The sequence below is a fragment of the Ceratotherium simum genome, chromosome 23 (genome assembly GCF_057802395.1).
Source record: "Ceratotherium simum simum isolate JZ-2026a chromosome 23, ASM5780239v1, whole genome shotgun sequence".
NCBI lineage: Eukaryota > Metazoa > Chordata > Mammalia > Perissodactyla > Rhinocerotidae > Ceratotherium > Ceratotherium simum.
In genome coordinates this window covers 9,802,848-9,927,800 of record NC_141922.1, presented here as the reverse complement: position 1 = coordinate 9,927,800, position 124,953 = coordinate 9,802,848, and the positions used below count along the sequence as shown (strand labels likewise).

Genomic DNA, 124,953 nt, shown 5'->3' with positions numbered 1-124,953 from the left:
CTTTCATTAAAAAACCATCTCCCCCCAAATATCGAATAAATATTCTCCCTTACCCCCATGCCCCTCCAGCTGCAGCCCTTTCCCTCCCCTCCGGGCACAGGACTGGAGTTCCCTCCGTCTTTACCTTCTCCTCTCCAGCTCCCAAGCTCTTCCTGCCTGGTTTCCACTCTCAGCCTCCCTCCGCGGCCACCAGTGATTCTCCACCTTTCGAGGACAGGACGAGTGGCACCACGAGGCCTCATTTCTCCCTGAAGTCATCTTGCCCAGGGCCTTGGGGACACCCCACAGCCCCGGGGACCCGTGGCCTCTGCCTGGTCCTTCTCGCCTCCTTGCCTGGTTCCTCCTCCTGGGGCTGTTCACTCACCCCCCCGCACATTCCCATCCAGACCCATGGCCACAACGGTCTATAGCCTGACAAGGCTCAGGGCTCTGTCTCCAAGAGGCTGGGGTCTCAGGGCCTCAATCCCCCTTCCCAATATGGGCTCTGAGCTATGGGGGAGATTGATTCAGGAGCCAGTGGAAGTCAAATGCTAATTAACTCTGGGTCAGCTGAATTGGAGACTGCTGCTTAGAATTGCAGCAAAATATCCAATTCCCTGTTGTTTATTTCATCCAACCGAGCTGACTTTTCTGTCCCCGAATGTGGCCCCCTGCCTGCAGCAGCCAGGCCCGCCTGAGAGTGAGCCCTATGGAGGCCCGGAGATGGAGAGAGATGGGGGCGTGCTGTGCTTCCTGGAGCTGAGCTGGGATGTGGCGTCACATGGAAGGAGGAGAGAGAGCTCTCTGGTGTCTCTTCCTATAAGGATGCTAATGCCATCATGCAGGCCCCACCCTCATGACCTCACTAAACCTAATCACCTCCAGAAGGCCTCATGTCTACCTACCATCGCATTGGGGATTAGAGCCTCAATATGTGACCCTGGGGGACACAATTCAGTCTATGGCAAGGGGACTGGTGTTGAGTGCAGCCAGTCTCTGAAGCGTTTCATGTGCTCACAAAATGTCAGGTGTGGTGAGGTGCCCAGCATCTCTGAGAAGCAGGTGACCTGGAATTGCCAATTTGACGAGGACCCAATGTTTCAGCTGAAGATGACCAGGAGGGCCGTGACTCTGACACGTGGACGGAGCTTCCTCTTCTTCTCCAGGCTCCAGGCCTTGGTCAGGCCCAGGGGTGGGCTTGGAGGGAGGGAGAGTGACGGGGGCAAAAAATACATCACCGTCATCACCATCCCACAGATGGTGCTTGTTGAGGGCGGGCTGCCCGGACCTGAGCCCTGGAGGCGCCTGTGCTGGGTAGGTGCTGAGTCTGTGAACGGCGCAGAAGCAGAGGCAGAGGCCAGCCCTCCTCCAGCGGAAGCAGAGGGACCCACCAATCAGTTGGGGGCACTTCCCCTGCAGGCCCCAGAGCACCGGGGCCTGGACCTCACATGGCCTCTCACCCAGGGAGGGACGGACCTCTGAATATACATGTAACATTGCCTTTCGTGACACGACCTTTAATGAGTCCTGGTGTAAATAAACTCACCACCAAAGGCATTCAGAGGCCCCGGGGACGGCTCCGCCTTGCTGGTGACACTGTAGTGGGACAAGACAGGCACACTCCTGAGGTGCCCACTCAGGCTCACGGGGACAAAGTGACGTCTGAGGGAGATCCCTAAACACGGCAGAAATTAACAATGATGAAAAAGAAAGAAAGAAAAATAAGGGGCATCTGTGGAAACATTAACAACCATTGAATCTAGGGAACGGACAATCGGGGCTCAGACACGCTCCTGTCAGTCCTGTGTGTCTAAGAATCCTCATGTTATAAAGCAAAAAGAAGTTAGAACCCCTGTCTCGGGAACTTCTTTTTGATTCCATAGCTCTCTGTTGAGCAATCAAGCATGTCTGGAGCAGCCTGAGGGGTGTTCCCAGGACTTTCCCAGGGTCCCACCACCAAATCCTGCAGGACCTGCGTTTGTGGGGTGTGAGGGTGCTGCAGAGACGGGGCTTTGGCTCTTGTCCCCTGTATGGGGCAGGCGCCTGGAGGGTCCTGAGGAAATGCCTGTAGATCCTCAGGGCTCTCTGCAGATGGCCCTCGCTAATCCCTTTCCCTACCGGGGGCTCCGCCTGGGAGAAATGTGTGATGTGCAGGGAGAGGCTGGCCCCACCTGGGAGCCCCGCCCACTGAGCTCTCCCAGTGGGGCCTTGCCCCCTTGTGGCCGTCTGTCCACATTGCAGCCGTAATGTGATGTCAACCAGGAGCCAATTGGGGGAAGCTGGGTCTCTGATGGAAAGGAGGCGGGTGGGGAGTGTGTTAACAATTGATGAGAGCAGGGCCCTGGCATGATATAATTCATTTAAACCTCAACGCGTGTTTATATGGTAGGTACTCCATCACCCTAACTCCATCCATGAGATCAGGCACAGAGAGGTTAAGCAACTTGCTCACACGCACACAGCTAATAGTAGGAACCCAGGCAGCCTGGCTCCAGGGCACCTGTGCTCATCTCTGCACAGTCCTGTCCCTGCGGGCTGCCTTCACGAGGTCACCACAGACAAACTTCTCAAATGAACTCGGGAGGCATCCTCTTGGCTGAGCACAGAGTAACCGGGAGGCAGCAGAGAGACAGGAGGCCCCGGATAAGAACGCCACCTCTGCCCTCCCCTGACTTCAACTCTCTGCACCTGTTTCCTCATGTGGAACCCTGGTGAGCATCCATGGGCCCTGCAGGCCATTGTGAAAATTCAAGATCATACCGAGGGAAGGGTTGTGCAAACTGTGAAGTACCACACAAACTGGGAGGTGTTATCATTTACACCAAATTTACATTACTGAGTCCCAGTACTGGATTTCTGGATCTATTAAAACAAACAAATGGGAGATTTGTGCCAGCTTCGAGCCAGACTTGCATCCATCCATGGATGTGACCATCTACTGGGAAAGGATGGACGCTAACTGGGCCCACATTAGGCCCTGGCCGAGGCGATTTCATTCTGCACATGCTCAGGGCAGCTGCCTTGGATCCCCTCAGGAGATGCTTTTATTCTTAATCTCACACCCCCTCTGATGGCCGGTATTGTGGCACCCATTTGGCAGATAAGGCAGCTGAGGTTGAGAAAGGTTAGGTGACTTGCCGCCGTCACACAGCAGGGTTTGAGCAGAGGTTGACTCCCCGTCTCCTGAGCCTCTGGCCACTTGTTTGGGGCGGACACTAACCCAGGAGGCCCTCAGGAGGTGAGACATTGTGCCTTTTTAGGACTGAAAAGATCTCCTGAGTGGAAACAAGGGGCAGCACCAACGTAGGGCCCTCAGAGGAAAACAACAAACACACCCAAACAATAAAATAGCTCTTTTTTTAATTCACTTTGATTCGGATCATTGGAAATGTTCAACAATAAATAAAACAGAGCAGAGGCCGAGGAAGGCAGACTCTTGCTAACTTCATTCAAAACGCATCCAGCTTAACGCTCCGCTGCAAGCCACGGAGCGAGGCTGGGGGAAAAGAAAGCAGATTTTAAAACACCAACAACCAACCGAACAAGATTCCAAAGAAGAGAAAGTGCTCAGGAAGCTTTGGCTTTGCCATGAATTCAGTGACATGCTAACGTGATTGTGCCCCCACGGGGATCCTACGGGGCGGGGTCCTGACACTGCGGGGAAGCTGGCGTCTGGCTCTGGGCCACGGCAGGTGGGCAACAAGTGGCAGTTCTGAACTATGACAGAAGCTAAGCAATGGGGTCAGGTCAAAGGTGTGTGGACCTCTGAGGGGCTGGGAGGGAACACAGGAGGCTGGGGGCGGGCTGTCTGTCTGTAGGACACATGGTGTTCTCTGGCGCTTTTGGTACGAAAAACGTTCCTAACGCCCTGATGCTGACAAACTGAGATGCGCTTGGCCTGTCTCTGCTGTTCCTCCTGTCTCTCTTCCTTTCTTTGCACAGAGGTGTCATGTAGCGCCCCGGGGGCAGGAGAGCTGATGTGTTTTTTTGCTGAAGAAGACCTTCCTCCAGGGGAAGACTGGGCTAACATCCATGCCCATCTTCCTTCACGTTATATGGGACGCCGCCATAGCATGGCTTGACGAGCAGTGCCTCGGTGCGCGCCCGGGATCAGAACCTGTGAACCCCGGGCCGCCAGCAGCGGAGCCCACGCACTTAACCGCTGCACCACCGGGCCAGCCCCGAGCTGATGTTTTCATGACCAACAAGAGGAGGAAAGAGGATTCCATCTGGAAACCTGTTAGTCCCGACCACAGGGGAGGATGGCTAGTGGGGGCCACGTGTTGGCTGCAAACCCGATGTCTCCCGTGACACAATGAGAGCCCCGAGCCCTTTGGAGGGGCGAGGACAGTTGCTGGTTCCTGGTGGCACGTGGCCAGCGTCCAGCCATCTCCAGCTGGACAGCGGCCACTCAGGGCTGGCCTGCCCTGGAGGAAGCATTTCCATCACACCCACGTGAGGAACAGTGAGCTCTTTTCAGTTTTCTATTTTTCTGTGTGTTCAGGCTGCCTTGAAGAGGACAGTTAAAGCAAACCTGACGGTTCTAAATGTTCTCCGTGATTCAATTCCACTGGCACCAGAGGCCCAGGTCACCCAGAGGTGGGACTAGCCTTTCGCAGCCCCTCCTGGCCACAGCAGAGACTGGGGCGCCATCAAGCCTCTGGCTACAAGAGCTGCCCTCCCCACCTTCTCGTCCGGCTCCTCTATTTCATGTCCTATTCTCTTGTATCAGCTTTCCCTCTAAGCACAGCCTGTGTGGTTTGCTAGACAATAGCTGATGAAGCCAGAGTTCCAAAAGGCATCAATTTAAGAACTTTCTTCTCTGCCCCTGATCGATCCAGGAGTCAGAGGCTACACACCCGCCCCCCTTTCTCCCCTAACAGGTGGGTGAGGGCAGGGGCTCCCGGGGGGAGGTGGGTGCAGATGTCACCTCTGCTGGAGGTGCCTCCAGCTCGAGAGAATCAGCCTCCTGGCTCCCTGGGGGGGAGACAGAGGCTGGGATGCTGCTGAGACATCTTGTTGCTGAGACTGCAGGTGGGGACCCACTGTTCCCTGCCCGGGGCCACACGGAGTCCAGCTGTGTGTAGTGGACACACGAGAGCCTCCCCGCGTGGGTGCTTCTCGTTCTCCTGCTGATCGTGGGCCGTGTGGAAGACACTCTTGTCCGATTCCCAGCCACCCTCACCCAGGTATGGCCCCCACTGGCTTAACCCAATGGATGCACTTAATCCCAGCCACAAAGGCTGGCCTTTATACGGGTAAGTGCCCATTGCTAAGCGAGTGCGACATAAGGAGACGTCTGCTGGCGCTCAGGGAAAGAGCAGTGCTGTCTCCTCCACTGGAGGGACGCTGTGAGGAGGCAGGGACTACGGCTTGCTGGGGGAGCAGAGGGGCAGCCTAGGGAGGAAGCTCGGCAGCGAGAGGCAGAGCAGGGTCAGACACCTGCACCCGGTTACAGGTCTTTGAGATGCTAGTGGAGCCCGGCTAAGGAAGCCCGCCTCTGGATGTTTTCAACATGGAGCCAATAACGTCCTATTTTTGCTCAAAATCTGTTTGACTTGTGCTATCTGCCACAATTGGTTCACTTCTGCAAGTCACTTCCCTTCTCTGGGCCTTGTTTTTCTCATCTGTAAAACGGGAGATCTGGACTCTGCAGTCTGGAAAACATCTCACAGCTTGAAAAGCCTAGAGGGAGGGAGGGAGAGACGGGACCGGGACCAGACAGCAGGCCGGGCTGTGTGAGCTCAGCCGTGGACACGTCCCCCCTTTGGGGACCTGCTCTGACACAGCAAAGCCCAGAAGCAGGTTGCTCTCTCTGACCCTGACACCCCTCAACAGACTCAGCTCACAGGAGAAGGGAAAGTGCCTGAGACTCCACACGGCTCCCTGTCTTGGCATCCATTTTTCTCAAGATACGTCCTTAGGATTAACCAGCGAGCCTGCAGATGCTTGCTGAGTCCCTCACATCAAGGACTGCCATGACCTCCAGCCCTCGAGGATTTGTGATGACCTGATAGCGACTTACGAGCCTTTATCAGTCAAGAGAGGCTTAAGTGTTGAAGGATTTTAAAGCTGGAACAGTTTTTTAAAAAAAAAAAACTTCGGGATTCTAAATCTTCGAGATCTAATAAAAGCTTTGGAACCTGTCCCCAGGAAAATGCTCATATGCACAGACTCGGGGAAATAAACAAACTTCGTGCGCAACTTCTGGGCACTCTTGTGATTCACATGATGCCATGTGGCCCCTAGGCTCCCATAATTCCTCCCTCCCCATTTGCAGAGGGAGAAACAGAGGCCGGGGAGAGCAGGACTTGATGGAGCACTGCAGGGAAGGGAGGAGGCAGGCCCCTTGGCTTCCATCCAAGACTGGCATCCTTCACACTCCGCCAGGAGACTGTCACACCTCCCCAAAGCAGCAGTGGCCTTTTAGGAAATGCTGTCAACAGGAAAAGTGGCTTTTCTGATTACATGTCAGTATTGGAGCCAACAATCACTATCGTTACGCCTGTGACTCTACTCCCCACCTGGCCCCAAGCAGGTTCCACTGAGGTTTGGAGATTCCTAACCTGAGACTTTATCCAAGTCCACAATGAGAAAGAAGGAAGTGGGGCTGGAAGGGAAGGAGATTCAGAGCATTCCCCAAACCTACCAACCTGACACCCCAGGATTTGCCCCCAGTGAGCCCCCAGGCCCCAAGTCCAAGGATTCCCGCAAACCTCGCTTTAAGCACCCCATTCCCCAGCTGCTGGATGAGGCAAGAGTGAGCTTAATCAAAACACCAGGTCCAGCAACAGAGCCACAAAGTGCACACAATGTCGGCTGAATTAAAAAAAAAATCAATAAATAATCAGGAAGGCTGACGAGGAAGAAAGAGCAGCCGGGGAGTGAGAGGATGAGGTATGACATAGCCCGCCCTGACGGTCACGCTCCTAGGATGGCCCCCCGGCCCCCAGGACACCACACAGGCGGCCAGCAGGGCCAGAGCTCGGGCCCTTGGGGGGAAACGCTGGCTGGCAGAGGCTCTCCGTGTGGCCTTGGAAGGTTATGGGCACCAACGCCAACGGTCTGTGAAAATGAGTGACCGTCCACGGCTGAGGCGCCTCTGGATGCATCGAGTGTCATCCGAGCTTTGTTCCAACTCAGGCTCTGGCTCAGGAAACTAGGAAAGATGTCCCCAGCTACAGAGCCACAGGGGGCCGTTACCAGGGGTCCCCTTTCCTGAGTCGGGGCTTTCGCCTCCTTTCAGCCAACGCATGCATTTCTCCCCGAAATACAAAGGCACGTGGAAATAGTCAGATCTGCTTTCAGCCATGTTATAACCAGAAAGATCCATTACTCAAGGGAACGTCAGCTTGGGAAGAAGATAACTCCTGGAGTCGGAGACACCTTGCCAAGTGTCGGTGAAGACCTTCGGGGTGGGGAGCCTCTTCTGGCCACCATAAATGAGCTTTGGGAAGAAAGGGGAGATGGGGTTGTCACGCCAAGTGAGACACAGGCCAGGCATCGGGCAAAGAAAGGTGTCACCTTGCCCCCAGTGCCTACGTGGCCCGACGTGGCTCTGTCCTGGAGGTCATCCTCACTCACAAACAGCCCAGGGAGAATCAGTGTGAGTGTCAGCCCTGGACCATCTTCCCTGGGAAGCCATCCTTTCCTTTAGAATATGAGCGTCCTCTGTATCTGCTCCCCCTGATTCCCAGAAGCCAAAATGACCTCAGCGTTTGGAGACTGGACCTCTCCCTCGTCTGTCTCCCCACCTTCCCCGGCCCCGGGACAGCAGCAAGGAGCTTCTCCCCACCAGAGACCAGTTCTGAGATTGCTCTGCAGCCCTGGCAGGGCTCGGCGACCTTGCTGAGTAGATGCTGCCAAAAGTTGGGGTGCAAGAGGCTGCAAGAGGCACCTGGGCGCACCCTCAAGGCTGGCCCTCGGAGCTCCATAGACGGAATGGCTCCGGCGAGACGCTGGGGCTGGACCTCGAGAGGCGCGCTCTGGTGCATCAGCCCTTAACCCTTCGCAGTGTCATCTTCCCTTGAATATCCGGATCTTGTCGATGGACGCCAAGGTGGCCGTCACGTTGGACTCGAAGTCCCCATCGTGCACCCCGGTCTTGCGAAAAGCCCCCGCCGACGGGTTGTTCTCCCAGTAATGGTGCCAGTTCCCTCTGCTGTCTGCCCCGAAGCCGTACAAGTCCACCTGCAGGGCAGAGCAACGGTGAGACCCAGACAGCGGGGCCGCAGGCAGAACCTCTAAGAAGGGAGCAGGCAGGCACCCCCGGAATCTGTAAACACCACTCCCAGGGATTCACAGAGGCCCCTCTCTAGGTTCCTGGGACTCCCAGGGGCTTGGGGAAGCCAAAGCGAGTTAAATAAAAGTCCAGTGCCCGAAGGCACGGTGGGAGGCTATGCCTGTGGGTGGCCGTGAGGGTGCTGGGTCTCACCTCTGGGGCAGGTACAACCTCCTCTCCAAGGCTTGAGGAGCTAGGACGGAGGGAGTGGAGTAGAGAGGAGAGCAGGGCTGTGAAGCCCAGCAGGCTGCCCCAATCCCAGCCCTGCGAGTGCCAAAGCGCTTCTCTGAGCCTCGGTTTCCTCGTCTGGAAAATGGGGCTGAGATTAACGATCACAGTGAGGCAGCTGGTGGGTGCTGATCCTTTTCTTCCCTTAGGCTAACGTCCACCTGGGCGGGGGGCCTTTCACACACGTGACAAGCATTTACTGAGCACTTATTCTGTGCCAAGCTCTGGGCTGAACACATCAGAGAGCTGGCCGGCCACAGGTGGATGCTGGGAAATTAGGGACTCGGGAGTCAGGTCTCAGCCCTTGGCACTTATAACTTATGACAAGCATCATGAGTGGCAAATGACAGACAGGAGCTAATGTCAGGGCTCCCACAGCACAGAGGAAGGAGGGGCTGATGACCGGAGAGGTCAGAGAGCTCATCCGGGCAGGAGACATTTGAACTGGGTCTTGGAAAATGAGCAGAAAATGACCAGGAAGAGACATGGGGAGGGGCTTCCAGGGAGAGGAAATGCTACCTGGGCTGCTGTGTGGAGGACAGATCTGAGCGCGGGGGGCCCACCAGGGGCAGGAGATGTCTCTGTGGCCAGCGTAGCCTTTTTGGTAAATGCCGGCATGGACACGGGCCTGCCCCAGAGCAGGGGAGAAGAGATGGGGCAGAACCCCATGGGTCTGTGACCAGCAGGCTGGGGATTGGGGGTGCAGATGAGAGGGAGATAGGGTTCTGGGAGGGACACCCAGGTTTCTGGCTGAAGAGACGGGGGGATGGTGACAGAACAACCGAGGCAGAGGTGGTGGATGTGCCTTGCCACCCTCTGCACCTCTCCCTAGGATTTCCAACCGTGAGCCAGGTGGGGGAGGGAGGAGCCATATGTGACAAGAAGGGACATAGGAGTGCCCTGCCTGAACCTAGTGGGGGGTGGGCGCTGTGACCCCCGTCCTGCTCCTCTGCCCAGGGTAGCAGCGAGCACCCCAGATCATCAATGGAAACCCAGGCACAGCCTGGCGGATGGTGAGGCCAGTGCATCATGGGAAGCAAATGCTTCGCAAGATCACAGGTTCTCAATCTCACGGAATAGCGGACTCCCTGGGTGCCTGGTTCCCACTCTCAGAAATTCTGATGACAGTGGGCTGGGGTGTGGCCTGGGTGTTGGGGTTTCCCTCCACAGATGATTCTAATGAGCAGCCGAGACTAAACCCACAGCCTCGGATAACTCTCGCTGAGACAATCTGCTCCTTTTTTTTGCCTCCAAATCTGAGCTTCCGCCCATTGGTCCAGCTCTGCCTTGCGACCTCACACAGAATGACCCAGAACTCTTGCTCCTGAGAACGTACTCACAGAACACTGCTGCTCCTTAAAACACCCTATGAGAGAGGCTTTGCACGCCCCACTGTAGAGAAAGGAATCTGAGCTCCCAGAAGAGACGGGCTGTGCTGGGGCCTGGAGGGAGGATGGGGTCAGCCTGGCCGCCGACACCCTCGGCCCTCTCTTGGGAACAGGGAATGAGGAGCCCTGGCCCCCCGGCGGGCGCAGGGGAGAGGGGGCGTACCTCATCACAGATGTGCAGGGAGAAGATGACTGAGAGGATGCCGGTGGACGGGTACCGCCCGTGGCCCTGCAGCCAGGTGTCGAAGACGTACTTGATGAAGGCCGGGTGGTAGATCAGGATCTGCGGGAGGGGAGAGGCGGTTGGCACAGGACACCCAGCACCTGTTAGGTGCCACCCACTGCTGTGGGCATGGGGGACCCACAGCGAGCAGAACTCGTGGGGCTGATGTTCTCGGGGGAAAAGATGGGCAGTAACCTCAATCATGAAGACAGAGGATGCTGGAAAAGCACCTCGGAGAGAAATACAGCAGAGAAAGGCAATAAAGCACGGGGTGAGAAGGTGACATCTGAATAACCATCTAATGAGGCCAGGGAGCCAGATGCGAGGCTGCGGGAGGAGGTTCCAGGGAACAGCATGAGGTGGGGACAAGGACCCTCCTGTACACTGCAGGAACACACAGGCACTGAGCCACCCATCTTGCCTGATGTGGGCCTGAATGATCTCCAGTCCTGAAAATGACCCCGTGTACTAGCTTTCCCTCTCCTCTTGTTACAGGTGAGGAAACAGGCTCAGAGAGGCTGAGTGACATGCTCAGTGTCACACAGCCAGCGGGGGCTGAGCTGGGAATATCCTGGTGTCCAGTCTGGCCCTGGTTCCACGGTCCACAGCTGCCTTGAGGACAGCGGAGGGGACTTCTCAGACAGCAGAGGGTGTGCACGGCCAGGGAGCCTAGCAGTGGACTGCAGTGGAGACTGACGCAGGTCTCTCTGCTGAGCTGTTGTCTCTCAGCCTGGCCTCAGGCTACTGCCATCACTGGGAGGCTCTCCCTTCCACCGACTCTGCCCTCGAGATTCGCATGTGGCTTCTTCCCTGCTGCAGCACAGACCCCTGCAAAAGGCAGGTGCTGGGGCACGGGGAGAACTTCAGTTCCACCCGTATCGAGAACTAGCTGTGTTTCCCTGGGCAACTGACCTGACCTCTCTGACCTGATCTCCCCATCTAAACATGACAGCGTGTGCAAGGGACCAGTGCGGTGGACCCTTCCCTTCCTTCACCCTTCTGCCCTTTGCTCATGTCTTGGCCAACCCCATAGCAGGGCCCACTGGGGAAGATGGAGATATGGAGACAGGAGGCGAGGTCTGGCTTTGAGAAGCTCACATTGTAGAGCAGAGGTTCTCAAACTGCATCTGGCATCCCAGAAGGGCTCGTAAAAACCCAGCGTTTCTGATTCAGTAGATCTGGGGTGGGCCTGAGGATCTGGTCCGGGGTCCCCACTTGGGGAACCTTTCCCAGGGTTTGATTCTCTCCAGCAGGGAAGCTGAGTGCGGGCTACCTTCCACCACCGGGGGGCTCAGGGGCTCCCCGCAGTGGATGCTGGCGGAGAGGGGAGAGAGGGCGCTCTCCATCATGGCACAGAGCCTTAAAAGTGAGCCCGAGCCCAGAGGACAAGGGGCCTGAGCCCCGACTCACCTTATCCTTTTTCACTTGGATCTTTGCGGGCACAGGAACGTAGGTGCTGCAGCGGGAGAAAGAGCAGGTGGGTAAGTGGGGAGCGGGCTGGCTGCCTGCCTGCAGCTCTGGAGTGATGCTGGAGCGGGGGGCAGGGCAGGAGGGGGAGGCACAGGCATTGTCTCCAGGACACCACTTCCCGGCCACAGCGAGTCCCCGCCTGCAGCAGCAGCCCACTACAGACACCAGAGGGCGAGCTTGGCTAATTCCAGGACCTGCTGCTGCTTCCTGCACCTTCTCCCAGAGGGTTAAGAAGGGACACTTGCCCTAGGCCCTCCACACAGCCTGAGGGGGCACAGCAGAAGCCCGAGCCCGACCCCCTACTGCTGGGGTGCCGGCTGGTGAGGTCCACAGGGCCCCCTTTTCATCTGCAAGGTTATACGCACCCCAAGGTGAAGGTGTAAATGCCCGGCCACCTGGCCTTATGTTAGGTCCAATTGGTGCAATTCACACACCCGAGCCTGTGGGACGGGGCAGAAGGAGAGGGCAGCCAAGCCCAGGCCAGGCCCGGCTCCCCCTCTGCCCGAGCCCGCTCCCCTCACTGCCTTCTCCTGAGAGCTCAGCCCCCCGGTTTCCTGTGCACCAATCCCTCAAGGCTTCCCACAAGGAGGCTTTTGGCCATCTGGACGTTGAAGCCGCTTCTCTCCAGGAAGAGAAGGGACTCAGGAATCGGGCCCACGTGCGAGCCTGGCTCTGTGCAGAGTTCATCTTGGGTAGGACAAGCTTGTGTCTCCCTGGGAAATGGGGGCACTAATAACCATCATGAGAATCAGTGAGACAGCACGTGCCGAATGCCGAGGGCAGAGCCCGGAACAAAGCAGACGCTCAGAAGATGTGAGCAGCTCCTCCCCCACCCCCCACTCTGCAGGCAGCGCAGGGAGACTCGGAGCTGACGGGCTCGACGCTGGTCTCCCTGCCCACCTAGGGCCACTGTTACAGTTTGAAGGCAGGGGGCTGTCATCATCGAGGAGCATGGCAGAGATAAGGAAGGGGTCAGAACTGGCACGTGCTGAGTCCTTCCCAGGGGGGTGCTCCCTCCCGGGAGCTTCCAGAGTTTGGGGAAGCAAGTCTTGGAGGTCTATTCGGGAGTCATCAGGGGGAGGGAGGCGGAAGATCTAGGTGTGTTAAGCGTGATGGGAGGAGAGGGACCAGGGAGAACTGGAGGGTCGGGGGGCGCCTGTGGGCTGAGGGGCTCGTCATTCCAGGAGGAACCTTGGGGAGGGGAGGCATTCCCGCAGAGGAGCACCATGAGCAAGGCTGCAGTGGGGGAAACGGAACGGCATGCTGGGGGCCGGGAGGTGCCCACACAGCGAGGAGGAGCAGAGGGGCGGGCCAGTGCACCGTCCATCCAGACGCCCGAGGGGACTTACTGGGAGATGGTGCCTGTGGTGGTGGCGCTGACCACCCACTCCAGGTACTTACTGGGAGATGGTGCCCGTGGTGGTGGCGCTGACCACCCACTCCAGGTCGGTGGTCTTGAAGGGGACAAGGACCATGCTGACGTTCTCCGCCAGCTCCCGGAAGCTCTCGGGGTACACCAGATGGTGGGTGGTCTTACTCCCCACGTCGGCCTCAAACCCCGCTGTGGGGGCCTTGTTCATCCTGGGAGGAGAAGGAGAGAAGGACGCGCATCGCATCACACGGGCACTGATTCTGAGGGTCAGCTTTAGCCCCACAAGCCCGCGGGGCGACCTTGGGCACAGCACCCTCCTTCCCCGGGCCCTAATCCTCATCTGTCAAATGGAGACAATCCGACACAGCTCAAAGGTTCTCATGATATTTTTCTAGTTTACCATCTCGAGTGAGCCTAACCATCGCCACCACTGAGACCTACTGCGCACCAGGCACTGCCGTGGCCAGGTGACACATCTCATTCACCTTAATGATAACCGTGTTCAGTAGGTATTTCACGGTCAAAGGAATCCGAGGCAGCCTTGAACTCAGGTCTGTCTGACTCTGACCCTGCCTCTTTCCCCCCACCACGGACATTCCCACTGGGCGCCAGGCACACTGAGGCTCCGAGAGGCCAGGTGAGTGGTCTGAGGACAAAATCAGAGATCACAGAAACAGGAGACCATTCTAGAAGGTGCCTGGGGGTTGCCAGGCTCACCGCTGCTTGTGCTTCTCGTGCTGGGGCACTTGGGCCACTGGGTCGATTGAATGGTGGGGGGGAGATGACAAGAAACTCCAGAGAGATGTGGGGCATCTTCCTGGAATATCTATTTCACTGAGTGACAGGGAAATATGTTTTACACTAAAAGCATATGGTTATATTATGGCCTAGATTGCAACATGGGGATGAATTTTAAAGATTAAACAAGTCTTCGAATTAATCTTGCCCTCTCACCAGCCCTCTCGATGCCAAGCTCCTGGCCCACTGGCTACCTCCCGTGCTTGGTTTCCTCTCTGCTAGTCCATCTCCAGCCTGCAATGCACAGATGGGGAAACTGAGGCACGGAGGGTGCAGTGAGAGGCCTGGGGTCCCCGGGTAAGTGTGGGCTCACCAGGACTGGGAACTTGACCTCCTGACCCTGAGCCAAGATGCCTCCTGCAGCTCCAAGGGGCCCCCGGGTGCGGCGAGGTGGGCTGGGGTGAGGGTCCGGGCACTCACCTCAGCACGAAGTCGTGACTGTCTATCTGTGGCCCGTACCAGGACTCCTTCAGGTTGCCCGAGTTGCCTACAACGGCACAGCGCCGGCAGCCCACCGACCTCTTCTCCAGCAGGGGGTCCACGTTTCCGGGCACCACTCGGAACAGCTCCTTGATGGTGTCGTTCAAGTTGTTGGGCTGCTTCTCCCGCTGGAGCCTCTGGGGACAGAGGACAGAAGGACACAGGTCAGCCTGGCTGTGCTGCCTCTGGCCAGGGGGCTCAGCCGCCCTGCTGCTGGGCCCCGAGCTCCCCACTTTTGCTGACTGGGCCCTGCCCAGTACCCTTCTCTCTGATGGGCACCTGGAGACTGAAGAGGCTCAGACAGCCACTTCCCCTTCCAGCCACTTCGTTCTGCAAATGTTCACTGAGCACCTACTATGTGCTAGGTACTGCTCTGGCCACTTGAGGCAACAAGACTGGCTGATATGAGTAAGGCACGTGAGAGCAGAGTCGGATGACACTCCGTGCCCACTTCCCCTGCCTCTGCCCCCCTCACTCTCCCGCCCCAGGATAATTGGGCTCTGGCCCAAAAATCAGCCCTTTGCTGGATGCATCAAGTCCTCCAATATCTGCTAGCAAACTGTTTCCAGCCTCGTAGACCTAGCTCAAGGGACAGCTGCCCCAGGGCCTCCCTGACCCCCAGGCGAACACTGACTTTATCCCGAGGGTGACCAGCCATTCTGGTTGGCCCAGGACTGAGGGTTTCCCCGGAGGCAGGACTTCCAGAACTAAAAGTAGGATGAATTAGTCACCCAGTGATGCCCTCCCTGCACTCCCACGTCCTCCCTCGCCCTCAGGTGGAGCTCGGCCGCACTGCGTAGTGACAACTGTTGATGCAGCTTACTTCCTTATTCATAGTGAAACCTGGAGACATTTCCTAAGAGGTACTCCCTCTGACTCTGTCACTTCAACTGTGGATGAAGGATGCTCTGGGGCCCAGACTGGTGGAGCCCAGTGTCCCAAATCCAAACCAGGATTTGAACCCAGGCTTTTAGAAACCTGCCTTAAAGTTTCTCCCACGATATCACTCCTGCCTCAGACCCCTGGAACCTTGACCTTTGGAAAGCCAACTCCCTGGGGTTGGGGGGCGGGAGGTGGCTGTGGGGTGAGTCCCATCAGTCACTCCCAGCTCCAGGGACATGGGAGTGGCTGGAGAGAAAGGAGAGGCTAGCATTTGCTTTGGTCATTGTCTAGGAAATAGACATTGTCTAGGAATAGTGACCGGGTTGTGTGTAGGGAGATCCAAGGGCATCCGGTCCCCACCTGGGATGGAATGGACCAGGGTCCCCAAAGGAGAGGCACACCAGGAGACCCGGATGGCTCCTCTGGTTAAAATCGTCTAGCACCTCCTCTAGCATAAGACACTGCACCAGCCGCAGGCAACAGGAACAGGACCCAGACCACACTTCACACCAGGATGGGTATAATAAAAAAGAGGGAAAATAACAAGTGTTGGTGTGGACGTGAAGAATCTAGAACCTTCGTGCATTGCTGGTGGGAATGTAAAATGGTGCAGCCATGGTGGAAAACAGGTCGGTGGTTTCTCAAAAGGTTAAACATAGAACTACCATATGACCCAGGATTTCCACTCCTAAGTATTGACAAAGGATTGAAAGCAGGGGCACAAACAGTTATTTATGCACCCATGTTCACAGCAGCATTATTCACAACAGCCAAAAGGTCAAAGCAACCCAAGTGCTCACTGATGGATGAATGGATAAACAAAATGTGGAATATACATACAATGGGATATTACTCAGTCATGAAAAAGGGTGTTTGGATTCATGCTACAAATGGATGAACCTTATGCTCAGTGAAATAAGCCAGACACAGAAGGATAAATATTGTACGATTCCACTTACATGACGTACCTAGAGTAGTCAAATTCATGGAGACAGAAGGTAGAATGGAGGTTGCCAGGGGCTGGGAGGAGTGCTGAGGGGGAGTTAGTGTTTACTGGGTATGGAGTTTTTGCTGGGGTTGATGGAAAAGCCCCGAGTACAGATAGAGGTGATGGTTAAACAACATGGTGAATGTATTGAATGCCACTGAACTGTACGCTTATAAAGAGTTAAGATGACAAATATTATGTTACATATATTTTACCACAATAAAATAAACCAACATCCAGATTAAGCACCTGCTTTTGATAGGATCTCCTGAATGTGTGATCATCCAGGATCTCACTAAGGTGCAGATCTGACTCTAAGGGCTGGGCTGGGCCCAAGATTCTGCATCTCTAACAGCCTCCCAGGAGATGTCGCTGCTGGGGGTTCAGCGACCCCACTCTGAGAACCCCTGGGGCAAACTCCCCTGCAGGAAACTCCTGGAGAGCCCCACCCAGGAAAGGCCCCTGTGCACCCCAACATTGTGAAGATGAACTCAGGACCAGAGAGCATCCTCCATCTGTGTCACTGTCTCTGGGGAGCGTGACATTGCATGGTGGATTAAGAAGTGACGTGGCATTCTTTTTTTTCGGTGAGGAAGACTGGCCCTGAGCTAACATCTGTTGCCAATCTTCCTCTTTTTGCTTGAGGAAGATTGTTGCTGAGCCAACATCTGTGTGCCCGTCTTCCTCTACTTTGTATGTGGGATGCCACCACAGCATGGCTTGATGAGCAGTGTGTAGGTCCGTGCCTGGGATCCGAACCCACAAACCCCGGGCTGCCGAAGCGGAACGTGTGAACTTAACCACTATGCCACAGGGCTGGCCCCAATGTGGCATTCTTTAATCCAGTGCCCAACAATATTTACTGTGCACCTACTATGTGACACGTGTGCGTGCTTTGCCTCGGAGGCCTGGGGGTTTGAAGACTCAAGGCTGGCAGGGGAGCGCCAGCACGGCATCGTCTCTCCCGGCAATTACTGACCTTCTCTTCTTTAATGACTCACTTTAGAAAAAAAGTAAGTTTATCTTAAAAGGAAACTCACATCTCTACCACTAGTGGAAAACATTACTTTGCAGAAATGAAAAAGTAATTGTATAATACAATGAAAACAAAACATTATTTGGTCCTAGCTCCATCCTGTTGCTTGCCCAGGCAAGCTGCCCTGTCTTCGTCAGAAGGAAGATTGACAGGTGTTAGAGAGGTACATAATGAAACATCGGGCCAATTTAAAATCCTTGTGCTGCAAAGACGGAAAGAGAATTAAAGCCTGAATTACTTCCTCGCTCCGCTCCGTGAGGCAATGTTCTGGAACGCCCTGCCCTTGTATCACCTAGAATCACGCTGCGGGCCGCATGCTTCAGAATCTCGGATCTGTTCCAGCCCGTCATTGGCAGAAGGGGAGCCTGAGGCCCAGAGAGGGACGGGTCTGGGCCCCAGGGTGAGCACGTCAACACATCAACCACCGGCAGAGCCTGGTGGAACTCGGGTGGGAAAACCGAGTTGTGTGTCTGCGGGTCAGGATCCTAAAGCATCCATTTACTGGCTGGGTACGTGAGGCGGGTCAATGCTGCGTCCCTGTCCCCCTTGGAAGGAATATTCTGATTTCTCTGCCTTTTGTAAATGACAGTGAAAGCACTGCATGGCTGCCGACAGGCCCACAGGGGAGAATGGTGAGAAGTTCTAGGACGCCCTCTCCCTGCTCGCTTTTCCTGACTCGTTTCCAAGTGTGTTTCTCTGTCCACAGTCCGTGCTCAATGAGTGCCTGTTGCCTGGTGGTCCAGGCTCCTCGAGGAAGCAGTGTCTTAGGGCAGAGCCTGGAAGCAGAGGCCGAGACAGGGATGCGGGCACACAGGGCGGGCACAGTCTGCAGGCAGGGATGAGGGGAGACGGATGTGGACTCCATCGGAGGAGTCCAGTCCAGCAGGCTGGGACCAGGGGGAGGCCAGCGGTGTCCGGGGCACCCAGTTTAAGGAGGACTCTTGTGCTCAGAGCACGGCCAGGAGTGGGCACCTCCCTTGTGCACCTGCACTTCTGCCAGATCCCATGGGAGCCCTGAAGACTGTCCCGCCTTGAGGCACGATGGCCGGCCTTCTGTACCCCGTGTTCCACCCTGAGAGTGCTGGAACGAGGTACCCTCCCTTTCCCACCCTCCCTTCCTTCTCTGCCCGGTGAACCCTGCTCCTCCCTCCAGGTCCAGCTCACGATGCAACACCTTCTGGGAGGCCTCCACGGGCCCCTGAAATATTGGTCCCTGGCCTTACACACGTGGTTAGCACCTCTGGGCCCTCAGCACGGGCCTTCCTGGGACCCAGCCGCAGTTGGCTTGTGTGTCCGGCCCCCTCGACATGGGATCAGCAAGCACAGGCATGACACACAGTTATGTGTGTCATATGTTTGACATATGTTCGCTAAGTGAATGACCTCTGCCAGGTTGATACACATTCATTCATTCATTCCACCCCTCACCACTGAGCCGCCATCACGCGCCAGGCACTGTGTGGGGCGGGAGGTAAGAGCTGGGCAGGAGGAGCTTAGAAAGCATCGTGCTGGGCTCTGAGACTCATCGTAGGCGGAAGCCTGCCTTCTGTGGTCCTTACATGCCAGGCCCTGTGCGAAGAGCTTTACAGGCATTTCCTCATTTATTTCCCATAACTGTCCTATGAGAAAGGTGGTGTTAGGTACCCATCTTACAGATGAGAAAACTGAGGCTTGGAGAGGTGAAGCGGATTGCCCAGGACCTCCAGACAGTTTGCATACCACGGCCTTACTTCAGAGTGTGTCCTTTAACTAGAATGTGACCCGACTGGGCCCCTCCCCAGCCCGGTGACCCCAGGAAGTGCAAACGAGAGGTAACAAAATATTTACAAGCCCTCAGGATTCTGGGGAAGGGGAGGGGCAGTGCGTGGAAAGCTTGGCCCAGGGCATGGCCAGAGGTGGTGCTTGGCACAGGATGGGAGGCCTTATTGTGCACTTGTGCGCTGAGTGTGGATGTTGGCCGGGGAAGATGCCCCAGTGGGGAGAGGACAGAGACCAAGGGCAGGTGGCCGCAGGCTCCCTCTCCCTTCAGAATGCTCCCTGGGCACCATCCACTTGTGTCCTGAGTTTGCGGTAAACGGGGAGGAGGATTTGACATGCTACACATCTTGTCTCAGAACTGGGGAAGAAGGGACCCTCGTCCTGGCATCTGGGATGAGAAGGCTGGCAGGCTGATGGAGGGCAGTGTGTCCATCCCGGGACGGGCCCTTCCCCGGAGGCCACACTGTGTGATGCCGTCAGCCTCCTGGCTTGCAAGGCGTGTGGGTAATTTATAAATTGACCCGAGAGTGATTGCTCCTGTCTTCCTATTCCTGCTAGAACTTTCATCTGCTCTGTCTCCTTCGCTAACTGGAATTCTGATGCCCATTGACTGCTGGGGAATATGAAGCTCAGAGGCAGGATGGGAGCTGGGGACCTCACAGTTGTCAACTAAGTCTCCTTTCAGCCCGCCTGGTGGGCCCTGGGCCCTGACATCGCCTCCCTTCCCGTTTCCCCAAGCCCTGGGCAGGGAGGGATGAAGGTTCCCACTGGCCTAGCTAGCCAGACACAGACAGAGAGAGACAGAGGGCCACGTGAAGATGGAGGCAGAATTGGAGGGACGTGTCTACAAGCCAAGGAATTCAAAGGATTGCCACAACCCTCAGGAGCTAGGAGAGGCACAGGATGGACTCTCCCTCAGAGCCTCCAGGAGGAACCAACCTGGCCGACACCTTGATTTCAGACTTCTGCCCCTAGAACTGTGAGAGAGTACATTTCTGTTGTTATAAGCCACCAAGTTTGCAGTAATCTGTTACAGCAGACACAGGAAACTAAAACAGGTCCCCCTGCTCTGACATATATAGTAGATGCTCAGTAAAGAGTTGTTGAATGAATGAAAGACCAGGATTCTGAATCCTGCTCAGTGCCTGGCAGGGCCAGAGTGTTTGGCAGCCGGGAGCCCCCCCCGCACCGCCCCCAGCCCCACACTCAGCCCCAGCTCTCACCAGCCACCAGTTATAGGTGTCTTCCTCCAGGAGTGCGTTCTGTGCTGTCAGCAGCGGCTGCATGGACCGGTTGAACCTCTCGTCGAACCAGGACGAGACCTCCCGCTGTCCGATGCAGCGAGCGCAGGTGCAGGGCCTGTGGGGATACCGCATCAGCCTCTTGACGTTCTCAGAGAGCTCGAGGACCATCTGCTTGGGGAACCAGGGGGTGGCCACCATGGTATTGGAGTAGTTCAGCAAGAAGGAGGTGAGGAAGATGAAGAGGATGAGGAGGGTGAGCAGTTTGAGAATCCTTTTCCTCGTGGTCGCCATTTCTGCTTTCCTGATGGGGCCTCCCAGTGATGGGCTGGAGGAAATCACGAAGAACTGGGGAGGAACTTTGAAGAAAAATCCCAGAGACGGAGGCTTGATCACAAGGCAACGGGGGAGGCCTGGGGGCCTCAAGGCCTGCTACGGCCAACTTCACTTCCACTGGGCGATGGCCACCCGGGCGTGCCTGACATCACCCCGAGATAGTCACAGGCCACGTGGACCACTCGTGGTGGGTTGGTTTTTCTTGCATATAATTTCTCTTTTCAGGAAATAAAGTAGCCTGCTTCGTTAGCAATCTTTAAACTGCTGATAACATCTCTTGATGAAGCTTTATCAAACTTAACAGCGATTTCCTTTCCCATCCAAAGGGGTTGTGGGGTAATTAAACTTCGTGACACTCCAGGGTCCCTCGTGGGGGAGGGTCTCAAAGGAAGGGTCGCAATGCAGGACAGAGGGAAGCTGTCTTTGCCACTGTCCTCCGGAAAGGATGGTGTGTGATGCTCCTTAATTAGAACTGAGTCTCTCCCAGGCTGTCACCAGAGATGTGCCTGTGAAGCAGCCGGCTTGATGAAGGCACTGAGAGTTGTTTGTCACCTGCACAGAAGAAGAGGAAGAAAACAGGATTAAATTCTATTACCTTGTTATAAAAAAATATTTCTGTCTCCCCACCTCCTCCGAGATGAACGCCATGACCTTCCACTCTGTTGTCAAGCAGACTTGGTGGGCAATCTATTTATCCTCTTGAGCCTCAGTGTGTGCTCGTGTGCAATGGGGTGTTAACGCCTATTCTGCAAGGTTGCTAAGGCACACGGACGGTGTCCCACCCATTTCTCCTGCAACCAGAACCTAGTACATTTAAGCATTCAATCAACATTTGTGAGATGAGTCAGTGACGCATATACAGAGCAATGCACACAGAGATTGCTAAGTACGGGCTACTTTCCCCCTCCTTCACTCTCTTATGGGTTCTGAATTTCAGCAAAAAAATGGTGTGCTTAGCACACGGCCCAGGCTTCCACTTACCCTGGAATTCAGGCTCTGCCAATTAGCCTCAGTCCCGTACACTGGGCTTTAGATGGCCCGGGTTCAAGTTCTGGTTTACCAGCTGTGTGGCCTTGGGAAAGTTACTCAACTTTCCTTTCCTATGAACTGAGATAACAATACCCCACTGACAGAATGGCATTGAAGATAAGATAAAATGACATATGCTGAGCTTCTGGTATCTATTTGGCAATTGCTAAACTTTAATTTTCCTCTTTCAGTGTGTGAATGAATGAATGTTCTTGGATGATCCACTTAGAGCCGGACACAACCACACATTCACAAGTATTTCCTCAGATAATCCTCAAAGTACATCACCAGCTAAACAGGCGTTCTCCATCTTGTCCTTGGAAGACGCTGAGATTCAAAGAGATTAAATGACTTGCCCACGGTCATGGGGAAAGGAGGAAGCAGGATCTGGATCCACATCCACGACCCTCTGATTCTGTGCACCTGGAGAGGCTGGGCCACCAGGAATGGGGGTGCGGGGCTCTGCTCTGGAAGTGACACCCCATCTGTGAACTGGTCTTCAGATGACCACAGTTGAGGGATATAGAGAAAGAGATATATTTAATCAAACAGGGTAAATGGGGGCTCCTCAGATGCCCATAACACAAGACCCCAGACGTGCCTGACTTCTGGAGGCTCCCGTGCAATTGTGGTCGCCCCTCTGCAGCCTGGTGACTCTGGACTCTGCATGGAATGTGCCCCCATCTCTATCTGTCTGACCAATTCCTCTCCATCCTCAATGTGCAGATCGTCAACAAGCAGGATTCAGCTTTTCCAGGAAAGTGACAGCTGGAGGGAGATTGATTACCTTTTGGTAGAAAGAGGGGCAGCTGGAAAATCAGATTAAATCCACAGAGCCTTCTGGGAGACCTCTGGGGTTCAAGATGTGCTTGGCGCAACCCCTTACAGCTTCCTCAGCTCCCCAGCTCAGTGGGCAAGGTCATTTTGATTTGCCCACTGCTCCTTTTTTCATTTTTCACAACAACCCGGCTTGTATTTAATACCTAGTGGTGTCCACAGCTGTCCCTTCCAGCCGGCCCCTGCGCCACCATCAGAAGCAGCTCTGTCATTTGAGTTAGATTAACTTGCCTATCTTCAAGGGCAGGCTCTGATTTAACTTGGCCTGCACAGGCTTCCCGCCCCTCTTACCACAGTAATTGGTCCAGGGATGGGTATGTGTCCTAATTCATCAAATCAGAGTGAACCCCCTGGCTTTGGTAGGGAGGGAAGAGATTTTCTTTTGCTGTGGCTGGTTTGATGTTTGCATGTGGAAGTCAGGGTTGTGCTGGCCATTTTGCTAGCTCATGTGGAAGAGGCGAGAGGTGAACAGGGCCCGGGCAAATGGTGCTAACTCCCTGATCTAGCCGTACCTGTAGCCCACCCTACACCCTGACTTTTTAGTGACATGGGAGAATAAATCTCCTTTATTATGTAAACACAGCAGATTACTTGTAACTTGAAGCAACATGACTGATCCAGAGGTCACAGTTGCTCCTGCCTCTGGCCTTCTGCCCAGGCTGTCCCCACTGTCTGGAAAATCCATCCCATTCTGCTTCGTTCTTACTCATTCTTCAGAGCGTAGCTAGCGCTGACTCCTGGAGGAAGGCCTGCCCACTCCTCGCGTGAGTAGGGGCCTCTCCTGACTCCCGCAGTGCCCTGGCTCCACTCTGCCTGCACTGTTTACTTCTCTGTCTCCTCCCTGGGCTGGGAGCTTCATGAGGTTAGAGACTCAGTCTCCTTCTTTGCTGTGACCCTGTCACCTGGCACACGCATGGCATGAAGAAATGCAGAAGTGAATGTAGGGAAAGGCAAGAGCCAACAATTCAGAGGCGAGATCTCAGCAAGAAAGCACAGACTAAGGGTTGGAAGATTCTGACTCTCACTGGGCTGTGTCACCCATTGGCTGTGTGGCTGTGAACAAGTTACCTACCCTCTCTGAACCATTCCTTCAACTGGAAAATGGAGCTGATAACACCTATTCTGCTCACTTCTTGGGGCTGTCAACCAAGCAAGGTCTGTCCATTCATTTGATATTACTCACTGCATATTTGCTGGGGCCTACGCCGCGCCAGGTCCTGGGCTGTGTGGCTAGGATACATCATGAAAGATTCTACAGTGGGAGCTTTCCAGGCATCCGCAAGGCCCCCGTGCCTTTGGGAGAAAGGATGCTGGTCTGCCTGGATCAGTGTGGAAGAGAGGAGCAGGGGATGGGATCAGAGAGGAGAAGGCCTGTATGTGGGTGGGGTAGAGAGCGTGCGGGGCTGTGGAAGCCATTATCAAGATTAGGTCTTCTCTGAGTACATGAGACCTGCTGGAGGGTCTGAGCAGAAGAGTGACACAGTCTCACTACAGTTGTCTTTGCAATGAGCAGGGATCATGATGTTCTTACTGACTCTGTAACCTGATGCCAAGGGCAGAAACAAGCTCACTTACACAGATGGCTGTTGAACTGCATTGATCGAATAGGGTTCTGAATGAGAGGTCAGGCTCCCAGCGAAGTCCTGGCTCCCTGAGAGAGACAGGAATGTTCTAAGCTGATGCTGGGGGTGGGGTGAGAGTTGGGACAGAGGGCAAGGCTGAGATGCAGGAGCGAGGGGACGGCAACACACTCCTCCTGTCCATCTGGCATGTCCTGGGAGACACATCTGGGGCCAGGGTGCTCATTTGAACCCCACCTCCCAGCCCCGGCTTCTGGGCTGGAATTAATTAGCACTTTCAAAAGCTCAGGAAAAACCTGCAGTGGAAAAGCAAGAACCGGCCTCCACCCCTTCCCCGGCCCCAGGGAAGAAGCGAGGGATGCGTGACTTCCCTGTACTTGTTAGTGAGGCAGCCGGCAACACATGGGGACGCCAGCCCTGGCTCCTCGAAATGGAACCCAGGCCAAGACGCCACAGGCCAAAGAGCTTTGCGCGCCAATGTGTGCGGTGAGGGAGGCCGGCACCACTCCCCAAAACAAAGAAAAGGGGAGAGGGAGGGGCGAGGACACGGCTCCCTGTCCCGTCTGCAGAGCGGCAGTCACCTCACGGCCACGCGCTGGAATATTGGAGGAGGCACGGAGACCATGTGTGTGACAGCCTAGTGGGGTCACCAGCACAATGTTGACACATGTCAGCGCCCTTTCAAGGACTCAGAAAGCAAGGATTTCCCTAAGGAGGGTCCCTAATGAAGACGAACTCCCTTGGCAATAGGGAGATGGCGGCAATTACCAGCCACTGAGCGAGGAATTGTTTCAGATGCTTGGAAAACCAAGTGAATGAACAGGATGGGTGTCTGAATGTTCCATTTTCGCCTGCTGAACCACACAGTAGCCATGCCAAGGCTGGGACGCCCTCCTAGCTCTTTGCGGAGCCTCCTGCATTATGGTTGTCGGTGAAATGACTGAGCACGGCAGGTTGGTGGCAATATCAGCACTTCTGATAAAGAGCTGCCACACTGTCCTCTGTGTGACCCTAACATCAACTGGGCCAAATGGGTAACCATGCTTGTTTCCCTGAAATGGGAAACTGAGGTTCAGAGAAGGCAAATGGCTTGTCCAAGGTCACACAGCAAGATGGTGGCAAAGCCAGCACTCTGACCCACACTTCCGCCTCCTGCTCCTTCTACGTAGACACGGCTAAGCCTTCCATTTCATCAGTTCCTGCTCTCACCTTCCTTATTTCCTTTCTTCTCATCTTTCCAACTTCTTGAGATGGATACCACCTTGTCCCTCCTCTCTTCTGCTGTGTCTAGTCTGTTTGAATCATATATTAGGTTCTTCATTTCAGTTAGTGTATTTTTCAGTTCTAGAATTTCTGAGTCCTTTTTTTAGAAGTTCTAGTTTGCAGGTGAAATTCTCCATCTTGTCATCTCTCTTCCTGCAATTATTCATCACAGTTATTTTAAAGACTATGTCTACGCCTAGTGACATTAGGACAACATGTGGGCCTATTTCTACTGTCTGTTTCCTCTCTTATTCTCTCTTGGGTCATTTGGTCCTGTCTCCTGGCATGCCTGGTAACTGTGGACACTGTGGATGCCAAAGGTGCAGAGGCTCCAGGTGAGGCTGTCCTTACACAGAGAGGCATCTGTCCTCTCCTGGGAGGTGGGTAGAGCAGGGCACACACCTTGTTCCAAATGGTGATGGGGATGCTTGGGGCTGCACTTCAGTCTTCATGACAACTGGCTAGCTCTTGTTGGCCCTTAGTTACAGGGCATAGCCCTTCTCACAGGATAGCTGGGCGCCAACTGAGGCTCCTCTTCCTTGCAGGCTCTCATCTCCGATTTCTGTCTTCCCTGCCTGGTGAGATTGCCAGAAGCTCGGTCCAGCCTTTCACCCTCTCACCCTCTGTTTTCAGCTTGGTTTCTCAGGCTCCGGTCCCACACAACTTCACTACTGGCAACGCCTCGAGGGGAGAAAGAGGCACAGAACGACTCTATTCCCTGTGGTTCCCTTTGCTCTAGGTTCTTGGTCCTTTAGGTTTTGGCTGACTTGGTAGTCCTGAAATCTATTTTTTATTATTTTATTTCTTTTACTCCCCAGCCTTGTGAGACTGAGCTGCTGCTCACAGCCTGTCCTCTGAACCGTTCTATGAGTCGGCACGTCCCTCTGGCAGGAGGGCGGCAGGGAATGTGGGGCTCAGCCCACTCGTTTCTCTTCTCTCAGGGGTCTCCACCCCTCAAGTCCTGGCTGCCTTGGTTGTTCTCGAACGCCTTCAAAGAGCTGGAGTTCTATCTTATCCAGCTCTTCTAGTCTTCGGTGGGAGAAAGGGCCTGGCACAAGCTTCTGCCACAGCCAGCAGCAGAGGTCACGGTGTCTTTCCTCTGCCTCGTGGTGCGCCTGGTGCCTGGCGTGGCGTCCTGCACAGGTTAAGGGCTTCGCCTTTCTGGAGAAGAGAGTGGGGCCCAGAGAGGCCCCCGAGGCCCCACAGCAAATGTCCTCACAGCAGCCGAGCAGACGGTGGAGGGAAGGGAACAAATCGACAGGCCAGAGGGTCGCAGCTGCCGCCTCTGTCTGCCACCACCTCCCACCCCCGAGGAGGCCCAGCTCCTCCTGCCGCCACTGCCTCCTCCCACACCAGCTGCGGGACGCACAGCGAGGATGGCTCCCCGGCTCAACCCGTCCTGCGCACATGACGAGTCCTCGTGGGGATTTAGCATCCGTGAACCTTCTGAGTTGGAAATCGGACCCTGCCATGTCCCAGCCTTGGGGTCCTGGCTGGCGTCACGTGGTGGCCCAGGGTGGCATGGAACAAGAATCGACTGGCGAAGGGCCCCAAACCTTCCATCAAGGGAGAGAGACTCTTTCCTGAACTGCTCTCCAGCCCTGGCATGGTCCCCGGACACTAGGAGTCCATCTATTCTGGTTCCGTGAGGAACCTGCTAGTGGATCACCACTAACAGTTGTGGGAATAAAAAATGGCACAGACAGACCTGGGTTCAAATCCCGACCCCTCCCATTTCTCATTGTGTGCTCATGAAAAAGGCACTGCATCGCTCTGACACTCGGTTTCTGAATCCAAACAGCGGGACTAATAGTGCCCACATGGCGGGTTGCTATAGGGTCAGATGCTTGCACAGACACAGAGTAAATGCACCATACATGTCCATTCTCTTCCCTCCCTACATATCGGGCTCCTCTTTGTAAAAAGCCTGACAGAACCCCTGGCTTGCCCAATGGGGACAGTTTTTTAAAAGACCACATGAAACCAGGCATGAAAGAACCCACCAGGGTATTATGAAAATGATGATTCCCCTTTGCTGCAGTAGTTGTTTCCATTCCTCGAGGGACTGGACGGCCAACCCTGCACTGCGTTCTGCTCTACTGGCCATGACCTCTGAGAGCCTGCAGGGAAGGGGTCCGCAAACAGCAGAGCGGTAGAGGCTAGCGGAGTGTCTGCAGTTCACACGCCCAAATTCTCTGAGCATTAACGCTGTCGGCGTGTGAGGGCTTTCGGGGCATCTTGTGTCTTGCTGCTCGTAAGACCCCAATGCTAGTTGCAGCCTATTCACGAGAGGGTTCTTTCCTCCGTCCTCTGTGCCCTCTCCCCTCTACTCAGGGGCTGCAGGTCTGGAAACTACATTTCCCAGCTTCCCCTGCCCGTACGGCTCTGGATGCAGTTGAGATTCGGCCAATAGGGGTTGGATAGGCAGAAGGGAGGCAGGGGCTGTCCTCCCTCCCGCAGTGGTGGACTGTGCTGTCTCCCTGGCTCCCCCACCTCCAGGCTGCAGGGCAGCCGTGGATTCTGCCCTGGCTTCCTGTAGCTTCCTGGCCTCTGGGGCTCAGCCTGGAGTAGCAGGACCAAAATAGGGGAGGCCTCTCTCCTGTCACCTTTCCAACAACTTCGCAAGCACCAGATCCCGTGAATCAAATCCTTCTGCCTGAAGCTTTGGTCTCGGTTTCTTCATCCGTGACGTGCAGATAAGAATAGTACCTGCCGCAAAGGGTGGTGTCGAGAAACACATGAGTCGATGCAGGTAAAGCGTTGAGCGTGGTGCCTGGCACGTGTCGAGTGCTCCCGAATGTTGGGTTTTGTTACTGAAATCCCCCCAGTGGTTTGTTTTCCTGCACGGAGCACCAGTAACCCCCCTACCCCATCATCCCGGCCCCACTTCATCTGACAGACATGCAGGCTGAGCTCAGCAACGGGAAGTTGCTCGTCCAACGACACACAGGGAAATGGTGCCAGAGCCCAGAGGAGAGCCAGGCCCTGAACTCCAAGACACATCCGCCTCCTTAGACGGAACCCACTCTGTTCCCGCAGCTGCCCTGCGTGGCTGTTTCACAGCTCCCGGGGGAAGGAGCTTGAAGGCGTCATGGCTGAGACGGAACGGAGAAAGAGCCCACTGAGGCCTGACGTGGAGAGATCCAGGAGCTGGTCCGGCTGCTGCGGCCAGGGGCAGGGCCCTGCAGGGAGAGTCCGAAAGGCACCGGGCCCTTTGCAGTGTGACCCAGGGATGCTACAGGGGCTGCCTGCACTTTAAGGCCACCGTCCGTGAAATAGAGGTTAAAAAGCGTCCCTGCCTGAGCTGGCCGCATGGAGTAATAATTAATCTATTGACAGTAAGGATACCCACATTTATGGAGGGCTTTCTCTCTGCCGGACCCTGTTCTAAGCATGATCGTGGATCAAACTGCCTGAGCCCACACCAGTCGAGGCGTTGGCACTGGGTACCATCTCCATCTTTGAGAGGCGGGAACAGAGGCCCACAGTTGTCGAGACCGGCCCCAGACCCTCCCCCGGAAGGTGGTGAGGCGGGATTCCAGGCGAGGCAGGGCCCAGCGGGCGCTGTCGGGTCAGGGTTGGGGTCTGCCCTGCGCCCGGCGTCTGAACTGCAGGAGAGGGACAGTGAGGATGCCCACTCAGCGACGGCAGTGTGAGCACTGACTGGGTTTGCGTGCGGCCCAGTGCGGGGCCTGGCGGGGACGAGCATGAGCCCTTCTTTTCTGTTCTGTTTTCTCCCTGGTCCGTGGCTCCAGCTCAGCTCCACCCGCTGGGTCACCATGAAGTTGGCACCCTGTTCCCTCGGCCCAGCCGGGACCTGGACCCGCTCGATGCCTCTGTCCTCCCAGATCAGGAAGGACCAGCCCCGGCTGCAGCCGGACCCAGTTCCTTGTGCAAAATCTCACCCGAGAGGACCCTGGCCACGGCAAGGTGAGGCCTGAGAGGTGGCCCCGCCACAGAGAGGTAAACAGGGGTGACAGGAGTGTGGGGGTGGCCGCTTCTCCCCTCCACAGAGTAACAACCAGGTCTCTAATTAACCCAGCCAACAACTGTGCTGACCCACAGGCCTCTCTCCTCCCTGTGCCTCCCAGGGGACTAAGTAAACAGCCCCTGCCCTGGGCAGCGGCCTGCAGTCCAGCCCTGACACGGAGCCACCTCGGGACTCAGTCCACGTCTCTGGGCCTCAGTTCCTCATCTGCAAAATGGGACAATGATGGCAGCCCCTGCCCATCCCAGACTCAGTTGAGCTAAAACATTAATGCATACTTAGTTAGCCCTGACAGTCACATTCCCTGGGGACTATAACAGAGAGCCCCCACATTATAAAATTCTTATTTAGAGTAGTGAATATTTAGTATGCATCAGAAGCAATGCTAAGGGTTTATGGATACAGAAAGTGTCTAGATTAATTCCTGGGCCTCAGTAAATGGTCGTTAGTATGAACACTAGGAAAATTGCGCCTTGTCCTGGTATCATCATAATTTGAGGAACTGAAGGTACATGTGTGTGGCGTGGGGATGGGGGTGGGGTTTAGATGAAGGAGGACACGCATGGAGCTGAACACTGACTACGTGCCAGTAACTCTGCACCGGACGCCTCGCCTCGTCTGGGCAGCACCCTCTGATCTGCACACGGGCACCCCCTTTGCAGTCTCTCTGTTGCTACTTTTCTTTCACGCAATAATTTATGGGGGCCTGCTATGTAGCAGCCGCTCTGTTAAGTGCTGGACAAAACAACGCTCAGACAAAGTAAATGACCTTCGTCTTTGCCCTCCTGAAACTTAATGTTATGGAGTCGGGCCGACGCTGAGATTATTAAGAAATTACACAAAAATTTTACAATAGCCATGATGGTTAAATTTTGTGTGTCAACTTGGCTAAGCCATGGTGCCCAGTAGTTTGGTCAAACACTAGTCCAGGTGTTGCTGTGAAGGTATTTTATAGATGTGGTTAACATCTATAACCAGTCAACTTTACGTAAAGGTGATTATCCTCAATAATGTGAGTGGGCCTTGTCTAATCAGTTGAAAGCTTTAAGTGCAAAAACTGAGGTTTCCCGGAGAAGGAATTCTGCCTCAAGACTATAACAGACAAATCAAGTCTTGCCTGAGTTTCCAGCCTGTTGGCCTGCCCGACAGATTTTATCCTTAAGGCCATAACATCAGCTCTTGCCTGAGTCTCCTGCCTGCTGGCCTGCCATACAGATTTTGAACTTGCCAGCTCCACAATCGCATGAGCCAATTGCTGAAAATAAATCTCTTAATATACATGTGCATATATTCTACTGGTTGTATTTCTCTGGAGAACCCTGCCTGATACAGCCACCTTCAGTGCTACGGAGGAGAGGGCACAGGATGGAGCTGGTGGATGTCCCGAGGAGGTGGTAATGGCCTGAGGCCTGTGGGATGGACACGTAACTAGGCAGAGGACAAGAGCCTCCAGGCAGGGGAAGCTGCAGGTGCAAAGGCCTGTCGGGGAGGGCAGGCAAGTCCAAAGGAACTGAAAAAGAGAAGGTCGAGTGGAGCAGAAACCCAGAGACAAAGACGGGGGGGCGGGAGGGCGGGGCTGGGCCAGGCAGGGTCTGGTGCCACATAAGGGCTGGGGCCCCGTCCTGGGAGCCTGGGAAGCCCCTGCAGGGTGTGAAGCAGTGGCGTCTCCTGATCAGGCCCCAGGGGGGTCATGGCTTGCCTACATCATGCTGGTAGGAGGCAAAGCCAGGGCCGACAGAAAGGCACCTCCCACGTCCTGGTCCTGCCTGCCAGGGCGGGCTGAAGGAGTGCACCCAAACCTTCGGGGGGCTCAGGCAGGGAGCTGGGCACGGGGGGTTTCCCTCCAGACGTTCCCTCCACCTTTCCCATGATGTTCTGTGCTCAGGGGCTGGCCCTGGGGCCTGCATCTATGGGCTCCCCCGCTGGCTGGTTTATGGGGGTTTGGCCCATGGGAACGCAGGCAGGAGGTTGTAGGGAGAAACCAGACCGAGGTCGGGGGGCCCTGGCCCCCTCCCTGTGGGGCAGCCATGGGCTGGCCTCTTGCTCCTGTCATTGGCTCTGTCTTGGAGTCCAGGTCTATCTCCGTCCTCAGCCTGGGGCTGGGGAAACACCCCACTGTTTCCATCCCCAGGAACCACACTGTCCTTGTGGGTTCCCTACCCCAGACCACGCCCTTGTGAATAACCCTCCACTAACCACCCTCAGTGGCCCACTGTGAGGGCACCATTTGCATCCTGCCAGGATGCTGAAGGGGGCCTCACCGTCCTGCCAGTTTCATAACTCCAAAGTCTATGCAAGCGGCAGCCCCTGGAGGCGTGCCCTGCAGGCAACCCTGCCTCCCACCCCAGGGAACCAAGCTGCTCCAGGAACAGCTCTGAGTGCTGCAGAGGATTGGCACGAAGAGCTGGCTAGAGCCAGCTGGATCCCCCGAGCCCCAGCTCCCCTCCCGCCTCCAGTAGCTGCTCTTTCTGGAATGCTCCCAACCCTGCTCCCACTGCTGCCCTGAACTCACCCATCAGGAGGTCTTCTTGTCCAGGCTCAGGCCACTGAGATGGCCCATGGCAGGGACAGAACCTGGGCTCCCCCTGGGCACCACAGGTTCCAGGCTCACCAAATTCCAGGTCCCACTAGGGGGCGCTCTAACAAGCCCGAGCCCCAGCCTCCCAGGTGCCAACCACCAGCCACCTCCCCAGCACTGCCTCCTACAGGATCATAGCAGACGCAGCGGGGAGCCACAGGGCAAGCCCCCTTTAGCCCATGGCTGCTACAGGTGGGGAATGTGGTTTGACCCCCACCCACTCCTGGGCCCCTCTCTGCCACCGATTCGCCTCACTCATCGGCTCTCTGACTCCCGCTAGACTTAAATATCGAGCTATCAGAGAATGCTCATTATTTTTCCTGTGGACAAAGGCCCACAGAACATCTCTAAGCAGATCTGGTGGCCACTAGTAGTCTCTTCTCTGTCTCTCTCTGGATTGGTTGGCAGCCCCAGCCGCCTCCTCATCCTGTCCGTGCAGTCTGCCCATCCTGCAGGGTCAATATCTAACACATTTTTGGGCCGGGCCCCTGGCAAGGCGCCCAGTGGATCTCTGGGGTGGGTACCCTTAGCTCTGCTCTGCAGGAGAGGAGGAAGCTGGGCTCTGAGAGGCTGAGCTATCCCCAGGCTACGCAGCTTCTCAGGGACTCCCCAGGGTCCAATGGGGGAGGTAGTACTATCAACCCCATTTTACAGATGGGAAAGCTGAGGCCCTTGGACTTAGGTAGCTTTCTCAAGGTCACACATCTAGGAAGGGCTGGGGCTGATCCCCGAGCCTGCTCTTCGATGCTACACTGCCCGGCCTCTCACCTGGGCCTGTGAGGACACCTATAATATTTCACTGAACACACCAGGTGGTGGGTCTCTCTCCACCACTAGGTAGTGAAGCCCGGCTGGCCCAGCTCCAGGATCTAGCACATGGCAGTTCATACATACAATTCTGCCCGTGAGGGACCAACACCTCTAAGGAGGAACGCCAAGGGCCCCAGTGATTTGGAAGTGGTAGGTTGGTAACAACTGAAGGACAGGGAAGGCTCTGTGGAGGAGGTGGCCATGGAGATGGGCTTTGAAGACAGGGGAGCTTTGGCACTCACAGGGGAGAGTGGAAGGGTGGCGTAAGCCAGGCAGCTTCCAGCGATGGAGATGGAGGACTTGATAGAGTCATGGAAAACAGGGAGCCCTTCAGAGTGGCCACGATGGGCGGGGGCCAGGTCGTGGAAGTCTGTAGGAACATGGACTTTGGGATGAAGGCAATGGGGAGCCATTGATGGTTGGTGAGCAGCAGATGGTAGTGACACAACTGGCGTATAGAGGTTGGACTGGAGGGGGGTGCACACGAAGCCCCCTGGAGCCTGGAGAGCAGTCCGGTCTCCATCTTGGTGCCTTGGGAAGCCTGTCTCCACTGGGGCCTCAGTTTCCCCACTCCTTCCTGCACTGACTTGACCCTTTGCCCATGTCCCCACACCCAAGAAGTGCTGGCAGGTTGGGAGGACCCTTTCTCGTGCTTGCTAATCTTCCTCTTCTCTCTTCTCACCCCACTACCGCTGGCTTGCTCCTGTGCTGGGGAGCTGGAGGAGGAGATGCAGATTCCCTGAGGCACAGACCGCGGTTCAGAAGGGGCGGGCTGGAGAAGCGCCCCAAGAAACACGATTAACTCGGATTAGGGTCATATGAGAAGGTGCTGGATGTGTTTTCATATTTTGAGCTGCACAAAAGGAATTTAAATCCACAAAGCTTCTTATGTGTGTAGATTGAGGGTGCTAAATTCAGAGTCCAGAGACATCCATACAACCTTTGAAGCCTGTAACGTGGTCAGGCGTTTAGGGGGTCGCACAGCATGCCCTTCCAGGCTGACACCTGTCCCAGTAACAAAAGGGATTGCCTCGATTGTGACAAAGGAAAGACTATGCAGAACTGTGAAAGCCCCACCCCACCCCCGCCTCAGGGATCTGTCGCTGGTTCTAAAGAGCTTATGCCCAGAAGGAGGCTGGAGTCCCGGCTGGTCTGGGGCCGAGGTTTAGACATTGACATGTGGCTTAAAGAGATAACTTTCCTTTCAGGTCCCTTGACATCCATGGGGAGATTTTAACTCTAATGATTCACAGGGGCACCCACAGGCTCCTGACAGGGTTAGAGGAACAACCTCTGGTGACATCCGGCAGGGGTGTTCAGATTGCAGGATCAACCTGGCCGCTAACATGGAGCCCAGCACCCACCTGTGTTCTGAGATGGGCGAGAGCCCCAGACGACGAGCAGCGTCTGGAATGAACCATCCCCAGAAAGCATCCCCCTCCTACAAGAGCTGCTCCTTGCCTACTCTCTGGCCCCACTCTCTATGCCTTTTCTGTGCTCACCCTGCTTGAGCCACACTGGCCCCTGTGCTCTCCCATGAGCATGCCAAGCACAGGGCCTTTGCACAGGCTATCTGCCCTGCCCAGAATGCTCTTCCCACAGATGTTAAGATCCCCTCTACTTAACTTGGGGTGCTGGGTCAATCTCAGCCCCTTGGAGAGACTGCCTCTGAACCTTCTGTATCCCTGAATCATGGTATGTATCACCCTCTGCATTTTCCCCTGCCTCTGTTTTCCGACATTATATCCTTGTGTGTAGCTGACAAGATTCTCCATGAAACTAGGTTCCTTGAGCTCAGAGACTGTGTTTTGTTTCCTACCATGCTCCTAGAAGAGTACTCTTCCACAATCTTTAACAATCCCCTGAAGGTGGGTATCATCCCCATTTTACAGAAAAGAAAACTGAGGTTAAAAGAAGCCCAGCGATTGCAATTCGCCTAATCTCACAGTTAGCAGGTGTTGGATCAGGGATTCAAATCCAGACTTTCAATGCCGACTTACTGTTAGGAGACACTCCTCCACGGGTCCCACATTCATACGTGATTTCTGAGCAGGCTAAGAATAAAAGGCCTTGACCGCTCTTTATCTGGGTCAGTTTTCAGGGTTGTGTTTGCCGTAAACAATCATGAAACATGAGGGAAAGTCTCCCTCTGGGGCAAAAAAAGTGGCTTGCTTCATGTTGGATACACAACGGTGGATTCTCCAAGCTCGGGGTTCCTGTTCTGTACTGCAGCCCAGCACACGTGCAGGTGTCTGCCTGGGCCATCTGCCTGGCCCCCGTGGCCTCAGGGGCGAAGGGAGCCAACACAGACCTGACGGTAATGCTGCTGGCTGCGCCGTGAGTAATAACGGCCCTTGTCTCTGACCCGGGAGTCTCCTGTCTTCCGCCAGCGTCCATGAAACACTAACAGGCTAACTTATTAGCTCATAAGTAGAATAAAGTCAAATTCCAGACCTTACACCTGTGCTGTTCCACTTTCCACATATTAAAGTACGTTATTATCAATAAAACGCCCTTGTTGATGGAGCGCCTTTCTGTCTCCTGCTTCCTCCTGGCCAGTGAACTTCACGTTTCAAGTACCACCTTCCCACGAACACTTCCCTGAAGCCCTCTCCTCCCCTTTCCCCCAGAATTCTGGTGAGGCTCGGACGTAATGGATGGAACTGAACAGAAGAAAATCTGATTTCACTGAAGAGAGAGACGTTAGTTTTAGCTAGTAAACACAGAACGTGTAAAGCCTATGAATTTGGGGCAGACATCGGGCAAAACAGACAATGTAGAGAGGTGAAAGTTTCTGAATGTTTGCGTTTTTGTGACCTTGCGCATGAGCTCAGCCATGCACTCTCTGGAATTCGACCAAAAGGAGAAAGTGGGCGGGTTGAGCCTGAACTGCCACTGAGGGCACAGACAGTGTCTTATTTAGTTCTGTGTCCTGGTATGGTGCCCTTGGCCCCGGCCCCTCATGGGGACTGTCTAATGGGTAGATGGACAGATGGATAAGGCAATGATGCTGATTGACAATGGGCTTGCTGGTCGACCAGCAGGCTGCCTGCTCCTTGGGGAGGAAGCAGGCAGGGCTGGCTCTGAGTCTCACGGGACAGAAGCTTCTTGAGCATTCCTTATGGGACACTTTCAAGGAGCCCACAGACTGGTAACCAGGCAAAACTGCTTTCTGATTATTATTTTTCCAGCTGAATGAGATTCAGTTAATGGAGGACTTAATAAGTCCTTCAGGGACCTGAGGAAAGAGAGACATTCCTAAGCTCACAGAAATGAGCTTCCGGCTCTGGAGCCACAGGTCCCAGATCAGGGAGAGGTGAGGACCGCTCTAAGCTCTTATCTGAATGCCTGAGGCAGGACCACCAATGTTGTGCCCCTTTCATTGGGCGTCTCTCTGCTAAGGGCCATAAGTCTACAGAATCAAAGGAGAGCTGCCGGAAGGCTCCCTCCCCGTGCCTGGCTGCTGCCTGCCTTGGAGGCAAAGGCTTGTGGCACTTCAGGACTGCAGAGGAAGGCAGGGAGGCCCATACCTTTCTGCTTCCTTTTCCAGGTAAAGACATTGAGGCTCAGGGAAGGGACCTGACTTGCCCAAGCTACAGGAGTCTGGTGGCACCAAGATAGAACCTGGGGCCCTAACTTCCAATGCATGTCCCTTCTAGCACGCCCGACCCATGAGCTGTCCAGCAGGAGCCAGTCCGGCATCAATACCACCATCAGATGGCAGGGTGAACTGAGCCCCCAGACGGGACAGGCCTGCCTAAGGTCCCAGCCTGCTAATGGCCATGCCCCACCCCACCCCCAGCTCTGATGCTACAGCTCCCCCTCCTGAGGTCAACTCGAGTCAGTGGTGCAGCCCTAACACGACTTCTTGCTCTATTTCTGTGGTTTTGGAATCCAGGTTCCTGCCTTGTTTGCGAAGATAGGCCTGAAATAGTGGATTACAGTGCGCTAAAAACTCATAGAACTGGTTTGAACATGCGTTTCGAGAATAAATGCAAAGCAAGAATATAAACCTATTTTAAATGTCACCCGAGAGTGAACTGTACAAAGAGGATTAAGAAATGAGACAAGTAATTTCCTGTTAGAGATACACCTTCCTTCTGCCTCATTTAATTCTGTTTGATTTTTCTTGCTACACAACCACTACCGTCTGCCACACCCCTAGATATTTGGAGGTGACAGATGGAGGGAATATTCGAGATGAGTAGTAGCCGTGTTGCTGGGAGAGTGGGGGAGAATCAGAATCAAACAGTGTGATGGTACAACAAGCAAATTCCCTGCCCCGGGGCCTCTGTACATGTTGTTCCCTTCACCTAGAATGTTCTTACCCTAGAAGCCACATGGCTTGCTCCCTCGCTGCATTCAGGGTTCTGTCCAAATGCCCTCCTTGGAGGGGCCTTCCCGGATCAGCCTAAAACAGCATCACTGTCATTAGCCCCTTGCTCCACTGCATTTTCCTTCACAGACAACCACAAAATGACACTCCATTGTATACTGAATTCCTTCTTTGTCTGTCTGGCTCCCTCCTACCAGGAGAACAGGGACTTCATCTGGGTCCCTTGCTGCTGTGTCCCCCTGCTGAGAACAGTGGTAGCCCCTCAAATACTTGTGGACTGAAGGCAGAGGGAAAAGTGCTCCAGCTCAGGGAGCAGAGGTTCATTCTGGTTTGTGCGTAGTGAAAGTTGGGGGGTCTTGGTCATTTCTGGACCTTGCATCCTCCTATGGAAAATGAGATGATTACGACGACAACCTCAGACCAGCCCTGCCCATGAATGGCCTGGGACAGGGTGCAGCTCAGAGCAGGTGCCTTCTGACCTCTGGACCTTGTGTCTGGAGGTTTCCTCTCCTAGCTGAGCTCTGCTTGTCCCCAACCAAGCCGATCAGCCGTCCTCGGGGAGGGTGAGGCACAGCTCGGCCTACAGACTTCCTTTGGCTTTTGCGAAAACAACAAAGCCAAAAATACTGCAAAACCACAGAGTATCTGTACAGCCGCCCAGAGCGGTGCAAGCAAGTGTGAGTCCTGCCTGCGGGGCTCCTCTGTGGCTGGGGCAGGATGTGTGGTGCACAGCACATGGCGAGGCACCTGGCGCTTCTGTGGGGTCCCCGGGTCTGTTTCCCGGAGAGCCTGGAGCCTCAGAGTCTGACTTCCCTGGAATGGTGGAATGGTCTCTGTCAGCCACGGGGCACTCATTCCTGAACCCAGGGGTGTGCGTGGCTTGGGTCTGTCCTGACCGGGGAACCCACAGAGGATGGAGTTGTTTTTATCAAACAACACCCCTTCTCAGTTCTCTGCCCCAACAGCTCTTTCCTGTCAACCCAGGAATCTGCATGAGCATCATCAAAGGGTCCCTGCTGCCCCAGCCAGGAAACCACAGCCTAGGGTCTAGCTTAGCTGTATTTGGTCCATATCCCACTGTACAGGTGGAGAAACCAAGGCTCAGTGAAGGGAAGGGACTTGGCAAACACCACACAGTGTGATGTGGCAGAGCCAGAGCCAGAAACAGCTTTCCAGATTTCTGGACATGAGCATTTGCTGTTAGATAGTGGTTTTCACATTTTCTTTAAACTGGATCTTACCCAAGCAGAAACGAGCTACTGAAACCGAGCTTTTCCGGTTGACACGGGGTGGGGACCACTAGCCCAGCTGCTGGGCCGCCTCAGCACCCCTAAAGTGGTCTGAAAACCGAAGCCCTTAGCAGACCACACCCACTGTCCGTGCTGGTGGCCCCAGAATGTACACCCACCTCCACCCCCACTCTGGGGTTTCTCTGGAGACTTCGGAACTCAAATCAGGCATTTAATTTGCGGTCATGTTACTAAGTCAGGCTTGTTCATTCTCAAAGATTTTTCAGAAACAGGTTCTAGGAAATCTTCCGCAATGAAGAGAGTGGGTGTCAAGGATGAGGAAGAGGAGACAACGGGCGTTGCTGGTGACGGGAGAGGGGGACAGGAGAAGCAGCAGGACCAGGAGAAAATGGATGTAGTCAGAGCCACGGCGAGGATGCAGAAGAGAGGCTGGGGGAGAGAGCAGCATCTGGTGGTGCCTACCTGGATGTGGGGTGGGGTGCGGGGGCCCATGCTGGACCTCACCTCCACCGCCTGCCCTGCCCTCCTTCCCACCACGAAGACAAGGTCCTACTTTCTGAATCACAAAGAAGGACACATCCATCTTCGAAATAGTCTATAGACACAGTCTGCGCAGGGAGCATCTCATCTTTAGAACAGGGGCAGAATGCATTTCTCATTTGTACGTGTTGGTCGACCCATTCGTGCATTTCAAGGTGGCAAAAAGGGGAAATACTCGGCTGACCAGAACTTTCCAACAATTTGACCAGCATCCCATTTCCTGAACACTGCTCGACCACATGGGCTCAGAAAGGGCTGCCTTCTAAACATCGTGTATATACGGAGAGCCTACCGTGTCCTGGGAGCTAATGGGAGACATACGATAAGCAAGTCCGGTCTCCCACACTTGAGGGGAAGGGGGCAATCATCTCAACACTGTTGAAGGCAGAGAAAGCAGCGCCAGTAAGAGCACAGGTTCTGAAGTCAAAGAGAGCTGGGTTCAAATCCCAGCTCGGCCACTTACCAGCTGTGCGACCTCGGGGGCATTCCTGAACCTCTCTGAGCCTCAGTTTCTTCATCTGAAAAATAGAAAAAAATACTCAGACTTACCACAGCGAGCAGGCGTGAAGACTGAACCAGAGAGCACCTGTAATGTGCTAAGCCCAGACTCAGGAGTGAATACTAAGTGCTAACGTGAAGCCACCGAGTCCTGGACCACGCCCCGGTGGGGGGGGGCAGTCAGTTACAGAGCGCTGGGCGGGCGTCAGGGGACCCGAGCCTCGGGACTCGTGTGCCAGCTGTAAATGAAAGCTCCTCCCGCATGACCTCCACACCACTTCCTGCTCCAGACAGCGGGCCAGAGCAGGCGAGCTCCAATTCTGAGACGGCGGGTACCCTGCACTGGTTAAGGCGCTTCACACACACGGTGTGACCGCACGCTCCAGCCTCCTGTCATCGGACAGAAGGAACCGAGGCTCAGATGGGCTCAGGAGCTGGGCGGGTCATGGTGGGGTGAGCAGCAGAGAAGGGCTGGAAGCCCTTCTCCCCCCCACGACGGAGGACAGAGTCCCATGCAGGTGGTACCTGCATCTGGGCTGGTGGTAAGTCCCAGATCACATGTTGCGGTGGAGGGAGTCTGACTCCGGAATATTCTAATTGTCAGGAAACAGACTGCTGGGCATTTTGTGAAGGGAGAGAGTACTTAAATCTGAGAATGAGGGAGATGTTATTGTTGTCTCTGATTTCTTCCTAAATGCTGAGTGGGGGGAGGGCCCTCCCTAAACAACAACAACAACAGCAACAAATGATAATAATAATATTCCGCCTGGGGTATTAATAATAACTCCTGGGCTTGCAGCAGCTGTAGCCATGTGCTGTATTACTTCTTGTCACCTGTGAGGTGTGTAAAATGCTTTCCCTCTGGGAGTGGGCATGAAAAGAACTTTCTGTATGGTTCCAATTTTAGTATATGTGCTGAGGAAGCAAGCATGAAAAGAACTTTCTGAATGATGGGGACGGCCTGGGTTTCTTTCTCTCCCTCTCTTCTGAGCATACCCACACCCGTGCACTGAGCTCGCTGACCTCTGCACGTCAATGATGGAAGACGTGGAGGCCCACGGACATTAGCATTGCATAGCGGCCGCCCCAGCCAGCAGGATGGAGTTGGTGCCCAGGATGGGCCTGGCCTGCTTCTGACTCTCCTTGGAAATAACACGAAAGGAGGAATTTTTGAAAATCACGAAAGAGTTTAATTAAAAGTAATTACTTTCCAGTGGAGGAAGATGGGCATGGATGTTAGCCCAGGGCCAGTCTTCCTCAGCAAAAAGAGGAGGATTGGCAGGGGATGTTAGCTCAGGGCTAACCTTCCTCTCACACACACACACACACACACACACACACACACACACACACAAAAGTAATTCCTTTCCAGAAGAAGCAACATGTGTTGCTTATGCCCTTTCCCCCACCACATGCAGGCAAGCTTTGAGGAGGACGCAGTCCTGCATAACTAACATCAGGTGAGCCTCAAGGCTGTACCTGCAGTGGCTAGGGGACTGTCACTCTGGCTGTGCATCCTTCAGTGAGTCACTTACCCACTGTGCCTCAATTTCCTCATCTGTAAAGTAGGGATATTGATAGTGCCTACCTCCTAGGTTTGCTGAGAAGATTAAGAAGGTCAACATACATGAAGTGCTTAAAGCATGACTGGCATGTAGCTAACTGCTCTCTAAGGTCTGAGCTACCACCATCATATCATTATATCACCATTTCTTCATCATCATCACCATCACCATCACCATCATCTCATCACCATCATCATCATCTCATCACCATCGTCATCATCATCATCACCATTAGCACCATCATTACCATCATCACCACCATCCTCATCATCATCATCGTCATCACCATCACAATCATCATCATCTCTTCATCATCATCTACTCTGGGCCAGACATTGCATATCTCATGGCAAGTGTCATCGCTCCCATTTCTCAGATGAGGAAATGAAGCCTGAGAGAGTCAATACATACTGAATTATTCATCATGCCAACAATAAATTAGTGGTGAACTGGGAGGAGGCCCAGAACATTCACACGGTGCTTTCCTCTCCCATACTGCTGAGCTGAGCCACCTCAGGCAGAGGACTTGGAAAGTCCAGCTGTCCCCACGTCCTTTGATCTTTTCATCCCTGGCTAATGGAGCCCTCTGCTAAACAAATGACCTCAGACACAGCCATTCCTAAACAAGGCCGGACGTGGGAAAGGTAACACGAATTAGGAAAGAGAGACAGACACACAAGGTATTTGAGAGCTGCCATGTGATCCCAAGAGGTCGCCCCGAGCCTGGTGGTTCTGTGCCTGTCAGCAAGATCAAAACATGCCCAGACTCCTAAGCCAGACGCAGAAACCTCCCCAGACACAAAGCAGCGAGAAGAAGGTCTTCCAATGCCCAGCCATGCCCAGCCCTGTCACACAGGGTCATTGCAGTGCTTTGCTGGTGGGGGACAGTACCCAGGGGAGGTTGGAGAATTACGGCCACTTTGAAGTTTATAATAAACTCTTCGTAAAAAAGGACCTCTCTGAGTTGACTTTGGCTCTGAACATTGCCCAAATGTTGGCATAAAAGGCCAAGGGAAAACGAAATCTGCTGAGATTTTGCTCGCAAAACCACCTCTGTCTTCATGTGATGGATCCTCCTGGTTGACAAAAGACAGTGCCTCGCTCAAGGTCACACGCTGGTTAGTAACACAGTTGGGAGCACAGCCCGGGGCCCTCGAACCCTGGTTGGCTCCCATCAACTGTTGGACTATGTAGGAGTCCAAAAACATATTTTCTGAGCACCTAGTTTGTGCCAGAAATTGAGATAGATGCCGAGGATATAAAGATAAATGGAACAAGGAATCATCATCGCAGGGAGATGTCCAATCAGGACAACGTGGGACAAACTACAACCAAATACAGATAGCAACCTAGCATCTCTTCGGTGCTCCCTGTGAGCCAGACACTGTCCTAAGTGCCTGACCCGCTAAATCATCCCACAGCCCTACAGATTAGGGGCTTGTGATGGACTGAACTGCATCCCCCCAAAGTCATATGTTGAAGCCTAACCCCCAATGTGACTGTATCGGGAGATAGGGCCTTTAGGGAGGTAATTAAGGTCAAATGAGGTGATAAGGGTGGGGCCCTAACCCCATAGGACTGGTGTCCTTATAGGAAGAGGGAGACCAGGCAGAAGAAAGGCCGTGTGAGGAGACAGCGAGAAGGTGGCTGTCTACATACCAGGAAGAGAGGCCTCCCCGGAAACAACCCTAACAGCACCTAGATCTTGGACTCCCAGCCTCTAGAACTGTGAGAAAATGCATTCCTGTTGTTTAAGCCACCCAGTTTGCGGCACTTTGTCACGGCAGCCCTCGCAGCCTGATACGGGGCTATAATTGCCATCCCCGTTACAGATGAGGCAGCTGAGGCACACGGAGGGCCACACAACTCTGAAGAGGCAGAGCCAGGAGTCAGTCCCACGCATCCGGCTGCAGAGCCCAGTGGCTTGTGGCCAACTGTATTATGCAAACATTTATTACCCGCCCCTTGCCCCCACCCCTCACTGTGGGAGGACTACAGCTCCCTGCTCCGCTGGTGCTGGGCCTGGCCATCTCCCTTGCCTTGGCCAACGGAGTGTGAGCAGATATGGCGTGCACCATCTCTAAGCCGAAGGTTTAAATTTGATTGCCTGGCTCTTTCAGTTCTGACGTGGGCATGGCATGTCCTAAGTAGTGACTACCTTCAGCCTGGACATTCGACCAAGAAAACTCAAGGAATATCACCGAGCCAGTCGACCACCTGTGGTTGACCCACAGTCTACTCGCAATGTGAGTAAGAAATAGCATTTGTTGTAAGTCACTGAGATTTGCGGACTGTTTGCTATGCAGCAAAGCTGACAAATGCAGGGTTCCCTTCGCAATTATTCTATCTCCTACCAACAACAATGCAATTTATAAGAACTGAGTAGGCGGTCAGGAGATCTGACTTCCAGCCCAGGCTCTGCCATTCACCAGCTCTGTGGCTCTGGATAAGCCATTTGCTTCTCCAAGCCTCAGTTTCCTCATCTGCAGAATAGAGATAAAAGCACCCACATTCTGAGGTTGTTGCAAGGAGTCAGTGAGAGAGGATAGAAAGTTCTCAGCACAAGGCCTGACACAGTAAGTATGCGGTATGGTTGGCAGGTAGGATGATGGTGCGATGAGTTAAGGCTGAAGGGTGGGGCTGGATTCAAATCAAGAGCTCCTCTTCCAACACATCCTTAAAGCAAGTGCTACATTTTACAGGGCGGGGGCTGGGCCCACTCAGGGGGGCAGCAGGAAGCAGGCTGTGGGGGCAGCAGGGAGGCACTCGGTTCTTATGAAGGCAAAGCTGGGCTCTCCCAGGCCCAGAGGCAAGGAAGCAGGGACTAGAAGGAAGGGCGGAAGGCTCCTTGAGGATCTGGCTGCTCTTTTCCCCCCAGTCACACTTCATAAGTGAGAAACTGAGGTCTGGAAAAGGTGAGTGTCTTCCCCAAGGTCACACGGCCAGGTAGCGCTGGACCTTGAAATAGACCCCTGGTCCCCTGCGTCCAGCTCAGGCGTCATGGCACCGCATGCCGCTCCTCTGGAGGGAATGAGACTCATTCCTGACACTGGCTGGGAAGCAAACGTCCAGCCTCTCGACCTCGTGGGTGGATTTACCAAAACTCGGTGCTATTCAACAAGCTCTTCCCCGAGTCACTTCAAAACCTCCCCTTCTCTTTCTGGGAGAGTCAAGCCCACTCACACACTCCCTGGATCCTGGAACGGGAGGCGGGTGGTCAATTGAAATTTGGAATCAATTCAGGGCATAAACCAGCAGTTGCTGGGCTTTGGATTGTTTCTGGGGGTCCCTGTTTGTCGGTCTGCTTTCCCTGAAGCTTTGCGCGAGGCCCTGTGTGGGGAGAGCGGGTGTGGGAAGGCACGGGCGTGGTCTCCAGAGCTGCCGGTCCAGAGTATGAGACAGGATGCTCTGTGTTAGAGAAGAGACAGGAGAGATCAGCACAAGCTGTGCTGGACAAGGAAGGCTTGATGGAGGAGGTGAGCCTGGCACTGCTTCTGGAAAGATAAGAAGAATATGACAAGGTAGAAGAGAAAAAGAACTCCAGAGTCTTGTAGGGTAAAGTTTTGAAAGGGAGCAAGGAGGACAAACGTCCCAAGTTTCTGTTTTTTTTTCCCTCAGGGTGGGGGGCAGAGTTAGTAATGGGTAATCGGTAGGAGCCACAATTTGAACATTCAGGGAATGTAATTGGAGTGAGCCTCAGTTTATTCATCTGCAAAATGGGGAAACTGAGGCCAGCTCCATAGGCTCCCAGAGGGTGGCGAATGAGGAAACACACGTGGAACATCCCAGAGTAGGCACTGCAGACAGTCTAGGGCTGTTCTGCCCAATGCTGTCGAGAGACAATTCTTCATGGGTCTCTTGCATTTCTGTGTCTCAGGAGCAGAAGCACCGACAGCTCCTCTCCTGGACCATCTTTTCAAGGATGTATAGAGAATGGAAGATAGAGGCAGTGTGTCCCTCCAGAGCACAGCTCTGGGCAGGTTTGCTTGCAGCCCATTATAAAAGATCACGGTTCCCGGTCTATGGAGGAAAGCCACGGGAACTCGAGCAGCAAGTAGCAATAAGGCCCCCACAAAGTTCAGGCTGCCTGTCTGCTGTGAGTGGTAGCGTCCTCTGTCTCTGATCCAGGAAGCTCACGTCTTCTGCCAGCAGACTAATTTCTCAGCTTGTAAGTAGGGTAACATCTCAAGATTTTCACAGTTCCTCACAGCCATGGGCCACAGGTGGCTATTTTTAATTAAAATTAAATAAAATATAAGACGTAGTTCCTCAGTTACACAAGCCAAATTTCAAGCACTTCAGAGCCTCATGTGGTTAGTGGTTACTGGACTGGACAGTGCACATATAGACCACTGCCATGACTGGGAAAGTTCTGTTGGAGAACATGGGTCTAGTAGAAAAGAGCAGAAGGTATGGGGCCAGGCCAACCTGGGTTCAATCCTCGCTTCTACTGCTCACTGGCTACGAGACTTGGGGCAAGCTCCTTCACCTCTCCGAGTTCCTTTTCCTCATCTCTAAGGCAAGAAAAACAGGGCTGACCCCATGGGTTCTTGTGAGGATTCCACAAGATAACCATATGAAGTGCACAGCCCAGCCTGGGCACATGGTGAGGGCTCCCCAAACAGGGGTGAGTATTTCAGGTATTGGGCAAATCCAGTTCCCCTTCACACTACAGCAGGAGGTGGTGGCGGGCTACCCTGAGGGATGGGATTGGATAGGAAGGAAGGTGGCAAAACACAGAGGGGCTCAGGAAGCCAGGCCCAAAGGTTTGGCCTTACCCCAAGGGCAAGTGGGAGGCTCAGAAGATTGTAGACGGAGGGGTGCCTCTTCTCTCCCCACCTAAGCTCATGGAGGCAGTGTGGAGAGTGGGAGGATCACAGGCTTTGGCCCAGAGGACCTGGGTGGGGTTCTGACGCTGCCACTCTCTAGCTGTGAGGCCTCAGGCAAGCTAATTTACCTTGAGGGCCGTGGCTTCCATCTTGCAGACACCGGGATTATAAGACCCACCTCGAGGGGTTGTTGGGAGAGTTAAATAAGATAATATGTGCAAAGCTCGCAGACGAGTTCCTGCACACAGTAGGTACACTAAGAAAACAAAGTCCGTTATGTCTTTTCTCTGGGCTGGAGGAGAAGCAGGAAACCTGAGTGGCACGGAGGGACGGCGTGGTAACCAAGAGCCTCGGACGTTCCTTAGGTTACTTCCAGTGACCCTGGGAGTCACTTCACCTGGAAAGGCAGGTTTCAGGTTTTCGTTTCCTCCGCGGGGCTCAGGCTGCCTGGAAGGCGCCAGGGCCCTGTGGGGTGGACGCTGTTGGTGCCCAGCTCTACGGCCCTTTCTGGGCCAAGCCACCACTCCTCGGCCGCTGTGGGTGTTGGCTGCGAGCAGCTCACAGTGCCCTTGCTCCAGAGGACTGCTCCAGCCAGAGAGGAGCTGCCTCGTCTGGGAGGTGACCACTCCCTGGCCCCCCCACCCTGGCAGCCCCCAGGCAATGATTGGGGGACCCAGGGCTATATGACCCAGGGCTCCCTTTGCCTCCATGTGGGACCAACCCCGTGGTGGGTGCACTTTGCACACCAGGGCTCCCATGGGGTCAGGCTGAAGGTCGACTCCAGCTGGAGGCACATGGTTGCTCAGCCTCTGTCCCTCACCCACCCTCTCCTGCTTCCCTCACCCCTTCTCCGGGAGCACCTCTAGTAATCCACGCGCACCCAATCCCTGCCTCAGGCTCTGCTGGGAGGGAACTGGGACCCCGCATGAGGCTGGTCTAAGTAGTGACTGTCAGGAAGAGAAAGCCCTGGAAGTGCAGTGCTCTCAAGTTCAGAGAGCTTTTCCAAGAGCAGGGAGGCTCCTGAGCAACTGCCTAGTCCTAACTCGTGGCTTTATAACGAGCAACCAGAAGCCATCGGTCATCGAGCGAAGACTCACTGGGGCCCCGGATGTGCCCTGTTTTGGAGGCTGGTGACACAACAGTGAACAAGGCAAATCCCTCTCCTCTGGAAGCTCACGCATCAAATCAGGCAGAGCACGGGAAACACTTCTGCAGAAATGAAAGGGGTGGCGTGCCAGTGGATGTCAGGGAAGGCGGCACCGGGGAGAGCTGGCGGCTGAGCTCCTAAATGAGCCAGCCACGCAGAGACGGGGCGAGGAGAGAGGAGCTCAGGCAGAGGGCGAGTCAGTGAGATCACAAGGCAGAAACGAGCTGGTCGTCTTCAGCCCGAAGGCCAGTGTGGTGCCAGCGTGCTGAGCAGAGGGATAATCTTACAGGACGGGGTCAGAGAGGGAAGCAGGGCCCCATCATGTCACCCCGGGAGGGCAGTGACATGTCATCCAACAAATTAGCAAAGGGAGAGGCTGCTCACAATTTCCCTATGAGTCCCTTCCTCTGGGTCAGCTCTGTCCTGGGGAAACCCGGCCACACCCCTGTTCCCACCGGAGCTCCCAGGCCAGGACCATCTTTCACGGGGGATGTTGCAACATCAGAGACGAAGCCTTGTGAACAAACCAATTAGTGGCCTTCTGAACACCAGCTCCACTTTCCAAAGTGTTTCTCTGGGCTTTCCTGTGACGGCGCCGATCAGACACGAGGCCAATAAATATTTCATCGCCTCTCATTTCGTCTCACATCAAATGAAACCCGGGCTGCAGGAGGCGAGGGGAATACCTGCGGATGCAGTTAGAGATGAGCCGAGGCAGAGGGTGGGCCTTTGGAGGGGCTCGCTGCCCTCTGAAGGCAGCTGCAGGTTCTGCCGCGTGCTTGCGGTCCTACTGGAAACCAGTGCCGAAAGCGTTTGGAGCCTCAGTCTCCGCCTCCGAAGAATGGGAACAGGAGTAACCGTGAGAGAGCGGATGGAAGGCGGCTCGCAACCTCGGCACACCGAGCACAGGCGTCTGATCTTCTCATCGTCACCGACAGAGTCACATGCCCGGGCTCCGTGGTCCTCCTCTGCCCAGGGGCGGCCACCACAGCCGGGAGCAGCAGGGACGCAGGGCACCACGTCATCGGGCCGGACAGGGATGGAGTAGGAACCTGAGGAGGCCAGTCCCCAGGTCTTCCTTCCTAAGTCCTCCCCCAGGGTGATTCACACAAATACACGGCGACCTTTTCCAATGAGATTTTAAGTGATAAACAGAAGTGCTCGTGGCCACAGCAGATAGAGGGCAGAGAAAGGAAAACCTCATCATTTTCCCTCTTTAAATCTCCAGCGTTATTATCCAGCGCCTGAATTAAATCTTTTTGAAATACTTGCACATTTTGGCAATAAATACTCACCTCAGGGGTTTTAAAAGATCGACAAACACATTTTGAAAATTCTCATCAAGCCAAAGCTTGCTAAGGACGGAAAAGCAAGGTTCTCTGGGCTCGGGCTTTCGTTAACGGTGCATGGCGAGGTGCTTGTGCATGGAATCTGCAGTCCCGGTGAAAGTGGCAAAGATTAGGACAATAGGATCTTTCTGGCACATCTAATAACACAGAAGGGCGACTGTCTTTACTGAACACCCACTATGCACCAGTACTTTACATATAATAGCTACCGTTTACTAACTACTTACATGTGCCTTGTTTCAAACACCAAACAACCTAGTATTGGGTGCCTTATCATCAAACTCTATTTAGGCAAGCACAGAGAGGTGAAGTCACTTGTCCAAGGTCACACAGCGAGTAGACGGCAGAGTCAGTACCTGACTCAGAGACATTGCCAGCCTCTGGAGCTAACAGCAACTGTGACACACTATCCTAAGTGACCTCCCCTCACGTTTGCTGCAGACCTGGAGAGTCACACATCATCGCTTCCATTCTTAAGGAGAGTCCACCAAGATGCAGAAAGGTGAGGAGCCTTTCCCAGGTCACGTGGCCAGCTGTGTATCTACTCAGGGACTGCCCAGCCCTCAGTCCTGGGTTCTGCAGTGTGTCCTCAGGCTGACCAAGCCGAGGGCGGGGGATGTAGGCCCGGCAGAAAGGAGGAGAAAGCAGCCTCTTCAAATCCAGAAAACCAACACATCTCCCCATCGGCCCTTTGTAAAACCAGTGTGGGTTTTTCAGTTTATAATTACCATTTTGACTGGAAAGTCGTATCTTACACACAGCACTGGGTATAAGGACACCTTTGCAATGGGGTCAGAAGAAAAGGGTAGAGGAATCTCCTTTTGCTTAGTGTAAAACTTACATGTGATTCTTTAGGATCAGACTGACAACTCAGTCCATGGAAGGGTCCAGATTTCGGGGGAGAGGGGCAGGGGAGGGGACTGGTGGCTTCTGTGGAAGGTGGGGTCCTCACTTGGGGTCCCACTGGGGCAGCCAAGGACCAGCTGGCTGACTGGACAGGTCTCTCAAGACATGATGGGCCCAGTGACCCCTGAAACACGCTTTTCAAGGTCAGTGCGGAGGGCAAAGGTCAGAGGAGAGGCACAGGGATAGAAGAAACCCCTCTGGGTGCCAGCCCCCCTCCGGTCCACCCCTGCATGGGGGGGGCACCAGGCCCCATGCCTCTGGCCTCACTCAAGCCATTGCCTCTGTCTGCAGCAGTGCCCCCTCATGTCTCCTCCTGAGGACTCACCACCCACCAAGACGCTGTCAGCAGGTCCAGAACCACCCACTCCTACCACTTTTAAGTACTTTTCTCCTTGTTCTGTTTTGCTTTTTTCCCCTTTAATCTTGGAGTGGGCAAGTTCCCTGCTTAGTGTAAAATTCCATATTTAGGGGCCGGCCCCGTGGCACAGCGGTTAAGTGCGCGCACTCCGCTGCGGTGGCCAGTGGTCGGCAGGTTCTGATCCCGGGCGCGCACCGTCGCACCGCTTCTCCGGACATGCTGTGGCGGCGTCCCCTATAAAGTGGAGGAAGATGGGCACGGATGTTAGCCCAGAGCCAGTCTTCCTCAGCAAAAAAGGGGAGGATTGGCATGGATGTTAGCTCAGGGCTGATCTTCCTCACAAAAAAAACAATTCCATATTTACATAAAGAAAAAGACAGAACACGTAAGACATGCTAGCTTCCCTAAGGCCGGGGTTGGTAAACCACAGCCCGCAGGCTGGCTGCCTGTTTTTGTGAATAAAGTTTTATTGAAACACAGTCGTGCACATTCATTTCCGTATTGCCTGTGGCGGCTTTTGTGCTGAAACGGCAGAGCTGAGCAGTTGTGATGGAGACTGTGCGGTTCTAGAAGCCTAAAATATTTACTCTCGGGCCCTTCACAGAACACACTTGCTGACCCTGCTCTATGGGATGGAACTCCCGGAACAACAGTGAAAAAGAAAGTTGAATGAGGAAGCACATTTGTAGCACATCGGGCACCTGGCCAATAGTCATGACATGCAAGGATGAGTGTGTGTGTGTCTTTACAAGATGAGAAGGACACACACACACACACACACACACACACACACACGCACAGAAGGAACGCAAGGGACCAACGAGCTATGACGAGTGGCTCTACCGCACAGTAACTGCAGTGACACCAACAACAGAGATGTCATTTCTTACATAGCGGAATCTCCAAGGTGACACCACCGACCAACCTCTGGCTCACTCTCCGTGTGACCCTGTCCCGCCTGACAGCATGCTCCCTGGCAATGGGATGGGTGCTCTTCATCGTGGTTTTGGGGTCACAGGTGAGCTCAGAGTGGACGGGAGCCACATGCTCTTGCTCACCGCCGTATGGGAGCATGGAGCGAAGCGCGGGCGCGCCTCCTGCTCCGGGACAGAAGCGGATGGCAGCGATCAGGAAAGTAAGGGCCGCCTCTGGCCGCCTTCCTTCCTTCTAACGCTGCCCGGTCTCCTGCTGGTGAGCCCTGTCCTCCACTGCGCGCCCTCTCTGTGCGATGGTCACACACAGGCTGCCTTCCCACAACAGGAGCACAGGGGTCCCTGGGGGCTCCTCAGACGTCTGCATTCTCAGAAAGCGAGATTCTCTCCTGGGCCTTGGACCTCTGCGCAAATGAGTGAGGCTGGAAAGAATGGGGGACGGCGGGGTCCTGCATTCCTGGGGCGCCAGGTGGAGAGGTGGGGTCCACACATTACATGGGTCTGCCTGTAAAGACCCTTGAGGTCTGTCCCTGCCCTTCCTAGTCCAGGGCCTCAGGCCTTCTCTTCAGGCCTGTGGCTCGCACACAGCTTCCATACGGAGAGAGAAGCAACACCGCTCGTTTCCATACTGGCCTCTCTGCTGATCCCGAGCCCTATCGGGAATATTCATCTCCCTCCCACTGTCCAGCCAAACCCTACTCACATGCCACAGCCCAGATGGCCTACCCCTCCCCTCCTTGATGTCTTTCGGGTAATCAGTCCTCGCCCTCCGCATTATCTTCTCCATTTTCTGGAACTCTCTGTGCTCCCACCCCACAGTCCTGGCCTTGGTAGAAGGGCCTGCCTCAGAGAGCAGCTCCTTGCCACCACCTCAGGGGAGAGGATCTTCCCGTAAGATACCAGGCAGCTCGTCCGTGCTCCAGAGACTGCACCCTGCTCCTGGCAGTCCCGGGCCACCTCTCTCTGCTTTGGCCTCACACGTTCTCCCTTGCTCTCTGTGTTCCAGTCCTGCTAACTCCATCCATATCCGTTCTTGAACTCTCCAAGCCCCTTCCTGCCTCAGGGCCTTTGCACTTGCTGAATTCTCTGACTCCTTCCTATCATTCCTGTCCCAGCTCAAATGTCACCCTTCAGGGAGGAGGAATATAAGACTGAAAATAGTTCATATTTCTCTAGCCTTTGCCTTGGCAGTTTAGATCTGTCTTCTTAACTACACTCTCACAATAGTTCTTTGTGGCTGGCAGGGCCACAATGATTGAAAAAGCCAGCCCGGTGTTACAGCCAGGACATGGTGAACTGGAACTGCTCACAACTCCAAGCCCAGGTTCATTTCCCCAAGCCTGTGGCTGACCACAAAGGAGAATAAACATCCCCCACTGAGCCTGGGCCTTTCCAGGCAGACTCTTGAAGAATGCAGTTCAGGGTTAGAACACGTCCTTCGATCAGACTGCGGGCATCAGTTGGAGGACCCTCCACAAAGAGGCCAGAGTAGCTCTCTGCACCTTCGGGACTGAAAGCCTTAGTTTAGCAAATGCACACACAGCTCTCCCCGGGCAGCCGTAGTGCCTGGCGGCTTCCTGCTCACTGGTGCGCGAGCCATTTCCTGCTGATTGGCGGTGAGTCAGAATCTGCCCCGTGCCAAGCTCCCAGTCAGGCTTTCACTGAAACCGTCCCAGGGTTGTTTGTGGCAGCACAGTGGCTGGACAGTCCCAAAGCTCCAGCCCTCCTCCAGACCTGCCATCACAAGCTGCGTGGCTCAGAGCGAGTCCCTTCCTTCTCTGGGTTTCAGTTCCTGCCTCGGAAAGAGGCGGTGGTGAGATCCCATCAGGGTGGTAGGCAACACGCCCGGACTCAGCCACAAAGGATCGTGCTTTACGTCCACCAGGGTCACTACCTCCCCAGGGACGTTTGGTGAGTCCCTCGCTTTCCCCAAGATTGTGCTAAATCAGAAGATACAGAAGCTGTTGTCTCATGAGTGTGCTTTGTCCGCACTGCACAGCAATTGACAAAAATTTGAACTAGCTGCAACTTGTAAAAATCAGAAAGCTTCACATAAAAATCTGGACCTCTGCCTTCCTTGGATAAAGGAGGGGAATATTCAGGAACCCTGGGCTCACCTTCCCCACAGCGACAATCCCTTGGAGCGGAGCAGCAGCCATCTCCTTGGGTCAGACCCTGGTCAGTTTTCCAGTTTGCCGTAGGCCCCACCACTCTCTACTGCCTTACCCAGGCCTTTTTCCATTCTTATTGCCCACAGGGCCCCTGTGGACATATGAGGCTGTGACCCCTGGGCTGGATGTTCTAAAGGTCTCCTCTGCTTCTGTTGTCCGTGACATCCCTGATATTATTCACATGAGAAGCTGACCTGCCACCCCCTGGGGTAGAGAGTGGAGGGCCGCCAGCTTGAAGCTGAGTCCTCCAGGGCTGGCTCCCACCACCCTGCCTCTGCCAGGATTCCGATACCCTGGTCAGCGGAAAGATGATAGCCTCCAAAATGCACCAACCAGCCATCAGGCCATGACGAGCTCCCTGCCACTGCAGCAGCCTCATATAATTACCTGCAGTGAGTAATAAAGCCCCATTTAGAAATCTTAGACAGGACCCTGCGAGGAGAACGTTTTCCTGGGTAATTTCCTGATTAGAGAATTTCAGGGTTGGTGGGGACTTTAAAAAGGCATCTAGACCAACCCATCATTTGATGCTGAACTCTCCTCCAGCAAGGCTGACACGGTTCCTTCAAGGTCTGACTGTCTGCCCAGCACTGCCGGGAGCTGGAAATAGAACGCAGCACTGAAGGCAGCCCCACCCTGGAGTCCTCCCAGGCTGCAGGGGCCAGTCAGTAAGCAGTTGATGACAAGGCAGGACGGCAAGGGCTCTGCCACCCAAAAGCTACCGTTACTCAGCTACACTAGGGACCAAACTCTTTGCATAAATAATCTCACCTAATTCTCAAGAAAACTCTCCCAGGAGGTGCCAGTTTTAATCCCTGGTTTGCAGGTGAGGACACTGAGGATCTGAGAGGTTAAGGCCCTTGGTCTAGGTTGCACAGCTTATAGGTGCTGGAGCAGACTTTGATCAGTCTGCTGATGCGAGGCTCCAGAGCTGGGTCTGTAAACACTATCTTAGCCTGCTATTCTAGAAGGAGCAGAGAGGAGAGGCCCGGGACCAGAGCCTGATGAAGGGGCGAATGTCTACGCTGAATCCTGAAGAACAAGCAGAAGAGAGGGCGAGCCCGGGGTGGGTGAGGGTCCGGGCTGAGGGCAGGGTGGGCACAGAGGTCTGAGGTCTCATTAGCAATCAGAGAAAGCAAATGAAAACAGGATGAGACCTCACTTGACACCTATTAGCCTGGCAAATATTGGAAGGCACTGTGATGCCAAGTGCTGGCGGGTGTGTGCAGACAGGGAAGCTCACGCCCCGTCAACGGGAAGGTGGACACATTAGTCATTCTGGGGAACCAGCTGGCAGTACTGGGGCACGTTACATAGAGGCATACTCCAGGTCCCAGCAGTTCCACTCCAAGGTAAACACCAGAGCTATCCAAAGTGTCAGGGAGAGTAGCAAGCACATTCCGGAACGTTCTTATATATGTTAAAAGAAGAAAAATTCCAGTTCATAAAGAATTTTTAAAAACGTGGGGAAATGCTTCTGTTATAATGTCAAAGTGGCGGGAGTGAGGAAACACATCGGACAATAACAGAGCCACCTCGTCAGGTGACATGGGAGGCATCTGGGGACACATGCCAGGCACACATCGAGAACTCACTCAATGAACATGGTCAAGTATTGGTACTTATAACAACCCCCTGGGGCGACCTGTGAGGGGGTCTTTACATTTTCCCCCATTCACCATTCATTCCATTCTTATTTACTGAACACCTGCCACCGCCAGGTGATGTTCCAGGAGGCAGGGCTACAGCAGGGAGCAAAACAGTGAAGGCAGCTTCAATTCTAGGCGCAGGAGAGAATCAGCAAAGAAGTAAAATGCGTAATAGGTCCAATATCCAGAGGCCAGTGAGGAAGGATGAGGAGCAGCGGATGGACGGAGAATGTGGCGAGTGTGTGCGCACACACGTGCGCTGTTTTGTCTGTATTCCACGTGAACCCCGTCCAGCATCGCAAAAGCTCCCGTGTCCTGACGCTCTGCCTTCCCAGCACTGCTAGTTGTCCCAGCGCCAAGTGAAACTTAATTTAGGTCATCGGGACTCCTAGAGCAGCTTCAAAGTAACGGAGAAAAGACGTGGGGTCTGGCCCATCTGGTATCTTCCCTCTGAGTCGGAGCACGTGGGTTCCGATCCCCTCTCAGCAGAAACAGAGGCCCCTGCAGCGGAGACATTGTTCCCGCCAGCTCTGGTCCGCCAGAGCCTTCATCTAGAACAGAAGGACATTCACGCGGGGCATCAGAAGCCTCCACAAGCGCTCGGGTTCCACCCCGAAATTCCCTGCCAGGAATCTAGTCTAGGAAATGGCCCAACGTGCAGACAGAGTTTTGTGCCCAAAGAGGTTTATCATCGTGTTAATTTTTAATAGCAAAATGCCAGAGACCTCCAACACGCTCCACCCTCAGCAAATTATCAAGTACATCATGTTAACGTTCAAGTATCTGTCATATGACGGAAAAGTCTGCAGCATTAATAATGCTCACGAAGATTTTCAAATAACATAGGAAACATCTTCTGAAACATATACCCTTAAATTGGAAAAAACAAAGGACGATATCGGAATCAGAATTACAGTTTTAACAATACAGGAACCAGAAATACAGTGAGAGGAAATATTCTAAAATGCTAAGATAGGTACTCTCCAAGATGGGCAGATCTGCAGGATTTTTCTTCCCCTGGGCCTTTACACTTTTCTCTCTTTTCAGGATTTTCTTCAGTGGACATGGTTACTTTTATGATCCGAAAATAATACTATCAAAAAAAGAAAAAAAACAAAACCAACCAAACCAACCCCAGGAAACAGTGGTACCTAGACCTCCAGAGCCCAACGGAGAGCAGGAGCCTCCAGGACTCTGACCTGGCCATCCCTCAAGGGATGACTTACACAGACAGCCTCCCAGGACATGGGGTTTCCTGTGCAGAGGCTCAGACCCAGAGCAGAGAGGGAGAAATCGGAGGCAATCTAGGACACCAGCAAGGAAGAGGAGGTAGGAGACATGTGCAAATGCAGATCCAGGAAATTTTTTTTAAATTCAAAAAGAAACCCAAATGGATCCCAGGAAGGAGGGCTTGGGAACACCATCCCTAGGGGCTCCCTCGGGCCCGACCCCACCTTCATCTCTCCAACCCCTAACTAAAAAGCCAAGGGGACGGTGACACATTCACCCAGAAGCACAGACAGGTCCTTTCTGACTTTCGAAGCACATCACAGGCTCGCTGTGGCTGGATCGCCTCGCACTGCCCTTGTGGGAAGGTACTACAATGTCATATGTACTATATGTCTTAGCCGAAGGCCTGAGGCTCAGAGAGGTCAACCGACTTGCCTGAGGCCACACAGCTGGTAAGAGACAGAGCAAGAAATGGGACTCAGGCCTTTTGACTGGATCCTGGAGTTCTTTACGCCACACCACAGCTGGCCACATCACATGAGCCGGGCACTGGCATCCGAAAGCCTGGGTTCAAATCCCGGCACAGTCATTCAGTGGCTGTGGGGTCTTGCTAGTTAACCCCTAGGAGCCTAGGCTTCATCCATCAACTGGAGACAAAACTAATACTGACCTAATGGGTAAAATGTTAAGCCCTTGGCCCCCCCGTAAGCACATAATAGAGACTATTATTATTGTTGTTGTTTGTCACCCTTGTCCTCCCTGGAGTAAAGTCCTTCTCTGGTCTCGAGGTGTGCCCCCAGCACACTGTCCCCCTCCTAACACCCTCACAAGGCAAGGAAAGGTGTCCTCATGTCTGTCCCCCAGCCCAGCACAGAGAGGGTGCTCGAAAACGAGCCTTGGAGCAAAGAGAGCCGGATGGAACCTCAAGAGGAGAGTGGGCTCTGCTCAGACACTTGGCAGAGTGTTTCCAAACTCGGCTTTCTGGCTTAATGGAGCCGGTTTCTGGCCAACTGTGCTCAATTTGTGTCTAATTCCAAACAGATGGGTCCGGGCCCCGCCCCCACCCTGCTCGGCAGCTCCCTGCCTGCTCCAGGGGCTCCAGAAAGCCGATGGGGGCCTCTTGCCTTCTGAGCAGACCAGAGGGGAGCTGCGTGGCCTCCTGGGGGAGGTGGGTCACAGCCCTCCATGGAGGGGTGCTCCGTCCTCCAAACACCATAGAGACAGAGACTGGGAGGCGCAGGCCCACATTAGCCAGACAGACCCCGCCCCATCCCCGTGCACGCCTTGGTCACAGCACACATCACATCGTGAGAACCACACAAGCGCACAGCTGTTCCTCCCTCCCTTCCGAGAAGCAGGAAAGCCTAGTGGTTAAGCACATGGACTACGGGGCCAAGTTGCCTGAGTCTGAATCCAGGTCTGCCAAATCTTGGCTGGGCATGCTTGGGCAAGTCTCTTAACCTCTCTGTGCCTTTTTTTCCTCCTCTGTGTAGCGAGGCTGGTGATGCTAAAACTGGCACCTACCTCAAAGGGGCATTGCCAGGATGGATCAGGAGTTGATGTGCAGCCCTCAGAAGAGTCCCACCGTAGATGGAAGGAGCTGATGGAGACCAGGACGGCACGGCCAGCCACCTCTCCTGCTCTGTGTCAAACGCACAGTCAATGCTTATGGGATTCCCAGGACCTCCCCAGGGCCTGCAGTGGGGTCCTCACTCTGCTAAGGTAACAGATTTATGACTGCTCAAAAAATATCTGATTTTAATGAGGGTTGACTGAACTATTATCATCCTAATTTTTCAGATGAAAATCTGAAACACAGGTTGAGAACTTGTCCAAGGTCACCCAGCCTGTGAGCGGTACAGCCAGGACACAAACCAAGGCCAGAGCTCTTAGCCCCCAGGTGACATTACTACCTCCAGGTGACATAACTGGTCTGCAGGTGAGTGGGCCCCGCCATTTCTTTCAGGCCTCGCAGAGGCAGCCTCGCGTTGGACGGCTGGCCTGGGCTCCACGTGGCCTGCATTCCGGCAGCTCCTGAGCCGAGGATCCCCCCGTCGCCTGCAAATATGACAACTCTCCCCAGCCGAGAGTCTCCTGGACACCAGAGGCCCTCACCCTCTGCTGTTCCCTCCCCCATCACTCATTCCCCAGCCAGCACCCACGTTCCAGGCTCCTGCAGATTGTTCTAGATCAGGAGGAGGGAAGATAGAAAGTGTTGATGAAGACTTGAAGGCTCCCCAACCACCCAGAGCCAAAGCCCTGTGAGGGCCTCATTAAAGAGTTTGTCTAATCATAGTTTGCTTCCCCAGCTAAAGTCTTCCTTTTCACGCAGACATCTGTCTCCATAGAAAAAGGCATCCACTCAGGGGCCAGGGGCCTAATTGCTGCGGCTTCCTGAGATACAATTATATGTCAGAGAGAAACGGAGAGAACACCAGGACTTTCAGGCAACAGAGAAACCACTGCAAAATCCTGCAATTACAGGGCGGGAACCGAAGGGAGCTGCCACGGCCCCCGAGGTGGAAATAGCCCAGCGTGGTCTCCTGGACTTGGAACACCGCACAGGATGGGGTCAGGGCGACCACGCACAGAGGAATCCCTGGAGGAAGGCGACAGCTCAGTGCAGGGGCGGGGTGCGCGGTTGGTCCCCGGGACACAGTGCACGAAGGAGCTAACGAGGCAGCGGAGACGAGAGGCCGCATCTGCTGAGGGCCAAGGGACCGGGATACTGGACACTCAGATACATCACTGCACTTCATTGTCAGAAAGACCCAGCCAAGGGAGCCCTGCAGCCCCAGCTGCCGGATGAGAAACCAGAGGGTCAGAGTGGTGAGGTCTGCCCAAGCCCACCTGAGAACTGATTCTTGAACCCACATCTGGATGATCCCAGGCCCAGGGCGCCCAACCATGCTAACTAAGGTGCACGTTCATATTGTCACCCACCTGGAAAAAGGGCTACATTTTAACAAAGGACACGGTGAGAGGTTGTTTTATTCTGGGTTGGGGAGAACCTTGCTTTTGTTTTTCTACAGGTCCCAAGAAAAGAGGGGTTTGGGCCCGTGGATAAAGCATTGGATTGGGACTCGAATCACCCAGGTTCAAATCCTGCCTCTACTACCAATGCTGTGTGAGCTTGGGCAAATTGCTTCAGTTCTCTGTGCAAAGTTGTCCTACAGGGGGTTGGGGTGGTGGGTGAGTTTGATGCACTCTGGTTCCCTCCAGCTCTGAATCCTTTCTACTGCACGTCAGCCTGGCATCGGGGTTACGAGCAAAGGCCCTGGTGTCAGATTGCTGGATTCAAATCCTGAGTCTGCCCACGCGTTGTGTAGCCTCCGGTAAGAACCATTCCTGTGACTCAGTTTGCCCTGTGTAAAAGGAGGATCATAATATCCACGGCACAGGTTGTGATAATGAAATCATGGGTGTGGATCTTGGAGCACACGAGGCGCTGCCCATGTGTATGCCAGGACTCAAGGCAGGGCCATGCAGAGATCCTGGCGCAGGGGGGCGACAGCTGGTCTCCAGGCGGGTCTCACGCCTCAGTGCCTCCTTTTCAGGGACTAACGGCAAACAGGAAGCTCCAGCTGCCCTGGACCCATCGTAGCTCCATGGAGAGGTCAATTCATGTGGGTCATGGTCAAGGCTGGGCGCTTAGAAATCTGTGAGCTGTCGCCAGGAGGGAGGCCTTCCCTGGGTGTCAGAGTCTGGAGGGCTGAGCTGAATGCTCCCAGGGCCACCACGAGGGGATGGCGCCCATCCCCACCCAGAGCTCATTCAAGTCATTTGGTTTAATGCCCAGGGGCCCCAGACAGCACAGCCCGCTGCTCCCCAGCATTCGGTGTTGGGAGGGAAGGGGCTGGGTCCAGTCCAGGTGGCCAGGCTCAGCTCCTGCAGAGGGTCACTCACTCACTCACTGACTCATTCAGTCTCCTGGCTGCCTGCCCTGTCAGGCACTGGGCTGGACACTGAGGGTGATGCTGAGGGCACCACAATCTGTGCCCTGGAAGAGTCCCTGTCCAGTGCGGACGGGGGGTTGGGGGGGCATTGGGATTAGCAAATAGTGAAACACATTGGGCTGGTCAGACTGTTTCCCTCCATCGCCCAGACTGAGTCAAGACCAGGGGTCAGCAAACCACAGCCCACGGGCCAAGTCTGGCCAGCCGACTATTTTGTAAATGAACCTTTACTGGAACACAACTAGTTTGTCTGTGTATTGCCTGTGGCTGCTTTTGCCCCACAATGGCAGAACTGAACAGTCACACCAGAGACAATCTGGCCTGCAAAACCGAAAATATTTACTCTCTGGCCCTTTACAGATCAACTTCACTGCCCCTGCTCCAGACGGTCAGGGCTCAGAGGGCAGGGCCACGTGAATCCTTCTGGCACATCAGACCCTCACAGAACATCGGGGTGAGATGAGAACACGCCACCAAGAGAGGGGCAGGGGCTGGCGCAAAAGGAGATGGGACATGAGGACAATTCGCCAAGGGGGTGCCCCTGCGTTGAGTGAGTAAGGACCAGCAGACGATGTGCTGGGTGAAGAGATAGGACAGGGGTGCTCCTGCAGAGGAACAGCCCGTGCAGGGACCATGGAGGCTGCAAGCTCTGAGCCGGTGGTGCGGTGCAGCTAGAGGGGTGCACGCAGCGGCTCGGGAGCACAGGAGCATGGCACAGGCCAGGCATCAGAGGCCTCTGGGGCAAATCTTCTAGTCGCTGCTCCTTACCCTGATGGAACAGAGCAGCCGGTGCACAACATCCTAGATCTCTCTGGCCACGATGCAGAAGGCGACACACACAGAGTTCAGACTGCTGTTTGCACAGCAGCCCCAGCCCTTGCCCTGTGGAATTAGCATCCAGCGGGGGAATCAGACAGGCAAATGCCAGGCAGAATGGCTGCGTGCCTTGGGAGGGGCACAGAGAGAATGGGGGGTTCTGATGGAGGAGAGATTGGGGGACAGGATGAAAAGGGCCCTAGAGAAGAGCCCGCATTTGAGAAGGGCCCTAGGGGCTTAGAGATCAGGGGCAGTGCTCCTGGACAAGGGCAGGAGCTCCTGAAACCCAGGACCAGCCAGATCTCCTGCTTACAGAGAGAAAACTGCAAGACCCTCTAATGGGTCTTAGTCTGGCAGGTGGACTCACTTCCACATGTAGTAGAGATCAAGACGGGATGTCACAGGTACCCAGAGGAGGGGCTCCAAGCTCAGCGATGGGGCTGGGTGGTTTCCCAGGGGAGGTGAGGGTGCATATTTGAGGAACTGAGGAATTAGTCACAAGAAGTCACTGAAATCCATCGAGAGGCACAGTGTCACACCCTTGGAGCCACGTGTCACCCAAACGCCAAGGAGGCCTCCCTCTTCCTCCCTGACCATCTAGCGGCCCCTCACTCACTCTGCAGGGGCTCCCCCAGCTCTCTGTGGCTTAGATTCGCCAGGCACACTCCTCCCACCTTAGGGCTTGGCAATGGCTGTCCCCTCCAGGTCCCCTCACGGATAACGCCCTCACTTCCTCCAAGTCTGCTCACCTGTCTCTTCTCAGTGTGCCCAGCCCTGGTCACCCTCCACCAGCAACACCCCCAGGTCCTCTGTCCTCTCTCTCTCTCATAGCTCTTCTCACCTTCCTACAAATCCTGGTTCTATTGGTTACCTTTGTAGTTTATCAGAAGTCGCCCCCACCAGAATGTACCTTTCACAAGGGATTGTTGTTTGTTAGTTTCTGAAGCTCCCCAGCTCTGGACCCTGCCTGGCACCAGGAGGCATTCCATTGATATCTGTGAATCAAATTAATGAATAAGCCAGAGTGGGGAGGGCCGCCGTGAACGCAGGCCTATTCAGAATGTCTTCCAGGCGAGCGTGGCGTTGAGGACCTGGTGGCACAGGAAGCAGGGGCGAGAGGACCCAGCGCTTTAGTAAGAGACCCCCGAGCCCTTCACATGCTCTGACGCTGTGGGGAGATAATCTAAGCCAAGCTTTTATCTTTTCTTTTTTGTTTTTTGAACCTATGTGTACTTTCAAAGGCTAAGGACATGCATACGACTTTGTAAAGCTCTGAGAGCATCCAGACAGAACACATCCCAGGAAAACGCTTCCCTGTGAGACACGCCCCTGACAGAGCACCAGGCAGCCCTTCGGGAGAGTCTGGGGTTCGAGGGATCCCCGGGGCCAGGTCCGTGGGTTCCTTCTTTGATTTCGGCACGGCAGGTGGCCAGACGTTCTCGATCAGGTGGCTAAAGGAAGACAGTGGCTTCACCCGCAAATGGAGAAAGGGAAAATGAGGAGCACAGTCCCGAGTTGTCACCTTGCCCTTGACCTGGGTTCTGGGGAAGCAGAGAGGTGGAGCAGAGGTCTGCGGGGTCTCTTAGTCATGATGCAAAATGGTGACCTTTGCTGTAGTAACTTATAAAAGATTTTTAATTGGCTTTAGAATAGCATAGTAAATGTAACCTATATAGTGTGTATATATACACAAATATATGTATATATTGTATGTACTGTATGTACATACACATATAGCATGTATGTGCATATGTGTGTACACATATGTAACTTACATAGTTCTGTGTAATTTAATATGTACCTGGCACTGTTCTAAGAGCCTCATACATATTAACTCATTTAATTCCCACAATAATCCTGTGAAGTAGGTATGATTCCCCCATCTTATAGAGGATGCAGGTGAGGCACGGGAAAGTTAAATATCTTGCTAAGGTCACTCACTTGGTTGCAGGTGGGCCTGGGCTGTGAGCCCCGCCCCCACGGGCACCTGCTTGAGAAGCCACGTTCTTAACCACTGCACCTGAGCTTCTTACGTTTCGTTCCAGGGGCTCCTGAGGGTCACCGAGGCCTTCTGGGGGGCCCATGATGCCAAAACCATTTTCATAATATTCCTAAGGCATCATTTGCTTTCTCACTCTCAGAAACGTACGGTGGGGTTTCCCAGGGGGAAGTGACGGGGGGATTTTGTCCCAGATGGAATGTAGCAGCAGACACAGAACCCAGATGTTCTCCTCTAAGCCACACACTGAAGAGATCTGTAAAGCGATACCACCCTCCTCACTAATTTTCTTTTTCGTTTTGGAAAGTTGCTTTTCTGATATATTTATGTTACTATGGGATGGACTTATTACTATTATTTTTAAACGAAGCAATAAATATGTAAAAGAATTTCTCCATTTAAATAACTAATATGATACATAATAACAGATATAAGCCACACAAACAAAAGACATTTGGGACCATCAGGAATGTTTAAGGGTGAAAAGGGATCCTGAAAACAAGAAGTTTGACAGCTCCTGCATGATACCACGCCAGGCTGCTTGACACCAGAGGCCCCCCAGGGTTTTCGAAGAGGGATCTTGGCAATTTAGACTAGACTGTTCTTCCTGCCCAGTGCAGGACTGTCCATGCTGTAGGGTGTATAGCAACCCTGGCCCTACCTACAAACTCCCAGGAGGCTCCCCAGGTGTGTGTGTGCACGCATGTGTGTGTGTGTGTGGGTGTGGTGTGGTGGGGTAGTGTTCCATTCATGGCTGAGAGACACGGCTTTGAAAGGACATCTTCTGCCTCACGCCTCCTTCACTGGCTCGCTCCCTCACTCATTCCCATATTCATTCATTCAAACCACTAAGGAACTAATTCAGTGCCAGGCCAGAGCTGAAGGAGTAAATTAATTTGTCTTTCTCGAGTACTTTTTCTTCAGTGGCATTACTCAGGGGCCACCGCTCTCTGGATTTCCACTGGATGCTGGAATTCGGGGAGACCCTGGGTTTCCACGCAGTGTGGGCATTCTGTTTCCCTCCCAGTTCGGTGGCCCTCTGAGTTCCATGGAGACCTGTGGCGCCTTCAAACCCTGGAGTCCTGTAAAATTCCCGAAATCTGGGGCACCCTGGGAACCAGGGCAAACGACCTACAGACGTTGCAGACAACCGGAATTTCAGGATCCTTGTCTGTGCTGAAGGCATAGGTTTTTCCCCTGTGAATTACTAATGTCCCATTTTATGAATGGACTTGGGGTGAGCCTGAGGCTCCAGCCCACCCTACACACAGCTGCTAGAGCTCCTTTCCTAACACTTCCTGGAACACTACTCCAAAGACAGGAAGGGCACGAGAACGGCTCGCTCTCCTTCAGGAGCAGGGTCCTCTGTCCCAGCTTCCTGGCCCCTCCTTCATGTCTCCATCCCTCCCCAACTCCTCACCATCACTCGTCAGCCCTCCCTGACCTGCATGCTGGACCCAGCTGAAAGCAGATCCACTTGCTGTTACAAGATCCACTGCTGCTGCCTCCGGGCCTTTGCACTGGTCCCTCTCCCTGTCCCCGCAGGGATCATCTTCCAGCTCTTGTCCTCCAGTCTGCCTTCCTCTCTTCGTTCCGCGACAAAGTCACAATTGCTAAGAGGTGGCAAGAACCCTAAAAACATTTTCAGGATCTCCCTTGTAATGTATCCCCAGGATATAGTTCAAATGAAGGAAAATGCTAGAAGCATAAAGATGTTCAACACAGTGCTGTTTAGAAAAATGCTGATGATAATGATATATGTTGATATATATTATACATAAGTATGCAGTAACAGAGGTGGTTAAGGAATATGGTACTGCCATTTGATGGAACCCTACACAGTCACAGTATGACAGTTGTTCAGGGCAACTCAAGAAACGCTCCACGAGTGACCCCCCTCTAACCCAGGTACTGGGGATTCAGCGGGAAGGAGACGGCCCCTGCCCTTCTCCTTCCAGTCAAGTGAATGTCCATCTGCTGTGGTTTCAAAGTGCAGGGAGCCCATCCCATTCTACCCAACCAGCAGAATGAGCGAATTTATCTCCCCTGCCCCCAAGGCCTTCCCTTCCTTCTCTTTTTCTGATGCCAATCCCCAGGCACAGAGGATATTTTTGGTGCCTGTGAGCAAGTGTTTACATGAAGACCATTGAGCAACTTGGTCTCTTCCCCGTGTGGCCCTGGGACACAGCACACAGGACATGATTGCCAGATGGATTTCAGACAGGCTGGCTTTGGCTTCCTCCCATGACCTTCTTCCTCCTCCTCACGATCCAGATCAGAAAGGTGGTGAACTACTTTGGCAGGGCGTGCTCAAATTATCCCGAAGCACACAGATCTATAAACAGCAGGTGCTCTGGCAAGCGTGCAGGCCAAGCTGGGAGCAGCAGAGAAATTAAAAGTTAAAGGACCATGAGCCCCCAACACGGGATCCCCCCATTTTCAGTTCTCCAAAAGCTGGAGACAGAGGTCAGAGGAGGTGGGCAAGGCTGATGGAAGCCTAAGGGGGCTGAAGAAGAGAGAAAGAATCCCCAAGGAGGCCCAGGCCTATGTCTGGCCCAGCAGAGTGGTCAGCGAGCTGTATGTCCTGTTCATCAAACCAGCAGCTGACTCTGGCTCCGTGTGGCTGAGACAAGTGGACAGACTGTGCGTGCCTTCACACATCCGTTCTTGGCCCTGGATATGCAAAGATGCACCTGGCACAGGTGGGGTTCTCAATAAGTCCCCACGAAGAATGAATCACACACTCTCGTTCCCCAAGGAGCTCCCAGTCTCAGTGGGAAAACAGATGTGCAGGCAGGCCACACACGACAAGCACTGTGTTGAGCGGGGTGCAGAGGGAGGATGGGGTGCGAGGCGGACGGATTCTCAGGAGAGGCGATGCTTGAGTTGAGTGTTGAAGGAGGGATGGTATAACCAGGAAGGCGGGAAGAGAAGGGCGCTCTAGGTGGAGGGCCGAGCATATGCAAGTTATATAGTCCAAGTCCTGGGACATGAAAGTTACTTCATGTAGCGTGACTGTTATTGAAGGTGATGAGAACAGAGGTTATCTCTATCCACATCTGTATCTGTATCTGTGTCCATGTTGTTATCTATAGCCATAGCCACATCTATATCAGCGCAAATGCCTGAAAATTAGCTTTTTTGATCACAATGTAGGTAACTGACATTCAGCTTTTGATTAAGTCATCTATTTCAAAGACACCCATCTCTAATAAACACACTGCTAGCTGCACAGCTAGATAGAGAGCCAGGCGGCCCCACCCATGCTGTTGCCCTTTAGAAAGCCCTGGGCGGCCTAGATAACTGACTACTTGAGTGGCCCTGTCTTCTGAAACTTCCTGTGCCCTAATTCCCATTATGTTTGAAATTCATCAATAAAGAGTGAACCAGTAAAACTCTAGACACCCCAATAAAGGCAGATCCCCAGGTCCGCACTCTCTCTACCTGTGACCTCGATGTGTGGCCCTGGTGTGCCATGTGCCCCCCAGGACCTGTGAGTAATAAACCTTGTTTTTTCAAAGTTTCGTGATGCCTGTTGCTGAGCGCGTCTTACAATCATAACAAGAACCGCAAGGGCCGGACTAACCACAATGTTGATGAGGAAACAGATTAAGAGCGGTTACGTGAGGGCCGGCCCTGTGGCTTAGCGGTTAAGTGCGTGCGCTCCGCTGCCGGCGGCCCGGGTTCGGATCCCGGGTGCGCACCGAGGCACCACTCCTCCAGCCATGCTGAGGCCGCGTCCCACATACAGCAACTAGAAGGATGTGCAGCTATGACAGACAACTATGTACTGGGGCTTCGGGGGAAAAATAAATTAAAAAAAAAAATCTAAAAAAAAAAAAAAGAGCGGTTACGTGGCCTGCCCAACGGGGCACAGTATGGAGCAGAGGCATGATTTGAACTCAGGCCATCTGTCATCAGAGTCCACATTTAATATTACTCTTAAAATGATGCTGTGATCAGCAGAAGGTGGAGCGGGGCTGGGAGAGCAGAGATAAGGCCGAGGATCTTGGGGGGCCCAGGTCACGGTGAGCTTTGTCCGTCCTGCTGCAGAATTTGAACTCTGTCCCAGGGCCATAAGGGACATGGGCACTGAAAGGAGGAAGGACACGACTGGATGCCCTTTAGGAGCAAAGGTTATTGGTAATGCCCAAATGCTTATCAGATGGGCATGACTACAATAAAAACTAGTCTTTAGAGGATGACTCAGTCTGTAGGTTGGGCTTCTAAAAGTTCATAGGAAATTTCCATACCTCTGGTAGTGTCAAGCTAGAGGGAGGCAGAAAGAGGTGCCCGCCAGACTCTGGGCCTGGCCGCAGCAGTTATCCCTGGAATGTCCATCTGTTCATGGAAGAAATGTCTTTGCTGTAGCCAGACATCCTCCTGGAGCTGCAGGGAGGGAAGCCCTGCTCCCGTCCTCACCCGTGTCACACCACAGGGTGGCCCAGCCACCAATAATAACAATGATAGCATGTCTGTAACTGGTGCAGCATCTACTGTGGGCCAGGCCCGAGGCCCAGCTTTTTGAGCCATCATCTCGTTTAATCCTCACAATCCCTTGCAGGAGGGCACTAAGATTGTCCCCTTTCTTACAGATGGGGAGTCTGAGTCGCAGAGAGTGGGAGACCTGCTCAGGCTTCAAGAGCTGGAGGGAGGCAGACACAGGTGCCTGCCAGGCTCGTCTTACTCCAGGGCCTTGAACCCTCGACAGCTTGCACCTGCCTGTGGGGTCCATCTCCCCTGGCGGGTGGGACCGACCCCATCTATCAAGAGAACAGAGCTCAGCAGGTTAAGGAAACACAGTGGCAAGTGGAGACCCATCTTGAAGCTTCTTCTGAGGGATCCAGGGCCCTCACTTCCTCCTTTCCAGCCCGGCTGTCAATCAGGGCTGGACCTCTGAGCAGTGGGAGGACATTCACTACTGGTGGCTGCCGTGGTTTCAGCTGTCAGGTGCCTGACCTTTCCAGAAGCTACTAATGATGCAAGTTATGCCTGCGAGGCCTGCTGCCGGCAACTGTGAAGAGCCTAGACTCTGAAGTCCGGAAGGGCTATGGGTCCCCTGGTCCCTTTGACAAATGAGGCACCAGGGGCAAGGAGGGGCTGGATCTGAGGGCACTGGGGACCAATGGGGGCTCCTAGAATATACGTCTGGTGTGACACGGAGGGAGAAAGTACAGGCAGAGCGAGCAGAGAGAAGAATGGCCTGTGAGCTACATGAGAGCAGAAACCATGTGCTCCCCACTCCTGTATCCCCACCATCGTGTGTGTAACAGGCACGCCTCCAATCCTATTGAACGGATGCATGAACGAACGAGCCTGTATAGCTGTCCAGGAGAGGGTACAAAGGCTGAGGGGGGTTCAAGCACTGTTAACACCCGGTTATAGTTAATACTTGGTCTTATTTCTGTGTATTCCACCTTCACACCTAGTAATCAAAGCATTTCAACGTGCTGGTAAGAACTCTTTGTGTGGATCAAACACACATGATTCCATTCTACAGATGTATTTTAGCCATTCTCCGATCTTGGCCCCTCGGGGTGTTTCCAGGCTATGGCTGTGAGAGAATTAGGCAGCAAGGATCATGGAGAGGCAGTACAGCAGGTGCACTGGGCTCCACAAGTAGACTACGCCCCTTGAAAGCCCAGGCCCTCCACTTATTAGCTGTGCATCTGTGGGTAAGTTACTTACCCACTCTGTGCCTTGGTTCCATCAGCAGTAAAATGGGGAGAATGACAGCACCAGCTCCCAGGTGGCTGTGGGGTTTAAAGCTGTCAGCATTTGGGGCTGTCGGAAGGGTGCATGACTTGCAGTCAGCCCCACATAAGTGCCAGCGGACACCCCACCAGCACGTATATTCCTGAAGTTCAGGTGACTGTAGAATGCAGTCCCGGAAGTGGGGTGGATCCTAGGTCAGCCTGCAGAATTATAAGGAAAGTGCCTTTGACAACCTCAGCAGCACTAAGAAGGAAAAGGTCTTTAGCCCTCACTAATTAGCCCAAGAACAAGGACTCAGAGGACCCATGAGGTAAGTCCACCGTACTGTGGACACCAGAATTCCCACTGCCGGCCTCTCTGCCGAGTGTCTGCCCCGCCTCCTGCAGTAAATGAACCCTCCAGCTCCCCATGAGAGAAGGCATTCCCACCTGCCCCGCAGCACGAAACCCCGGGGAGGCCTGGCCACAGCATGGAAACTTCCGCTCCAAGGCCCCTCAGTAGCACCCCACTTATATAGGGCTTGTGTTTTAAATTCATAACCTTGCATTATTTTTTCTTGAAGAGAATTTCCAAATTGTACTAGTTTCAGGCCTCCCAGAATTCGGAACCACATCTTTGCATACCACTGATTTGTTAATATGTCTGTTTTTCCCATGAAATTACTAACATCTTGAGGATATGGCTCTTGTCTTATTCTGTTTTACCTCCATCGCTCGGCACAGTGCCAGGGGGTGTTTGCTGAATGAATGAACGGATGGATGAATGAATGAATGGATGAGAAGGAAGGAAAAACACACTGTATTGAAATCTGTCTCTCTGTTAATTTCACTCACTCCGCTTGGATTCTCTCCTTAAAATCGCCCAGTACAGGTCAATCCTTTTTCCACCTGACAGCCTGTCTGATATTCAAAAACAGCTCCCCCAAGTCTCCTTACTTCCAGGTTAACAATCCTGGTGCTGTAACTGTTGCTCTTTTCTTAAAGGTTATCAACACCAGAAATTCCTGCAGCTTTTCTCCGCTGCCCATTTTAATTTCTAATGACTGCCAGAATGTCCTCTTCTCTAGTCACAATGCCTTGGCCTCGAGGCTGCCTCTGGGCCAGCTGATGACATTTATTTTTTTGGAGGAAGAGTGTGCATGCACGTGACTCTTCAAGCCTGAAAGGATGCCCTGCAGAAAACAGGCGTGGGTCTGGGGGGTGGGGGGCGGCGGACAGACCACAGCCCCCGGAGGAGTAGATGAGTCCCCTGCCGGTCCTTTGATCACCAGCCCCTGCTCTTCCTCACCCCTCACTGTTGGTTCTCTCCTATCAGCCGTGTGATTTGGTTCCATAAACATCTCCTCCTCAGAGTGACCCTCTGGGACCACCACACCTCCACTGTGATCTCCCCCTGGGTCCCTTGCCTGCCCCTGACCCTGCCACTCATATATATACTTTTTCCTGCTTACCATCAATCTTTTCCCCTTCCCCATTCTTTGCTAGGATGCAAACTCCCCAGGTCTTTGTCTGCCTAGAACAGTGCCTGGCACACAGAAAGAGCTCAGAAATATTCGCTGATGCATGAATGATACTAGCATTGATCAAGTGCACATTCTGCATAAATTCTGCTGGGAGCTGGGGATACAAATGTGTTTAGGTCAAGGCCTTTGCGCTTAAGTAGCTCGCCTGGGAAAACCCCACTGCAAGAGAGGAAATCCCCCTCCCCAGAGAGGCCCAGTTCTGTAATCGCACCCTCAGCCTGGTCAAGGTCTTTGCAAGCACAGGAGAGCAGCCATGCACCCACACGGAAACACGCATGCACACCCGAATCCCACACGGATGCACCTTCCCACGCTGCCACACACATGTCTGCACCCCGTTACATGTGACGTGACTCCACCTGAGAGATGCAGACCACAAACACGGTACACGGGGAGTGAAGGAAGTGGGCGTCCACCAGCATGCTATGGCTTTCCTGCTGCTGTGAACGCCAGAGGCCTCCGGTCCCCGGGGGACAAACATTTCCCCCACTTTTTGCTCTGGTTTCCTTCTGGGACAGTGGCACCTCCCAGGGCCATGTGATCAAACGCCAACAGGCAAACAGGCACTCACTGTAAGCTCGCCACGTTTACCAGCTGCATAACTTTGCACAAGTTAATTAGCTTCTCAAAACCTTGTTTCCTCATCTGTACTTGGGCCACTGGGTTGTTGTGAGTAGTAACAGCAAGGAAAGGATCTGGAACAGGCTTGATCCACAGTTTGATAAATGTGGTGGTCGGTGGTATCGACAGCGGGGGTGGGGTGACTGTCAGCATCATTAAGACAGACGTGAATTTCCAGAATGTTCTAGCATCATCAGGGTACACGCATGGTGGTTTTCCTATATAGATAGGTTGATTTAGAAATGATCTAGATGTGTATATGTATGTCTGAACGCATATATATGATGTGTATGGATGTATATGTGGATGTGAATACATATGTCTATAAATACAGATGTGTGTATACATGTGTGTTTGTGTGTACATGTGTACACACACACTTTCTCATTTCTGAGCTCTGTCTGCTCAGAGGGCCTAGAAGCAATGCTACCCCAGTTGCAATAGACATACCTAGTGACCAGATGGTATTTCTAAATACCATTGTCCACTGAAAGGAGCCAGGGCTCCCTGATAAAATGCTGATTCTGTGGCCAGGGTAGGGAAAGCACAAGATGAGGCTAGAATGTCTTGTGCCAACAACTAAGAAAGTGCTCAAAAAACGATGGGGAAAATGTTAAAAAGACAAGAGCCAGCCACACCCACTGGGTAAATTTGGGCTAACTTAAATTTCAAAAAAACTAATGATCACAAAGGATTAAAACCTATTAAACAAAGCTAAAATCCACGACTCCACACTCATAAAGGAAGGAAGGAGAGGGAGAAGGAAGGATGAAAAGAGGAGGGAAAGTTCATCTTTACAGTGGAAAACCAACTAATACATGGAAAAGAAAGGATGAGATTAGAAAAATCGCCATTTGGCAACCATGATAATAAACTGATTCCGGCAAGAATCATCAATAGATGCTAAAGCTAGTGGGTGATAGATTAAAGAGTAATAGGATACTTACACAGTCTCAGAGCATCTCCCCATAAGATTCTTACTAATCACAAAGGTGAAATGATGACTTCACATGGAGACGCCCGGCAGAGACCACCTTAACCAAGTGATAAAGCCAACGTCTCTAGTAATGGGACAGACTAGCCTCCTGATATGCGGCACCGAGAAGGATACAACCTCAGTCCTGTGGTGGGCCTGGTAAAAGCATAAAATCTGAATCTATTCATAGGAAACATCGGACAGACATAAACCAAGGGACAGTTTGAAAAATAATTGGCTTGAATGTGTCAAAAAGGTTAACGTCATGAAATACAAGACAAAGAAAGTTTTCCAAGAAAGACACATGCCACCCGGATTTTCTTTTCTATGAAGGACTTTATTGGAGGCAATCAGTGAAATCTAAATAAGGTCTGAAGATTAGATACTGGCAGCAAATCAACATTAAGTTTCTGACTTAGTCGCATTGTGGTTATAAGAATTATGTGATTTCAGGAAAAAGAGTAAAGAAGAAAAGATAAAACGAATACAGTAAAATGTGTTATAACAATATAGTATAGAATACAGTAAAAAGTGTTAACTTGAGGAACCTAGGTGAAGGGTATCCAGGATTTTTTGGCTATTCTTGCAGCTTATTTGTAAATTTGCAATTATATCAAAATAAAATAATTGAAAAAATATTTTTAATTGAAATGAATGCTCGGGGTTCACATGCCTGACAAAAAGTGAATATAGTGCTTAGCACAATGGTTGGAACATGAAACATGCCTAATAATTTAAAGCTATAATAATAATAAGATCCTTATTAATTATTACTATTATCATTAGCAGAATAGTGCATCTGGCACATAATAAGGTTGAAATGGATAAAAAATATTACCACTGTCTTGACCATCATCATCACTATCATCATTGTTGATGTGCTTGGAACTAAGAACTAAAAAATTAATTCCTTTATTATTGTTACTTCTAATCACTTAATGTCTGCACTGAACTCCATTGTTTGAAGGTCTGTTACGGAAACACCTGTTTCAAACGCTTCCACACTCATCTGCAATGGTAAGGAGCCTGAAGGCCAATCAAGAGAAGAAAGGCAGGGGCCATTTTCAGATCTAGATGTACAGGATACATATCAGTTGGATCTTTTTTCATCAGCTGAATCTCTGCTTTGTTCTTGCTAGTTCCTGGGCAGCCCAAGGTTGAGAAAGCCTAGCTCCTAAACACGCAACCTGGGCCTTTGCCCAGACCTCTTGGCCACCTGGAGTCTCCTCTCTGTTCTCTCTGGGGACCCATCCATGAAAACTGTGCATCTTAGTGATGGGCTCTGCTTATTCTGCACTGCACACTAGCTTATTCAACAAGGGGGACCTCCTACTATGCCCCCACTCCTGTCCCATCCAAGATGGCGGAACTGTTGCCAAGTCCAAGGGTCTCCCATGGGTCTGCTGTACAGACCTGGCTGTGCTCAGCCCAGCCCTGAGATGTGATAAGGTCCCAGCCATCATTACTTTGTTCAACATGTTCTTTGAAAGTAAACCCACAACCTCTTCCCTGTTATCTTCTGTCTCCATCATTCCTCATTCTTCCAAGACTCACAGACGCCAGATCTTGAACCCATTTTCTTCCTCTCCTTGTTTCTTACCTCCCTTGCCCCTATCTTCAGCTCATGGCGACACCGTGGCCATTGCCTCTTCCCCTTTACAGGAAGGCGCCACACTGTGTCTGACCTGCCTGTGACCATAGAAAGGCTCTATCTATATCTACTATCTGTATGTATAACAATAATAAATCCCAAGGCTCAAGCGGCTTAGCTTCTACACGGACTCATATACAGAGACCATGGGTCAGCTGCTCAAAGAAATTTTAAAAGTAATTCCATTCTTAGATAGATAGATAGATAGATATCCTCACCAATAATCATATAGAAGAAATACACACACACACACAGTCAGAGCAACCTTCCTTCTTCCACGATGGTTGCAATTATGCCCAAGCTGCCTTGGAGATTGGCAGAGTGAAGACAGACATCCCAGGGTGATCAGTTTCCCCAAGCCAACTTTCTGCCATGATGGAAATGTTCTCAAGCTGTGCTGTCCAAAATGGCAGCCACGAGCCACACGGGGCTACTGTGCACTTGCAAAGTGGTGAGTGTGACTGAGGACTGAATTTTTCTTTTTTTTTTAATTTTCATTAATTAAAATTTAAATAGCCACATATGGAGTGTCTCCATGTGGACAGCTCAGCTCTAGACCAAGGACTTGCACACTTTTTCTATTCAGGACCGGACTGTAAATAGTTTAGGCTTGTCGGCCACACGGTCTCTGTCGCAATCGTTGCTGTGGTGTGGCAGCACCATCAACATATCTGAACAAATGAGAGTGGCTGGGTGCCAATAAAACTTTATTTACAAAATACGGCCAGATCAGACTCGTGCTGTTGGCGATAGTTTGCTAACGCTCACTGTAGGACACACCAAGAGTGTCATTCCAGGCCTTCTTCGGGAAGGCAGGCACTTGTCATAGAAGGATGTTCCCAGTCCAGGTTTTTACTTACCAGTTTTCATGAGAGCTTGGAAGGCTTTCCTTTTAAGAAAAAGAGAGGTTGATTGATAGTCTAAAGGCCTGCATTTTTCCCAGAGAGAGAAAGTATTCCCTCCTTGGGGACTATCCTGGATGAGCAGGCTAAGTTACAAGGAGACCAAGAAACCGGGTAACATCTCCCCGCCCACCCCCAATGGACTCCATGGAAGAAACTGGAAAAGACAACCCTTCTCACTGGTTTGGGGGAGAGGTTAGTCTGTCATTGACCCCAGTAGTCTGAGGGAGTGTCTATCTCTGGTCCTCAAATGGAACTGTCCTGGCCATGAAGCTCAAACGATCTGCTCACCACAGCCCCTGGAGATGCTCGTGACTTCTACTGCATTTCCAGGTCAGAAAGGTTGAGTCTGAAAACAGTCCCCACTGGAAGCAAAGAGGAGAAAAGCTGAAGTCCATTCTGACATTTAGTTCATCTGCTGCCTTTTGAAGATGACTCACGATAATTAAAAGGCATTCGCCCATTTCTCCACTCCCTCATCCCATGGTTTATACATCAAATCTTTTTGAAATCAACACCTTTTCTCTTCCATGAAAGAGCCAAGTACCAGAGACAGAAAGGGGAGTAAATCACAGTTCATGCCCTCAGGGAGCTCAGCCTGGTGGAGAAAACAGACAAATAGACAATTCAGAGCAATGTGATATGGGACATAAACGATATTTGGGAGACCTGAGAAAGAAATGACCAACTTAGCTTGAAAGAAGAATTTGAAGGGGAGATGGTATTTTTAGCTGCTCCTTCATCAAAGGACAAATAAGATGCTGTTCGGCAAAAAGAAAAGGCTTGGGGACAGCGTCTCTAAGGACGAGAGTCAAGAAGGATGTAGGATGTGAAAGGGAAAGTGTGAGCTCAGGGTTGGGATGAACCAGGCTGAGACCAGACCGGGAAGGGCTTTTGAAGACCTCATCTGAGAATAATAACAGAGACTCTCCGTTGAGTTCTGATAGTGTCCCGAGCACTGAGAGATGTGCAGACCGTGGATCCTCTCACGAAATCCCTGAGGTGGCCACACTGATTATTCCCGTACTATGGATAGGCAGCCGAAGCTCGGAGAGCTTACACAAGCAAAGCTGTCCAGCGTGACAAAGCCAGTAAGTGGCAGAGAAGAGACCACAACACCCCCATTCTGTCTGCTCCAAAGTCTTCATCTTAGCCACTGGGACAGATGATTGCAGAAACGGACCCCAATTTGCTCCCGCCACCTTGTGCACACACCCCTTGGCAGGGTGGCTTTGCTTCCTCTCCCAAAATGAGGTGGACTTGATTTCTCCACCCTTTGTATCTGAACTTGGCCATGTGAATTTGCTTTGGCCAATGGGCCAAAAACAAATAAAGGCTTAAAAGTGTTTATGCTCAGAACTTCCCCTTTCTTGCTCCTAGGAATCATTCTGCTACCATGTTAACACGCCTGAGTGAGCCCCCTGGAGGATGATGAGAAACAAGAAGGGAGAGGCCCAAGGCATCCCAGCCCTCCCATCTGAGCACCCACAGTTGCAGGTGAAGCCCCAGCCAAGCTGCCCAGACCAAAAGAAATGCCCAGTCAACCCAGAGAATCAGGAGAAATAACAAACGTTTGTTGTTTAGGGCACTAAGGTTTGGGGCTGTTTGTTACACAGAGAAAGCTAACTGATACAACCCCCAAGTTATCTTCACACTGTTGGCACTGCTACAGCACAATAAACTGGCATGTTAGAAAGAAAGTTTAGCCCATATTGGTGACTGTCAAGAGATGATGAGGGCCAGAGCTAAGTCAGGGCTGTGGGCAAAAGGAGAAATAGAAGATTCCAGAGCTATTTCAGATGTAAAGTCAACAGGATTTAGTGACAGACTGACCCTAGATTTGTCTAAAAGCATCTGGTGTTGACTATAAACAGATTCTATTTGGAGCTCGCTGATGGGGGCGGGATGTTTACGAGAAAGATACACAAAGTGGTCAGAGCCAGAGCAGTCAGGGCTCAGGGTCCCAGGGAATGGAGAGCTAGGGGAATGAAATGCTTTCTTTTCAGCCCCTGTTTGAAAGGAGAATTAAGGTGGGGTGCTCACTGCCCCCACATCCTAACCTGGCTTGACACTGTCACCTCCTCTAATGCCAACCCCCACGCTTAGCAGCAGCCAGAGGGATCCTCGTAAATTGTAACTCACACCTTCCCCCTCCCATCACTGGCTCACACCACCCCTTCCCCTCTGTACTGTCTCCTCACCCTTTAGATTTCAGTATTAATGGCATTTCCTAGGGACATCTTTGCTGATCACCCAGACAAGGCCAGGCACTGCCACTATATGTCCCCAGCACTCCCTGAGCTTCTACAGAGCGACTGTCACTAGCCCAATAACTCCGTAGGGGCAGGGGTGTGCCTGTCCCACACTACTCTGCCATCACCCCCCAGCACACCGCTTGCCACACGGGAGAAAGTCAATCACTATTTCCTGGATGACAGAATGAACAAAACGATTCATGGGTCACACTTCTAAGATGTTTTCTTTGACACACCCCCTTCCACACCCCAAGCTGGGTTGGGGACCTTACCTGGGGCACCTATAGTTTCCTGTGCTTAGCTTTATTCATTTATTCCTCCAGACTTCCATTTAGCAAGAATCTACTAAACACCAGGCATCCCCTCAAACCTACTGTCTGTTGTTCTCAGTTGTCAGAGCCCCTTTGGGGTTGGGGAAGGGGGCAGTGTTTCCCTTATTACTAGACTTCCCCACCCCCATTGGCCAGTGTTGGGTATAGGGGAAACTCAACGGTGACTGCTGAATGAATGAACGAATGAATGAAGGAGCAGAGGAATCTCTGAGTATCAGTTGGGATGTGGCTGATTTACAACTTAGCAGTAGCCTGTAACTGAGTGTTATGGATGTTACATCTTACTAAATAATTGATAATCACCATAATATGAAAGCCGGCACGTACCTATGCACATGTGGGGAGACAGACTGTAATTGTTCTGGACCATGAGCCATAAGGGGGAAATCTATGAACTAAATTAACCATGGAGCGCTGCTCTCACCTGAGCCTCAGGTCTCCGACTCCACAGCCTGCACCCGTGGCCACCTGTGACCTTCCGTTAACGCCTGAGTCACCTTGGAGCAAAGCGTAACCCGGAAGCAGTTCTTTTGTTGGCCTCCAGTTGGCTTTTGAAAAATATTGGCAATTGCATTGGATTCCAAACCCCAACTGGCCAACTTTTAAAGACCAGACTGTGTCCCAAGTGTCCCCCACACTCCTCCGGCCTCAGTTTCTCACTCTTCTAACCCGGCACTGGGCGCTAACCATGCAGAAAGGGAACTTTCCCACCACCTTACCCGCCAGCCCCGGGGAGCAGCCTAATGAGCCACTTGGACTACCCGGGCCTTTTGTTTCTGGACATGGGCCCTGAAAACCTTTTCTAAAGGCCATGTCACGGCTCTCCTCCCTGTGCCCTGCCGTCCTGCCTCTTCTTACCTTCCTCCCCTCTCCCCAACGTTTCCACAATTGCTTCCAATTCAGAACAACTAAACTCTTAAAAATGTGCAAAGTGTGTTCACACACACAGGTTCTACATGGAAGATGAGTCAGACATAATCCCCATTTTTGAGGAGGCCCAGAAAAGCTCATGAGACTCTCTAAGATCACAAACGAGAAAATCGAGGCCCAGAGAGGTGGGCCCCCGGGTCACGGCTGGAGAGCAAAGCCATGGGAGCGTGGGCCGCGGGCTTCTGACTCGGCTCAGTGCTGTTCCCACTACCCCACTGACTCACTCTCACCCCACCCAGCCCAGCCACCCTTAATTTCTACCCACCCAACTAGCAGCTGCCAGGGACCAACCCAGGCCCTCAGCAGAAAACTGCTTGGCTTAAACCAGGAGGCTCGGAGGCAAGAAAAATATCCATCAACTCTAGCTGGTGCTCAGAAGATTAGGGCAAAATCCAGTCAAACAAACCATGGTTATGTTCCAGATCCATCTCCTGTTCTGGATCCACAAGTCGTTCCTTCTTTGCCCTTATTAGTGTGTCCACCATTCGCAGTCCCGTCATGTCATCTGAAGTTCCTCTCTACTGTGCAATATCATACAACACGTCTCATACGAGATTTTATTCTCCAATTTCGTTTCTTCTAAAGGTAGAGCAGGGGCCTAGTAGCAAAGCTCCACATCACTCCTGGAGGAAAGCAGCCAGTTTGCTTAATAAATCATAGCTTTTCTTCTCCAAGCGAAAAATGATCATCTGAATAATTGTTAACACTGGACCTGGCTGAATAATACTGCTGCACTTTTAAATGACGGGAATTTTTTCTCGGAGGCCTGTGGTCATGTCATGTTCCAAAACATCGTGGCCTGCTGCTGAGTGTGCCAACCAGGGGAGGTCAGGCAAGCCCGGCTGTGTGATTTCAGAAAAACAGCCTTTCTCTGAGTCTTACTCATCGGTAAAATGGAAACTTTCCCTGCTTCAACTACTTTGCAGAGTTGAACTGGAAAACAAGTGAATAAAAACAACATGAGATCATTTTAAAAAGAATAATAAATTAAAACTTGTCATAGTAATAGCAGCAGATACTATTTTTTAAGTGCTTACTAGCACTTTGCTAAACTCCGCCATTTGTGCTCAAAATCTCAGCTAATCCTCGCAACGGTCCTATGATGCACGGACTATTATTTGCATCATTTTGCAGATGAGGAAAGAGAGGCTTGAAGAGATGAAGTAACTTGTGCTAGGTCATAGTAAAGACAGGAACCTAAATGATAAACTAATTCCTAGCTGGACTCTATGTAAGGTCAGGACTAGCGCAATTCCCTTCCCGTCAGGGTTTACTGAGCCTCTCGTGCACTCTGCCCTGGCAGCGACAACAGTACACTCATGGGCTCTGCCCACAAGGAGCCCGCTGTGTGGGGAGGGGACAGAGCACACAGCAGGGAACCACGCCACTCTATACCCAGGGGGAGATGGTAAATGTGCAAGGGGGTGGTTTCTTAATCTGAATTCCCGTCCAGAGTGCGAGGATCATGGAGAAGGAGATCAAGACTGAGACTATCAGGCCAGATCACAAACGAGGACAGGTGACCCGGAAGTAGGTAGGTGCAAGGGCAGATATAGAAGCTGACCTAGAAAAGCCTGCGGGAAAGTGCTGGAATGCCCAGAGCAGGGCTGCTGGCCGGGCATCGTGATGATGGCGGGGCGCAGGGGCAGAATTTCTGGGTGTGGGACCCAGGGATGCCAGGGCTGATGCTGAGGGTGGAAGGAGCAGCTGGGACGGCCCCTTTGGGAGGGTGTTGCCCATCCTCCCCCACCCCCGGTGGCCCAGTTGGTATGAAAACGAAACGGAACTCAACTCTGGCAGGAAGCCTGTGTGCTCATTAGGCCGCGACAGCTGGTCTCCAGTGCACACCCTCCCTCTCTCAAAAGGATTCCACAGATGGGAGTCCTCGGAATGAGTGGATTTCTGAATTCGAAGGCTAAATGCTGGGGTCTGGCTTCTTGGCCTGGGGAGATATTATTATTAACAATAACCACCACGGACAGTAACGACACGCAAGCCAGCAATGCACTAAGCGTTTCACGCCATGATTCTGTTCAATCTTCACAGCAGTCCTCTGAGGGTGGTAGTCTCACCCCCATTTCACAGATGTGGAAACTGAGGCTCTGAAAGAGTGTGCAAGGCCCCACAGTTGGAAATGGCAGAGGTGCGAATCAACGCCATGGCCATCTTGAACACGAGACTTTCTCATCACCATTCAGCCTGGCTGGACTCTAGATGGTCATCTCTCCACCTCAAACCCCATGGGTCCGTGGTGGGAGGGACAGCATGGCTTGCTGGTCTGTACCTCTACTGCTGGGCTCCCTGTCGTCATCAATGGCTCCCCAGTGCTCTCAGCGACCAGGCTGGAAATCCCCAAGTGGCTTTCTGTTTCTCGTTTCTCAGCCCCCGAGTTATGATCAGCTCTCAAACCTCAGAGAGATGAAGTCACCAGTTCTTCTGACACTGGTGCAAATACTCCACACATGGCTCACAGTAATGCCCATGTGGACTACCTGTGGGATGGCCAGGCCTCTCCCTCCCAGCCCCACAAACCTCGGCCAGCAGTCTTCCTAAAACGTAGGTCTGACTACCTCTCTTTCTGCACGTGAGAAAAGAAGCCTCGATTGCAGCCTCATTCCTGAAAGACTGCAGGTCATTTATCCAATCACGTGACAGCAGAGGTGCCCAGCTGGCTCTGGGGTTTCTCCAGGGGGTCCCTGCTCACTGGCTCTCTCCCCCATCACTGCTGCTATAGCAAGTCCCACCCCTCATCCAGCTGGATGACCCCTCTGTTCTCTGAGGCTTTCCTCCACCCTCTCCTGTTTCATTTATCTCAAATCCCAGCTGGAAAGATAGGTGGTGTCATCCCAGAGCACAAGAGGGGAAACTGAGGCTCGGGCATGGAAGTCACTTGCCCAGACCCCACAGCTAACGAACGGCGGGCCCATGCTCTGCCCCTGACCTTGCTGCCCCCTCCACCCCCGTGGCCTCCAGACAGAAGGTGCCCCCTCGGCCCTCCTTGTCAGGGAAACTGCAAGTGTCTTGGGAGGAGGGAGATGCCGGCAGGCGGGGCAGCTCCCCTGGGCCCGCCGGGCGCTGTCTCTGTGTCTGCCCCGACTGTGCTCCTTGTGAGATGCGCACGTGTTTATTTTCTAGGCAAGCACAGCCTGATGAAGGAGGCAGAACTGCGTGCTCTTGAACAAGATGCGTGGACAAGGGGAAAGACGGAAAGAAGGGAGGGAAGGAAGGAGGGAGAGAAAACTTCTACTGACCATGGAAAGCTTGGGCGAGAGGACACGGCTGGCGCCAGGCAAAGTCTGTGGTGGTGACTGTGACCCGAATGGCACCTTTAACTGTCCCATTTATAGCCCTTTGATATACGGTTTGGTGAAGGGGCAACTTTGTTCTTTTGGCCTCTTATCTAGCTCTTGGAACAAAGAAACACTGGCTGAGGAGCCGTTGGAGGGTGACGTGGTGATGTCATGGGAGGGGGTGCACAACGGCCTCCCAACTCGACTGCTCCCAACGTGGGGGCCTTAGGTCAAGTGGCCCACTTCAGTGAGCCTCAGTCTTCTCAACTGTCAAAACACCCATCACAATGAGGACTGCACAGCCCTGTGTAGAAGGTTAAACGGGTCCAGGACGTGGTATTTCCTGGGCAGAAACTCAGGAAGGATAAGAGGGCAGACAGACGCCAGAACTCACAGAAACCAACCCAGACTCACTCAGAGGGAGGTCTGCAGGGGACCGCGTGCGGGGTGGTCTGGGAGCCTGTGGTGTAAACACGATGGGACTCCGCTAGACCAGACGGGCTGGGGGCAGCAGGTCAGATGGGAGACCCGGCACCCCGGGTCTGTGCCTCCTGCCGGCTCTGGCGTGCACGAGGGCACGGGAGGCTCATCTCTGGGGCACCATGAGCTGCCCAAATCAGGCAGGGAACCCAGCGGTGACGTGGGCCATGGCAGACTTAAATGCGGGGCTGGCTTCTGGCCCCGGCTCTGCCTGCTAACGGGCTGAGGAACTGCACAGGTCAGGCCCTTGTCTGAGCTTCCCCTTAGCCGTGAGATAAGGAGCAGGGAACATCTACAATCTCATGTCCAAAGTCTCAGCTGTGATCCCCCTGCCTCTGGTGTCCAAGGGCCACACCACACTTCGTAAGCCCAGACAACTTCCCCAGCCTTAAATTCAGACAGCTCTGGAGAACCTATCCCACCACCTCCTCCAGAAAGCCCTCCACGGTTGGAACACACATATGAGGAAGAGCTTTCTAATCCACAGAGGTGGACAGAGGTCAAAGGGCCACTGTGTGGGGCTCAGATCTGACCATCACCGGCCACATTCAAGCAGATGCAGGATAATCACACGGTGGAGTTGAAGGGAGGAATCTTAATTCCTGGGAGGCTGAGCTAGAGGGTTTCTAAACTCGGATGATGATGATCACAGGATGTACTTAGCAAGCACTTCTAGAGTGGGCAGTCTGCAGGGCACTGTTCTAAACATTTTCCAAGTATTAACTCATTTAGTGCTCATTTAGTACCTACCAGGAGGTAGGCACTATTATTTATCTATATTTTATAGATAAGGAAATGAAGGCACAGAGAGGTAAGCAACCCCCTCAAGGTCACACAGCTAGGAAGTGGCAGAGCCAGTACTTTAAATGAATCAATGAATGACTCAGTAGATGAATAATTGAAGTCTTGAAATAAGGGAAGGTTGAACAAGGGCACTGTCTGAGGCTCTTTGCAAATGCTAGGATTTTACAATTCTTTCTTTTTTCATGCTCTCTACATGGGCAACCTTTGCAACTTGTTATCATCCAGTTGACTCGCACACACCTTCCTCCCACCCTCTCCTGAAGGGTCACAGTTTATGACACTGTGGCTCATGTTCACAGAAAGAGAAAAGCTCCTTTACTCCATCCACGGGCAGGTTCCCGACGACGCAGAGGTATTTCAATATTCAAAACTGTCTCCAGCGCCTGTGCATTTTTTCTCCTTGTTTGCATGTCTGGCGTCGTATAGACATCAGTTAAATTTATAGAATCCTGTAGTTCACGGATCATTTTTGCTCAGCTCACTTTGTTCCCTGTCACAGGTAGAGACAGAAAAATTGAAGCAGGTCTTATGTTGGAACCAATCCTTCAAACCATTAGGAAAGGCATGTTTTTCATTTGAAATTTCTGTTCGCTGGTGGTGCACAATCTCGCTGTCTTCCAATCTCCCCTTTTCGTTTTAATTCCTTTTCCCAAAGTTTAAAATTCAAGATTATGCTTTAGAAACAACCACGAATACTCCCCACAATGACATTCCTGTTTGTGGCAGCTAATATGTTTCCCAAGCAATAGTCTTTATTCATCAGGCTCTCCACCAGGTGGTAGGATTAACAGCGTTTTCAAGCAACAAGAACAACAAACCTTTCTCTCCGTTGTGAAGATATTATTAAAAGAGAATTTTCCAATGCGGCAAGAGCGACTTTTACTCTTTGTTTTCCTTGAAGCAGGCTGTTCAAGAGGCACCTGTCTAGGGAATTGGGTAGGTTTACTAGCCTGGTGACAAACTTCGTGATTACTGCTCACAGCCCTGTCTCCAACCCCCTCCCCTGGCAGGCCCACAGTCCTTCCTGAGTCCCCAGGCACAGCAAAGGATTCGTTTATGCTGACAAGCCAGAGATGAGCGCTTGCAATCAGCAATGCAGGCGCTAAGGTGGAGATCTAAAATCCAGCAGGACTATCGTGGGCTAAACAAACCCACGCAACTAGCCCCACATGGTGAACCAGGGAAAAGGCTTGGAGCCCCAGGCTTTGATAGGATGGGGCTGCTGGTGGCACATGGGGAAGAGCCTGCAGAGAAAAATCAGGACCTCCTCCCTAAAGGGTTCTACAGAACTTGGGTCCATCTGCCACGCCCGCTGGGTGGGATGGCACACCTCGTGGGCTGCAGTGGAGACAGACACCCTCTTAGGGAGGCTGCCCCACCCTTCCAGGCTCCCCTGAGGTAGAGATACAGGATGATCCTGGGAATGACGCAGCACGGAGCCTGAGATCTTAGGCTTCAGGCAGAAATGGAGCAGTTATGAATGCTGGCTCTGCCACTTTCCAGCTATGTGACCTTGGGCAAGTGGCTTAATGTCTCTGAGCCTCGGTTTCCATATCTATAAAATGGGATTAGGAAAAAAGTTATAAACAGTGACTTTATGGGGCTGTTGTAAAGACTAAGGATTGACTATTAAAGGAACGGGGAAGGCTGATGGGGGAAAGTGTGCATGCCGGCCCAGCCAAGGGGGTGGTGCTGATGGCCCTGGGCAGACAGGACCCCAGAGCTGGCCTATCACCTCGGCTCCACAGTCAAACTCTCGAGGCTTTCTAGAAAATCTGTCACCTAAAATTATTTTCTTTGAAACCCTACTCAAGGAGAGGATGCAGAGAGCAACCTCTTTGCTCACCGACAGTTAATCAGTTTACCCCCCAAAAAAGTGTGCAAGCAAGAGCCCCCATTCCCAGACTGTCTGCACTTTTTCTCCCCTTTCTCTTATAAATCCTGTTTATGTCTTTTTTCCTTCACTTTGACTCCATCTACTAAGCTGACAGCCAGCCCTAGCGCTCTAGTGGTTAAGATCCGGTGCTCTCGCCGCCACGGCCCAGGTTCGTGTCCTGGTCAGGGAGCCACACCACCATCTGTCGGTTGTCATACTGTGGTGGCTGCGTGTTACTGTGATGCTGAAAGCTATGCCGCCAGGATTTCAAATACCAGCAGGGTCACCCACGGTGGACAGGTATCAGTGGAGCTTCCAGACTAGACAGACTAGGAAGAAGGACCTGGCCACCCACTTCCGAAATAAATCCGCCGTGAAAACCCCGTGAATAGCAGCAGAGCCTGTCTGATATAGCGCCGGAAGGTGAGAGGATGGTGCAAAAAGACTGGGCAGGGTTCCGCTCTGCTGTCCTGTCCACAGGGTCAATAGGAGTTCGAATCAACTTGACAGCACTAACAACAAAAACTGGCTGACTCCTTCCCTTGTGAGGAAACAATTTACATGCAAAATAACTAACTAGTGGGGAAATTACCTAACTAAATGCCTGACCTATTTGGTGACACTTCCTTTCTGGAGGGTCCACTGTGATCCCCTACCTGGGTCTCGCCAGCAGAACCCTACCTTGGTCCCTGCCCTGAGCCTCTGCTGGGCGATGCAGCTGAGTGGTGGAGCTAGGCGATGGAGCTCTCCGGCATTCCTGTTCTTGGCCAAAGCCTGTTCTGGTTCCCTTCAGGTTCCCGTTCGCTGTACCTACTTTACATGAACTGCAAATAATAGTTGTGGTTGCCGTCTACATTACGCCGTGTTCTGTTATGTTGGGCTGTGTTCTGTTCTTATGGGGATAAAGCTGTGGCTCTATACGTTGGCTCTACCATTTAATTAGGATGCTGAGACCTAAATTGATGCTCCTTTGCTACTGTTCTCAGGTCAGCCGCTGCCGACAGAGGGAGCACGGGGTGAGGTGGAGACAGCAAGGCCCGGCGGGCTGGGGAGGGACCCAAGGATGACGGGAGGTGGCTCCCCCAGGGTCAGAGGCCTAGATCTGCCGTTCCCCAGGCACATGCCCAGTGTCAACCAGGTCACCGGGCTGCACTTCCTCATCTGTACAATTCAAGGTGGGAAGGGGGGGCTCTGAAGGGGTGAGCTGAGGAAGATGTGTGATGGGGCTCCCCGGCCAGTAGAAGTGTGAGCTTAGTCCTTCCCCTGACCTACTTGGTACGAAGGTGATCTCAGGCACATAGAAGATCTGTGTGGGGAGGCCATGTCACCTTGGGTAAGTCACTTCACCTGCAAAATGAGGACCCTAATCCCAGTCCAGCACGCAGAGGAGTTGAACCGAGGGCCAAGTAGGGTCGGGATTGCAGATGCTAATGGCTGTGAATGCCAAGGTCGGGGTTTCAGAGGGTGTTTTAGTTCTCAGCCCGCTGGGAGTTCTCCACGGTTTTTACAGCAGCGGGGTGCAAAAGGGAGGGAGAACGCAGTCCTCCACGGCTGGGCCAAGCAACTCAGGGGATTTACTCTGGGCTCTGGTCTAGTCTTCCAAGAAAAGAGGCTTGTTTTTCCTCCTTTTCTTTCCACTGAGTCTTCTATTTCTGAAAAGGTAAATGCCCAATTAGGTGGATTTTCGTCTTTCATGTGGAGTTGTTTCAGGCTTTTTGAGCATGAAACAATATTTTGGAGTCATTCCACCTTCTCGGTAGGAGAAGGAGCTGGGTTTGTTTCGGTTGTGTTTTTTTCAGTTGGGTTTTTCTCAAGAGCCCTCCGCTAAGTCAATATGCATGAAGGGAATTTTTAGCCACTCCAGTCTGTTAGTTCAATGTGGATTCAAATGGATTTTTTTTAAATGTAGCAAAGTCGATTACAATGATACCTATTTAGGTTTGATTTTTTTAAAGCTATACGGTGAAATCCAGGGAAAGTACTTTCTTTGCACACTCAAATGTGGACTTTCCAAAAGTCATTTGCAATCCCTTTATTAATTCTGCCAAATAATTTGGAACTAATGTTCTTTTCCTCTCAACTTCTCTGAATTACCGTAAGTGATTTTTAACTCATATTTTATATCCTCTTAAGGGCTCCAGAAACATACCTGGTTAGATAGCTTTTATGTATTTTACAGGAAAAAAATATGTAAAATATATATAATGTAATATAAATATGTATTTATAAATATAATATATATTACAAATAAATATAAATATATATATACACACACATAACACTGAAGAAATGGTCCAATCATCCCCAGATGTTTTTGGAAGGAAAAAGCTTTTAGTATAAGAATATTCAAATAATACTATTTGAATATTGAATAGGCTAAAAGGATATGAGGGAGCACAACCCACCTCTACACCGTCATGTCTGAATCTTGACCCTCTCAGGAAGAAAAGCTAACGTTTGTTGAGTGACTCTCATTTACTTTTCGCATCAACTATACGAAGTATCATCCCCACGACAAATGAGGAAACTGAGACACAGAAAAGGTAAACAGTCCGATCCCTGAGTAATAAGTGATAAACTTTGGCCTGAAACCTCAATACTTAGGCAATTCTGCTTCTCATTAAGATGCTATTGATAAAAACTTGAGGGTCTTAATAATATCTTACGCTTGATGCTTTTATTGTACTAGGGGCAACAGAGCACAACTCGGGCTTCCACCAGCTGTGTGGCCCTGGGCTTTTCCTCTGTCCTTCGGGAATCTTGTGACCACCCACGCCCTGGCTGCTGCAGAGTCAAATGAGCTGATGGGTGTGTGCAAGACCACCCTCCAGGCCTGCGGCTGAGCCTGTCCTCCCCGTCCTGTGCTTACGAGGCTCCATCAACAGGTTCCCCGGCCTCTGGCTGCTGGGTGGGCTCAGCTCTTGGTGGCACAGGGACGGTGGAGGGCAGGCAGGACAGAGTCAGGGGTTAGAAGGTATCCTTCTGGCCCCCCAGGCCAGGTTGAAGAGCGAGGCTGTGCATGCCTCCCGGAGGCAACACGAGCAACTCCTGCCAGGCCCCCTGCTTCCCCTCGCCCATCCCTCCTGGTGCCTGTTGTGGGGGCCGCTGGTAACCAGGTCCAGATACTGTAGCCTCCCTTGTCGATTTCCCTAAACGCCGCTCCCAGCTCTGTAAACGCTCCCTTTATTAATCTCGCGTCTCAGTTTGGGTGTGCATGTTTTCGACTGGAACACAGAATGATCTGATGTTCAAAATACTTGCCACGGTGCTGGGCACACACGAAATGCTTAACGTACAGTAGCTGCTACTGAATTGATCATCCATAACGCATGTTCACCTGCCTCACCCGTGGGTTCCTCCCACCCCTCTTGTGGCAGAGGGAGAATTTACATCGCCACCCACTAGGTGAGGAAATGGAGACTCCAGAGGTTCAATGATGCAGGCCGAGCCAGGAGCAAGTGGAACAGGAGCAGGCCCAGGACCTAGGAGTTCTGAGTCCTAGGCCAGTGTTTCCCTGTCTGGGTCCCCCTGACACTAGGAAATACCCTGACACCAGAGCCATCTCTCTGACACTTGTCCCAGTGTTAATAACCACAATCGACTGAGTCCCCTCCAGGTGCCTTCAACTGCGACACATGTCACACCCGCTGCTGACCGGCCAGACCACACAGGAAGGGCTCAGGGCGCTGACACCCTTCACCAGCGCACTGCCCCTCCCCCCGCCCAGGCGTCCCTGCTGCTGGTCATTCTCTGGGTCAGGCCCTAGGGAAAAAGAAACTTCAAAGTTTTATACAACCCGCAGGAATGAGAAAAGAATGAAACTACTCCGACATAGTCATTCAGCCTTGCTCGTTAGGGAGGGGGGATTATTGACAAACCATTTCACCTTAAAACCAGCCTCATGTTTCAACTGTTTTTCCACGAGCCTTCCAGAACTTTCAGTCAACTCTTCTATTTCCCACACGCTGGTCCCCAGGCACGAGCCTCGCAGGATCTCCCACTCTCCCACGCCTGATCTCGCTGAACCCTCACAGTGCCCTGCGTTCAAGGGGATATTACCACCTGCACCTCGACTCTGGCCCGCGGAGGTGTAAGGCTTGCCCCAGCTCACACACTAACCTATGGCAGCGTGCTTCCGAAAACCCAGGCACTTTTCCCCCTATGCACTGCCTGGCAGGCCTTTTAACCCCACTCTCCCAAATCCGCTATTTAAATCCAAGATAAAGTATATAGACAGGCATTAGAGATAAAGCATTGGATTTTATTTTTTTTTAAAGCAAAGCAGCCCCTGTCTATCTTACACACCACCACTCTGAACCCCATAACCCCCAGAGGATCACGTGGTTGAGCCGTACTCCGGCTGAGGGGCAATGATGAATCCTACGGAAGCAAACCAGAGATCAGGGCACAGTGCAGGAAACGGGGGCCAGAGCACCGAGCCCCTAGAACCCCAGTTCCCTCACCTCTCAGAATCATGCAGAACAGACTTTTGGGCAATCTATCGTTTTACTTTATTTTTTTTGTGCACGCCGGGCACAGTCACTTTGATTAGATACCAGTTCTATACGTTCAAACAAACACCTTGGCTCTCCTGCAATCTGACTTACATCTAGACGAATTCCCCAAGTCACTCTGGTGTTGTCTCTTCAGTGAATCCTTCTGTGAGTCCCCCGAGGCAGAGGAACCCATCCCCTTCTCTGTTCCAGCCCCTTCTCAGCACTCGCCTATTTCTACTCTAGTACCAACCACACTGCAGCGTAACTTCATGTCTTCTCATTGCTCTCCACAACACTGTGACCTCTGCGGGGCAAGGGGCAAGGACCACATGTTCTTCCATCTCTATATTTCCAGCACCTTGCATGGTGCCCGAAACAGAACAAGTTCCTAATAGATGTTGGTTCAGCTGAAATCAAAACAATCCAACCAGCACAAAACCCAAAGAAACAATAAAACGGCTTTCCAGGATATGCTGGTTTCCAATAAGGAACAGAAACTTAACCGCATGGAAAAGAGTGTGGGTCTGGGGAAGGGGGAGCACAGAGGGCTAACTTATTTGGAGTTTCTGAGACCAGCCAGCGTTCTAGGTCGGCTCTGTCACCCACGGTCCCCATGACTTCTCCTCTGGGCCTCGGTATTTTTTGCATTAAAACGAAAGAGCTGAACAAAATGATTTCTAAGAATATTTTCAGCTTTTACAAGTGGGAACAAAAGAGATCCTGGTGAGGTCACCGTGGTTCCTATTTGCAACATGCATCATTTGGGAATCCCCACAGATGTCAGCTCAGCTCTGTCGGGTTTCAGACCCCAGAGTCTGAAACTTCTGGGCCACCTCTCAATATCCAGTGCTGAGAATTGCTGGAGAATGACTTAGCCAAGTCTGCGAGGCCCCCTGCACACTCTGCGAGTGAGAAGGGAGGTGCTGTTGGCACGGGGTTGGGGGGGGGACGGGGGGTGACGGGGGGGAGGTACCGGGGCTGTCGGGGAGGCCAGGAGTGCCTGGAGGGTTCTGAGGGTGGAGCTGGAGGCAAAAGCAACTGAGGTGCGGCTGTCTTCACAAGGAAAGGCTTTAATGGCCCCAAGGCAACACCAGCTCAACTCCAAGCCTCATTTTGCAGAGAGTGAAACCAAGACCCGGCGCTTGGAACAGTCTGGGTGCCAAGTTGCGAAACAATTAATTCAGCACTGGCACGGGGAGACAACGCAGGCTCCTGCTCCAGGGCTGAGCGCCTGGGACCAAATGAGAGCAGGAGAGAGCCCTCAGATCCTCCGGTCTGCCAGAGGGGTGTTGCGGGCTCCACATGGGTTCCACCACTGAACAAAGCCTATGTACACCTTATTCTAGAATTCTTTGTGAGCAGGCCAGCTCTTCCAGCGGCCTGTGCCGTGTGTGTGTGTGTGTGTGTGTGTGTGTGTGCATATAGGGCCTATGGGAAGCAGTGTAAGGACAAGATGACCAATGGATTTTATTTTTTACTTTCTTAGTTGCTTTTTGTGATGTGGGAGGGGATCTGGGGAGAGGGTTAAGGTTTCAATCCCATAAGGCAAAGCACTGTCCAAATATAACTCCTTTGAGTCAGCAGCCTGCTACACAGCAATGGACTCAAGCAAGGTTAACTGACCAGGAGACTCCAAGAGGCCCTTCCTGGGGGCCTGCCGACAGCCTGCCTCCAGGTGATGTCCTGGCCTGCGGGGCTGCTCAGTGGAGAGGGGAGAGAGAGACTACTGGCACAAAGCCCCACATATCCCAGAGGCTCCGGGACCTCCAAGGACCCCTCACTGCCAGACCCACAGACGGACCCACCCCACCATACCTGCCGGACCAAAGGCTCCTGACAGCCAATTCTGCGGAGGTGGCTGACCTGGGGAGGGGCGTTGGTGAGCCCAGCAGTGGGGGTGGGGGTGGGGGTGCCTCTCCTGCGCTTCCAAGTGGGAACACAGCCCTGAGGTCAGCAAGAAGGCTGCTTAGAAGACCTTAGCTTCCGAGCAGAATCCACACCCCCTAGAGAAACCCTCTGCCATCACTTCTGACAACAGTTCTTGTTTTCCTCTCTCAGCCTGGTGCTCTAGGGGGGTGCTAGGCCTGCCAGCACAGTGAGGTGAGGAGAAAACCTTGCTCCAGCTGGGGCCCTGGCCTTGCCCCAGTGCAAAACATGCACAGCCAATGCCGTCCTAGCAAAATGCGGGGGCAGCACATTTCCAGGCTTGTGGGATTATTCAAAGGCGGGGGAAGGGCCCTCTACTCTTCCATTTATTTATTCAGCAAAAACTGCACCATGGAATTCCTTTCCCCAGGCTTGAAGTCATATGTGTGTATATATATAGATATATATATGGCTTGACATATACATACATACATTCACACAATATACGTGATATTTATTCTGTAGGGTAATATAGGACATATTACATATAGAAGATAGATTCTGTAGGTAAAATGTACCTGTAGGGTAGTAGTAACGACCCAATTTTACAGATATGGAACCTGAGACCCAGAAGTTAAGTTTCACACTGGGAAAGTGAGAGAGAGGATGGGAGACTAGAAGAGCCCTCCACTCAGCACCCAGCTCTGGGCAGAGGCAGGGGAAATGGAATGGTGAACTTGGGTTGGTCTTTTTAGCCAACCACAGGATTTCAGAAAATGGCCAGGCCCTGGTGTTTGCGGGCAGGAAGGCGAGGTGCGGGGAGGAGCAGCGAGCGACCCCAAGCACGCTGAGGCTGGCGCCCGCCAAGCGGCAGTTTCCAAAGCAGCCGGCAGGGGGCAGTGCACCTTGTCTTTTCCGAACCTCCAGGGCACGTTCCCTGCAAACCCGAGAAAGAAAACGGGGCGGCTCCGCCGGCAGCTTCTAGGAACAGCCCAGCTTTAAGCCCAGCACGTAGTAGGTGCTCAAGTCACGTGTAGAAGCCGAAAGGGCTTGACTGGGTAGATGAATGTGAATTCAATAGCAGAAATGCGGAGGGTAAGGAGAGAAAGGGGCGTCCCGGCCCCTGCCAGCGCCTTCCATTCTAGCGGCCTTTTCCAACAGCGTTGGTACCTACTATGTGCCAGGCGAGGTGGCGACGACAGGACAACCTCGTTCCTCGCTTATCTTGTTTTCCCCGCTGGCGAGTACCCCCCCCCCCCACACACACACACTCAGCCGCAGAGCGGAGGTGGGTGCTCTCTGTCTCCCTGGGGAACCATCTCGGCACAAATCCGCGGGGAGCGGAGCCCCGCGAGGGGGATGAGCTGCAAGAGGCGAGGAGTCCCTGGAGGTGGGCAAGTCAATGCCGGGCGGATGCCTGCTGCGGTGACGCGGCGAGGTCACTGTCCTCAGGGTCAAGGCTGTCTCCCTCTGCGGGACACGCGGCGCCCGCGAGACGCAGTGACCCCCCCAGCCCCCACCCACTCGCGCACTTCTGGGCGCGCACGTGTCAGCTCGCCAAGCGCCCGCACCAAGCCCGGCGCGCGGTAGGCGCCGGCTGGGACCCTCGGGTAGGAAGGAGGAGAGACTCTGGGCTCCAGCCAACGGTCAGAGCCCAGAGGATCCGGACACCCCCAGAGACCGGGCCGCGGGGTAAGGCGTAGGCGCGCTCGGCCGTATCTGTGCCCAGCCGGCGCGCTGCCACAACCCCCAGCTCAAGTTCAGCCGTGCTTCCTCCCACAAGGTCATGCTCAAACACACTCATGCTTAGTAAAGTAGGAGCTGAAAGTTGCGTCGCGTCCCAATTCCGAATCTAGCTGTACCCCGAACCGGGCGCTCTGCCCCAGAGTCACAGCTCCCCGCCGCTGCGCTCTCCGAAGGGGCTGCCCCTGCCCGGCGCAGGGCACACACCCGAGAGACGCAGACAAGTTGCCAACTTTTATCAAATTATTTCGCGGCAGCTGAGGCGCCTAACGGGGTTGGGGTGGACTCAGACTTTCGAGTTGCCACCAGCGCCACCCTGCCAAGCTCCCCCTCGCCTACCCCAGTCCCTCACTGCCCACCGCGCCGCGTCCAGCTGCCCCGTCCGGGGCGCCAACTTCTCCACCGTATCCGGAGCAACGCGGGCAGGCGGCGTCCCCGGGGGTGATGGCCACCTCTCGGGTCTGCGCCTGCTCGAAGCGGACTTGGAGGCTCGATCCGGGGACCGTCCCGCGACCGCTCCACCAGATCACCGGCGGCCTCCGCGACCCCAGTCCGCTCGAAAGCGCCCAAGCCGCGCCGCCGCGTGGGGTCTCCTCCCACCGGCGGCCCCGACCTGGTAGACTCCAGCCTGGCGCCGGGTGCAATGTCACTGGGGCCACCCGGGGGACCGCTGCCCGGGAAAAGCGTAGGCTCCCCGCTGAGCTCCCGGCCGCTCTTCTAGTGACGGCTGGAGACCGCTGAGCCCTAGCCTCCTCCCGACCGCCTTCCTCTCGCCAAGATCCCGGTGACGCCGTGGCTAGGGAAGGGGTCTCCCTACGTGTGTCTTCCTCTCGGCGCCTGGGGTCTTCAGTCCCACTTCCACTGTCACACCCACCTAGACCCCTCCCCACCACTTCTGTTCCCGGAGCCGGGCAATCACCCCTCCACTCGGAAAATACACACGAAACTGCCGAGCCCCAACTCCGGCAGACGCAGCCCCCCGCGCACCCCGGGCAGCGGTGGGCTCCGCGCGCTCACTCACCGCGGCTGGAGATACGCTAGAGTTTCCGGGGCTTGGGGATGAGGGGGTTCGGGGGAGAATAAAAGGGGGGTACCCCGAAGACTCGCCTTCTTCCCAGCTCACATAGCCTCTTCCTTCTCTCTCTCCTCCTCCTCTTCCTCCTCGTCTTCCTCCCTCTGGTCTTTGTCTTTGCAAAGTGTCGAAACTGTCTGGCATAGTGCAGCTCCGCCGGCGGAGGCTGGAGCCGGGGAAGCGGGGAGGCGGGGGGAGGACGGGAGCGGCCTCGGGAACACCTTCCCCCGGGTGCCGCGGGCGGGGGAGGCGGGGCGGCCGGGGAGGGGCCGCCTTCCCAGCCCGCCGGGCCGGGAGCCGGGGCGCGCCGGAGCGGGGCGGGCGCCTCCGCGCGCAGGCCCTCCCCTTCCTCCGCCCCGCGCCCGCCCCTCGGGGCTCCGCGCTCCCCACCCCGCCGGCCCCCTCCCGCCCGGACTCGGCTCGGCTTTCCCCTCGCTCGGGGCTTCCTGCGTGCCGAATATAGAGCTCCGGAGCCACGTGGACCGCAGCTGGCGCGGCGGAGGCCCAGCCGGGGAGACGCCGGAGGCGGCGCGGGGACCGGGTCGCCGCCCCGAGAGGGGCTCTGCGGGGACAGCTCCGCGACACATCGCGCCGAGGCCGCCGCCCACAAGCTGCCAAGGCTAAGGAGAAGTGGCCAGGTGGCCCCGAGGCCCCTGGGGTCAGCCCCGGGGAGGAGGCGACGGGCGCCCACCGAGAGGACGTGGCGGTGCCCGGAAGAGCCGGAGTCGGGTGCGCGGCAGCGAGAGGGGGCCGATCCCCCTGCTGGCCACTGGGCCAAGCCACCGACTTCCTCTAAGGGCGCGGGACTCGAGGTGGGATTTAGGGAGGGGGAGGGGAGGAGCGCGGCAGGGCTGGGGCGCCCGAGAGACCCAAGCGGGGTCCAGTTCCGAGCCGCAGAGCGGCCCCCGCAGCCCGGCCCCCGCCCTGGCCCGCCCGCAGCTGTTTTTTCCTCCCGGATGCGGCTGCTGCTGCGCGGTCCAGAGCAGCGTGAGCGCTTGGAAGCGGGCCCCAAGCAGGGCCCGACCCCCAGGCGGCCTGAGGCTGGGGCTTCGGGGGATTAGACCCTCTTTGGGGGTCAGGTGTGGCGGGTTTTTTGCCCTTCCTCCTTTATAAGAAAGTGGGGGCTGTGGAGACATCTTGCTCAGTGGCAGAATGCCCGTCTTAGAGGCTAAATGCTGGACACAAGATTTAAGAGGCATTAAAAAAAGCTGGTTTTACAGCTCTTATCCCCTTATTGGGACTTGACTACTTCTGCAACTTTTCTGAGAAATGCCAAAGGAAAGAGGCACAGCTTGGCCCGGGGGTCAGTTAATTCTTGCAGCTTCCGTTGATGCGGTTGGAGAGGTCCACCTTTTGCAATGGAAGGGGAGAGAGCTCCCTGGCGTATCTTTCATCAGGGGGATGCAGTAGCACACGCTGCGGACCAGGGCCAGCTGGATGAGACTTCCTGGTTCAAACCCTGCCCTGCCACTCCCTGGATGTGTGAGCTTAGGCTGGGTACAGAATCTCCAAGCTTCCCAGCTCTGTGCTTTAGTTTCCTCACCTGTGAAAATGGGCCTCATAACTCTGTCCCCCAAGGTTGTTATGATTAAGTGCATTTATACGTGTCCAATCCTGAAAGCTGTACTTAGTAGATAGTAAGTGCTCCCTGTAAGTGAGCTGTGTCAATGGTGGGCTCCTCCAGTGCTGGGTGCTGGGTCCCTGCCCACAGCACAGTGGAGACCTACCCTAGAGGATGGGGTGGAGGCTTTGGGGAGGACTCCTGCGACTTGAGGGAGAAAAGGAGAGAGATTCAGAGAAGTAGAGGTGAAACGGATTTCAAAGGAGGGGGAGGGGAGAGAATGAGGAAATTCGTCGGGAGAAGGGGAAGGAATAGAGGAGTAGAGATGTGCAAAGAGCAAGGCAGGTGGGAAAAAGCCAAACAAAACAACAAAACAAACAAAAAGCATGTGGATCTGTGAGAAGTCTTCAAGGGGCCCTGCAGAGCGCAGTGGGCGCCTGCCCCCTGGCTGAGTTTCCTGCCCTCCCTGAGTCAGAGAGAAAAGTTTTGGGTGTTTGAAGACCCCCTCCCCCAGACCTCTTGCCTGACCCCATTGGGTTTTGTTTTGATTCTAGAAGGGGTGTGAGCCCTTCGGCTGCCTGGAAGCATCTTGCAGGCTTTGCCCTGAGATGTGAGTCAGGATGCTCACTGCACTTGGCATTCCCCAAGGTGCTTTAGGGTTTGGGAGGAGGGGAGTGGAGAGGTTTCCTGGGAGCGTCAAGTTCTCTCCAGCAGTAGCATCTTCCAGCCGGAGGAAACTTCTAACATGAAGCTGTCAGACTCAGCACCTAGAGGGGTGGTTTGGAGCATCATCCAGGTCCAAGTCATTGTCCTAAATATAAGTGTGGTCATCCTGCTGTCTTCACGGGGACAGCTGCCTGCAGTGTCTTGTTGATTTGCTTGATGATGTAGCTAGTGGTGTTTGTCTTCTGATTTGAGAGCTTGCTGTGGATGGGGAATGCGTTGCGTTTTGCTCCCTGCTGACTGCAGCTCCCATCTCACACCAATTACGTGATAGATGCTCAATAAAGAGTTCCTGAATGAATTAATAAAGAAGTATTGTTCATTGCATGGATCAAATAAAATAATGTATAGGAAAGCGCTTTGTAAAATAGAAAATGCTTATTAAGACTCTACTTTTATATCCTAGTAGAGTTTGGAGAGAGGATCAGATTGGGCAAGTAAGTGACCCCAGATCATTCAGCTGGTCTGCTTTGCACCCAAGAACCAAAGTCAGCTCTCGTTTCTGCCCTGGGTTCTTGGCAGTTCCCCTAGATGACTCCAAGGTGACGTGGAAATTACTTATGAAGTGACTCTATGGTGAAACAGGCATACGTCATCACTTTATCTACATAAAAAGTTGTACATCAGATACATCTTTTCCCAGTCTCTGATGGGTTAACCTGGCAAGGCTTTCTCTTGCCCCACTTCCTTTCTGTATGATGTATTTCTTACCAGGTAGCAGAGAGGACCTCTCCCCTGTCCCTTTCTTTCTGGAGTTGTGACATTCCATGAAACCAGCACTCCTGATGCCCCTGGACCTTTCCAGGAGCCCAGATCCAAGCTGTGTGTCAGGGGTGTGTGTGCCAGCATTCATCGCTGTCACCCTGGGTGTGTCTCGCCACAGGCCCTGCCGGGGAACAACTGGTAATACTCATCACTGGGAGCATCTGCACAGTGAGTTCCCCCTGGGAGCCCTGACATTGATTTAATGCTCGCTCCTCCTCCCCCTGTGTTTTCAGAGTAGAGGCACAGCTCTCAGTCATAATGGTTAAGGTAATTGATTTCATCCCTTCCTCACCCCCTTTCTTGGCACGTTGGAGTGTAAAGATCCTAATGGGTTCTGATGCCATCTGGGTGATTGTGCAAAAATGCAAAGGGCTGCCTTGCTTGTCAAAGGTGAGCTCAGAGCTGCTGGGCACGTGGTGTTCTGTGTTTGGACAGTGTTTTACTTAGGGCTTTTGGGACTGTGAGGGACTGGCTCAACGTTGCTTAGATAAACAGAGGTAATGTAGAGATGTACAGACTGAAGCTGAAAGTGGGAAGGTGGCAGGAAAAACAGTCTGTCTGGCTCTGGCTGGCTCTCTTCCCACCCTTTTCCCTCTCCTCTCTCCCTTCTCCCCTCTCTGCTCTGTTCTCTCCCTGCCTATAGGCTTTCTCTGTTAAGTCCTGGGGTCTGCCCTTAAAGTTTTCTGCATTTATGGCCCCAGCCCCTCCACATTGTGCCAACTGTCAAAACAGTCCTTTCAGCTTCACTTCCCACCGTCCATCCACTCTGGGTTTTAGTTTGTCTAAGAGAGGAATCTGATTGGCAGGCCTCATCAGGTCATGGGTCAACAATCCAATTGTGAATGCGCTGCCGAGGCAGCATGTGCCCACCCCAAGGGTAAACATGTGGAAGGAGAGCCATACAGGAGATTTTGCATTACAGGCAATGTAGGACACATGACCCTTAAGCCCCCTTACAACCCTGAGAAACTTGAGGGCATTTGAGTCAGCAGAGCTATTAAGCAGAACCATACACTCTACACTACTCACATCTCTTAGATCCAACATCCATGCTAAGGCAGCTGATTAGTCTTGGCCAACCATGACCGCCCTAATCTCTTTGCCAGAATTTGGCTCTAGAATAAGTAGATTTACTCCCTATTTGGATCAACAAGATAAAAAGAGAAATATACTTGGGTCTTCTAAGGAAAGGTGTTCTTAAGAGTAAGCTCTGGGAAGCTTCTCTTTATTTCCAACTGGACACGAACAAGAAAGTATTTTAAACTCAGTTTCTCTGGAAGACATCTTGTGCCCATGAAGGAAGCCAAATCAAAGCTAAGTAGATCTAGAGCCCTGATCACACCGTACCTGAAGCTTATATTCTAGACTCTCTGTTGTATGAATCAATACAATTCTTTTGTTTAAGCTACTTTAGGTCATGGTTTTGTTACTTGCAGCCAAACACTTGATAACCGATACCCAACTACAGCCAGATTCATTTTTCTGAAAGCCCCTTCCCTTCCCCCAAGTCATTCCCAATCTCAAAACTCTTAAAACTTCGATGGCTCCCATCACCTAGGGAAGTCCAAACTTCTGAGTCTAGCAGTTAGAGTCCTCCTTGATCTGGTCCCCATCTATTTTTCTCACTTATTTTCTGCCATTATTCCTCTTTATGAACCCTGTATAGCAGACATGATCCAGCCCAGGAGCTCTGCTTAAATTACATGTTATTATGTTCTTGAAATCAACATAGATCTCCACCTTGCTGGACTGCTAAAGACTAACATGCCATCATGGGGCTCCCCAACCCCTGTGGTTTACCAAGGTCCTGAGGTCTAATGCAGGGCTTGGTGTGAGGGAACTCTGCTCCTTAGTGGTCCTTACTGTTCCAGCAGACCTTCCACTGTTCTAGGCTGCAGGACCCGTAAAGGACCATGGCTCCTAAGCATCCCTGTCACAGGATCCAGCCTTCCTCGATGTGTTGGTTTCCTAGTGCTGCTGTAACCGATGACCACAATGCGTGTCTGTGTCTGTGTCTGTGTGTGTGTGTCTGTGTGTCTGCGTGTGTGTGTCTGTGTGTGTGTGTGTGTGTCTGCGTGTTTGTTCTCCTCTTGTAAGAACACCAGTCATTGGATTTATGGCCCTTCCTAATCCAGTATGACCTCATCTGAAATTTATTTAAGTAATTACATGTGCAAAGACCCTATTTCCAAATAAGATCACCTTCTGAGTTTCCCGGGGGACATGCATTTTGGGGGGACACGATTCCGCCCACTCTACCAGGGACACTTGACCTCTCTGCTCACCCCTCCCCAGGTGCTGCCCTGCGCGGTGGCTTCCCCTCTACATAGCTCCAGCTGACCTCAGACCTCAGAGATCCTTTTTGTCACTCTCCCTCCTAGCGCTCTCAAAGTAGACTCCTCTCTCCTTTTCCTATGTAAAGAGATTTAGGCTTGATTTCAAAGAAGCCTGTCTTCTCATTTTCCCTTAGGCAAAAGTCTTGGAGGCAAGAAAACATCTAGGCCCTGACTTCAGGCTTGAAATGGGGACCATGGGAACAGATGGGGGACAAAACCCACAAACCAGTATTTAAATAGAGTGTCCCGCCACGCCTGTCACACCTATGTTCTGCACACATCTCTGGGGTTCCTAGAAGACTCACCACCAGCTCTGCATGTGGACTGGCAGTTCTCTGGAAGGTCTCCATCAGCCTGGCCCCGATCTCCGGTAGCGCGAAAGGGCTGCCCCCACCTGAAGCCTTTACTATTAATTCCCTGTGCAGCCTTAGTCTCCTCCCCTTATGAAATCCTACTGTCTTTCTTAGAATCGGTTATTCCTTTGTACATTTTTAGTTTATTTGCATATTAAGCTACATTTCCAATTAGGTGGAAAAGTCCTGGAGAAAAGGTATACTCATTCATTCATTCAACAAAAATTTAATGAGCACCTGCTACGTCCCAGATCCTGTGCTAGGTGCCGGGACGTGGAGGTGGATGACACAGTGCCGGCCCTCTGAGAACCACAGTTGGGCAGGGCACTGAAGATTGCTGGTTATTTCACCACATTTGGGCAGTCCCTCAATGGCTGACAGGTGGCTGTAGTGAGGTCCCTTAGAGGCCAGTTTCTGGGGTCAGGTCTCCTGGGATCTCAGGGGGCACTGGATGAGAGAGCAGGGCACGTGTAGTGTGCAGGATGCATGATGTCATCTATTCACACAGAGCCTGTGAACTGGGGAAGCAGTCCGGGCTTTGCTCTGAGAGCCATCAGGAGCTCTTAGAAGTTTCACGTGGTGGGTGGTGGCAATGGGGACATGTCCACATTTGCATGCTGGCCAGACCACTCGGGCAGCCTTGTGGAGGCGGGGAGGGGGTGTCCAGACTGGAGGCAATGAGACCTATCATTCCAAGAACCTGAGAGAGGTCAGGGGTCTGACCTGAGCAAGGAGCAGAGGCAGATGAGTTTCGGAGGAGGTTAAATAGACAGAACGCATCCTGGTCCGGGGCAGTGGGAGGAGGGGAATGCTTCTCTTTCTGTGTTGACAACGAATCTGGCAGTGACGTTACGTACACTCTCTCCCAATAACCATCTCCTACTTCCTTCTTGCAGCAGAATCACATGTTACACACACACACACACACACACACACACACACACACATGCAATGTCTGGAGAGGCAGCAACCATCTTTGAGAATGCTGGAGTTAAAAGATAGATCTTTGATCCTTGAAGCATCATTGAGCAGCAGAATCAATGCCAGCAGCATCTTACCTCAGATCTCTTGTTTTGTGAAAGAAAATATGCAACAACACCGAGCCCCACTTCAAGGTAACTTAGTGAGGTTTTTGTCACTTGCACCCTAACTAACCCTGGGTGGACGGGGGCCGTCTCCACAATATGGCACCCCTCAGGAAGGAGAAAGGAGATGAGTGCCATGTCACACGTCACATTTCAGGGTTTTGTGGGACGTTCAGTTGCTGCTTGATCTGCTCACCAATCCTGCATAACAAACCACCCCCAAAATTAGAGGCATAAAATAACAGATATTTAATTGCAATCACAGCTTCAATGGGGCAGGAATTTGGATGGAACCCAGCAGGGACCGCTTGTCTCTGCCCCACCACGTGTGAGAAGACTGGAGCTAAGAGTGACTTGAATGGCTGAGGGCTGGAGTCATCTAGAGGCTTCTTCACTATATGTCTGGATTGGGGATGGGTTGACTTGAAGGCCGGAGTCAGCAGGTTCTGTCCACCGAGCTCATCTACATGGCTTGGGATTCTGGAAGCATAGTGGCTGGGTTCTGAGAGGGGGCATCCCAGGAGAGCCAGGTGGAAGCCACATCCCTTTTATGACCAACCTTCTGAAATAACAGAGCATCACATCCTTGTGCTCTATTCTTCAAGCTGTCACAAGCCTGTCCAGACACCAGGGAGGGGATCTAGACCCTGCCTCTTGATGGGAGGAGTGGCAAAGAGTTTGCTGCCGTGTTTGGGTTGCTGGACAAGATCCACAGGCAACAGGTGGTGGTGGAGACCAGGTGTGGCTCAGATCACCTGGGGATGTTGTGGAAAATGAAAAGAGGGCCACAGGTGGAGCCCTGAGGATGTGGGATTGTCAGTGGATGATTATGGAATGAATAATTCATTCAAGAACATGACTCAATAGGTAACCCCCCAGGTCAGCGGTTCTTCAGTTTGGCCCCGAGCAGGAGAAGGATCACAGCTGACAGAGTCTCCAGTTACCTCCTGGAGCCAGACAAGTCACCCTTGGAGTCCACTTCTCAAACATCAGCATGACTTCAGAAGGCTTATTCTAAACAGAGACTCCTGGGCCCCACTCCCAGAGATTCGGAATTCAGTAGACCTGTGGTGTGGTCCAGAAATCCGCCTTTTTAAACAACTTCCTTCTGTAAGATGGCTACAGGGCGGGGTGGACAGTACAGCACTGAGCCACTCAGCCGTCAATCCCAACGGGGCTGAGGACAGAGTCTTTTTTGCTAAGATGTCCTGGCTTCAAGTCCAGCTCTGCTCCTTTGCATCCTCCTGACTTCTGAAAGTTTTCTTCTTCTGACATCAATTTTGCTGTCTGTACAATTAGGAGGTCGAGTTGGAGCGATGTTTTCAAATTGTGCTCCATGGGACCTGAGGGGGTTCCACATTAATCCATTTAGCAAATATTCATTGCAACTTCGCTATATGCTGGCCCTGGGCTGGATACTGGGGATAATACAGAATTAATTATCATTATGAAAGGTACTTCAAAAGAGAAGCACACAATGCTGTGAAAAGGAATAAGACAGGGAGCTGACAAATAAGATTTAAATTGTGAATGTGCTTCCACTCGGGTTACTCTCTGTACAAACTGTTCCCAGGATGGAAACCGCCGGCTTCGGTGATTTCTAAGGGTCCTTGCAATCGGAAACCTTTCGTTCTATGATGTTTTTCAATGATCTTACTTCTGAGTGAAGTCAAAACAGGCAGAATGCAATTACTGGATTTGAAATCTGTCCAAGACTCCAAGGTTAACACCTTCATTTTTGAAAAGAAATCGTGGGGCTCTTTAGGGACCAAAAATGTTCTATATCACCGTTTTATGACGTTTACAAACCAGCACCTTAACCTGGGAAATGGAGTGAAAGAACAGACAGAGAGGGAGGGCTGAAACGCAGCCCTGCGTGCTGGAGGGAGCCGCAGAGCACAGAGGCATAGGGCGGGGGCTCTGGACTCAGATATACGTCCTGGACCGCTTCATCAGATGATTTGCATTCTGAGTCTTCTAGCTGTCATCTGCAGAATGGGCGTGTGGTACCCGCCTCTCAGAGTCGATTTTTTTTTAAAGATTTTATTTATTTAGTTTTATTTCCCCCAAAGCCCCAGTAGATAGTTGCGTGTCATAGCTGCACATCCTTCTAGTTGCTGTATGTGGGACGCGGCCTCAGCATGGCCGGAGAAGCGGTGCGTCGGTGCACGCCCCGGATCCGAACCCGGGCCGCCAGCAGCGGAGCGCGTGCACTTAACCGCTAAGCCACGGGGCCGGCCCCTCAGAGTCGTTTTAAGAAGAAAAATTATATATAAAACATTACTAGCTCAGTGCCAGCTACTTAGTAAGCATTCAATAAATGATGGCCATTATTAATTTAAGTATCTTTCTTATGCATGTTGTATTTGTCAACATTCCTGCAAATGTTTTATAAATGAGAATGGAAAATTACAGAGTTTGGGAATTGCCAATTATCAGGGCTCTGTGAGGCCAAGAGCATCTCTCTGGGGAAGAAAGCCCTGTAATTCTCTTTTTTAAACTACACGCCCATGGTGGTGGTCTTAAATTTTGTTTGCCTGCCCCCCGCTCCCAAAGAAGAGCAAGTTATTTTTTTCCAGTTGCAATCCAGCCTACATATTCAAATTTGGGATCTAGGGGTTCCATTTTTAAAGATAATGAAGATGACATCCAGATATGTTGTTGAGAAATAAAAAATAGGCCCTGAAATAATTTCTCTGTAGTTTTTGTAGTTTAATAGGTTAACTTTCCTTGAGACTAAAGCTACAAACATATTTTTTCTCCTCTTTTGATAGTTAAAACAATAGAGAGAATGCACAAGTGTGGGAGTCCCTTTGTCACTTAGTGGTTCGTGGACTATAGCTACGTGTATGAACTCAGCTTCAGCTCACTTATGTCTAAAAGGAGGATAATAATAGGATGGACCCTCTAGGACTGTGGGAAAGGTTGAATGGGGTGATTATTAAATGGGCTGTGCACATGGTAACTGCACAGTAAGTCAGCTATTGCTATTTTTATGTGTATTGATTTACTCAATATTTTAGTGTTGACTTTCATATTTTGAACTGCAAACTCATAAAATATAAATGAATGTTATCTTCTTGCATTCAGTGATTCTGGAAGCAGCTAAATCTACCTTGAGGTTGTTTTGGGAGCTGTGGCCTCAGTTTTAAGAGATGTGACATCTGCTACTAATCTGGGGTGTCAACTGGATGAAATCATGTAAGTCATTAGGGTGCCTTAGGACTGCGGTCTACAGCCAGGCATGGGAGAAGGTGGAATTCCATCAGGCAGTAGAATAGCTGACTGCAGAAGAATCCTGCTGAGAATGGAGGTTTTCAGAATTTCATCTATGCAAGTCAGATGATAGCATCTGTTAAGATAAGAGTTAGGGGGCCAGCCAGGTGGTGCAAGAGGTAAAGTGCGCGTGCGCTGCTTCTGAGGCCCGGGGTTCATGGGTTCGGATCCCCGGTGCACATCGATGAACTACTTGTCACGCCATGCTGTGGGGGCATCCCATATAACATAGAGGAAGATGAGCATGGATGTTAGCTCAGGGCCAGTCTTCCTCGGCAAAAAAGAGGAGGATCAGCATCGGATGTTAGCTCAGGGCTGATCTTCCTCACAAAAAAAAAAAGAAAAAAAGAGTTAGGATTAGGTTTGGCTACAGAAAACTGCAAATAACAGTGGCTTAATCAGGTAGATGTTAATTTCTCCCTGTTACAAGTCCTGGTAGACAAAGCTGGTATGGCATTCTACAGTGTCAGGGACCCAGGCTTCATCCTTCTTGTTGTTCCATAATAATGCACACCATCCATCCCTAAGTTTACTTCCTAGTCCAAGTTGGCTGCTCCAGCTCCAGCCATCAAGTCGTTATTCCGGGCACTCAGAAGGAGATAAGAGCATGCCCTTTACCTTGAAGGACATCTCTTATAGATTGTCCACACCACTTCTGCTTACATCTCCTTCCTCAGGCCACTCCCAGCTGCCTAGCTGCACAACACACTGGTAGATGTAGTTTTTATCCTGGGAACACGTGCTAAGGGAAATGGGTATTTGGGGACAATTAGCAGTCTGTGCTACAGGGTTAAAGGAGGTTAGATTACTCAACCTAGATCAGGAACAAGCGTGCAGACACTAATCTCATGTGCCAAGTGTGGACTTGGTGCTGCTTGTTGCCATAGTAACTAGAAAAAAGACTGACCATGCCAACTATCACGAAGGAAAAAAATTGCCCTTGCACCTCAGCCCCTGTGTTCTGGCCAGAAATCTCTGGTTGATAAGCTCACAAATTTAGGATGGTACTTGCTTATGATGTTAAAACAGGTTGTTTAGTCTCCTGGTGCTAAACACTTTTCCACCCTGGGAGAGTTTAGAATTATACAGAGCGATGGGAAAGCAAATCACAGAAAGAATACCTGTGGGGAAATCAGCATAGGCTGGTATCTGAGGTACGTGGTATAATAAAAAAGAATTTTTGACATGTTAAAGACAGATTAGCCTGATAACGCCAATTTAAAATGCACCTGAGTAGCGTTTAATTTAGATTTGTGAATTTTCATTGGAAAATTTAAAGAAAATACTAGAAATTTACCATGTTTGATTGTTTAGAGGAATCTGAGTGTCTTTAAACTTGGTTATAAGTTTAATTATTTCTTCAGTAGATGTTTTGAATACTTAGGAAAACTTTTGTCATTATATCACTGTAAACATTGGAGGAGATTTAATGACTGACTTGTTATCAGCACCCATTGTTTAAAGTTATCTAGGTTTCTTTAAACATTGAATAAGAGGCTCCTTGAAAGTAATTGTTAAAATATAGTCTATGTTTAAAGAGATTTGTAAGTTGAAATCAGACACTTAAGGAAAAATGGATTTTTTAATGATTTTCATATTAATACATTTAAAAAATCAACCTTAAATATTTTTCTAAGTGCAAAAGCTGCCAAATAATAATAATAGTAAACAGCTCACACTGACAACTTCCACTTTTAGCTATTTTTATTTATTCATATGAAATAAGAGGGCTCTGGGGATAACTTCTCTTTTCTTTTAGCGTGGAACTCTTCTTTGTTTGTTGCTCCGTGTTAAATCTTACGCGGAACCCAAGGTTGGCCTTTGTTTTGAGAAATAACTCTCCCCCAATTCCCAGTAGTCTGGGGAGCCTGTCAGTCAAGGGACCTCCCCTTCTTCTGTTACAAGGTGCCAAGTGTCCCAACCTAGGCCATCACCCATGCCACTTCCCTGAAGAGAAGGCTCTTTATTTCCTTCCACCTAAAGCCCTAGACGGGAAACTTCCTACTTCCTGTTTTTTTAGCACAGTAGAAAAAGCACTGATTTAGTTACCAGATTTTGTGTGTCCAAATCACAGCTCTGATGCTGCCTAGCTGTGTGACCTTGGGTTCATTACTTAACCTCTCTGAGTCTCAGTTTCCTCATCTATAAAATCAGCCTCATAATAGCCCCTTTATTCGTATTTAGCTTGTGTGTGTTAGTGTTGCTGTGAAGATTCAGTAGGTTAATACATGTAACGCTCTTGAATAGTGACTGACGTATCATAGGTGCTCAATGTATATTAACTATTATTATTATTACCTACTGGCTGAGATTGCCTTTCTATTATGTGAATGAACCCACATCTTTCCATTGAATTCCTTTTGTCCTCATTTTTTAACTATGGACTATTTCTGTTCCTTGCAAGCAACGTTTTCTGGCTAAAACAACCTTGGTGTGAAAAAAGATATCCTCAGCACAGGGGGAAGGGCCCTTGGACCCCCTTACCTGTTACAGCAGCTTAAGATCACCTCCGTGGATCATGGGCCACCAAGCGACACAGCTTGAAACCCACTGGATCCAGTCGTGTTGGGGGCTCCCCCTTGGTTTGTGTGCTATGATTTCCTCCTCCAGTTACACCTGTGGTCCTGGCCACAGGGATCGTGCACTGAACAGCGACCCCAAACTCTGGACAAACAGCCAAGGAGGTCTATGATGCTCACAAGAGTCGCTTCTTGTTAAGACAGAGGAATAAACTCATAATTTTACAGTATGTTCAACAAGGGTCAACCTGAGAAGGAGGAGGAGGAGGAGGAAGAAGGGGAGAGAGAGGAGGAGGAGGTGGAGAAGGATGAAGAGGAAGAGAAGGAAGGACAGGAGGAGAAGACCATTGCCAGCATCTCAGGACTATCTAGACATTCCATTGAACCATTCGACGTGTTCTTCTGGGATCCCCTCTCATCTATGGGATAAAAGTGACAACTCCTCAGCGTGGCTCGCAGACCTTCCTGGACTTCCCCTGGCTGTCTCTCCATCCCAAATCCTGCTCCTTCTTCTCTTGTCTTCCCATATATTTTATATTTCATAAGTACCAGACTCCTGCTAATCCTATTTCTTCCATGCTCTCTCACGCCTCTATATTTTTGTTTATTTCCTTCCCTCCTTGCCATCTTGCCCAACTGGCACTGACGGCTCATCTTCGAGCCTCAGATCACACACTGTCTTCCCAGAAACAGTCCCTGACTTCCCCAGGCGTGTTGTTGAATCACTTTCCCCACTGCCCATTGCTCCTTATACATAACCCCATTTTTGCGCTCATCAGATGTGACCTCCTTGCGGGCAGGGTCTGTGCCTCTCCATCATTTTGCACCCCCTGCCAGCCTAGTCCCTGACCCAGAGGTGGTGGTCCTAAACATTTACTGATCACAGTCTTCCCTAGACCCTGCTGTCCCTCTCAGATGTGCTTTCCTTCCCTGTCCCTGGCTGTTAGGACATTATCCCAGCTGTCCCAGCTAACTGGGTGAAGCACTGGTTCAATTTCAGCATCTCCTCGTAAACAGTGCTCTGTGAGGGCAGGGACTGTCTTCCTTTTTCCCTGCTGGGTTCCAGTGCCTAACATGAAAGGCTTAAGAGGGTACTCAAATAACTATGTACTAAATGGAATAGTACACCCATCCACTTATCTGTCTGCATATCTGTCAGTCCAAGCCCACCATGCCCTTAAATGAAGTCATCTCCTCCAAACAGATGGACAGTCATGCTCTGTTCACCCCAGCACGAGGGGCTGTCTGAGCTTCCCTGAGAAGCAGAAGGACCCTGTAGATGCCAGGGTTTGGTGTAAAGATGAAACGATTCTGATACCTGTGAGCAACGAATGAGGTCCTGTGATACCAAGGTGAAAAGAAAGCATGTCAACGCCACTCTCTGGGGACTGTGACAATGTCAAAATAAACTCACAGCAAATGCTGTTAGCTTGGACTGAAGGGAAATGTTAGAACTCCTGCAGAAATGAGACCCAAGACAGAGAGATGGTATCCTGCGTATATGGTTTCCTTCCTTAGCTCCCCCAGTGCTCCCCGCTCGTAACCTCTCAGCCTTGTTCCCCTTCAGACCTACAGAAGAAGTCAAAGACTCTGAATTTCTCCCAATGCCATTCTTCTATGAAGGTAACGAAAGCAGCCATATCTTGTTTATTCTATGCAATAGTCTCTTTAATAAAATATGAAGTGTTTTATGGTAACACAGACAACATCTTGCAAAAAAAAAAAAAAAAACAACAAAAACCCAAAGCAAACATTCATCTATCCAAAATTGTTGGGAAAGCTGAAGTGGCCACATGGAAACCTGTGCCGGGCGTCGCCATGTGCCAGATTCAACACGTGATCTGGCAGAAAGAGAAACAAACAACCACAAGTGAATTCCAATCCAGTGGATATTCTCCCTCTAGAGTGTGTGCCTCATTTTCTATCCAGACCCTCATATCACAGCACACATATCAGTCCATCCCCTCTCACATATCTGTCACAGACCATTGGGCAATTGTCACCCTTTTTGTTATGACCCATCAAGTACACAGAAGGACACCCATTCAATAATCTACAAATTGCCAAGAATGCAGCCAGCCCACCGTTCACATCTTCAGGACCAAAGCTTAGATCTCTACAATCGTACTTTGTCAGTGGACCCCAGAACAGGACTATACTGCATGGTGGGGCTTTCGAGTCAACCAGACCCACCCTACAGCTCACTCTGTAACTATGCATGAGTTACTTGACCTCTCTGAGCCTTCCCTTTCTCACCTGTACAATACAGGGAACTCGCCATCACCTCATAGAGCTCTTGGGAGGATTAATTATGGCATAATTTATATAAATCTTAAGACCATTTACATAAGATCTTAAGACCATCTCTGCCTCACAAAGGTGCTGGATTCACGTCAGTGCTTAGGTTCTCCTTAGAACACCAAGGATCAGAACTGGTCAAATACTTGATTATTAATTCAGACTTTTCATTTAATTGCTGAGAAACTGCAGTCCAGAGAAACTCACCAACTTCCTCAGAGTCCTGCATACAAATTCAAGGAGAGTCATTTGTTGATTTGTATATTTAATAAATGCATAAATAAAGCTTATAATGCATCAGACTCTGTTCTAGTTGTTTTACAAATATCAGCACATTTAATATTTGCAGACCCCTATGATGTAGGAATTATTATCATCTGCACTTTACAGATGAGGAAACTGAAGGTTAAGTAACTTGCCCGGTTACAGAGTTGTAATTAATGGAAAAGGGATGCAAACCCAGGCAGGTGGCTCCAAAGTCTGTGCTCTGAACCTCTGTACTGGTGTCAACTCCTGTAATACTCATCATGTTTCTTTAGTATCCGTCTACAGCCAGCGCCTCCCGCCGGCCCCCTCTCACTCTCTCTCCTTCTCCCTGTTGGTTCCTCCCTTCCTCTGGCCTTTTAGCTATCCTAGTTAATAATAATGATAATAGAAATTACTTTCTCTGAGAATCTCACTGAGCAGAGGTGGCAGAAAAGCTTTTGTGTTCCTACTTTACTAGGGAGAACAAACCCAGAGAAGCTGGAAAGAGAGTGAAGGGGGGCAAGGCAGAGAAGGAGGGGGGACACATTGGAGGGAGTGTCACTGAGCTGGCAGCCACTTGTGTCAAATGCAGCTGATTGTTTTATCACAAGGAACCGTCTCCCACGAAGCACACGAACCGCTGCACCTGGGATCAGACTGTTGGGGGGCACTTCCCAAGCCAGCGATGAGGGTCATGGCGGGGCTCTGGGTATCTCACACCTCAGCAGCAGCAGACAGAACCCTGGAGAGGGTTGTCATAGTGGGACAGGCTGGAGCCCTGCAGAGTTGGGATGGACAGGTGGCCCAGGGTATAGAGAGGGAGGCTGTGAGGAGCTGGGCCGGGTCCTGGCGGCGGAGAGTGTCTGATCCACCTGCCCAGTGGAGTTGTTGAATCCTCTTGACCTCCAGATCTAGCCAGGAGTCCCCAGTCTACTGTATTTCCCTCATTCCTGTTTTATCCTTAGGCTGATTGTCTCTGTAATCTGGGGCAGGTCTCTTAATTCCTATCACTTTTCCTTTTATTAAATGGGATCCTATGAAGATCAGATAAGCTAATGAACAGGGAAAGGACACATCAGATTACACAAAGAGTTTGTGGTGAAACCAAAAGAAATATCCAGCTTTTCCAGTGACATTGGGATACTTTTTAAGCAGCATTCTAGAATAAGAAACTTTTACCATCTCCAAGCCGACTGTGGAAAGGCACCCCCATTACAAACTTCGTGAGAGCGGTCCATAAATGGCTGTGCATCACCTCATATCGCGGCCGCACAGCTGGAAATGCAAACTCATGGCGAGTCAAGAAAGTGGGTTCCCCTTGTTCTCTAAGTTCTGAGTTGTCAAGAAAGATTTTATTTTCAATTTACAAATGATGCCCCTGCCTCAAGATGGGATCAGGAGCTGACAAATACTTCCTTCTTTATCTCATTGTGAAATAGATCAGTTAAGCATTTAAGATGGGTTACAATTTTGATAAAACACAAGGTAAGACTCATGATCCTTTATGAAGCACCTCTTAGGCACAAGAGACTGTGCCAGATGCCATATATCCATCAGAATTGTTAACACACAGTATGCATTTCTGATGTTCCCAGCACTGCTCAATGCGTGGTAACAGGAACAACTCATCCAGCCCTCCCAGCAGCCCTGGGAGAGAGGAACTGGCACGAAGATCTCTATTTTATGGATGAGGAAAAGGAGGCTCAGAGAAGATGCGTCACCGGCCCCACGTTGCACAGCCTGTGTGAGGTGGAAATAAGATTACCAGTCAGGCACCCGGCCTTAGAGATCACGCTCTAGACTTCTGCTTGGTGCTATTTAAGGCTCACCACTTCCCACATTTGGCCCCTGGGCTGCCAAGCTGCAACCTTGCCTGTAGGATAAAGTGCAAGCTCTTTGCAGGATGTGCTCCCCAGCGGCCACCCCAACCCCTTTCCACCCCTGGCCCCTCCACTGGGGGCAGGACAATTACACTTAAACCCTCTGCTACCTTCCCGTTCTAGGACCTAGAATGAGTCTTCCCCTCTCTGAGCCTCTGTGTCTTTATCAGCAAAATGAGGGAAAAAAATCCCTTCCTTTACAAGGGTTTTGTGAAGATCAACAAAACATTGTGTGGGAAAATATGCCCATGCCAGGATCACAGAGGAATTTAGTCCACGTCCATCTTCTTCCCTTTCCTCTTCCCAACTGCTGAACATCAAGATTAGTTTGCAACTTATCTACCTGCCTCCAAAACACCCCTCACAGCACTTTGCACAAGCCTTGGGAGTGAGCACACCGTGTTATACTTATCACAGAATGTGTCTGTCTTCTTCCTGAGTCATTTGAGGGTGAAGCTTCTGGGTTTACTTCTCTCTAACTGCCCCAGAGCCTAGCACAGTTTCCGACAAACGCAGGAGCTTAATAAACAAATGCCTGTTGAATACACGAGTGTGCAACTGAATACGATGTTTTCTGATCCATCACAGGAGCTCCATAGTGACTTGGCAACTTGCGGCTTTACCTGGTTTTAGGTCTGTGTGGGCCTGGATTGATCTCTGGGGGAACACAGTTGAGAGGGATTATTATTTAGCATTTCCGCGCTCAATTCCATTCAGCGAACGTTTTATCACCATCCACAGTGAGCTCATGAAGAGCGTACAGCCTGCCCTAATTTCTGGGCTCATCACGCCAGTTCTCCAAACTTCTGCACAAATTAGCCCCTTGAGAAGCATTTCTAATGAATACACTTTTGTCCGTGTCCTCTGCCGGGACTGACAACTCAGCAGAAAAAGCAGGTGAGCAGACTCCGAGATAAAAGAAATTTGAGGCGTCTGCCTTCCACATTCTCATTTTCTCTCTCTCCCTCCCTCCCTCTCTCTCTGTCTCACACACACACACACACACATACACACACACTATATTTTCCAGGTTTAAGAGGAAGCAATCTCATTTCAAGAAGCATGGAAACAGTGGGCCTGCCCGCTTTGCAGCTGGGGGTTTTAAATAGCGTCACGACTGCTTAACCGTGGTTTGCAATGGAACATTGAAATGTGAACACAACCAGGAGGGATGTGCCCCATGCACCTCGCCATGTGCTCGAGTTGCTTTCAGATCAAGGCAACAGGCACAGGGACAAGTAGGACAACGTGAGCTCTCCAGACGGAGTCCACCCTAACGTCCAGCAGCCAGCCTGTCGATCTGTTCCTCGGCTCACAATGGCATCCGCCTCACTTAGCGCGATGCGGGCTGAGTGGGGCTGGGGAGGCAGACAGGATGCCGACGTGCCCACCTCCGTGGTCACCGGCGGTTTACTGACGAGCCCATCTAGTCTAATATAACGTGAGCCACTTGCGGCTACAGAAGCGCCGTTTCCGGGAGCCTGTCTGAGCTTGTATTGACAAGTGGCAGAGCTGAGCCCGCTCCTCTGTAAACCCATTAATCATTCTGCTCAGGAGTGTGATGAGGAGGAAAGCAGTTACGGCATGGAAACGGCCTGTGGTGGAAAGACACGTGGAAGGGATGTTGCCCTTTTTTTTTAATGGTACGATTTACAAAGAGTGCACAAATCTTCAGTGTACAGCTCAATTAATTTTTACACGTGTATGCGTCTGTGTACAGAGATGCCACCCCGATCAGACTATACGACATTCCCAGCACACTCCATTCTAGGGATTCTTCATGTAAATCTCTCTCTTTTGATTCCCCGTCGCCCAATGTCTGCTACCTCTAGCTCCTAACTTAGAGGCATAAAAATGATCTTTGAAATGTGGCACTGTAACGGAAAACAGAAGTTGACTAGAAAATTACCCCAATCTATTGCTGCTATTTAAACAAATAGGCACTGGGCATGTGTTGAATACAGTCATCAATAATATGATGGCCATTTGTACAGAATTTGAGAAACTCCCTACCACAGGGAATTGAGTTTCCAAGAAGTCGTAAAGACATGGCACCGTTCTGCAGCCCAGCCAGTCTGTGAAGCTTGGGAAAGAGCCTGGCCCCAGCTCCCCTCGTCCTAATTCCTGCTTTTCAAGAGACAGAGGACTTAGAGGCAAGACTGCCAAACCTGAGGGTCAATTCTACGTCCAATTGTGCCGCTAACAAATCTTGTGGCCCTGGGCAAGTTGGTCTCCTCCAGGAGCCTGGGACTCCCCATCTGTAAAACCTCAGAAGCAATATTCGCTTTGTCTTTCTCTGTGCTTTAAAGGTGAAAATGCCTCCATCTCCAACACTGCTCAGGCCTGGCTCCCTCCAGATCCTCAGACAGAGTTGGGGCATGGCTTGCTCGTATGGAGTCTCTATGCAATTAGAAAAAGGTGTATCTGCTAGGTGGGGACAGCCCCACAGTTCGGGGAGTGGGTGGCCGTTTTGTGAGAAGAAGTCCCACTTGCTTTGGACAGGTGTAGTCCTGCACCAGAGCACACAATTTGGCCAGAAGAGCATGGGCTGGATTTCAGACCTCATGTGTCCCCTTTGTGCAGTGCACGACCTGCAGAACTGTGTGCAGTGGCCCTGCACAGGATCTGCCGTTGCCTCAGTACAGTGGCATTTTTTTGAGCCCTTGCTCTGACTATGTTAAGATACACATCAAATGGAACCTTGTGGGTAAAGTCTTTTTGACTGTGTCTCACAAGCTCTGTTAGAGACCTTCCCATCCGCCATTTCCTCCAGCTTGCCCAGTGCCTGCACACACCTCCACCTGCTTCTCTGGAGCCTGCGCCATGCCTTCTCCTTATGATTTCCCAAGCTTGTGAGAGGAGAGAACGGGTCTGCTGCGGCTTTATGCTTCCTCTGCACCCAGCACAGTACTAGGCTCTTGGTCATGCTCAGAAAATATTAGTGGGAGGGAGAAGAAAGGAGGAAGGAAAGAAGGGAGGCAGAAAGGAGATGCTGATGAGCAAGTCTGTGAGTCTCTGTCTCCCCACTTATTTGCTCAGCGGGGCTTCTCCTGTGCTCCCTCGATGGCACCTGAACTGTAGCTCATTGCACACAGACGGCGTCTCTGCAGTCTGCTCTCCTCCATCCACCAGTGTGATTTGCAGGGCAGGGAGAAGATCCTCCTTACCTGCGTTCTCCAGGCACGTGGCCCCCTACCTAGCACATGGGTGGGATCCCACCAATGAAAATCGAGTGGAGAAAAATCAAGTTGAAGAAATGATCCACAAAGCCCACTCCACTTGCCCCACTGTCTTCCCCTAACATCCTAACACACGGGCCCGGCCCGGCAGTCAGGATCGCCTGCCAGGTCTCCCCGGCTCTTTGCTGCTGCGCTGCCTCAGACATTTTTACTCCTGACTCGGCCGACTTTAGCCTCCCTGATGGGGCCTCGGGCGTGGGTCTCCCCCGTCGCTGTGCCCACTCCCTCAGGCTGTTGAGTGCACCCTGGGCATTTGGGGGTTTTTCTTTCTTGGTTTTGACTCTTTGCCAAATCAGTTCAGAAGGTCCACACTAAAGGATTTTGTTTAGAGCAGTGGTGCTCAGTCCAGGCTCGGCCACTCATTAGCTTTGGGACTCTGGTCAAATTATTTATGCTTGCTAAGCCTCAGTTTCCTCATCTGTAAAATGGGACAATGATGGGTGTCTTGCTGGTTTATTGGGAACAATAGACCAGGCTATCCAGGAACGCTACTGGACATACAGTGTGAACTCAATATGGGGGAGCTCTTCTTAGGACTCTTCTCTAATCCAGGGTCAGCAAACTCTTTCTTAAATTTTCTTTAAATATATAAAATTTATCCTTAGTCTGTAGGCCATAAAAAATATGTGGGCCACTACTGCATTAAGTTTCTGAAGAAGTCATATATCTTTTAATTTTTTCGGTTATTCTTTATTGAATTTTATGCAGGAAAATATGTCACTATGCGTGTGTGTGTGTGTGTGTGTGTGTGTGTGTGTGTTTTACCAATTGGAAGTTTCATGACATCTGTGGGCTCTCTCCTTCAATGATTTACTCTGTAATCAAAATACAAGCTCTCTCTTACTGAGTGTCTGTATGTGACAGGCCTGGCTTCCAGTATTTTACTTATATTATCTAACTTAATACCAGAGGTCGGCATCATCCTCCCCACATTATAGATGAGACCAAGGAAGCTCAGAGTGGGTAAGTAATCTATCCAATGTCACCCAGCAAATAAGAGGCAGAGCTGGGTCAGATCTCAGTTCCGTCCTACCCTAGAGCCCCAGGTTTTCAGCACTGCTCTCTTTGGAGCTCTTCCTTCCCTAGCTGACCCCTTGGGTCCCATCCTTGGTCCTGACCTGCCAGCTGGCCCTCCCATTTCCCATCATGGAGAGGGAAGCAGGACTCTGGTTGGTGTTACCTGCACATATTCTGAGCCAGGGGCCATTGCTCGCCTGGCTGTCTCTAAGCCCAGCAAAGTTGGGAAAGAAGATCTGAGAAGGACCTTAGTCAAGTCCAGAAAATCCTCAAAGAATGGAAGGCAGTGCTGGATCCCAAAGTTGCCTAGAGAATCGGAGGTAGGATACGGCTGTTTTATCTGTGGCATGAGGACAGGAGACAAGGCCACCATGCGGATGCAGGGACTTCAGTGGAGAAGCATTTGGATTGTTGCATAAGCTTCACTGTGCTCTAGGGTCAAGGTAAGTCACAAATTCAAACAAACCAAATGAAAACAGAAAGAAGAGGGGAGGTACTACACAACACACGTCAGAAGCGATTACTGGATAAACACACCACCAGAAATGTGATACTGATCTCGTTGGGAGAGCAGAACATTTTGTCTTGCCAAAGGTTCTGAGGTCAGCCCTTGGCCGATAAGCAAAGCAGTTTGTGAGCTTTTCCGCTCAGATGATATTTTGAAACGTTTGAACCGGTCTGTGGTTGGACCAGGATGCTGGGCTTAATCGTGATGACTATTGCTGTTATCTTTATTTCTAGCGGTAAAAATTCTTCTTGAAAATCTGAAATGATACCCCGTAGGCAAAAGTTTCCTAAACTGTTATGTGTGTACAGATAACCCGGGGGCCTTGTTAAGATGCAGATGCTGAGTCAGCAGGTCCAGCCTGAGGCCTGAGTTTCTGTACTGCTAACCAGCTCCCGGAGGATGCTGACCCTGCTGGTCCACGGACCACACCATCAGTAGCGACGCTCTCTGCACCGCAAACTCTGTGCCCAAACTCCCCTGCCTTTAAAGGACCTCTAGGATTCATGGAGGGTCACTTTGTGCATTTGTCTGTAGTTCTGGCAGAAAGAGCCTGAGGCTAGGGATCAGGACATGAGAGTCCAAATTTTGGTCTGTCCCTTGTTGGTAGTGTGGCTTTCGGCAAATAGGCTCCCAGAGCTGTTTCCCCACGTGTAAAGTAGAGAAAATAAACGCGTATTCCATAGAGCTATTGGGAGGCTTAAATGAGATAACATGTGTGAAGACAGTCAGCGCATTTGTACATGTATCTGAGTCTGAAATTATTCTCAAAGGCGAGCCCTTACCCCAAGTCCCCTCAGGGCACCGCTGGAGAACACGGGCTGGGGCCCAAGAGTGCCCAGGTTTTATTAGTTTCTCCCAGGTGGGGCATTGACTCGGCACTTGAGCGTTTGGAAAAGCAGTTTCTTTTCCAACAGCTGTTTTTGTCCCTTCCCCAGCCCCAGCCCAGATGCTCCTCTCTCTCCTTCCTCTCTCTTTGTCCCCTCCCCCCTCTCCTGTGCTGTCCCCGTCTCCCCGCATGGTGGTCTCTGGTTCCCTGCCCCCAGCTTCTGTTTGGATGTTTATCTATCAGGGCAGGGCTTTTCCAAGCCCCTCCTGCTCCACGGCCCCCTCCAGCCTCTAGACCTGGGACTCACCACCCAGCCCAGCAGAGAGGGAAGACCCTGCTGCCCCCCCACCCCCTCATCTCAGACTGTCTGTTCACACACCTTCTCTCACTGGCAGCCCCCTGCTCCCTCATGACCTGGCTCATTTTACGTCAAGTGCAAGCTCCTCTCTCTGCCCCTCCGAAGGCTGTGTGCTGTCCAGGAGGCACCGAGATTTGCTGCCAGAGGACCAGGGTTTAGATATTAGCCCTGATGACACCAAAAACATGAGCAACAAAAGAAAACAGAGAAATCTGACTTGATCAAAATGAAAAACTTTTGTGCATCAAAACACATTATCAAGAAAGTGAAAAGACAACCTCCAGAATAGGGGGCCTATTTGCAAGGCATATATCTGATAAGGGTCTACTATCCAAAATATAGAAAGAATGTTCTCAGTGTAACACAAAGAAAAGATGAACAACTCAATTAGAAAATGGGCCAGGGCTCTGAATAGATATTTCTCCAAAGAAGGTAGACAAATGGCAACCAAGCACAGGAAAAGATGCTCAACATCATCGGGCATCAGGGAAATGCAGGTCAAAACCACAATGAGACAGCACTTCACACTCACTAGGATGAACGTAAGGATTTTAAAAATGGAAAATAGCAAATGTTGCTGTGGATGTGGAGAAATTGGAACCCTCGTACACCACTGGTGGGAATGTAAAATGGTCCAGCCACTGTGGAAAACAGTTTGGGGGTCCTCATATAGTTAAACACAGCATTAGCATATGACCCAGTAATCCTGCTCCTAGGAATGTACTCCAAAGAATTGAAAGCAAGCTTCAAACAAATTTTTGTACGCAAGTGTTCATAGCAGCACTATTCACAATAGCCGAAAGGTGGAAACTACCCAGATGTCCATCAATGGGTAAACAAATTGTGGTATAGCCATACAATGGAATATTAGCCCGAAAAAGGAATGAAGTTCTGACACATGCTAGAACTTGAAGATATTATGCTAAGGGAAACAAGTCAATCACAAAAGGACAAATATTGCATGATTCCATTTATGTGAAATATCTAGAATAGGCACCTCCAGAGAGACAGAACACAGATTGATGGTTGCCAGGAGCTAGGGGCGGAGCGAATATGGAATAACTGCTTCATGGGTAAGAGGTTTTATTTTGAGCTGATGAAGATGTTCTGGAACTAGAAACAGGTGGCTGTTGCACAACACTGAATGCAGTAAACACCACTGAACTGTACACTTTAAATAAATAAAATGGTTAACTTCGTATTATGTGAATTTCACCTCAAAGGAAAAAAAAAAAGTATCAGAGAAACTAAAAGATTCCAATAAGCATTCTTTTTTCATTAGAAAACCCCTGAGAGTGTCTGACTGTGTGACTTTGGGAGAGTGCCCTGGTTTCTCTCAGCCCATGTTCTTTGTTCTGTAAAATGCGAACGATCACTCCCAGCCTTGCTGAACTACTTTGACAATTGGACGAGAATGCATCTAATATCAGATTGATAACAAGAAATATTTTTAATAATAAAAAGATTTCAAATGTACATTCTTTGTCAGTCTGAAGTCAACCCTACACATTTCCTCCTTCTCCTCTCTTATAAAATCTGTTTCACTCACTGTCTCATATATAGTCACCTAATGAAACCCCGCCTGACGTTTGTCCTTTAAGCGACCATCCCCAACTCTAAATCTTAGCTCTTTATCATAAATCCCAGGAAGCCAGAGATCATATCCGTATTCACCCCTCGGGGCTTCTCAGCACCTGGCCCAGCGCCATCCACATAATACCGAGGGCAGCTGCCATTTTGAGGTGCTTCCAATCAGCTGGGTTCTGGGCTAAGCATGCTATCCGCACACTATATTACTAAATTCTTGCAACAACTCTGTGAGGTGGCTATTACCATGCCCAGTTCACAGATGAGAAGACAGGTGTAGAAGGTGAGTGGCTTCTCCAAGGTCCCCTAGCTGGGGGTGATAGAGCTGGGATCTGTGTGAAGATCTGTTCCCATCCAAGCCAGAGAGCTCAGTCCCCAGACCACAGCATGAGGACTTTTAAAGACTTGCTGAATTGAGTTTGATTTGTTTCTGCGATTGGCTGTTACCTTTGAGAGGATCTTGGCAGGAAAAGAAGACAGTGGGTTGACGTGAGAACACTCATTTGACAGACAGGAGGCTTGAGCCCTTGTCCAAGCTTTGCCATTTTTCTCCCTGGGCCTCAGTTTTCCTCTCTGTTCAATGGGAAGGCTGGATTGGGCCTTCAGTTGCTGTGATGCTATGGGTGCCTGTGAGAGACTCATTATCAAAGAACCCGATCTTTAAGCTTCCCTGATTTTTCTTGGAACTTCTCAACTTTTTTTTCAAGGGGAAACCATAGAGAGTCATTTCGCTATTTGAGAAATGACACCACTCTCATGCAGTCACCTAACTGGTTGTCAGATATGAAATATGACAAGATCCCCTCGGCTCACAGAGGGGGGATCTTCACAGTGTGTCCACCACTGTGCTCCACTCAGCACCCCTGAGGTGGACGTAGGGGAGTCGGTCATCAGCTGTCCAGGACGCCTCGGGGGAGACTCATCACTCAGCTCACAGCTGAATCCCTGCCAGGAATTGCCCTTGGTCGAAGGCATCTGCCTCCCCCAAGTTCATGCTCCCATCTCCAGGCTGCCTGCACCCAACGACTCGCCTATGTGGGGGCACAAAGCCCAGCCCCCGCACCCCAACTCAGTGCAACCCCACGCATCCAGCCAGAGCTCCCGAGGGGTCAGCTGAGGGCTTCATGGTGACTATAGTTCATGGGACTGTCCCCTAAGTGGGAGCTCCTTTTGCACAGGGACTAACCTGTGTCCCAGCATATCCCGGTCAACATCCCTACACCTCCCGTGACACACAGGGCCACTCTGACCTGAGTCTTGACTGCCTCCAGCCTCGTCTCCTGCCTTTGTGCCTGTGCTCCTCATGTGCCCCACGCTGAGTGACTGCCGCTGATTCATCCAACAGCATGTATCTACTGAGCCGCAATCTTGGATCCAGGTGCAGAGGAGACACGTGCACACCGAGAAGACCTGGGTCTGGTTTTGGAGTAGCTCGAGGCAGAGGAATAGGCAGCTCCACGAACAGACAACTGCCCCCAACAGGGTGACTTCCATGGGCAGAGCAGGCAGGTGGTGCTGGGGAAACAAAAAGGGGGCCCCTCACCCATGTTGTGGGCCTTTCCTGCCCTTATAAAACTTACATTCCCATGGCGGAGCCCACCCATAAATGAGTAGGTCAAATAAGACGATGAGAGAATACACCAAAAGGTAGGTAGGGCAGGGAACAGTGCTGAGATGGGACCCTCAGGCCGAGTCTCCAGCGCTCTCTTCAGGCTCCATGCTTTTGCATCCACTGTCCCTTCCCCCTGTAACACTCCTCGCCCTCTGACTGGTGAGCTCCTACTTACTTCTCAAGGTCCAGTCTAATTGTCCTCTGTCCATCCTTCTCTGAGCCTCCCAGGAAGTATCTAGCTCTCTTCTCTGGTCCGTCCTTTATCTTGTTCAAAGGAACTCTGTGCTAGAGGCCTGATCACAGGGCCCTGCATCTGCCTATTTCATTCTCTCTGATCATCTCTGTTTTCCCAGCACCTAATGGTCCCAGCACAGGGGTGACCTGTGGCCCAAATATGGCTTTACACATTTTTTTATAAATAAAATTTTACTGGAACACAGTCATACTCATTTGTTTCCGTTATTGTCTGGGAGTGCCTTCCTGCTACAAAGGCAGAGTTGAGTAGTTGTGTCAGTGACCCCATGGCCCACAAAGCCTATAATATTTACTCTCTGGCCCTTTGCAGAGATAGTTTGCCAACCCCTATCCTAGTACATTGTAAATGTTCCATCCGGAGTCACTTTTTTTTTTTTTTTTGGTGAGAAAGATCAGCCCTGAACTAACATCCATGCCAATCCTCCTCTTTTTTTTTTTTTTTGTTTTGGTGAGGAAGATTGGCCCTGGCTAACATCCATGCTGATCTTCCTCCACTTTATATGGGACACCGCCGCAGCATGGCCTGACAAGCGGTGCATTTGTGTGCGCCCGGGATCCGAACCTGGGCCACCAGCAGTGGAGAGTGTGCACTTAACCTCTATGCCACCACGGGGCTGGCCCCCATCCATGTCACTTAAATAAAAGAATAGGAATGAATGGATGAGTGACAGAGACTCCTTTCCAGAATCAGATCAGCGTTTTCAACTGAAGGCGTGGAGTGGGTTATGTACTGGTTGGAGATTTAGACACAATCTTACCAAATCAAGAAAAAAAAGGGCCCAATAATCTTAACTATCTTTTTTCATCTTCTGCCTTGTTGAAGTAATATCAAGTTCCAACGCATGGGAGGTCATTTTAATCCATAAGGCTGATCTAGCTTGGCTTCAAATTTCTCCAGCGCACCCCCTCCCTCCCTGGGCCTTGAGCCAGGTGGCCAATAGTGAGGGTTGGTGTTTGTCGCTATTATAACTGAGAGTGGATAAGAAGAGGACGCTGGCATTTCCTGAGCTCCTGCCACGCAGCAGTCACATTACCTACGTCATCACACACGAGCTCCACAATAGCCCCAGGAGGCAGGGATTACAGCTCCATTAGACAGCTGAGGCAGCCGAGGCTTGGGGGGCGAGGCAACTTTCCCAACCCTACACTGCTAAGAAGACCCAGATGTTTCTGAATGCAAACACTGCGTCTCGCACTGCAGCGCTTTGAGACCGAGCAGGCGCAGCTCCGAGATTGTGTTGGGGGTTGGGTGGGGGAAGGGGCAGAATATGGGGAAACAGTTAAAGAGTGGATAGTTTGGAGCATGAGAGGGGGGCTTCCTTGTCCCCTCCTTCTGCTGCCCTGCTATAATAAGGCCCTGCATCCTTGGTTCATCAGAGGTTGATGAACCCTGTTCTGGCAGGGGGGGGTAGGGGTAAGGGAGAGGTGTAACCCCCACTCAGTTCACTGATATTCTGGCTGAGATGTAACCCCTGCATCTGGGAGTATTTGGTGACCCAGGACGGCACAGAGCAATTTGAGCAGAAGAAAGAACGTGGTATACGGGCTATCAGAAGGCGAAAGGCCAGAGGAGATCCAGAAATCAAATGGATTTCTGCACTTACACCACACAGGCATTGGATTTTCTGTGTTATAAAGGTGTCCATATCCTGGGATACTCCTGTCCTTCCCAGGGAGGGACTGGAGAGGGTCCAGGGAAGTGAAGGAGCATGGAGCCTGATGGCACAGGAAATCGGCCACGTGCATTTCCAAACAAACTGTAATTCCCTGGGGCTTCTATTTGTCCAGCACCGGTGTGAAAATAAATTGTTTTTATTAAAAATGACAAAACGCAGGGAGGATAAACGAGTACCAACTCGTGGAGATATGCACGACCATGGTGATGGCCAGCTATGCCTCCCCCCGACTCCCTTTTAGTCACATTCTGACTCTGTCTACACTGTGCTGGACACGGGACTGAGAAGGCTCACTTTTGCATATTATTTAGTCAGTGGCTCTCAAACTTGTCTGTCTATTAAAATCATTTGGGGAGCTTTAAAAATGCTGATGCCCAGGTGCTACCCTGGACCAATTCAGCCTGAATCTCTGGCATTGGTATTTGGTTTAATCTCCGTGTGTGAGTCTACCATGCAGTGAACTTTGAGAACCACTGGTCTCATATCAGTTGCCCTTCATAAAAACCTTCCAAGGACAGGTTTTCTTCTTCCTATTTGAGAGGTCTGCCTGGATCAGACACTCATGGTCTTGTTGCCCAGCTTTGCCCCTGGAGGCGGGTTTAGGGCATTTTCAGGACGCTAGTGGACACAGTGGTCAAGGCGGCTGGGGAGGTGGTGTTGCCGTGGGGCAGGCAGCGAGCACGGTACAGTCGTGGCGTGCACGAGGCAGTCCCAGAGCCCCTGCTCGGACAAGGTGGGCATCGTGCTACCTGCAGGGGATACCGAGAGGGATTCAGGCACGGCTTCTACTTTGAGAAGGTCATGGTTCACTTGCTGCAAATCACAGCTCTTTTGACTAACTTAGCATCATCTGGGAATTGGTTAGAAATGCAAATTCTTGAGCCTCACCCCAGAGCTACTGATCAGAAACTTGGGTCATGGGGTCCAGCAATCTGTGTTTTAACTAGATCTCCAGGGGACTCTGGTGCCAACTACATGGAGCACTACTAGGCTGGCTCCTTGACCGGGATGGTGGGAGGTGAGCCGTCAGAGCCTCAGTTTCCTTATTTGTGTGATGGGGTTGATAATCTAGATTTCAGAGGATAAAGTGAGAGCATGCATGTAAAGGGCCTAGAGTATTAGCTGGAAAGTCGTCATAACAACAACAACACGTAGTATTTTTCTCCCCTAGGCACCTTGCTTCAGGCTTTATCTAGATAATCGCATTCAACCCTCCCACCAATCCTACATCAAACCGTATTCGCCTCATTTTACAGATGAAGAAATGGAGATGTGGGGACCCAAAGACACTACCTGGGGCCCTCCGGCTCCAGGGGCCCTGCATTGAGCCCCTACTTCCCACGGTAGCCACACACTTGGATCCACAGGAGAAAGTAAGACTGAGCAATGAGCACAATCCACGAGAGAGTCAGGGTACTGAGTCCCCTGGACCATTGACTCCCCTTCCTGGTAAGACTGAGAAAGAGAACAGGACCCTCTGTTTCTGCAGTTTTGGAGAAAATTCTCCAATGATTTCTATTCACTAAGGGACATTTTTACATGGAAGACCAAACAGAGTCTTGAAGCAAGACAGAATGACAAAAGAAAATAATCATAATAAATAAATAATAAAGTATCATAAACATACAGAAAATGCACTCAGCATAGGTGTACATACAACACCCACGGAATCAGCAAACAGATAAAGAAAGAGCTTCCCCAGAAGCTTCCCTGTTACAACACTTCCGCTAACTGTTCCCCAACATAGTCCCAACACCCACTTCCAAACCATCACCGTAGATTCATTTTTCCCATTGGTGGACTTTATATAACTGGAATCTCGCAGTAGGTACTCGTGCGTCTGGCTCCCATTATGTCTGTGAGATGTGTCCATGCTCTTCTGGGTGGTTGTAGAGGCTGTGTTCCCAGTGCCATGTAATATTCCATGGTGTGAATATTCCACAATTAATTCACCCATTCATTCTGCAGTGGATGGGGTTTGGGTGATCTCCAGTGACGAACAGTGTTTCTATGGGTATCCCAGCTCAGATCTTGGGTGGACATACCTAGGAGTAGAATCAGTGGGCCAAAGTGCATGCATGTGTTCAGCTTTGTAGATGTTGTCAGATGGTCATACAAAGTGGTTGTGATTCTGCCTGCAGCAACTAGGAGGTCCGGCCGCTCCACTCCCAGACCCTTGGTAGCTTTATCTCTTACATTTTAGCCATTCTGGAGGGTATTGCAGCTTTTTTTGACCTCAGCATTGACACCCTTGTTGGACTGGAAACCACAAGTTCACAAGCCATTGCAGACCAGAAACCAGAGAGGTGGGGGGGTCAGCGAAGGCAGGAAGGGAGGCACCCAACAGTTACAGATCCTGAGGTCAGATGGAGCATCATCATCTCCATTCACAGATGAGGAGAGCAGGGCCCAGAAAGCTAAAGTGACTTGCCTAAGGCCACACAGCTAGGAGGAGACAGGAGCTGGATTCGACGAGATTTGCCCCACTCTTGAGCCCCAGCTGCACCGGACTGGACACTCGGCTTCTTTCTTCTACTTCTGGGCACTCTGTTGCTGCTGCTCCTGAATTCCCCTGCCTGCCTTTACGATCTTGGCTCTGGGCCTCACTTTTCTGCTCAAAAATATCAGTCAAAGCAAGTGGATGGAAGGTGGTTTTCTATTTCGTTCCCATGCTGATTTGCAGACAAGGAGACTGAGGCTCAGAAAGGTGAAGTGACATCCCCAAGTTCATGCAGCTAACAGGAGACCGAGTGCACTTGGCCTGATTAACTGCCTGCCCCCCACCTCGCTGCCTCTGTGGCTTCCAGGGCAGTGCTGGGAAAAGGAGAAGATCGTTTTCTGTTTTATTTACTTGGCATAAAATGATGTTTGTCTAATGCCATAAGCTGAGAACTCTTTCCAAATGGGTTGTGTGTGTGTGTGCGCGCACATGCACATGTGACACAAACATTCATGCAGGCACGCAGAAGGGGCTTTATTGACTCCCCATCTTGTGAGTGAACAGTGTAAGTGTTGAAGAATAAAAGTGCTCATTGCCCAGGGTGCTGCCTGAGATTCCTGGGATGGGAAGAACTGTGTTTAGTCCTAGGTCCTGGATATGACCCAGAAATAGGGTCGAGCAAAGGACCTCTGCTTGTGATGAGTGTCACATTCATCTATCGAACAGTTACTGAGCACCTAACACTCACTAGGCATTGAGCTGGGTTCTGGGGATATGGAGATGAGCCAGACACGGTCCTCATCTTCACAGAGATCTGTCGAGACTGACATCACTATGGGTACTGACCACTCTGTGTGACCAGTGCTCTGACTGTGTACACGCAAGGTGGAAACTCCACAAGGACAGGGCCCTGCCTTTCCTGTTCACCCCTGGGTCCCCCGTACCTGGTACAGTCCCAAGCATGTAGTAGGCCCTCATAAACATGCTGTATGGTGAGCATGAGGGCGGGATTGACTCTCCTTAGGGAATCAGGGAGGTAGAGGAAGTTCGCTGATATAAGAACCCATGCATTTCTTCATTCATTCATTCATTCTTCACTCCCTCAGGTGTTAACTGAGCCATTTCCTCTTGTGATGCTCACAGTGCAGCAGGAAGGGACGAGGAGTAACAGCTAGAACATGCTGCACCAGGTTCGAAGTGGTGTGGGGCCCAGAGGAGGGAGGGCCAAACAACGCAAAGGAGGGTGTCAGGCATCCCAGAGCAGGCGGCCCCTGAGCTGGCCTTTAAGAGCAAATGGAAGTTTCAAGAGCCTCAAAGGGATGGTGTGAGGATGTCAGTGAGAATCTGGGGCCATTAAAAGGGAGCTTCCCAAACCCTGAAGACTCCCGTCTTGGTAAAACTGACAACATATCACAATACAACCATGTGTTTATGAACGTGCTTTGCAAACTGTGAAGCACGCTGTGAATGACTGAAGAGAAGGCTAAGCAGAGTAAGGGTAACTTGAATGTCTGTATGTTTGGCTCTACAAGTCCATGGGAGGGGTTGGCCTTGGGTGGACATGCTACCGCTTTTGACAGTGCAGTCATGCCTAGAGCTTGTCATTGGTCAACAAAACTCTCAGCATTGAACTTGAGAGATGAGGCCTTAGAGACCCCATAATCACTGGGTTTTGTATTCATTCATTTACATGTAGCACTGCATCTCGTTCTTCATGAGAACTCTCACATGTAACCTCCATGTATAAACCAACCAAAGTGGAGTTACTTTGGTGGAAAGTAGAAGG

At 51.9% G+C, this 124,953-nt stretch overlaps 1 protein-coding gene across 5 annotated transcripts; it reads right to left on the bottom strand.

Moving 5' to 3' along the window:
- Positions 1 to 3,317: 3,317 nt before the first annotated feature.
- On the bottom strand, positions 3,318 to 92,835 carry ST3GAL1 (ST3 beta-galactoside alpha-2,3-sialyltransferase 1). 5 transcript variants are annotated; one of them, XM_087447426.1, is made up of 8 exons: positions 92,643 to 92,835; positions 39,135 to 39,189; positions 20,107 to 21,012; positions 14,160 to 14,356; positions 12,971 to 13,150; positions 11,510 to 11,555; positions 10,040 to 10,159; positions 3,318 to 8,169 (listed from the first exon to the last, which is right to left on the bottom strand). In XM_087447426.1, exons 3-8 carry the CDS (start codon positions 20,416 to 20,418, stop codon positions 7,996 to 7,998), a joined length of 1,029 nt encoding a protein of 342 aa, XP_087303552.1. In that variant the 5' UTR covers positions 20,419 to 21,012; positions 39,135 to 39,189; positions 92,643 to 92,835; the 3' UTR covers positions 3,318 to 7,995. The 5 variants fall into 5 exon arrangements, with proteins under 5 accessions (XP_087303552.1, XP_087303551.1, XP_087303553.1 ...); XM_087447425.1 differs by lacking the exon at positions 92,643 to 92,835 and adding an exon at positions 92,557 to 92,632; XM_087447427.1 differs by lacking the exon at positions 92,643 to 92,835 and adding an exon at positions 67,765 to 68,017.
- Positions 92,836 to 124,953: the final 32,118 nt, after the last annotated feature.

Excerpts from the sequence above, each read along its gene's own strand:
- ST3GAL1 (XM_087447426.1), bottom strand. The coding sequence starts at position 20,418 with ATGGCGACCACGAGGAAAAGGATTCTCAAACTGCTCACCCTCCTCATC. Across the intron at positions 11,556-12,970 it reads ACCACGGGCACCATCTCCCA|CACCTACGTTCCTGTGCCCG; the intron begins GTAAGTACCTGG and ends CTCCCGCTGCAG. Across the intron at positions 8,170-10,039 it reads CCCTGCACATCTGTGATGAG|GTGGACTTGTACGGCTTCGG; the intron begins GTACGCCCCCTC and ends TCTGCCCTGCAG.